The 144,179-nt window shown below is 40.7% G+C and overlaps 1 protein-coding gene and 1 long non-coding RNA gene across 2 annotated transcripts; one reads left to right on the top strand and one right to left on the bottom strand.

The window, feature by feature from the left end:
* Positions 1 to 33,674: 33,674 nt before the first annotated feature.
* Positions 33,675 to 138,432, bottom strand: PRDM6 (PR/SET domain 6). The gene is made up of 8 exons (XM_025386834.1): positions 138,032 to 138,432; positions 136,941 to 137,553; positions 127,480 to 127,787; positions 71,179 to 71,306; positions 67,544 to 67,668; positions 56,098 to 56,440; positions 47,640 to 47,816; positions 33,675 to 40,825 (listed from the first exon to the last, which is right to left on the bottom strand). The coding sequence occupies exons 2-8, from the start codon at positions 137,536 to 137,538 to the stop codon at positions 40,711 to 40,713; spliced, it is 1,794 nt and encodes a 597-aa protein (XP_025242619.1). The 5' UTR covers positions 137,539 to 137,553; positions 138,032 to 138,432; the 3' UTR covers positions 33,675 to 40,710.
* On the top strand, positions 137,234 to 141,264 carry LOC112625691. Its single transcript, XR_003119749.1, has 2 exons — positions 137,234 to 137,481; positions 139,563 to 141,264. It is a non-coding gene; the product is annotated as an uncharacterized LOC112625691 (long non-coding RNA).
* The last annotated feature ends 2,915 nt before the right edge of the window (positions 141,265 to 144,179 follow it).

The following is a 144,179-nucleotide window of genomic DNA, read 5'->3' as shown; positions in this document are numbered from 1 at the left end:
ACACTGAGAAGCCCACACCCTCATGCTGGGAGAGCAATCATCATTAAACAATATTTATTAAATAGCCCCATGCATGTGGCACTGGGCTATTTAAGTAAGGAGAGCAGTGCAGTCCACACCCTTTGGGAGCTTACAATATCAAACAGGACATTTTTTAGAGCCTGAAGGTGCCCTGGTGAGGTACGGCACTGAAAGAGTTCATTCACACCAGAGGGCTGGGCTTTTCTCTCAGCCTGCAGTTCACTCCGTCTGCCTTCCCAGGCTCTAGACTGTAGCTCAGTTAACTTAAAAGGTCCATTATTGGGAGAATTCACTGAAAATCTCTGTGCTAAAATAGCCCTTATACCAGAACCTCCACAAATCTAGCATTTCCTTTCCACGAGATCTATTGAGCCCCACATGCAGGTTACACAGGTGAATGTCACACTGTTTCTTCTATCCAGAAGCCGACTGGGGACCCAGGGGGAGTGGGGAGTGCTCAATTACCCTGGATTATGGGAGAGGCCAGGAGGTATAACACAGCCTCGATAACACATATCCTGCACAGTGCAGAACATGCGAGTGAACACATGAAAGAGAAAACTGCTCATTCTGACTTGTGGGGATCAGAGAAGGCTGCAAGGAGAAGACAGCACCTGAATTAGCTCTTGAAGTTAGGTGAGACTTCGATGGGCAAAGGCCATGGCCAGGCATTCCAAACTTTTGCATGGGTCCTGGAAGAGTTGGGGGAAATGATGAATTTATCTAACAGGCTTTCAAATAGTTCCTCTCACATGGGGCCTATTTCATCTATTTCCAAAATTCTTGGATCTATAGGTTGGAAGCAGAATTGGGACGTATTCCACTTGCGGCTAGGAGCCAACTCCTTTCCCTGCTGCTACTGCTCACTCCCTCTGTCTCATCAAGGAGCACAGAATGAAAGGTGAAATAATGGATGCAGCCCAGACTTCAGTCGTGCCAGATGAACAACAACTTTTGGGATCATTCAGGAATATAAAATCATCCAGCCCTCCCTCCCATTCTAGGTCACAGCCAGACTGAAAACAAGGCATTCTCATACACTGTTAAACAGATGTGATCATTTTCTCCACATCCTGGGAGTTAACAAAGAGACCTCTAGGGACGTTTTGTCTGCCAGGTGTTTGGCAGTGGCATTGACAGGAAAAGAAGCCTTGTAACGTTTAGAGGTCAAGCGGACCTCAGCGAACCCTTTAGTCCAGCCCTTGCCTTTAGTCTGGAGAACACACAAGCCATGAAGCTGGGATGGTTGTGTCTTACTCAAAGAGTGTCTCAAGAAGATGCAGTTTAGAAATTGGAGTTTCTAGCCTGATACCGGATGCAACTCTCTCTTGAGCCTGCCCGTACCCCATGCAACCCCCTTTACTTTTCCTATTGATTTGAGGCCACACATTCAAGAGGCACCTGCCTATTGTTCTTCCACTCCACACTGCCATAGTTACCATGGAAAAGGGGGCCTTAACCAAGTGTCACCATCTTGGGACAAGAATCCTCTGCTTTGCCCCAATTCCCATGTAGTTTCATCCTACAACTCCCTCTGTGCATGGTGATCTCAAATGACGGCACACAATTATACATAAGTCTTTCTATCAAAAGCAAGCTATTCTTACCTCTCTTTTTTGTTTTCTAAAGCCAAAGGCAAATGATGCCTTAGTCCAAAGGATTTCACAGCTTCACATGCAAAACCAGCCAAGTTTTAACGAAAACATTTAAGCGACATAAAATGAGACCTCTAACATGTGTACAGCCAGGTTTGGAAAGGACTCCTTCTTTGTGTGGATGAGTTACTCAAAATTCTTCCTGACTTTGCTGGAAGCTTGCAGCCTTTCCATGTGTCTCTACATCTTAATCAGTCCAACTCACAACTTTTTGTTTGAATGTGGTCACTTACTAAAACCAACTATGTTCTGCTTCTATAATGTAGTAACAACACATGTTTGCATACTATTTAGAAAAAATTGGATAGTGTTATTACAAATGGAGTTCCTCTGGAAGCCTGATGACTTGTACACTATGACGCCATCTTTCCACCTACAAAATGGAAACAATCCTATAGACTTGGTGGTATTAAGGGAGCAGTTGCATAGAAATTACTTGGAAATTATCTGGCAAATAACAAGTAGAATTTGGGGTTTTGTTGATGTTATTGTTGTGACCTTTAAGTCTTTACTATAATTATTCTGGCTGAACTTGTTTCTTTTATCTATAAGACAGATAAAGTAAAACAGATAGAAAGTTCTCCATCAGTAAATGTGCAATTCAGGTCCAGCACCCCAGATTTAAGCTACCATTAAGATTTCTTTTCTTTTGAAAAATAAATGGTTATTATTTAACCAGAGTAGCATGAATAAAAGAAATAAATGTTTTATTATTTTTATATTATTAATTTTTTGCTCTTTAATTTTTTTAAATAACAATTTTTGGCAGATGAGTAGTCAAAATCATTAATCTAACAGTCAAGTATCTCTAATAGATGAGTGTAGAAAAGATTAGGCTAAGGATCATTCTCTGTTAAAAAATAAAGATTTCCCCCTTCACTGTAAACATTAAAAAGTTATACATTTGTAATATTTACTATACATTATAATGTATAGGAAAGTAGAGGCAAAAAATATGCATAATTCAAACATCCCCAAAGCAACACAGTTCCAATGTTGGCCAATTTGTCTCTGCTCTTTTCTGTATTCATGGTTATTGGTTTATGAATGTTTCTGATCACACTGTATTTAAAACTTTACATTTTAATTTAACATTACAACATGACAACTCTCCAAGCCTTTATTAATTCTTCATAAAACTTATTTTAAATGGCTGCATAATATTCATAATATTGCATTAAGCAAACGATTTACTTAAAGGCATCAGAATGTTTGGTCTTTTAAATATAATTATATTGGACTTTTTGTATATAAAGCTATTTCCTTCTTTTTAAATTTTTTCTGAGACTGAGTCTCACTCTTTTGCCCAAACTGAAGTACAGTGGCACCATCTTGGTTCACTGCAACCTCCGCCTCCGAGGTTCAAGGCATTCTCCTGCCTCACCCTCCCGAGTAGCTGGAATTGCAGGGGTGCACCACCATGCCTGGCTAATTTTTGTATTTTTAGTAGAGATGGGGATTCACCATGTTGGCCAGGCTGGTCTCAAACTCTCGACCTCAAGTGACCCACTTGCCTAGGCCTCCAAAAGTTCTGGGATTATAGGGAGCTTTTTCCCTCTTTGGGATTAACTTTTATTATATAAATTCTCAGAAGTGAGAGTAAAATGCTGGTGCATTTTTCATATTTATTTACAAGACTAAAGTCCGTAATTATTTTATTTAAGTAGAATTTTTGTCCCTACCATAGTGAGCACTCATGAATCTGCCATTTGAGAAGAAATGATCTCAAGGCTGCAATGTATAATGTTATGATTTTCAGATGATTCCCTCTTTCAGTGTCCCTGTTTTTAGGGAAATAAAATCTTAATATGACTGCACTGTTATTTTTCAAATTCAGCATTTCCATGTTCAGTTTTGAAAACATCTAGGGCTTGACCCAGTATTTAGTGTAGAAAAGGAACTCATTAAAGATCTGAAGGGATTAAAAAAGAGAGAGAGACAACTTCTCTTGGCAGTACTAAAGCATTATTTATGCGGTGGGACCAGAGTAATTTTATTTTGTTTTTGCACCATTATATTATACAGTTCCCGGGAAGAGTGTGACACCAGGGTATGGGAATGTCCTTGTGCACACATTTCACATCTGCTTGTCCATGTGAACGTAACTGTGCCAGGAGCCCTGGATGTTAGTTTTTAGCATAGAGATCATGACGATCAGCTTTAGTTCCTGAGCAACTGTAAGGGAGATTCCAGAGGGACAAGTTCAAGAATGACTTAGAAATTATAGACCAGATCATACAACTGTCATAAAGCTATCATCAGTTAATAAAACAGGGTTTTCTTTTCATTTAAAAAAAAAAGTTGGCTTTTTTTCCTCCTTTAAAAAAATATTGATGTTGGACTCTTTGAAACTTTGACCTTCTTTCTGCTGACTTTTTCATTTCCTGTTTCTTTTCTTTCATTTCTTTTCTTTTTTTCATATGTTGGGGAGACGGGGTTCTAAAGCTATCATCCAATGTGCTAAAAACAAATATACATCCCCTAAAAGTAGTATAGCTGTGATGTCCTTGCTCTCAGAGCCCTGCACTGCCAGGGCCCATTGCTGCTGTGAATCAGGTTTCTCAGAAATGCAGTTTCTCACCCCTGTCCCTCTTCCCTTTGGCTCCCACAGAAACTGGGATGTGCAGACATTTGCAGGAAGAAGTCCAAGAATAAATATGAGAATATTCTGGATGAAAAGCAAATCTGTAGTAAGGATGACGATAATGATGTCTATAGAATGTTTCATAAATGAGCTTGGTTTAAATGCAAATTCCTATCATAGCTCCGTAGGAGGAAAATAAGGGCACAGATAAGCTAGAATAGAAACACACACACACACACATGCACACACGTGCCCACTCCAGCCCTTCTGTGCACCAAATTGCCCAGTAGTAAGATGCACTGAGACAGTGCTCCTGGAGCAGCCTAGACCCCACACTAATGGCTGGAATAGAGCAGTAATAAGACAGACGCCATCACCACTCTACAGAACCTGCGACATTGAACAGCTCACAACAAGTAGTTTGGAGCATGAAGTCCAGGGAAGGAGAAGTACAGGTGCTGTGTGAGGCCACAGAACAGGACATCAGACCTTGTTGGGGTCATATTGAAATCATTCCTGGAACTTGGATAGCAGTCAGGCAAGGAGTGGGTGAGGGAAGAGCAATCAGGCCCAGAAACAAGGTATTTGAAGAACCCATTGTGGTCCAGTGTGCAGGGAGCAGAGGGGGTTGGGCAGAGGAGCTGCAGAGGTGGGCAGGGATAACATCACGAGGTGGCCCAAAGACCATGAGAGATGCCAAGGGCAATAGGAAGCAAGGAAGAGGGGAGTGACAGCAGATTTACACCTGGGGCCTGAGAGGCTTTTGGAACAGTTTAAGTGGTTTTTTTTTTTTTCTTTCTTGCATTTTATTTATCTTTTTCCCTTCCAAATAGATATTTGACTGCACTTTCCATTACTTTAGGGCAGGTATGTGGGACAGCAGCAAGATATACCATGTAAGAGTTTTTGGCTTTTATTTTCAAAAGCCTAAGCACTTAGAGTGAACTTGGAGATTTGCAAAGGAATTAGAAAGAATTGTGGGGAGAAGGGCAGAGACAGGGGCTCCCCTCCAGGTTAGAAAAATAAGTTCCTCTGGAGTGACAGAAGATGGGGGAGTTGTCTGTGGGTCCTAGAATGGGGGTCTACGGGACTACCTCTCAGCAGCAGCCTGAGAAGGGAGCATCCCGAGACCCTGCATCACTCCTAAAATAGGAATGCACATAGGGCAATGGATGCCCAGAGGCCTCCCCAGCCTACCCCCAAGCCTGACCACATGAGACCTTGGAAGCCACAATTCCAGGGAGCCAGGAAAACCCTAAGAATATCTGACTATCACGTTTCCATCAGCCTGGAGAAATGGGGCTTCGAAATCAAGAGAAAAGTGATACATGAAAAATAAAGAGTTGGGATATTTCCTGCACTGCAGATGTTGTGGACTATAATTCATATCATGTATGCAGATTGAAAGGCTTATTCTGGCTCCCATGTGAAAAATGGATGGGAGAGAGGCATGAGATGATGCCAGTGAAAAATCACAGTGGCCTCTACCAGGGTGATAGAAGTGAGAATGAAAAGAAGTGGATGAATTTGGAGAATATTTAGAAAATAGAAGAGCAAGTACTTCGTGATTAGTCAGCTGTCACAGTGGGTAAGTCCGAGGATTCAAGGATACCTTCCAGGTTTCAAGACTGAACAATTGGGTGGGCAGTAGTGTAATAGATGAGTCCATTTCCTGCAGTAACTAACTTCACGGTGGGGTTTGAGGAAGCTCACTTGGAGATTTTACTGGGGTAGCATATGAACATAGAATTAGTAAATACTCCCAAAGGCAAAAACTATAGTTATTAACTGAGGGGAGATAATCTCAGAGGTCAACACATTGCTGGAGATATCACCAGTCAAAGGGTCCTTTCTCTCCACCATCTCATACAGAAAATGAAATATTAATATTCAAAGAGACCTAAGGAATCCTGTGGCCAGAAGTGTTCTCTCAGGCAGGAATCTTCCTTCTAAGATATGTGATGGCAGCCTCTGCCTTTGTGCTCCCAGTAACCCAGCACTCGCTATCTTTAAAGCAACACTGTATATGGGATTCATTCATAATTGTAAAAATGTTCTCACCTTCAATGGAAAACTGCCTCATTCACTGGCTGCTCCCAGTCTTGTCCTCTGGAGCTACACAGAATAAGTCCAGTTCCTCTTTTACATTACATTTAGAAGTTTCCGTCACGTTTTTGCTAAGTCCTCTTTATTGCAGCCTAAAACTATACATCACTTCCTTCATCTATTATTTTTCGGTGGGACATACAGTAACAAGAACACCAAGTAGTATTTATTGAGTGTTGTGAGCCAAGTGTGTTACACATGTAGCTGGGGCTGCTATGAGTTCATCAAAGCCCATTTCCTTTCCTTCCTGGGCACACAGTTAGACTATACCTCATGACTGAGTTCTGGCCAATAGAAAGCAAGTGGAAGCAGTTAGGAAGTAGGATGGCTTTGCTACCTGCCGGCTACATGGAGAGGACTCTGAGGATCAAGAGGTGGGTGGACACAAAAAAGATAGGGGGAGCCTGGGCCCCTTTACATAGAAGGCCACCCCACTTAGACATCTGCATTAGACTCTCAAGTGAGTAAGAAATAAAATTTTCATGTTAAACCACTGAGAATTTAAAGTTTCTGTTATACCAACCGGTGTTGCCTTAACTAATACAGAAATTGGTAGTGGAAGTCAGATGCTGCCATTACAAAAACCTGAAATGTGTGGCAATGGCTTAGCAGCTAGTCCCAGAAGCTTTGGAATTGGTAGAAAAAGTCAGAGTGATGTTGTATATTAGCTACTAGCTGGCTTTAGCACGGTATTACAAGAAAGAGATGAGCTCAGAAAAGAATTGGCCAATTTTCAAGCAAAGTTGGGCAGGAACAAAGAAAGAATCTTACAAACTTGAAAGGGTCAATTGTTTCTGGGCTTCCAAAGAATAAGAGATGCTCTGTAATCCAAGAGTGCAAAGAATGTCTTGGTGATAATGGCCCAGTAAGACTTGTTAGTTAAACAAAGTGATGCTGCTCTAGAGTAAAAACCAGATTAAAGGTATACCTCCCCACATTGTGTGACCTCAACAAAGCTGCTGTTTAATTAAGAGGGAGGTATGGAGACAACAAGGCAAAGGAATATGAAGGCTTGAGAATAATATCTAAGAAAAGCCTTGTGTGTGGTTGTGAGCACAAGGAACTGACTGAAGCAAACAAATCAGAAGCCTCCTAAGTTTTTGAGAACATTCTATTGTCAAAGAAACTCTGAACCTGGACCAAAAAACAAAACCCAAAACCCCTTTGACCATTTAACCTTAAAACAACTTTCAGGCCTCAGACTTACACCATTAAGAAACTGAGCAGCCTTTAAAGAGGCATACTCAACTCCCAATTCAGGTGTATTCGTGGAGGCTAAGGAATAGACCAGGACAGTTCCCCAGAGGGTGGTGCCAGTGGCCAGGAGAACCATAGGCAGAGTTTCTCATCAAAAGCAAGGCCATTGTTTCCATCTTCTATACCTGATGGAAAGAATTTGGGTTTACCTAGAGATCCTGGATTTCAAGCCAGATGCAGTTACTGGATGAAACTTGGGATTGTCTCCCTTGGGAAAGAGGTGAGTGTGGAGGAAGAAGGAAATGGATAGCTGGTAACCAGAACGCTGGATTGTGGCAGAGATTGCTATGTGCTCACTAAAACTCATTTTCTTTCCTCCTAGGCACACAGAGTATAGTTCTCACAATCCCTGCATTTCAGTGTTCCCATAGGGCTGAATTCTTCCCAGTAGAATGTAAGTGGAAATAGGCTATGTCACTTTCCTACTGAAGAGGTTAAGAAGAAGGTGAACACTCCTCATCTGCAGGTCATAAGAGAGAAGGAACCTGGGTCCCTGAATGGCCTCACGGAAGGCCATCTAACAGGAACACTCACATTGGACTGTGATAAGGGCAAGAAATAAACTTTAATTGCATTGAGTCAGTGAGAAGTTAGAGTTTTATCTGTTACAGCAGTTATTTCTACTTTAATAAATACAACGCATTGTCTCATTTAATGTCCATTTAGTAGACGAAAGACTTAGAAAAGTTAGATGATTTGTTCAGGATGACTTATTTAGTTAGAGGGGCATCTGATGCTACAACCCAAGTCTATCTGACACTGAAGTCATGCTTTTAATCAATGTGAGATACTGTTTCGCAGAAGAGCAGGCGTCCAGATGTTGTATCCCTTGGGTCTCCCTCTTCTGGATGTTCTTAGTCTGTCCACATTTATTTTTCAGAACTGAACACAATAATTTATGTTGTAATTTAGGGAATGTGTGACCTAAATTATTTCTCTTTTCTGGAATCATCATCTGTGAATGCAGTCCAGGAGATCTCACTATATTAGAGGCCAAGTCTCTAATCAATCAACTACTGACTTTAATCACTCAACACTCCTAGACTTTCTCACCACTTCCAAGCCCCCACTCCCCATTAGAACGAGTAATTATTTTAAATCTGAGGGTAGATTTTTACAAGCAATCCTGTTTAAATTCTTGTTAATAATTTCAGTGTAACATTCTAGCCTGTCAATATCTTTGCTTAGATCATCCAGATGATGATCCAAGTCTGGGACTATCCCACACTGGGATTGAATTATCCCTGTATGAAGAGCAGTATCTGAATTCTTGCTACCACCTGTGACTGTGGTAAGAACTTTACATGCTTACCTCATTCCAGCTTTACAGATGAGGAAACTACAAAGGTTAAGATCACACTACTTGTAAGTGGAGCCCATCCTCAGCCCTCACTGCTAGAGGACCAGGATTTTTGTCCTAACACAATAGTACCATATTTTCCCTCTTAAAATGGAAGAGAGCTAGCATTTGCTGAGCACACATGGTATGTAAGGTGCTTTACTCACTCTACCACACTTAATTCTCATGATCATCCATCCTCACAAGGACACTGAGAGAGATAATTTTTAAAGATTTTAAACATGGAAATAGAATTATTTTGAGAGTGTCTCTATATAGTAAATGAGTCTATATAAATAAATAATGAGAGCAGAGAGAAGCAACCAATGAGATACCTTGAGCCTGAGCCCAAACTTACTAGACTGTGAGTCTGTGAAGACAGATCTTTTCCACCCTCTATGAACACTGTCTGGCACAAAGAAAGTGCTCTATACTGTTTGTTAAAATGAATAAATAAATGAATGTAGACCTCGGTGGGTAGATACAAAACTCTACATGAGATAAAATTTCATTCATATAACAAGGATTTATCAGGCAGCTACTACATAGGACACATGTTTTAGGGATTGTGGCTTCTTGAAAAAGGAGGAACACAAAGGGAAAGGAGATATAATACAAATAAAACACATGCGCGTGTACACACACACACACACACACACAAACAAGACATAGATATTGACTTTCCCTAACGAAGTTTCTTAAGTGTTGTGGAGCTGAACTATATCCAGGCCAGCAGAATCGTGGAGTAGTTGTGCAGATTACAGTTCTAGAATCTCTGCATTTAAGCCCAATACAAACACCCAGACTTTAGCACAGTGTCAGGTGTTGACCCTCTTAAATCAACATTAGCAGATAGTCCACAGGATTGGAATGATTTAAGCATAATCACACTAGGTGATAGGTAGGCAGACAATCCACCCAGCCTTTCTCAATGCCACAGAAAATGTGGGCTCCCCAAAGTTTCCTCTGAAACAGACATTAGATAATGGATGCCATGTAAACCAGATGGTGAGCTTCATTTGACTTTCTTGAGTGGTGGTCCTTATCCTTAGGAGATTTCCCCATTGTTGCTCCCACCTAAGTCCCTTCCTGTTCACCTTCCAGTCTCTTCCTCCTGCTTCTTTCTACCATTCTATTTCCTTCTGAGTCTCTATCTCCCGTTAACTGTTTCCATCCTTCCATCCCTCCATTCTTTCCTTCCTGCCTTCCTTCTTTCCACCCCTCCCTCCCTCCTCCCTACCTTCCTCCCTCCTCCCTCCCTCCCTCCCTCCCTCCCTCCCTCCCTCCCTTCCTTCCTTCCTTCCTTCCTTCCTTCCTTCCTTCCTTCCTTCCTTCCTTCCTTCCTTCCTTCCACTTCTTTAGTCTCTATTCTCTTTTGTATCTCATCATTCTTTACAGGTCTCTCTCTAGGAGACAGTGGAACTTAGAAGCGCCAAAGAAGAGTTAAGCACCTCTTTGTCCTTGCTTTAGAGGCCGGGATTAGAGCTGGCAGGAAACAATTAGACTGTGATTTTAGGAGCAGCCATTCATGCTACATCATATTTCCCGCTCACAAATCTACCAGCTGAGCTATTCACATGCTGTCATTTTAGGCAAAATTGTTTATACATCACATAATGCTAGTCTATGTTGTGTCTGTTAGAGCCCTGGCGAGGAGTCTGCCCTGGATTGGACAGTTGGACTCAGGCACATGGTCAACACAAAACATGAGCAATCCATATTTGGGCATGAGTATGCCTTAAACACTAATGGGATTTGGCACAACTGTGACTCTGGAAATCTAGCGCACAGATCAGCTCATACATCAGGGAAAATCAAAACAGAATTAAGTTGGCCACTTTTTCTCTGCAGGGACATGAGAAGCATTTTGAGTAAAGTCTGTGAAACCTTGTTTTTCATATTTAAGTCAGTATTTGGGAATGGCCAAATGTTATCAGTGTCCTATTTTTTACAACTTTTTCTCACAAATGAAGAAGGCCCAGATACAGACCCAAAGCATGGACTCACAGGCAACACGTGATCAGATGGTACTTTCTTCCCTAAGGAGCTTTGAGATCACTGAGTAAACACCCATCTGCCTGTGACAGTTTGCATATGTGCCTGCTCAGTGGATGCAGAAGGAATAGGATTGGGCCCATGAGCCTCAGAAGTAGAAGAACAAAGCAAAATGTTTCAGAATCAATAGAACTTAGATCGCTGGCTCCATCATGCCTGGCCTGGCCCTTCATGGACGCTGAAATTTAGAACCTTTCCTACTATATCCCCCATGATTTCTCCTTATGAGCTCAAATCTCAGTCACATTGGTCAGCTCTTTGTTTGCCTGATTCTCTTTCCTTCCAGGTCTTAGCTAGTGTGTTTGTTTCTCTATTTTACCATTTCCAGGCTACAGTCATCTTCCAAGTCTTAGGTCATCTGCTACTTCCAAATGGAACCAACCCCTCCTCTCTCTAACCACGCAGCGCCTTCAACTTCTTTAAAGATGCTTATCATGTTCTACTTTGTGTTCCAATTGTAACCTGAGATAATTCTGGTGTCACTAGAGGGAGTGCTAAACAAACAAACAAACAAACAGAAAGTCTGACTCAAGAGATAGATGTTTCTATTTCTTGGTGCTCCCAATGCTTCCACTCCCCACCCCTCCATGACCCATTCTGCACCACTTTCCTGAAAACATACACTTTTTCCCTCTTAGTATTTTGGAAGGAGGAGAGATACTCAGCTGAACTAGAGTAAGAAAAATATCAGCTGTTCACGAACAAAGCTAAGGGAATTTTCTCCCCACTGTATGTGCAGACTAAGGGTTTTTGCCTAGTGGTCAATTTAGGAAATTAAATGATCAGGGTCATCAGTGAGGGACAGAAAACTACAGATCTTAGATGAGATAAACACCAAAGCTTTAGACATTACAGGCAATCTTGGGAATTGGGAGCTTGGTTATCCAAACACTAGCCATGTGGACAATGACTCAAGCAATCATGCCTACGCAACGAAACTAACAAACGAACAAAACTCTGGACATTAAAGCTTGGGCATGCTTCCCTGATGGCATTATCCTGCCTATTGTCACACATTGATGTGCTGGGAGAATGACATATCCTTGAGGACACAAAAGCTTTGCATTTGGGACCCTCTCAGATCTCTCCTTGTTCAGGTCTTCTTTTGGCTTTTGGCTGGTTCTGACTCGTATCCTTTGATAATTAAAACTGTAATCCTAAGTATAGCACTTTGCTGAGTTCTTCGAGTCATTCTAGCAAATTCTCTAATCTGAGAAGGTAATGGGAAGCCTCAGATTTGTAGCCAGCTGGTCATAAGTGCAGGTGGTCTGGTGACCCCGAACTTGCAGCTTGTGTCTAAAGTGAGGGCAGTCTTGTGGAGGACTGTGCTCTCAACCTGTGAAGCCTAATTCTAGATTGTTGGTGTTAGAAGTCATTGCAGCAGGATAGTAGACATCTACAGGACAAAATTTGTGTCAGAAAGGTATCATTCCTAAATCCAGAGACCTGGGCTTCCCATAAACAAATTAGAATCCAAATAAGAGCTCTATGTTTACATATATCAGAGAAAGGCTATGTCTTAAACAGCTCTGCAGTTCCCTATAACCAGTACAACATTTTAGTCTGTTGTAGGATGAAGTAAAAAAGCCTTACAACTAATTCTACTCTTGCTGATTTTAATGCAATCAGAGTTTTGTAAAATGTCATATGCTTGTCGTGTGCAGTGGCTCATGGTATAATCCTTGCACTTTGGGAGGCTGAGGTGGGCAGATTGCTTAGGCCCAGGAGTTTGAGACCAGCCTGGACAATAACACAAAACTCTGCCTCTACAAAAAAATATGAAAACTAGCCAGGCGTGGTGGCACATGCCTATAGTCCCAGCTACTTAGAAGGCCGAGGTGGGAGGACCATCTGAGCCTAGGCAGGTCGAGCCTACAGCCACTGTACTCTAGCCTGGGCAACAGAATGAGAGTCTGTCAAAACAACAACAACAACAACAACAACAAAAACCAGAAATCATATGCCCTTTATGCCTAAGTTAAAAAAAGTGAAAGTATATGCATTAAAAATTAACAGCAGTTGCTTATGAGTAGAATAGTTGCGAGCTTCCAAAATATATATTGCTTTTGCCTGCTGATGTGCTTGTTTACATTATGTTTTGCTTTTATAACCTATTAAATAAGGTGAGTTAGAAGGGGAAACATGGCAAGCTTCTAGTAATGAGGAATGTTTTCCAATGACTGAATAAGCCAGTGGGCTCTTTCCAGACCAACTTATGCATAACTTATATGATAACAATTTTCTCTTGTTGTCATCATTTTGGCTCTGTGATCTTGGACAAGTCATTTCATCTCACTTTTGCCTTATGTTAAATCAGGGCTTATACAAGATGACTGCTAATATCTCTTCCTGCTCTAAAATTCTAAATGCACATCTAAAGACTTAAGTTTATGTGCCTATAGCTCAAAGACATCCACAGCTGTGGGAGGTGAAGGAGAGGGGTTCTTGAGTAGGTGAGCCCCTCTAGGGGAAGATTTGCATAAAGCTGATTTAGCAAGTGAAAAATGGACTGTGACAGATTAATGCTGGGAGGCTTGATCTGCTCAGTATCTGGCCCACACAGCCTGGTCTGATCAGATCTTCAAAGTCATATGGTCCTTATTTGGTTTTACAATAAATAACTCAGACTTATGAGTTAGACAATTAATGAAATCATCTAGCCCAGAGGAGAGCAATCCTCCTGGGCAGTCACTTTGGAAGCATAGGCTGTCCATTAGGTTTGCCAAGCCTGGGGTTTTTATCCCTGCTAGTGATAGAAATTAGAGGATTCCTCCCAATTCCAGATGACCTTTGCTCTGAAATACAACAATTGTTGCTGTGGATGTCAGAGAGGTATTGGCTCCCACAGACTTCGCTAATTCTAATTCTACTTATAGGTTGGGCTCAATACTGAGAAGTAGTTGAGGACCACTGGGAAAGAACAAGAAACTTCTCATCAAACCACATTTACTTTTTGTTTGTTTGTTTGTTTATAATTACTGAAAGGATATAGGACTGACTCCAGGTAGAACTGTTTTGGAAAGTACTTAAGGCAGCATCTTGAGGCATCGTATCTCTGGTTGGGAAAGAAAACTATTGATGTGTTTGTATATATTGAGAACCAAATCCACCATGGGTGCTCAATAAATATCAAGCAATCAATCAATTCTCCAGTCACAGAGAAGCTTCCTGTGCCAAACATGTAGTCATGGAAGAGAGCTTGGCCCAAGACCCATCTCCCTCTTCCAAATGATGTGACTCCAAACTCCAAGAAAAGTTCTAGGTGATTTTTTTTCCCTTCATCCCACAGCAACTGATGGCACAATGCTTGGCAGCACTGGAAACCGTGATTTCCAGGTCAAGACACAAAAGCAATGAGATCTTGCCATACGCTGGTCAAGTTTCTACAACATAATGGAAACTTAATGGAAAGAGAATCTTAAATTTTAGCCAGGCAACTGATTGGAAGTGGCGGTACCTGTTTTCAGAAACGCTCTAAGTAAAAATTGATGTGATTTTGAAAATGGAAATCTATTGTATGGAACTCTTTAGCAACGAAAGCACTTGCTGGAAGATAGCCACAAACTGCATTTATTTGAGTCAATTTTGCATCAATCAGTATGCTTCAAAGATGACATTCTGCATTTTTATTTAGTGATATATACATTATAAATTTCACCTCTAAGTGTTGGGAAAAAGAACATTAAAAGTCCACTGTAATGGTTAACAAGACACTAACAATTTCTAAACCAGGCTATTGCAAAAATGATTATCCCTGAAGTTTAAACATATGCAGTTACCCACTTTTCAGCTTATAACACTAAGGTTCACCAAATGTGAATTTCACTTTGGAGGGTTCCAGTTCTACTTCTCTTTAAAATGATGCATGTTTTAATGGTTCCTTGGGCACATATGATTTGCAAGACTGTTTCAGCTGTAACTTCAGAGACTTTTTGATGGACCATTTGTCTTTGGCTTTTAGAGAAGGGAGCTACAGTTATATTATCGTGTATGTTTTTTATTTAATAGTCATGTATCAAATCTCTACATACTTCTTAGTGTGGTGGGATAATAATTTGATATATTAGTTATGTGGGGTTTTTTCTTTTGCAGTTTTTTAAGCCTTGTGACTCTGTGAGCATCTCCCATTAGTACTGTTAGACATATGGCCTCCACTGAAGGCCAATTTCTGAGGGGATGGGTGAACAAAGGGACACATCATGCGTTTTTAAATCCAAAAGCCCCTTATCCTAGAGTATGACAGAAGAAGTGGTGAGAATCAAACTGAATAAGTCTCCCTGGAGTTCCATTTCTCACCTCCACCCACAATAGTGATCCTTAGATCTGGCAAGGGGAAGAGATTGCTGAGACAGCCATGGGTGGCCCTGAGATGGGGGTAGATGCCTTACCCAGTAAGGGGGCTAGGTAATCAGATGTAGAGAAATGGGCCTGTTTTCCATCATGGGTTCTGAGAGATGACCAACCCCCACAGAATTCCTTTTGTCACCACACCCCTGGAAAACAATTAAAAACTTATGAATTGTTTATTTATGGAATATTTCATTTATTTTTTTTAGACTGGTTGACCAGAGGTAACTGAGGCCTTGGAAAGCAAAACCTCAGATAAAGGAGTCCTATTGTAATTCTTCTTAACTGAAATATTAGTGTAACAGTTGCCAGTCTGACTATCTTTTAGCACTATGATTTTAATCACATCTAAATCCAGTAAGTGTGGAAGGCAAGACACACCTCATCCCATCTTCAACCAAAATGTTGGGAAGGAAACAATTAGAAATTGGTATTAGCCTATTTGCATTTGGTCCAGTGTGTTCACCTTTATTTACAAGGCTGATTTCTGACTCATTATAAAACTAGTTCTTCATACCAGAAGAGTGTATTAAATAGATGACAACTCATCTACATTTTAAAATGTCAATCCTCTTATGTATTATCTCAAGGGAAGTAAATCAGAGGCCAAGAAACTAAAAGACACTGCAAAGAAATGGGACCATAAAAACAGAACTGGATGACAGATAAACAAACTCCGGGAGTGAAGGCCTGTGAATACAGAGGAATTATTCAGCCTTGGCCCCGGTGCCTGTGTGGCCCACACAGACACGTCTGCGAGAAGAGGCCGTACATGCATACATTTAACTTAAAACAGCTCAGCTACGTAAAATCAGACAAAGTCTACCTGGCTTTTGTGCATTTACAAATATTATAAATTATTAATTGCATATGTAATCTTTATTAAACTTTTACACATACATATGACTATACTTTATGTACATTATAAGGGTTTGTCAAGGATGCTTGGACTACGTACATTTTTTTTGCCTTGAATACTGACATTGGAATCAAATCTCCATACAAAATAGGACTTCATTACATATCTTAATAATCACTTCTCACTAAGTTGAACAGAGTTTTAAATATGGAGGAATCATTCAACTCTCTAAGGTAGAGCCATTTCATCCATATTTACCTGCCTTTGGGAATTGACACCAAAAATCAATTTGATTCTGAATTGATTTAGAAGTGAATATCCATACTTGATGTACAGACATTTAGATAAGATTTCTACCTTTTTTGCTAACCTGTTTATTTCATTTGCAGTTAACCCAATACCAAGAGTAACACTGTATTTTCAAAAGCTACAGAAATTTGGCTTCAAGAGGTGCTGGCTTCACATGTGGAACAGAAGGTAAGGTGAGTCACCTATTACTTGCACAACCAAAGCCTGACATGGGGCAGAGGTATCTGATTTGACTATCAATTCATTTATAAGCACGTCCCAAATTATGAAGATAGATATTCAATCCTCAGAAAGGGGTATGAAGGAAGTCAGAAAATAAATGCCCTCTTTAGCTTTTGCTAACAGTTTCTGGAGACCCAAATGAATTTTTTGTGAGATATTCTACAGGTGCAGTGATTAAAAAATACATTATTGACATTTTCAATAGCCAAAAATTGTGATAAAATCTGTTTTTCTGATACCTTTCAGATTTCTAAACACCAGCAAATCTAGGAATTAGAGGGTGGTTATAACAGGCATCCCAGCACCAGAGAGATCTTGTGTGAATTGATAATCCACATTCAATCACACCTTTGGGATGCTGGTACATAAAGTAACTGCCATGTTACAAGGCAATTGGAAAGTGATAGGAGTCAGTAGCATGATGTTTCTCACACCATTGTTCATGGCAAAAACTAGCCTAGAAACTTCATCTCTAGAAATGCTGAGGCTATAACGTTCATCAGCTATGGTTCATTGGGAAAAGGATTATTGAAAATACCTGGTCTAATGCTTCCACAGTGACCAGTTTTTAAAATAATTACCTATAACACACATTTCATCACTGTTTTATGAAGCTAAAAGTGCTTCAAGTGGCAAAGAGGAGGTTCGTAGTTCCCCCCAAATACGACATTTCCACTTTTATCTGTTTCACATACCATGATTTTGTTTTTCATTTTTTAAAAGTTCCACTTATTTTAAAAAGTTGAAAAATCGCTGACCTAACCTGTACTTCCAATCATTAATGTTTTTCTTCTTGTCTTGGACCTAAATACTACTCCCAGGCAATGAGTATCATAGGTTAATGATTCATAGACTTAAAGAGTATATCCTTGAATCGATTTTCAGTGGAAGCCTTTGAATTTCATTGAATACTGTCTGGGCCTTGAATTATAAGAGAACAAATCAGAAACACCTGTGTGACTGTGCATTACTTAAATGTCTGTTATTTCTCCCTGACACGTCTTATTGGCTAAATACTATAAACTGGTATCTTCTAATTGGTCTTCTTTATTATTTTCATATCTTTATACTTCAGTTTCCTTCTAATAATAAGAAAAGCCTTGGTAAAATGAAAACTTGATCTCTTTGTTCCCATCTACCCAGGAACCTTGTAGACTTCTCTCCTTTTCTTGCTGATCAGTCTTGATGGTTGGAAAATTCATTTTCAGCCCATCCTGGAAGACGAATTAGAGCTATGAGAACAATCTTCACAATTTGTCTTGCAGAGAGTAAAACTCAAATGTCTCTCCAAAGTCAGAGCAAAGCCCCATAGTTGTGTGCTTTTCCTGGCAGCAGGGAAAGATAGGTCTGTGCATGCATCTCTCTGATTCTTGGATATTGGAGCCAACCAATGGCTGGCCAGTTTTCACACCACTTTCAGCCTTTAGTTCCTAACACATAGCTCTCTGCACATAATGAGTCATGTTCAATGTTAAGCCTCCTTGTTCTACTGAGTCATCCCATAAGAGACAGAAAGCTTGACACTTGTTTTGAGGGGAGAGCTTCATAAAAGGGACACCAGCTCTCATTAAAGAAATATTCTTTGTCTTTAGTGAGGGACGTTTGGAATCCCCTTGAAACCAAGTCACTTAAAAGATCTACCTACTAGTCCTGTGCAAGTATCCATACCAACTACCATGCACCTGGGAAAAAAAGGCATAGGTAGTAACTTCAGCAGCAGGTCATCCTGACGAGGAAAATGTGCAGGCAGGAAAGGAGGGGTATCTTCTTATCACAAAGGCTGCTTTGATGGAATCAAGCATGCTTGCCTGGCTGATGAACCCCAGGCCTCCCAGGGCCAAACTCAGCACAAACCAGTGCTGATTCCCATTCTCTGAGCTTTCCTGCACTCTGAGGAGTGGCTGTCTGAGACAGCCTCATGAAACTGAAGCTAGTAATGTCCCAACAGAGATTCCATGAAGGCGCTGCCAGCTATGACATTGCTTAAGGCCCTTGGCTCTGCAAGGGCCACAAAAGACTGGACTCTAATATAGCAAAGCCCCAAAGGAAAAATTTTTAAAAGCCCATAACACTCCCCAGGACCCAGGCTTCTGACCTTGTCAGAGATGGAGCTGATCAAGCTGTTTCCACCCAACAGGCCAAATCCAGAAAAAGTCGTTGGCTGGACGTGGTGTTGAGTTTTTCTGTTGGCTTCTCAGGTTGACCCACTGACCAAATATGATACCCACCACTGCTTAGGATTTTGCAAGTTTATAATCCATATAGAAGAAACATTGTTATATAAACCTTGCCAAGACTATAGGCCTTTTAAATTCCCAACTAAGAAGCCGAAGAAATTTATGGCAGTGTTGCTAGACGGGGAGGCCAAGTCAACTCACAATGTTGATCTTAGGTCTGTTTACATTTCTCTTGCCTTCTGGCACTTTAAGCAATAGTGGAAAGAAATCATTTACTCATAGGAGCATTAAGCATTTAGAAACACAGGGGTAACAGGGAAGAGCATTAGGGACATAATGGATGTGACACATGTGGTTCGGGCCTGTGGTGGGCAGGATTTCACTCTAAAACTAGACATTTGCATCACGGTGGCACAAAAACCTAAAAGTACCTTCATGCAATAAATAGAGGGAATTATATGGCGGCTCAGTTTTCCTCCCAGTGAAGTCTTGGTCATTACCCAGCACTTGGTCATAGCCCCACTCCCCCATGAAAGGACACACTGCTTAGAAACGGAACTAGTCATCATAAAGGAGGATCCAGCTGGCCTCAAAGTCTACAAACGTAGCTTCTTCATGCAGGTTTCCTCTGCTCCTTTGTAATTAGTTCTGGGTCTCTCTTCTGCTTTTTCTGCCTGTAATGATTGTAGGATTAGCAACAGGGATCACACAGTCTTGGGTCCTCTTAGGACTGTTGTCGGAGGAGAAGGAGTTGAACCCTAAAGAGAAAAATAAGCATTTAGCACATGATTAGGCCTTCATCTGCCAATTGCATGTTTTTGTGGGAGAATCTGAGATTCAATCAATGATGAATACTTTCGGTAAAAGGTCGTGATTCTGCAGACCTTGTGGAGGAGTGTGAGGCAAAATGCTGCGGGAATCTCCAGTCTTGCTGAGAGCTGGAAGTGAATTGAGGGAGCTATTTTTACATGCCAGATTACCTTGATTTAATACAAGATGAAATGCAATCTGATATGTGAACTGGTAATGGACTAACAAATGACTCAAGTAAAAAGTCATTTTAATGTAAAGTCCTGGACATGATGTATAACCTTCCTGAGAGGCCTGCTAATTGTGCACCCCTAGGTTTGTGGCTACAGGAATTTTCTGGATGTGACGCCTAATGCTTATCTATCCTCCTCCCACCGTCTCCACTTTAGTGCTCACTTGTGTGTAATCTGAGTATTTTATACAAGGAAAACTTGCTGGAGTTGAAACTGGAGAAAAATATGCCTTAATAGAATTTATAATTTAACAACCCAATAGGTCAGCGTAGAATTTATTGGAATAACATCTCCTAAGAACCTTCGATATCCCAATAATCTGTGACTTGGATCTTTAAAAGAAAAAGGAAAAAGTGCCTTACTATTTTTTCAAGCTGAAAAAAGTTGAATTTATTTAAAGTCTATAGAGTTATTCATAGACATAGGGAATGATGAAATGAAAGAAAGAGAAAGAAAGAAAGAAAGAAAGAAAGAAAGAAAGAAAGAAAGAAAGAAAGAAAGAAAGAAAGAAAGAAAGAGAAAGAAAGAAAAGAAAGAAAGAGAGAGAGAGAGAAAGTGAAGGCAAACGAGTGAGGGTGTTGGTTTTTAATATCCCTGTAGCAGGAATTACTTTCTTCTGTTTTCATTCCTTCTAGTCTCCACTCTACTCCCATTAAATTCTGGGATTTGTGTATCTTTAGATGCAGACACTCGAATGCTTTCTCTACTCAGGAAGTTATTCTCCTCACGCCTTGTGAGGTCTTGGAATAAAAATTAGTTGAGAAAAAAAAAATTGCTGCTCCTCTGTGCAGAAAAAAAAAATCATATTGCATCATGTAGCTCAAAAAATGTTTGGGTGTTTTGAGGGGGTAGGGATGGGCGGGGGTGGGGAGGAAGGAGGAAGGGGAGGAGAATCTCATTTCCCACATGTGTAATTTTTTCTCCTTGGGGGAATACATGAGCCAACAGTCACCGTCTGCAAATGCAGTTTGTAGGGGAACAAAACAGACATGAATAGATAGCATTTGACTGTGTACAACCTTCTAAATCAGAAGGTTTTAGGTGTTGTGCCCTTAAGTATTTTAAGTCTCCCTTTGTTGTTTAATTTCTGCATGTTATTCCTGCCTGTCACTCTCACTATCCTCGCCCCCATCCCCAATGCTGAGGCCTTCCTCAATAACAAACAAAAATATTTTATGAAAAGTAGGTTTTACACTCAGAAAGTTGATTGCCCACTCCCTAGCAAGGAGGGGAAAAGTGGTTTGGAAAGGGTCTGTTTATTGATCTATAAATCATGATCACCATGTCTGACCCAGCCGCTGGGGTGCCCGGGGTCAAGGAACCCTTTCAGGGCTCAGAAGCTCTAAAGCTTCTCTCTTTGTAGGGCTCTTAATCAACCCTCCCAAGGCAGAAAGAACATCAAATAGTCAAAACCTCAGAGAAGGAATGGGGATTTAAATGCCTCAACTTCTGCTTGGGAGAAAGAAGGTCTCAGATTCTGCCCCGCTGTAAGTGATTTTTCTGATTATGTGGAGGCAGTTGAGGGCCTGACAGAAGAAAGACGAGGTCTTTCCAAATAATACAAAGGATTTAAAACTGAGAGCAAAGACAGTAAATATCACTCCTCTGACCCAGTTCCCTCCTCTTTAAGATAGAAGTAATACTAATTGCCTTCCAGAGGCTCCGAGGGACTCAGGAAAGCAGCCCGGCGTGCTGTGATGCCGTCTCACTAGTCTGTCTGCCTCTATCAGAAACTGGCTCTTTGTGCCTTAGTTTTTCTCATCTGTAAAGCAGAAATAATTATAGTCCCCACCTTATAGGGCGGTTACGAGAATTCAATGGGAAAAAACATGCAAGGTGCTTGAAACAAGCTGGTAAGTGCTCAAAGTAAGCTATTGTAACATAAGCCCCTGGGACAATATGTAGGCCCTCAATGAAAGCTAATTTCCCCACTCCTGATTATGAGTTATCTGTGAATATGCAAAATTAAGCAGCATAAAATAATGACAAGATCATAACTTTTTATGTCAATTAGACCTGGGTTCAGTCCTGACTTCTCCACTTACAAGCTGTGTAACCTTGGACTATAAGCCTTGGCTTTTAAAAAAAACCTCTAAACTAGATCACAACGCCTATCTCACAGGGTAGCTAGGAAGAGAAATCAGAGACTCTACATAAAAAAAAAAAAATGTTTCATGCGATGGTGATGACTGACTTAGAAGCTGTCAGAAACCAAAGATGCATGCTCAGTGTTTGTTGGTCTGATAAAATAAGCATTTTCCAAATTCTCACTCTGGGCAGGCACTTCAGTGCTAGGCACTGAAGATACAAAGATGAATAGCACACAATCCTGTCCTCAAGAAACTTAAAATCTAAGGAGGGAGACATATAAGGAAACATATGATTTTAATTCTATGTGGCTCTTAATATTGTCAAAGCATCTTCAGAGAACCAGAGAAGACTCAATACACACTTTTCCCTTGCCTGAAACTCCTTCCTTCAACTCCTCACCAAACTAACTCCTGTTGATCCTTGAGCTTTCCGAATGGACTTCATTTGGCCAAGAAAGTTTCCTTAAACCCCAAGCTGTTATATACCTCAAAGACACCCGTGTTTCCCACTTTCTCACACTCATCACATACATAATAGCTTGTTCATTACGCTCCCTCCTACATCAGCCCACTAGCATTTTCAGAGCTGTGTTACTCATTTGCTCAGACAACACAGTATAATTCTTTTATACAGAAAGAACTGGGTTGGGCGCAGTGGCTCACACCTGTAATCCCAGCACTTTGGGGGGCCAAGGTGGGCAGATCACCTGAAGTCAGGAGTTCGAGACCAGCCTGGCCAACATGACAAGACTGCATCTCTACTAAAAATACAAAAATTAACCAGGTGTGGTGGTGGGCACCTGTAATCCCAGCTACTTGGGAGGCTGAGGCAGGAGAATCACTTGAACCTGGGAGGTGGACACACATTTGCACTGATGGATGAATGGAGAAACAAAATATAGTACATACATAGAGTGGAATATTATAAGCCAAAGAGAAAGGAAATTCTCACACATGCTACAACATGGATGAAATCTGAAGACTGAAGACATTACATTAAGTGAAATAAGCCAGTCACAAATGGAAAAATATTGGATGATTGCATTTAATGAGGCACTGAAAACAGTAAAATCATAGAGACAGAAAGTAGGATGGTGGCTGCCAAGGGTTAGCAGGAGGGGGAATGGTGAATTACTGTTTAATGGGTACATTAGCTCTAAAGATGAATGGTGGTGATGGTTGAACAACAATGTGAATGTATTTAATACCACTGAACTGTGCACTTAAAAATGGTTAAAGTGGTAAGTTTTATGTTATGCATATTTTCTGCAATTAAAAAAAAAACAAAGTTAAATAAGAGATTACTTTGAACTGAAAGTATTTTGGTAACCAAAGGAGTCTAAGAATCCCAGCCCAGGTTTGAAGTCTGAGGTTATTTTCCATATGGGCTAAGTCCGGTTTCTTTGAAAAGCTGAAGGGCAATGGCAGTTCAAGCAGACAGAAGAGAGAAGGCAGGATGCAGCCTGGTGGTGTTTGGAGTGAGGCTGGAGTTCAGAAAACCAAAAGACAGTGGTCTGCATGAGCTTTACTTCCTGCTTCTTTAGACACTCAGCTTTTTCATGGAAATAGACTCCATCTGGTCTGAGTCATTAGCACTTTTTGAAATGTTGCTTTGAAGAGCTTGTTGATGTCAAGAAAACCTTAGCCTCTTATTGACTCCTTTGTTTTTAATCAAAGGGGCTTTGTGATTGGCCAGAAGACCACAAAGCAGTAAGACTCAAATTCACATCCAAAGCACAGGCCTGTGGAGTTTGAGTACTTTCAAAACTTGACCCAGAGGAAAAGGGCTGCAAGGAAATGCTGCAGAATGACAGTTACAGAACTCTGGGTACCTGAACAGTGAGCTTGGGTGAATTCTAACTCCTTAAGGCTTCTCCCATCAAAAGCAGGAGAGCAGGCTGGGATCCAGGTCTTGCCTTGTGGCTGGCATGTTCATGAAGATGCAGCCTGCCAAAGAGCAGCGTTGCCTTAGCAGGCTGGTGCTCAGGGCACACACGAAAACAAGGCATTCCAGGAAAGCCATCTTACATGGAAAAGGAAGCTGGAAAGTAGGAAGAAGACCAGAATGCAGAAGGATGCTCTTAACTGTATATGTTGTTTCAAAAGATGAGCCAAATCTATTCATGGTTCTTCTAACTCGACTTTGTGAGACTCAAAGAATTTCCACAATGAATCCAGCTATTTGCTTCATCTGGGGGTACTAGTGGTCCTCTTTTATTATTTGGTCCAACACATGTTCATCAAAGTTGCCCCCAGTCAGTGGCAATGGGAGACATCAAATATATTTGTCCCATGGACAATGTCAACTTTTAGAAAGCAAACTATTTCCAAACCTGAAAACAGATCTCATCCAGCTGTGGATTTTGGCCTATTTTCACATGGATTCATCGAAGAATAATTTATATTAGAGCACTTGCTTTGGCCTGTTCTATGTAGGCGGTGCCCTTATATTTGGGACTCAATGGATCAGATCTGTTACTCCTTCTAAAAAAGGGGCGCCCAGTCAAGAGGTACTTGAAGACTCAGAGCCAGGGAAACTGAAGAATGGGCAGTGCGTGCAGGAGAACTAAAACAGAATATGGTATGAAGTGGTATTTTTTTTCCCAGAGTCATATACAAGATTTACTTGGAGAAGTAACAGGCCCAAGAAATAGCGATTCATTTCCCAAGTCTAAGGAAAGGCTGAGTTGATCTGAGGCAGTCCCTAAGGGGAGCTATTTAAATGCCTTGTGGTTGCAGGACTAGTGAGACCTCCAAGCATCAAGGAGATGAACTTTTTACTACCAATGGCTTTCAATAAATTTCACTGGATTCTCCTCACTCTTTCGAAGTTTTAGCTGATTTCTGAGTTTTCCTTCTCCTGGCCCTGGGATATTTCTATTATAAAAGACTCAGAATAAACCTCCGTGAATGGCTCACATGGTAAAACATTAGACCTTTAAGACAAAGTTAAAGAAACTAGAATTGAATGGCCTAGATATACATATCCCAGAGGAATGTTTCTACAGATCTGTAGTAGTTAGTGGAATTCTATTAAGTGTTCTGTGGCAATTTCAAAACATGGCCCCAGAATTCTTTGACATTTCTCCCACTGAGAAGTGGGGTCAATGGTCCCTCCCTTGAATCTGGGCAGGCTTCAACCAATAGCATACGGCAGAAGTAATGTTTTGTGACTTCCAAGGCTGGTTTTCCTGGGATCCTCACCCTGGGGAAGCCAGCCACTATGTGACATGTCGAACTCCCCTAAGACTGCCATGCTAACAAGGCCATGTCTAGGCACTTTGGTCAGTAGTCCCAGCTAATCTCCCAGCTGATATCCAGCACCAACTACAAGCCACACTAGAATATCTTGGACATCCAGCCCAGTCAAAGTTTCAGATGATCCAGCACCATTCAAATGCTGGTTGCCACTGCTTGAAAATTCCAAACAAGAACTGCCCAGCAGAGCCCTTCTCAAATTCCTTATCCACAAGATTGCAAGCAAAATATAAAGATTGTTTTAAGCTGCTAAAATTTAGGGTAATTGGTTATGCAGCAATAGTAACCTGAATGTGGTCTGCTAGTAGTAGAGGAAAAGATAAGAGGACTTTGTTTATATATATGTCACAAATTTGCAATGTGAGGTTAGTTATAGGTTTTTTAAAAATCTCACTCTGTCCAGGTGTAGTGGCTCAGGCCTATGATCCCAGCACTCTGGGAGGCCAAGGTGGGCAGATCACCTGAGGTCAGGAGTTCGAGACCAGACTGGCCAACATGGCGAAATCATTTCTCTACCAAAAATACAAAAAGTAGTCAGAAGTGGTGGCGGGGGCCCGTAATTCCAGCTACTAGGGAAGCTGGAGCAGCAAAATCACTTGAACTTGGGAGGCAGAGGTTGCAGTGAGCTGAGATTACACCACTGCACTATAGCCTGGGCAACAGACCGAGACTCCATCTCAAAAAAAAAAAAAAAATTCATTTTGTCCTCAATAACCATTATGTTCCTAAAAGTTATACAAACACTATTAGGATTCCATGTTGTCATTTTGTCACAGCTAACTTTCAGTCAACAGGGTATAGCTCTTCATTATATTTACATATTATTTACAATTGTGACATTTTCATTTTTGTTATCCATACATGTTTCATTTGTTAAATGGCAAGTATTTACAAAGCACTTATTATATGCCACATACATATACGCCAGATATACTTGTTTCAAGTGAACACGTTTAATTTTCAAAATGATCTCATAAGGTAGGCATTATTATTATCTCCATTTTATAGATGAGAAAACTGTGTCAGGGAGGGATCAACTGCTGAATTTGGAATTTGACCCCAGGCAATCTGGCTTAAATCTATAAACTTTAACTCTCTGCTGCCTCTCAATTTTTTGTTATTTTATTCCCAATTCAAACACACACACACACGCGCACACACACACACCAAGGTAGTATACTGAAATGCAAAAAAAGTAATAAAATAGTAGTAAAAACATACGACTTAGGGTAATGTAAATGCAAATGGTCACCAAAACTCAAGTATAAATATTTTACCTCTCTCTCTGTATATGTAGATAGATAGATAGATAGATAGATAGATAGATAGATAGATAGATAGATAGATAGATAGATAGATAGATAGACTGGGACAAGTAAATCCAATAGATTTTATAAGATTATCCATGCATTCATCCCTTGTCTCTAGTGCAGTTTCTGTTATGAAATTTTGTCATATAGAGTCATGAAGTAACTCAAGCTTTCCCCTTATTTTTAAACACAGCATAACAACCTTCCTGATAAACCAACAGAGTTTTTCTGAAACAAGTGCAAAATAACACTTTCCAGTAAAAAATTAAAGTGTCCCTCTCTACAGCAAAACAAGTCACACCATTGCCAATAAGCCTGTACAGCCAGCTATATACTTACTGATGGATATTGTGTTTGGCAAGAAGGCAGAACAAGCTATTGGAGAAGCTCCCTTTTCAAATGGTATCATGGGTTTCACATAATAACAATGACATGAAGTGTAGAGGAGCAATTACTATCACGTGTAGTGATGGAAAACACAGACTCCGGAGTGGACTCCAGCAAATCCACATCCCAACTCTACCACTTGCTAGCAAGATGAACTTGGGAAAGATACTTAACATCTCTGTGCCTCAGTTTCCCCATGTGTAAAATAGGAATAATAATAGTACCTACCTAGAGCTGCTAAGAGGACTAAGTAAATCAATACTGTAAAGCACTTAGGACAGTGCCTGGCACAAGGTACCGGCTTTATAAATGTTTTTCAAGTAAGTAAACAAAACATGTGCAAAGATATTTCACCTTGCAGCTGGACAAAACCACTGCCATACAGTGTACAAATTCAACATATGTGTAATACATATCGGGGAGAAATGTGATGATCTTTTGTTCTAATCAATAGTGACAGCAGGCCAGGTGCAATGGCTCATGCCTGTAATCCCAGCACTTTGGGAGGTCAAGGCAGGTGGATCACTGGAGGTCAAGGAGTTTGAGATCAGCCTGGCCAAAGTGGTGAAACCTGGTCTCCACTAAAATGCAAAAATTAGCCAGGCGTGATGGCACGCACCTGTAATCCCAGCTACTTGGAGGCTGAAGCAGAAGAATTGCTTGAGCCTGGGAGGCAGAGGTTGCAGTGAGCCAAGATTGCTCCACTGCACTCCAGCCTGGATGAGAGTGAGATTCCATCTCGAAAACAAACAAACAGACAAACAAAAACAGTGAGAGAAAATACTACAGAAGAGATTTTGTTAATAATTATTTTATGAGCTGTGATATAAATGGAAAGATGAGTTAGAGTATTGAAGGGGCGCTAGCTATGCGTGCGGCAAGAATAAGGGTAAGATAATTGTCCTTAAGTGTCAATCCATATCTAGCTTCATTCGCAAAGAACAATAGGTGGCCAAAAATATGCCTCCAAAACTTAATTAAATGTTGAAGAAAATAATGAAAACTGTAAACATAATCAACTCACAGCCACTGACTGTCTTTTGCATGAGCCATATAAAAAGGCAATGGCGAATACAAGCATGCTGGTTCTCCATGCCAAGCTCTGTTGGGTATATGGTATTGATGATCTATTGCCATAGTTATTCCAGGCAACAAAGGATCACAAAAACTTGGTGGCAAGCACAATTTACATACCACTTATGCAGCCGGAATCATTTGGGGATTAGTTTGGTGGCACTGTTGAATTTGGCTGGGCTCATATAGATTTAGGGGTTGGCTGGCAATCAGCTGGGGCTACTGGGGCAATTTGGTTCAGTTCCAAGTGTCTCTGCTCCTCCAGCTGACCACCCTAGGCATGTTCTCATGGCAATAAAAGGGGTGCAAGAGAGCAAGCAGAAACATGCCAAACCTCAAGGTCTAGGCTCAAAACCAGCACATTGTCACTGCCACCACATTCTATTGGCCAAACAAGTCAAAAGTGGCCCATATTTGAGGTGTGGGAAAATAGACTCCACCTCTTTAGTGGCCCAAACAACAAGCTCACATGACAAAGAGAATGACTACAAAGAGGGACAAAATAGAAGGCCATGTCCATGATTCAAAAAGTTGCACCCTCATCCCAAGATTTAATATCCTAGTGATGCTTTTTTTTAAGTGTACCTAATATTAGTGGGCTGTATTTATACGGACTGCTCAAATGAGCTCTGTGGTTGTCAAACAGTTGAGAACACTCTGATTCTACAATCAATGCTAAGATATTATAATTTTTAATTTGAAACCGTAATTCCTTAATAAGACGAAACTGGAACGCAAATGTCTAACTGCCAAGTTTTTCTGGCATTTGATCATTTTTATCATTTGTTGGAGGGAAAAAGACGCAATGCTGTATTACTGGACATATGTTAAAACCATAAACAAATGCTACAACAAAACAGGAAGGAGTACCTTCTGTAGCCATATACAACTAGAGTAGATTAGGAAATCATTTGCTTTTAACTCTCAAATTGAAATGAGAGTTCTTCAGGTTAGAGTCCAACAGAGTGCTGACAGTAATTTTCAGCGCAAAATTTCTCCTTAATTCTTGGGTTCGTGTTTAACCTGAATGTCAACAACTCTCACAGAGCGATTAATAGCTGCTGCCATTGCCAATAACTTACAATTGGGGATTAAGGGTTTTGAATTAAAGGAAATAAAGAAAAAGAAAAGAAACTGACAAGATGAAGAAACAGACCTACAGCTCAAGCTATCTATCATTAAGCCAGATGACCACATGCATTTTCAGGAAGATAATTTGGGGAAAGTTTACAGACACTATCATTCCTATAGTTTATATGAAAAAAATTATGACTAATTTTTAAATGTTTTATTTTTTTATTTTAAAATGTATAACTCTTTTAAATATATGTCTAAAATCGGTGTGCTACATATATGCTGTCTGCCATTATATGCTCTGCAAACAATAAAATTTAAAAAATCAAGTAACTGTCAGTGTTATGGACTGAATGTTCTGTGCCCCCAAAATTTGTATGTTGAAGCCCCAGTTTACAGGTGCGGTGAGAAAGCGGTCATCTGCAACTTAGAAAGCATGCTTTCACCAGGAACCAACTCTGACAGCACCTTGATCTTGGACTTCCCAGCCTCCAGAACTGTAAGACATAAATGTCCACTGTGTAAGCCACACAGTCTAGTACATTTTGTTATAGCAGCCTGAACTGATTAAAAAAGTAATCAATGGCCAGCTACCATGGCTCACGCCTGTAATCCCAGCACTTTGAGAGGCTGAGGTAGGCAGATCACTTGAAGTCAGGAGTTTGAGACAAGCCTGGCCAACATGGTGAAACTCCATCTCTACTAAAAATACAAAACTTAGCCAGACATTGTGCACCGTGCCTGTAATCCCAAGTACTTCGGAGGCTGAGGCAGGAAAATCACTTGAGCCTGGGAGATGGAGGTTACAGTGAGCCAAGATCTGCCACTGCACTCCTGCCTGCGCAACAGAGCGAGACTCTATTGAAAAAAAAAAATTATCGAGTGAATGAAAATGAGCTTGCAAAAAGAGCTTTGCCCTGAGGTCAGTGGTACACAGATTCTATAAAATCCAAGTACTTGCAGTCATATTTAAGAACAGTTGTCATTAGAGAATGTCATCATTCTGTGTTGCAAAAGCAACATGGCAAGTCTTATTGACCAATGAGAGTAGGAGGAAATGAAATTATCTTGATGAAGAGAATTTCCTAAAAGTAAATTTGATCAAAATTTAACTATTACCCATTTCTTGTTTGCAAGATGTTGGGTTATGAACTATAATGGTGTATTAGTTTTCTAGGGCTGTCATAACAAATAACTGAAACAGAAATTTATTATCTCACAGTTCTGGAGGCTTCAGGGATCTGAAATCAAGGTGTCAGCAAGGCAATCCTCCCTCCAAAGGCTCTAGGGAATAATCTTTTCTTCCCTTTCCCTTTCTGGTGGTTCCAGACATTCCTTGGCTTGTGGATGAATAACTCCAATCTCTGCCTCCAACTGTGGACTTCCCCTCAGTATACCTTCTTTTCTTCTGTGTCTTCTAAAGACCCATTGTCATCGGATTTAGGACCCACTTGGATAATCCAAGATGAGTTCAAAATCCTTAACTTAATTACATCTGCAAAAACCCTTTTTCAAAATAAGGTCAAATTCACAGTTCTGAGTGGACATAGCTTATCTTGTGGACATAGAGCACCATTCAACCCACTGCAAATGGCAAAGAAGATGGTAAAAACTCAGAAGAGAATATAAATAATGGAAGCTTGAAATTCTCTTATTATGGATGTTAAAAATAAAATAGATTATTAATATTTCTTGTGTGTGTGTGTGTGTGTGCGCGCGCGTGCATGCTACGTGAGAGTAGGGGAAACTGAAAGAAAAAAGAAAGACCCTATAAGATTACTCCTTATTATATGAGAAGTTTGGAATTAAATGTTCTGTTTTACCTGATATTTGTCAAATAACTAATTTTGGTTATGACTGGGATTCCAAATAATTAGTATCTCCTTACAATTGGGTACATGTCATGCATAATTTCTATATATGCAGGTTTGTTTTTAACTTGAGGATAGGAAAAGGGAATAATCTCGGATGATAACAAGTGGGGAAAATCTCTGCCTGACCATGAGCTACCCTTGTAAATGATAACAAAGCGATCTCGCTAATAGGTTGATTAGGCTGGTTTTCTTTCTGGGTGTCTATGGGCCTCACACTAAATCATAAACAGGGAGAGAAGCTTCTGCTTCCTAGTCCCTTGCCTCCCTAGCTTTGAGAGTGAGCCAATCAACAATCTGTTCTTCCTTGTTATTTAGAGTCATCAAGAAATACATCTGTTTTTACTATCTACTAGGGGTTTTTTATTTTCATCTCTGCTCAGTCTTTTGAAGCTATAATTGACTATTGAAAAGCACCATTCCAAATGCAAGATCATATATTTAGGGGTCTTGGAGTGCAGCCTCCCCTCCTTGAAATTCAATATAAAGTTTGGCATGTTTCTGAAACTTTTCTGTGGAGCAGTTTATTTTAAAATCACATTGCTGAAGAAGTCCATTACCTCAAAAAGGTAAGAATATCCACAGGTTGGGTCAATGCCATGAACCATGTTTGCTGTTGACCTTTGGAAAATTATTTAGTTTCCATGTGCAATAGTATTATTCACACAGGAATAACAACAACTCTCTATATAAAATAACAGAAAAACCTTTGATTCACATGTGAGACAAATGTCCCACAGAAGGGCATACTGGATAGCTATCAACATAGTTGGCAGATCTTCCAAATGAGCCCATGTGAACAGTACCTTATGGTCGCTGTTTAGTAGGGGATTCAAACACTCGTCTCTGTTCATTTCAGCTCACATCTCAGAAAGCAACTCCTTGGATTTACCAGACCTCCTCCCTCCAGGAAGAACTGACTACTTGCTCAATTCTGTCCCCAGTGGTTCCTGTATAGCTACCTACAACCTCTATATTTTACTTGATTACATGTCTTTCTCTCTCATCCAGATTTTTAACCCACCAAGTCCTATTCATTTTTGTATATAAGCACCTTAGCAAAAAAAAAAAAAAAAAAAAAAAAGCACCTTAGCACATAGATTTTTAAAACTCTTTGTCAAGAGGATGTATGAATGGATGAATGAATGGCAAACATTAGTTGTCTATAGACAAAATGTCTCATTAAAGGTACTCAGAATCGTCCAACCCATGAGGCTGAAAACCACCAACCACCCCTGTGGTTGGCACTACCTTCCACACTGAGCCTACAGCCTAAGCAAAGAAATAAGCTAGACAGAGAAAAGAGTCCATGTATATTCCCAGAGTACCCTTTCCTTAAAAAATATCCAGAATGAGGCTCCGGTGCCCCGTGGATGGAGAGTGCTACTATTTCAAAAGTATACCTTCACTCCTGATGCAGTGCTGTTTCTCAAGAAACATAGGCATGTCATTCTTGGGCAATGGAATAACCTTGTGCTACAGCAGAAGCAAGATGAAATTCAACTTTTTGTTCCAGGTGGGGCTGGGTGCTAAGCTACTCTGGGACAGTCAACAGTTTTGTAAGATAGCTGCCTGGTATGCACTATCATTTGCACGTTTATTATACTGGAATAGTCTTGGTACTTATGGAAACGGACAAGTAACCCAAAATGGAGTGTAAACCCCCGAATCTAAAAACTCCACGTTTTCAGTTGCTTAGACCAAAAGTCTTAGAGTGATCCTTGATTTCTCTCTTTATCTAATATCCAACATCCCACCCATCAGCAAATACTGTTCAATCTTCAAATTATGTCCAGAATTTAACTACTTCCTGCCACCTTCACCATTACCACCCTAGAGTAAGGTACCACCATCTCTCAGCTGCGTTGAAATCTCCTCTTAACCATCTCCTGTCTTCAGTCTGTGTTCTCCCACAATCTATTTTCAACAGAGCAGCAAAAATTATCACTTTAGGTCAGATAACATCCTGCCTCTGCTCAAAATGAGATTTTCCCACCTCACTCGGAGGAAATGCCAAGTTCTCACAATGGTCTTCAAGGCTGTATATGGTCCAGCGCACTTTGTCTCTTTGACCTTACCTCCTGCAATCTCCACCTCTTTCAATCCACTCCAGCATCAGTGTCCTTCTTGCTATTCCTAGAAGCTCACATATTTTTTCTAAGTGGAATTTTATTTTCCAACAGAACAAGAGACAAACAGCTGACGTTGGCTTTCTTTCTGAGAGCCCCCTAATCATATACATTCAGAAGAGTCGCAGCCCCAGGCCACTCTCAGGGCAAGTGCTTTCTGCTCTGCTCCAAAGTTTATGGGGTTAGAGGTCAAATATCAAGTCCAGCCTGCCATAGATTTGTGGCTGGGTCTCTGTGCATAGTTTCCTTGAGAAGCTGTGCACCCATCTTCGTTGGGCGAATGAGCATGTGAGCACATGAATGAGGAAAAGAGTAATCTCAAATGCATCAGAATAAACCTCAGGGCTGAATTTTAACAATCTTCCTGCTTGCTAGGTGTATTTTCTAGCTTATACTTCCCCATCAGGAGTTTGTTGACTGCCTACTACCTAAGCTGCACACTAGAATCAAACAGATGGCGCCTGAAAAATGACTGTGGGACTGGAAAAGACAGAACCCAAGGGAAGATCGTGTCATCATAAAAATGTTTTATTAATCAAATATATTTACATTTCTTGGTCAATGATCTCTAAATGTGTGCCTGTTTTTTTCATTTATACAACTTAATCCTGGCAGATTTATCACAAGAATACAGCAGCATGCATGATCTCATTGGTCCTTTGCAGTTTTTTTTTTTTCATTAAATAATGTGAGTTTAATAAAGTTAGAAAACTTTATTAAGTTTTACCCATTCTTACTGCAGGATAATCATTCTTGTCATATCAGTGGCCCTTACAGCGAACTACACCCTCCTCATCACCCACAGTGAGCTTCTTCTCATTCTCTTAACTGATTTGTTTAAACTTTCCAAACTCTAAAAGGCAGATGTGAAATTGGGCATTCACTCTAACCATTTTATTTGGTGGAAAGTTGGAGACAGACATATTTCTATTCCAGCAGGGAACATTTACAGTCCTAAACTTAAAACAACTACATTAAAGAAATTTATACAATGTCCTAAAAGCATCTAAATATCACACTTCTATTAGCATCCTACAGAACTGGATGCCTTTCCCTTGATATATAAAAATAATTAACTTGGGACATTAAGTTGACAAAATAATTTTGCTGATCTAAGCCAAAGTTTTCCTTAATACATTAGTCATCACCTTGGCCTCTGCATTTGAACTGGGGGAAGGCTTTTTCATGAAATACTTAGAACTGCTAAGGAGAATAATTGTGCCTCTGGCTTTTGGTATGACATTTTCTCCAGGTTGGGAGAAACTAGAGAAGTGTACTAGGTTATTCAGAGAAAGTGAGTCTACAAGGGTTGATTCTGTTAGCATTAGACAATGCCCACATGTGGATCAGCAGGGACTGTGGGCTGGCAGACTTTTGCTCTAAGATGGCTGCTTTCCCCAACATGTGGCAATCACCTGATACAGCACAATTGTTCTTAAACACGAAAGAGTTGTGCTGTAGAAACAGATCTCCAACTTGTCAAAGTTTATATCCAGACTGTTTTCAGTTGGGATTGATGTGCCAAAGTGGGAGAAAGGCACCAAGAAGGATGTTTTTCAAGGCAGGAAACAGGAAATATCAACCAGGAGCCCACCATGTTTGACGAGGGAAATATATTTATCATTTCAACAAACAAATGTGCCCATTAGAATCAGAATCTGCAGGAAAGTAGTATACATTGTGGTTTCAATATATCATAGTAAACAGTTGCCTTGTAGTAAAGCCAGTTCATGATGAGATTTTGTTCACTTACTTTTTGAACAAACCTCACAGTTTCATCTAGATTGTGCCCCAGAACTTGAACTGGTTCCTTGAGTACCGCATGCATGTAACTACATTATTTGTGCCTTTGACAAACCAAACCTATAATGACGCCAGTCTTTCTTCTTCACTGCTTTAAACCAACAGGCTAACCACATAAGCCCATATTCTTAATGCACACAACTGCATAACGACTCCATTGATGCCTGAAAAGTAACTCACTTAGCATTCAGTCAGAACAAAGAAAGAAAACCAGATTTCACTTAGCCCCGTTGAGGATGTGTTTTTACCTGTTGATAGTGTTCAAGCCTTATTCTCTTCTGGCCACTCTCCAACACAACCTGCCCTTCCTGCCTGTCGCCATTTGTCCTAATGTATATCACACTTGAGAGGGTTATTTTTTTTTTTATTTCAATGTGGAATTTTAGTTTCCTGCTTAGAAAAACAAAAACAATGTCTGCCAGCAATAGAATATTTGAAATTCTGTCCAGCAATGAGATTTGGGCATGACAAAATCAGCAACTATAATGATGCATGTTTTAACAGCATTTTAGCATTGTTTCCACATACATATTTTATAAATAAATTATACTTGTGTTTCTTAACTTTTGAAAGCTCTTGTTCTCAAAAAAAAGCTTTACATAGAGAAGTATTTTCCTCTTTTAACAATTGCCTGTTTATGGCTTTGAAGGAGAAAAAAACTAAAGAAGCTACAAAGCTAAAACTGTTAAGCATATATGAGAAGGGGATAATGATAGTATCTTTGTTATAGAGTTACTAAGGATTAAAAGAGATAATCCACATTAAGCATTAGAACAAGGCATGACAGTAATTGCACAATATGGGTTATAATCATTATCATCACTCCCATCAACATCTGTGGGAACAAGCTCAGAATGTCCTTATTTTTCCATTAAAATTTCCTCCATAGACTCTTTCTAAGTGCAGTGGTAGCATATTCAGTCTATAGGAAAGACAACTCAAATGTTTCATGATTATGCCCTGTTTTCTGACATATTTTTTGTTATTGTTTTACATATTGATCGGATGAAACATCTGGCATTTATTATTTAAAGGAAGAAACTAAATAAATACTTTAAATGTCAAACACAGCCAGGGACTACAGGTTAAACATCTGTGGCAAGGCTTCCACAGATAAAGCAATATTCTTTTCAGTTTGGCTCCGTCCGGCCAGTTGTACCTGACAGCTGATCTTTGGGTTTACAGAATGTAATCTAGGAGAGGGCTGAAATAGGTGCCTTCCTAGGACCCTGCGTTGTTGTTTTGTGGTAGTTCAGATAAATGCTAGTGAGGGGAGAACCTTCAACTTTAGGTTGATAATCACCCAGGTATCTAGTCACCACATAAAATTTTCCAAAGCTCTTTACCTTAAAAGGATCGTGACAAGCAAATGACATTTCTGTAACTTACAGTTATCATTTAAAGAAGCATATATCTCCGTATCTTTTAAAATCTGATGTCAGGATCTGGTAAAGGCTCTGGGAAATAAAAATTAAATTCATGTCAAGGAAGAAAAAGATAAACAGTTCAGGAAATGTGATTATTTACTTTATTTCTTATTCCTGGCCTGGTTTCTGTATGCATGCATAGTCTTAATATGAGAACAATGAATTTGCTCCTAAACACAGGCTGCTGGGTACACTCAGAGTGGCCCATTAACCCTGCTGTTCTGGAAATGCCCTCTTTGTGAGATGTGTCATGTTTCCCATTTTAAACAACTCAATAGATACTTGCATTTTATATTTTAAATTAGTGCAAAACAAATAATGTTACTTCTGCACACTGGGGAAAGGGATTACACTGCCAACGCTTATCACTAATGAGGCACCTCCGACCCATTCAGGGTCGCAGATCTCCTTCCCTGAGCAACTCCAGTCCTGTACCCCACTTGTTGCCTTATCATTGAAAGGGGTTCATAAAAACCCAAGACCCAGGCCCTAATCCTGGTCTCTTGATACTTCTGCTAACAACCAATAGCCCAGTGAGTTACAGAAAGACAACCAAGTTGTGCATCTTAACTTGTTTTGCAATGTGCTATTTTCTTGTCCCCAGATGAATTTACCTCTCTCAGATTTTCCCAGTTGGAACAAAATCTTTAACCTCACTGAGACAGTGGTCTAAAGGACTAAAATACCCATGTTACCAGCAGCCACTTAGAAGGAGAATATTATTTTATCATGAATAGTCACTTAAATAATGCTGCTTATGAACACATAAAATGGGGTGTTTATATAAAATGAGTTCAATAAATACTTGTTGAATAAATGAATGAAACAATGAACATTTGATTTAAAAACTGATGAACTGCTAAATGTTTGTATAAATCTTTGAATACCTGGACCAGAATGAAGTTTTTACAAGGTACAATTCAATTATGAGCCCTATGAGGACACAATGATATCATGATCTTTTTCTGTTATACACAGTTTCCCAAGAAGGCTACATTTAAATGAACACAATAAAAAAGTGTACCAACTGAATCAAATTATATAAATTATACAAGATTAAGTTTTACAGCTTTAATTAGACACACAGTAACTTTTTAGAAGTATATCTCCTCCAAAAAAGTCATTTCTAAAGATAAAAACAAAACAAAAATGAAAAGCTTATTTATGAAAAATTTATGCACATACGCTGGGGAAAATACAACTTTGCCTTGGGATATTGAGATTTTTCTAGAAATGCAAAGATCTGCAGCTCCACCTCTCATCCTATTTACCTGGCATTACCTTTTGTCTTAGACTCTTCGCTAAATAAATGAGCATACGCTAGGATGAAAAGTCTTATTCTGAAAAAATTATTATTATTCGGTCCGCATTGACAGAAAAGAGTGAAGAAGGATTGCTTCAAGAGCCAAACCCTGATTTGGCTCTGAGAGACTACCTTTCTCATCTTAAATATCCTTTCCCCAGTGATTCAGAGTGTTTACTCTCTTTAGAGCACTACTAATTAGGAAGTTACTAATAAGAAAAAGTGGCAAATCTTTATGACTGCAATTTCTACCACCCATTTGCTGAATCCCAGGGGATTGTGTGTCCACTTTAAATAGAAATGCTAAAGCAATTGTTAGGAAGTTTCAGAGAGAAACCTCCTCCCCAGCATACACTTTGACTAAAATCATCTTGGACCCAAATGATCTCAGTACCTGCTTCAGGGTTCCAAGTCAATGTCCAGGTGTAAGCCTGTCTTTGCGGACAGACAGCTTAGGCTGGTCTGCTAGAAGCTGGCAATGGGACAGCAATGTAAAAATTGTGAATGTGCCCACATGCCTGGAAAATTAGAGTATCCAATTTTCTATTTGTTAAGCAGAAAATATTTCTGACCAAATTTGGTGGAATATGTATGCCAACAATTTCTCTTAATAATAGAGGATAAAAATAGATTTAAATGGAGCAGAACACTAGAAGAGTGTTTTGGAATAGAGGTAACTGCCACATTCAGTGGAAGTTTGGGATCAGCCAGCAAAGCCATCAGGGTGGCAGAGAGATCATTGTTATGGAAAACCTTCCCATGCCAGATACCAAGGGAAGAGGGAAGCCTTTTCATTCTCCCACGTTCTGAAGCTCCTGAGAACTGAGTGGATACATGGTGTTCCACTGTGAAATGTGGCAAATGGCTGAGCTGATTTTTCACACGGAAAAAAAAAAATATTAGAAACATACAGGTGATTTCCTACTGTTTTTAAAGAGTTTGAGTAAATCTTTCAACTTTAACAAATGAAACAGCTTACACATCTGTGAAGCTCATCTGTCCTTTTCTTGCAGGTTTCAGGTTAATACGGCTACATTTCATTCACCCTTCCCAATGACACACATTGTCTGCAAACGTCTCCATCACTTAGGGTAGGGAATTGTAAAATCAGAACACATTCCTAACTACCAGAGAGAATAGTTTCAATCAGCTACTGTTATACAGCAGTATAGATTCCTTACTACTTTCACGACCAGAAGACAATAAGAACTGGAGGAAAATTATCGGTGAACGGCTTGAGAATGGGCGACAGAGGTCAGAATTAGCCATATTTCTCTTTGCGACCCAGGGCTCTAGAGATTATTATTATGTGTCTATATGTATATATACAAACATAAATAATAAATACAAACACTTACTAACTAGACCCTGTTGAATTCCATTTAAAATGTGGTAGCTGGAGTACTAAGGAATAGAGAAGCAAAATTAAAAGGGAAGGGAGATTTTCTGAGAGCCAGATACATAATAATAGATTAAACTAAACCATGCAGTATCCTTGCCTTTTAGTAGTGAGTTCAGTTATGTGTCTCATTTTTATTGAGGGAAGACAATGGGAAAGCTCAAAGACAAGGAGTTCTTTAAAAGACTATGTCCTGATATCAGGTAATGATGAAATTTACAAACAGAAATTGTTATTAAACACGCTAGATAAAATTGAACAATTTTTATCTAAACTGGCCATCGAGGTAGACAGTCTCTGAGATGCTGCTGGGAGCTATCAGTTCTTCCCAACACTAGATCATTTCAATAAATGTGACCCAATTTCATTGAACACCACTGTTGAACCACCAATAGGTTAGCTGAAATTCACTCAAAGAATAGTGAAGTGTAGAGAATTCCTTCTCTTTCAATTAATCAATCTTGAGAAAAGAAAAAGTAATTCTATTGATAAAATTAGCTGCTCCTGGGCTATCTGTTCTAACCACAACCTTCTCCATGTTTCCTCCTCTCAAAGTCTCCTTGTCTGGGCTATTTTCACTTGCATTTGCAGACATGCTCCTCCTACACTCAGGAGAGAGGAAAGGGGGCTCCTGGGGTTCATCTGTATGTGGAAGAAGGATAAAACTGCTAAAAGGGCCTTGATGATGGAGTTTGGCACTATTTTTTTTTACATGTTCAACATTCTCAAGAAACAACTAAAAAAAATTACATGAAGCCTAACACCTTGTCTCCAGCCTTAGCCCAAAGAACTTTATTTTCATTTTCTTTTTTTTAAGCTAAAATGTTATTGAAAACAAATGTTTCTCAACGAGCTGCTTCAGAACAATATAACGTATTATGAAGCTCCGTACACTTTACACGTTCTTGCAATCTTGACAGGACAAAATAAGTCCTCAACTTTTTCCTTTGAATTTTGAAACTGAAACCATTTTCTTCCTTTTCGAGACTCCTGCATCAAGACCAGGCGGTTTGGAAGAAACTGTGTAAAAAGTGCATGAGAAGTGAGCATGGAAGACATGGAAATAGGATGCGTCTGGGGCTGAAGGTAGCATTGACTCAGCGAAGGCTCTCGCTTTGCTTCCGTGGTCCCTGCTGGGGCAGCCAGCGTCAGGCCAGGCCAACCGACACAGCAGAATGAAGGGCTGTACAGTGGGTCCTCATGAAACATGCTACTAAGAAAAGGTGCAACGAGAACCAAGTCCCTGTGCATTCTTAGTCACAATGGTGGGCAGAAGAACCCATACAATTCCTCCCTTTGGTATTAAATAACAGTTTTTAAAAAGCTTTTTAGAAACAAAGCAAAATACATGGTGGGACTGGAAATGTTAACCATCCCAGGTTAGTTGTCCACTGAAATAAGTCTCATCCCTAGTCATAAATAAATAATCTCTTTCCTGGTCTGACTTCCATGCCAGGATCAATATCTCTTAACATCTTACTTATTTTATTACTGCTTTTGGTTTTCTGGGACTGATTGAAAGTTGCTCAGAGGAAATCTTTGGTTTTGCTTAAGTGTCCGTGACATTTAATCATGACTTTCCTTGCAGTTTAATTCCAACCAGTCAATCAGTTAATCCACTTCGATTGATTCTGGGCTCTCGGTTATTGGCTTGCACTCATTGGGCATCCGTTGGTGTCGGCTCAGCTGGGTGGCCTGCGTGAAGCTCCTCTCACACCTCTCGCACCTGGTGGAGGCAAGAGAGAAAATTGAGACCAGGGAGCGGGGCCTGCAGGGTGATGGGCTTCCTCTCATCCTGCCTAATCAGAACAGACACTCCAAAGTGGCTTCAGATTTTACCGGCTCAAGAGGTTTAATTGGTGGCTCCTTCCAAGGCCTGGATGCCTGGGATGGGACAAAGCCCGTCTGATGCAGAACAGAGGGATCTGTCAATAGGCAGGGGGAAGGTGATTTCTCCAGAGAGCCCTGTCCTGCTGCAGCTCTGATCACTGTCAGTTCAAATAGATAAAGAACAAAAAGAGATTTTTAGGAGTGAGCCATCAAAGAAGCAGCTTGTCTGCAGTTTTCTGCTCTGTAACCCCAAAGAGAAATTGATGACAAATAGAATTTCACCTACTGCTAATTTACAATAGGGAATTCTACTTGCTTCAGAACAGCAGCCAAAGAGTGCACATCTTGGAATTTGGAAACTAGAGGAAGCAATGCATTAGACTGCAGTGACTATGAGGGGCAGTAGGCATGGTCACTGCTTTTTTGCAAGAGCTGGTTACAGTGTCATGGCCCAACCAAACTTACGGTTAAAATAATTTATAAAACTAGAATTTGCAGTGGCCCAGTGGAAAGGATGTACATATGGGCTAGAATTAAGGGCAGTGTGTCTGATGAGGAGAAAACATCACACTTCAAGATTTATCTCTTCTTTTTAACTTAAAGGAGAAACAAACAAACAAAAAAGACTGTAATCTAGAGACCTTGAGTTCTTCCCTATCTCCCATGTCCATATCTTCCAAACAACCTTCACTTATTAGCTTGGTGGCTACTCAATCTACAAAAAGCAGAACACACACTCAAAATTTAGTGGGAGCCTGTTGTTTTTCTGTGTGTGTTGTCCCTGGCTGATTGTGATTGTGTGTGTAAATACACACACCCACAGATGAACTGTGGCAGCTGGCTGGGCACCGATAGTGACTTCTCCATCACCACCTTACTTACCTGGGCTGCCTAGAGCACTGGCCCAGCATCTAATACAGCTCAGAGGCCACCTTAGCCACCCCAATGCCCTTTCCTGAAACCTCTGAAGAAAAAGATATTCAAGAAGAGCTACAGACAATTGTCCAACTTTTAAATAAGGCAACCCCCAGTTTGTGAGCCCCTGCACTATGTAAGCTGCAGCGAAAGCCACCATGACATAGTCTCCATGCCTTATCACAGACAAGAAAGCCACAAGCCCTGTTATCTGCTAGGCATTCCTCTCTTTCTCCTCTTTAGTAAATTATATTAAGAGCCCTGTCATGGAAATAAGTACCTATAAAATAGGACACATCCATCCACTCTGGGAATTCTTGCATGTTTTTGAACATGGGGAGGCAGGAGCTTGACTTCGCAATTGGATTTTCCGGGGCTCCTGCACCAGCGGAGTGTGTCAGGGGGAAGAGGTTGTGTTTCTTTGATTGTCTTTCGGGGAATATTTTTAGCAGCCTTTTCCACTGTTAAAAACTGCACTGTGATCTTGACAAATGTATAATGTCAGCTTTAATGTATCAGACCTATCAGCTCAATGAAAATAACTCAGAAGTATTGATCACCTAATGATTTTTGGTGTATTCATTAACGTCCGTGGGCAGCTCATCCCCTCTCCAGAGCTCCTGGAGCGCTGATGACACGTTAGCGAACTGCTGATTGTTTATTAGAAAACTGATTAGTTACTGGATTAGTGTGTCAAAATATACTACCTTTCACTGCTTGACAAACTTTCAAATTATTATATTCCTTTTTTTTTATCTTGAAGCTCTAGAATCAATTTCAAAGAGAGTAGAATAGCTTGAACAATTATGAGGAATGAAAATGTACCTGGGTCATGGTTTTGCATTTCTAATCCTGTGTATTAGAATATGAGGAACACATGAGTTGGCAGTTTAGTGCTTCATATAAAGCAGAAGTGTATGTCTATATTTTATTTTAGACATACTATATGTCTATATATGATGTAATATTTTAACATCCAGATTGGATGGAGACATTGAGAGAAAAACACATTTTTCTCAAGTGTTTGCCTAAATGCACTGTAGATATTTACACATGGAACAATTAGTTGTAATAGTCAGAAACTTTGCCCAATATATAGGGTACATTAAAAAAGTATTCCAGAAAAGTCATTTCTAGAGCCATCTGCACACCAAGTGTGAGTAAAAATACAAGCAGATGTGTAGAAATTACCTTAATTTAGATCCTTTTCTCGGGGATTTCTCCTTCTTGAGGAAAGAAGGCTACTAGAAATAATATCTATGTTGTTTGGGAATGACAAGAATACAATTTATATATTTGAGGAAGTCAGAGCTAGCTATAAAAATACTTTTTTAAAATAAGAGAAGAACTTCAGTTTTATGTTCATTATCTTACATTTTAGAGAAATCTCTTCCACAAAATATTTTCATAGTTTAATGAAACTCATCTCAACAGAACTGACTCAACAGAAGTCAGAGCTAGACTTCACCCGGTTGGCATCTAAACTAACCCTGAATTACAATCCCTGATGACTGACTGGCAGGGGCATCTCTAAGCCTGGACTTTGTGCAGTGTAACAGAATGAGAAGGAAGAAAAGATGCAGGTAATGCGTCAGGAGGGAGAAGCGCCCTTGCACTCAGGGCCTTCGTTGTGCCTTGCCTTAGCATAGGTGCTGATGCCACAGCCTTGATGGAAGTAACTCAGGAACAATGAAGTGGAAAGTCTACCAAGTACTTCAGCAAAAAGAAATTCCTCATTGTGAGGAGTTTCTTTCTATTATAACATTGTGAGCATCTTAATTAGACTTAATTACCTTTAAAGTTTGAAATCATTCTTTACTTGCTATGATGGTTGACTGGATTACATGTACAAGGAGCTTAACAAAGCGATGTAAAGTTCTGTTACCACAGAAAATCTGCAACAAGCTTTCTGTGCCTCTATGATATGCCACAAAATACTTTTTGAATTGAACCAAATTGCGCAGGGCTTTGCATGTATGGCATGTTCAATGCATATTTACTGATTTGCTTCTTGGATTTGCTTTAATTTTGCCTAGATCTTGTTCAAATATTAGATGTCCTTTGGAATTTCCTTTGATTTTTTTCATACTGAGCCAAACTCCATTTTCTTGACGCAAGAACATAGCGATGAATGATTCTCCCTGCTTCTAACAATAATGAAGAACCCCTCCTAAGGAAAATTCTGGCCTGTTCTCAGTTTCTCAGGTTCAGAAAGCCAAGCTTCAGGCAGCTCACACAGCTCCTCTCAGGCAGAGCAGAGCAGCCCACTGAAATATCAAGACACTCTGTTGAGTAAGAAGGAGGACGGAGTCCTTGCTGCAAAGAATAATTTTTAGACTACCAACTAACTTCCTTATTTCCTTCCTTCCTGCCTACCTGCAGTAAAATGCTTGGCCATTGCTGTTAAATGATATCTTGGTTTTGCTCCTTGTTTTCCACGACTTCCAGTATCACAGAGCAGATTGAAAGCCAAGACCTTCAATGTGATCTTCTGATTTTTATTTTTCGTACATGCTCCTTTATCTTAGAAATCCTAAGTCTACAGCCTGGGGTAGCTGCTGGCAGGCCCATCACCTACCTAGAACCTGGGAGATGGAATCTTTCAGTGGAATTTCAGTCAATCAGATATGAGGCAAAGCCTGGAATGAAACTCTGACATCTTCATGCCAAATCTTCTGCAGCCTTTTTTGGATGGCAGTAATCTTGATATGCCTTCAAAAACCACTTCTCAGCAGAAGATTTTAGAAGTTGGAAAGGGCTTTCTCTGACATGGCAGGCTCAATCTCAGCTCAACCCTGAGAATTCTGTAAAGGCCTCCTGAGCCCTGGGTGGGTGGGACAATTTGGGGACTGAGCCGTCTGGGGCATCTATTTGGAAGCTCCCCAAGACATACAATTGAGGGCTGTGTGCCTTTACAAGATTCTTCTCCTTCTTCGTAACATTGTTTAAGCCAATACCCATTAGTTGAAGTAGTAAAATTAACTGTTGTAGAGAAACCCATTTTATTGACTAATTTGCAAAAAAAAAGATTTTTTAAAATGTTTGTTTTATAAGCTTGTAAAAGGATATCTTCATAATATTTACAAATGTCCATGGGATGAATATCCATGAGCTATGGTTGGAAGATTCCCAAAATTCCCTTGGGATAGATCAATTCTGAAAGACCTGGTTGTATACACTAAAGGATTTAACTTTCCATTTCCTAGAAGATGTTTAAATCTTGCACTTTCAAAATAAGCATACACTCAGCTCTCCCCTGGGAATATCTATTTGATAAATTAAAAAAAAAAAAACTACAGCATGTGGCTGTCTAGATAAGAGTAGGAACAGAAAGAACTAAAACATATACACAGAATTTAAGCCAACAGCCTTGGTTGTTTCCTTTTTTTTCCAGATGAAAGTAGGTATGATTACAAAAAATACTTTTGGAAAAGGAAAATTACAATCATCAAAACCCTTCAAATATTAATCTGATGAATTAAAATTAAGTTAAAAGAGTAATTCTATTGGAAACATGACAAAAACAGATGTTAAGGGAAAAAAACTGAGTGGAGTCAACAAGGTTACACATAAGTAACACCTTAACATTAATAGAAATCTATTTCCCATTTTGACCCTGAAACCTCTTCAATTAATTACTAAAATCTATTTACACAGCAACAAGATAAGAATCAATCTGATTCCTGGCACTGTATTTGTCTGGCTGCCCTTTCTAATATAAGGGGCCAGAAGGATCCTGAACCCTCCTGTATCTCTGCTTTCGAAAAGCTCTCTTGCTCAAAGGCATAGGCAACATGCCACTCATTGTCAGCACCCTCCTCCAGGGCAGTGGTGAAGCCACAATCTAGGAACCCTATGGGGCTCAGGCCTGAGAGCAATGACAAAGTGCACTAGGTAGTATACAAGCACTGGTGAGAGGGAACTCCTAGGACTGTGGTAGCCCATGCAGCTCCTTAGGGTAAATTAGAAAAAGATGCCCTCTTTGGGCTACTGCAGCCTCAGGGGGCAGAGCATGGTTGGCATAGTGCAGACTGGATTTTAGGCCCCATCCTGCCCCCTTAGCCAGATGCTCTTATGCAGTGAACAAGCTGCACCTATGTACTGCAACAAAAATGATCACTATTTTGATTATTAATACCATAAATTAAACTATGTTGGAGAATAGTTAAGAATGCTGAATAAAGTAACTAATTATTGAGGAGAAGAGGGACAATCACCATCTTTTATGAGCTTCTCCCTTCACTGGCAGACAGAGAGGAAGGCAGGACCCAGACCACAGGACTCTGTTTCCCGAGAAGAGCCTGGCCTCAGGCTGAGCACAAAGTGTGCCACGACAGCAGGTCTGGATGGAAAATCCTGGGTAATGAGGCTCCGCGAAGACTTCTTGGCTGAGACTGGGCAAGGGGATTAGTCTCCTACTGCCTGAATCATTTCTTTTCTTGTTTGATCTTGTCCCACAGAAGGTACATAAGGGGGTAACTCTATGCTCTTTTAATTCTCCTTCTCAAACAGAAAAAGCCAGTATAGCAAATGAGTGAAGAGAGCTGTAAGAGGGTTGAACTGAAAAGAGTTCATTACAGAGACCATTAAAATCTGCTCTGAGAACACCAATCAACCACGCATGCTGGATCACACTCTCAGGCCTTTCCACCTGCTGTTTGGATTGCCAGAAATACCTTCCCCCATGCCCCGTATGTCTAGAAAGCTCCTACTCATCCTTCAAAACATATCTGAAACATCATCTCCACCAGATAGCATTGATGACTCCATTTCTGTGCTACTGTGAAACATCATACATACATGTCTTACTTTTGTACTGTTGTACTTTTCACCCTATAATACATTTACTAATTGGGCTGCCCCTTAGACTATGAAGTTTTCAAAGATGGAGAAAAGGAGGAACAGCTAAATCTCATTCATCTTTGTATCTCCTGTACCTAGCAGGGTGCCTAGCACGAAAGTACATACTTGGTAAATACTTGCTGAATGAATGAACACATATATAACTGAACGAGTAAACGAATGAATGAGTGAACAAGTGAATGAACAGACCATCTTGCATGATTCAGATGTCCACCATTTGGATGGGTGTGCCATGTGTAGAAACACACTCTCTTGCTCAGATGCCATTACCTTGCCAAAGCCCTTAGAATTCAACTCCATCTCTTTCCACATTCCCTGAATCCTCAAAAAGTCAATGTACTCTGGGTTTGGTTTTGTTTTTCTTTTTTCACCAACATGGTAATTCTAAAGTCCAAAGTATTCACTGAAAAGTCACAAGTTGGCTGCTATAATAGGTTCAAACTCTTTAACACATAGGGAAGAGGAGGATATATTTCATCAGAATCCTGAAGGGTTCAAGTTCTCCAAGAGGGGATTATTCTGATGTTCTAAATTTGTGGTAACCTTTCTGATGATCATAAGGCTTGGTGATGGTCACAGGAGCTCTGTGCAGCTCCTACATAAAATTCCAGAAGCACAGATCATCAGGGACTGAAAAAAAATATATTAAAATTATTTACTCCTACCTCCTTATTTTAATGAGGAAAAAACAGACCCAGAAGATTCGTCTCATGACCAAGGTTGGAAACTTGAGCCAGGACCAGTGCGTAGGTTTCCTGACTTCATTTTTCAAATGTCAGCCACTAAACAAGCAGATTCGTTTGCAGCCTGGACACTGGCCTTCCAAGTAGCCTTTGCCAGCTGGCTAAGCTGGGCAGCACTGTGCTGATGCATCTGCTGGCTCTTGGGAAAGGCTAAGAGAAAGAGAGGGTGGAGGGTTAGCCACTACTTACTTGAAGGGCTTTTCTCCAGTGTGGGTTCGGATGTGGTTGTTGAGGGTGGTGGCCCCGGCAAAGGCACGACCACAGTAGCCGCACTTGAAAGGCCGGTCACTAGAGTGAGTGACCACGTGGTTCCTCAGTTCTGAAGGTTGGGAAAAGGACTGGGAGCAGTGGCCGCATTGGTAGGGTCTGAAACAAATAAACAGACTGCCTGGTCATTATTTTCTGCATTGGTCAGTGGAAGTCAGAATCATATGACAAGGGACCAAAACTTTTTGGTGACATCTTCTGTTTCTAAGACAGGGCATAGAGTTTTGGCCACTGGATTCCCACTACTTTACTTGTTGCCACAGGAACAAAATTCACAGAGCTGCTGAGACACATCAATTCCCAAATGAATATCCCTTTCCAGTACTAATTATACCACTTTGGAAACCCGTAAGTTCTTATTTTTATCTTCCTCCAGGCAAATGTTAGGGTACTTTTGTAAGCAGTGAAAGTACAGACTTCATTAAGCAGACTGTTACAAGAGAATATATAATTGCCTCTTATGCTTCCATGGCACTTTTATCTTTTCAAAGTGCTTTAAAATCAGTTATCCAATTTAATCTTCACAATAATCCCCTGGGACAGAGAAAGCAGTTGCTATTATCTCTGTCAGTTCAGAAAACTGAGGATAAACTGTCCTCCCTGGACACAAGCTCTTGATACTAAGGCCATTTGCTAGGATGTTTGGACCTTATCCTAAGTACCAGGTAAACACACAGGCAAGTCAGCAAGTTACATGCATGTTTTAATAGATATTAAACTATGGTGGACTTATAGCATAATCACTGGTATTGCACAGATGAACACAGATGTACACCCAGATGTGTCTCTTTGTCAAAGATATCCTGACTTCTACCTACTATTCCCTCCTCCAAATACTTATCCACCAGATCTTTCTCTTGAACATCACCTCCCCATTTGAATCTGGCAGCAAGGCATGATTTATAGCAGCACAGAAATGATGGGATGTCACTATGCTTGCAGAAGGATGACTCTGATGCAAAAGCAAATGGAAGGAAGTGGTGACAAATACCTGATAATTAGCAAGATTATCAGAGCATATTCTTCCCAGTTCATGAGAAGTAAATCAATTTTTGGTTTTCATAAAATAGATTAAAATTCTGTCTTCTCTACAGAAGTTCTTCTGCTTACTTAAGCAGAATCTGGTGAGTGATATAAAACCCGGGGAGTTTTCCCTATTTGAAGCCATTTCATATCATTCCTTGACAGGGTTCTAATTTGTTTATCAAAATTTTTGTTCAGATAATTAATAATCTGTCGTGAGGGATATTAACAGCATTCACTAAGCCCTGGCTTGTGAGCCAGACATTTCTGGCTGCATTTAGAAACCAATGGTGAAAGCAGACTTAATTGCTCAACCTTTAACAAATGCATAAGCTCCAATGACCAGAAACCAAAATGAAGGGCTAGGAGACAATGGTGACCGAGCATGTACAACAATTCAATTAAGTGCAAAATAAAGTGTACCCTCTCATTTGTCAAGTGAACTGCTTAATTGTGGCTACTTGCCTCACTGAACACAAATACTATTATTTTACCAGGCTTCAGCACACTGAGCCCTGATTGTAGAATTTTTTAGCTTGATTAATAGCCCAGGATTGGTCAATAACTCAATACTATACAATTTTAATTACTTACATTTAGAAATCTATCTAACTGCTCTCAAATAAGTTTCAAAGAAATATATAAAAAGTCTTTGTTAAGGAGTTTATCAATCTTGCCAAATTACACATGCATTTTATTATAATTATAAAATAATCCTTTGAAAGCCATTAAAATTATACATAGATGAAAATGTCCTCCTGCCAAATCTGTTCTTTGTGGTAAATATTAACCTTAAAGGGTTCCTGAAAAAACAGTTGTCTCAGGGTTGAATTTTCTTAAGTGTTATTGAAGATGATAAACAAAGTAATATATTAATATATGCTATATCCACTGACAATTGATTTTTCTAATAGTGAAGGGACTATTAACATTTATTAGCCTCTGGTTATCTATTTTTAATAGCTACTGCAATAAACAATGAGCCACTAAATAAAACCAATTAATCTTTTCTTTTTTTTCTAACTCTGCTGTCAAAAGTTGGGGTGATTTATTTCTCACAGTCAGAAGTCAATCCATCCTTTTTATGTTAATAGTTCATGGTGGTAAAGATTTACACACAGGAGAGCAGAAACGACCACAGAGAGGCTTATGTTGAATTCTTATATCAAAATAACACCAATGGAAGGCAAATCGGATTCTAAAACATCACCTTTGCCTGGCACCGGCTTGAGAGGCATATGCTAGGGATGCAGTGACCTATGGCAGTTTTTAAAACTTTGCAGAACTCAGTTTGACTGAATGGAAGGGGCTAGAATGGGAAAGATAGGGCCCCTGACTCTGATCAGCTGTGGCATTTGGACAAGCCACTCAACTTCCCTGACTTGTTTTCTCATCTACTTGGTAAGGGGAATGGACTGAAGATGATGATCTCTTGCATCTCACCATGCTTCTTCTCGCTTTCAGGTAATTGACAAATGTGCATCACCCAGGAAATCTGTATAATACACTGCCTCCCACGATACAGCATCACCAATATGATCTCTATTCTCCATCACGTCTACAAGCCAGCTCCCTATACATGGAGCTTTCTATGGTTGTGTGTGTGTGTACATGCTCACTGGAATATGGAAAATCTAAATGCATTGGTAATTTTTTGAGACAGGGTCTCACTCTGTTGCCCGGGCTGGAGTACAATGGCATGATCTAGGCTCACTGCAGCCTCAAACTGCCGTGCTCAAGTGATCCTTCCACCTCTCAGCCTCCTGAGTAGCTGAGACTACAGGCATGTGCCACCATGCCCAGCTAATTTTTATATTTTTTGTAGAGACAGGGTTTCACCAGGTTGCCCAGGCTGGTCTCAAACCCCTGGGCTCAAGTGATCTTCCTGACTTGGCCTCCCAAAGTGCTGGGATTATAGGTGCGAACCACTGCGCCCAGCCCCAAAATCTCCTTTTTAAAGCACTTTATTCTCTCCAAATTATCACAGACATACAGCACTTCATTCTTCTCAAAGCAAAGGCAATGAGCATGCCTCACAAAGGGATAGTATCTCACAATCACAAGTAATTTATGGCTTTTTTTTTTTTTACAATTTGAGATCTTTAGTAGTGTTATCTAATGATGGAGCGGTTCTGTAGCTGAGCTACCCAATACTGGAGCCACGAGCCACATGCAACTGCTGCACACTTCATGTGTGGCTAGTGTGCCTGAGAAACTGAAGTACTATTTTACTTAATTTGGATTAATTTAAATGTAAATAGCTGTGTGTGGCTAGTTCTGACACAGAAATATCCAGCTTGATGAAAAAACAGAAAAGTGCTCCTTATTTAAGAAAGAAATAATTGAAGAACAGAAAACACCTGGGTAGATTTAGTTGGTATATATCAATGCTGGTAAATGTTTAAGCAGAAAGAAGGAAGAGAGACAATCTTGTACATCCCCTGGCACTCCTGGTCACTGGCAGCTCCTTTGCCAAAGATAACTCCGGTAAAATGTGCAATTAATTTGCTTTTAATCTGTAATTGGTTTGGTGTATACATGGGAAAAGGATGAAACATTTAACAAAATTAAGTATGGTTTGGCTTAAAAATATTAATCCTGCTTTGATTTTTCTTTCATGGCCTCCAGGACAAAACTTGTTCAGTTGGGGCCACATTCTCTCCTTGCTCAACATCAGCCAGCCCAAGTGCAAATCTCCCAAGACTTCAAAGGGAGATTACTTAGGTCACTGCTGGCTGTGTGGAGTGAGAAAAGAAGTTAGTTCTACGTAAGGAGAAAAATATTTCAGGACAGTGACAGAAGGGCAAGACCAAAGAGCCTGAAGAACATCAAAGCTAGGAAGAAGATAACCTTCACACTTGGTGGATAGGGAAGAAGTGGGACACAAGAACACTGATACATTCTAAGAAACTATGATGATGAATTTTCTCCAGGCCCCTCCTATCAGAGAGCCCCTTCTAATGTCATTTTAGCCTCTGGTCCCACCATATCTCTTACAAACAATGATACTTAAAACACAAATGTGAATAGGTGACGGTGTGCCCAGGAGGCTGAAGGCAGTCTTGCCCCATGTGGCACAAACAGTCAAAAAGGAGAAAGGAAAAGAAAAGGGATGCAAAATAAAAATAAGCATTATAAAGACACTTTGTGCAGAAAATAAAAGACAACATACTTGTCAGAAAACAATCCACTGTGATTGAAGGCTTTGCTTACCCCTTTCTGGAGCATACCCCCCACCAACATACCACCCCAATAGAAGTGTTGAGAGTTTCTGCGGCAGAAAAACAGAAGAGAAAAGGGATTTCTAACTCCTGGTACAAGCAAAAGCAAGAAAAGCTACTTTGGCCTAGGCAATAAGCTTATGCAAAACCCCAAATGTTTATAAAGTCCCTGAACAAAATTTTGGTTGATTTAGATTCCAACAGCTTCTTCTCTTAGAATTTATTCAGGAAAAGAAAAAGTCAGTAGCCTGGGAAAAAGGAGGAAGATTTTCGGTTTTGCTTGTTTAACAGAACAAAATCAAGAAATAATAATTCCGTGGCTCCTGTACCCTCATGGGTGTATTTTTTGTCTTTAGTGCTGATTTCTACTTTGCCAGGTCAGACAGACTTTTTTTTTTTCTGTGTTAAATGTGAATAATGCAGCGGTTAAAAAAAAAAAAAAAAAAAAAAAAAAAGTGAGGCTGGGATCCCTGAGCATCTACGGATTTCTTTCCTTTTTATCAAGGCATAGACTGTTGATGGTACCTCACATGAAAAAGCTCATGAATATAGACACAAAGTCTGTTTGGATGGAGGTTCAAATATCTGGGGTTTCATGGCCAAATATTCAGTCCATTGAATATAAAATCATTTGGACCTCAGATTCAAGGGCCTGTTTCAAATTTGGACTTGTTTGAAACTCTAACTTGTTTTACCTTCTGATTTTGTCTCCTCTGTCCCCCTTTCTTGCCTTTCTTGTACCTGGTTCTAGCAAGATTTTCCTATCAAAATAAAAGCTTTTGAGTTTTTTGAACAAGGGAAATGCTTTCTAACTATTCAGCCTTTTCACTGTAAATGGCTGAATGGGCATATATGGCTAAAGACTAAAGGCCAGCTGATCTATGGAATCAATCACTAAAGAATATATGCATGGGGTTGAGCATCCCAAATCTGAAAATCCAAAATGCTCCAAAATCCAAAATTTTATGAACAGCAACATGATGCTCAAAGGAAATGCTCATTGGTGCATTTCAGATTTCATATTTTCAGATTTGACATGCTAACCCAGTGAATATAATGCAAACATCCCAAATCTAAAACAACCCAAAATCAAAAAACTCTTCTGGCCCCAAGAATTTTGGACAAGGGATACTCAACCTGTATTCAGCAGTTGTAATCCACATGGATAATAACCATAAACAGGTTCCAAACATAGCTACTGTCAGAAACAAATTTGATGTTCCATTATAGTTCTGTATATTTTTCCATTTAGCAATTCACCCATGTGGTTAAGAAATTATGGAGAGTATCTCTTACCTCCAAACTTTCTAGTACAAACAGAGAGCATCCTGGGTTCCGGAATAGAAATGAGCCATTCCAGCCCTTTATAATAAAAGCAAATTATGTATCTAGAATGAAACTAGGGGGTCCAAGTGACTGGGTATCTCCCTCTATTTCCCCTTATCTTCAACAATCAACACAGATGTGATGATGTAATTCAAGCATCTCCTCATCATTACTAAGAAATATTGTACTTTATTATTTTGCTTATAAAGGAACTGCTCTTTTGAAGTAATTTTTTATTTTAACTTACTGAAGAATGATGGTGAACACCTCTCAAGTCTTTACCAACAAAGTGCAGGGAAGGAACCCACTGCTTCAGTAATTTAATCCTGCTCTGGCACCTTCCCAGATAACAAGCCCATTACTTCACCTCATCTGGAGAGGCTGGCAATTCCACACTTGGACATCTGAATCAAATAGGCCCATCAGGGTCCATGATAAGACAGGAGTCTCATGCCGCCTAGATTTTTGCCAACAACTCTAAATTAGCTTGGAATCAGTACAGACCTAACAATCTCCCACTGAAATGTATTTTGAATATGTAAGCATTCTAGTTTTTCAGGTATTTTTTCTGATAATATACATAAGTATATTACGAATTATGACTATTATTTTACAGGACAGACATCAAAACACATACATACATATATATACACATATATATACACACACACACACACACACATATATATATATATATATATATATTTTTTTTTTTTTTTTGAGATGGAGTCTCGCTCTGTTGCCCAGGCTGGCATGCAGTGGCACGATCTCGGCTCACCGCAAGCTCCGTCTCATGGATTCATGCCATTCTCCTGCCTCAGCGTCTCGAGTAGCTGGGACTACAGGTGCCCACCACCACACTTGGCTAATTTTTTGTGTTTTTAATAGAGACGGGGTTTCACCATGTTAGCCAGGATGGTCTGGATCTCCTGACCTCATGATCTGCCTGCCTCAGCCTACCAAAGTGCTGGGATTCCAGGCCATGAGCCACCGCACCTGGCCCCACACATATGATTTTCTAAGTGTAACTGAGGTCAGACAAAACAGTCTGTTTCAGTATCTACTTACCATGAAATGGTTTCACTGCTTTATGTGGCATTCAGCATAAACTCATCTCATCTCATCCTCAAAGCTAAACTTTGAAAGTTCTACTATCCAGAAATTTTCTACTATTATTTCATTTTACCTGGCATAATTAGTTATTATGACTATAATGAAACTTTGCAAATAATAGAGCCAACCATCTGAATTCACTCTATTTAAAAAGCAAGCTTATAATCAGATTTTAATGCATCTTCTGTATTTTAAAGACTACTAAAATGCTTTGCAAACTTAGAAGAGACATATCTTGAGGTTCTACGTATACTTGCAAGGAAGGCAAATTTTAAAAAAAGAAATCCTTTCTAAATGAGGAAAACAGTTTCAAACTTTTGTATCACCTCTACACCAATAGTACTAAGACGTGCAGAAGTCTGTTGATATTCTCACCAGGGGGCTCGCCTATTGAAAATAAAGATTGTGAAGACATAGCTGCCTTAACAACCCTAATTAGTGTTTCAACATTAATTAGCTACAGCAATGTTGATGCTAAGCAAGTGGTTTTTCCAACAGCACAAATACAAATCTATGCATGTGTAATGTGCATATGTATCCTGTAACTGATTAGTATTATTTTATAAAATATCCACTCCCTCTCCCCAAACCTCCATCCTCCCTGACTCTGCTTGGGTTTTCTAGGCACACTGTGTATCCTACAGAGCCGGGAGGGAAGAGCTGGGTGTACATTATTAGGCGAGGAGAGCCAAGTGGCTTGCTTAAATTAGTGGGAAAATTAAGAAAATAACCCAAGAGCCCTGCTTCCAAGTCTCCTACCCCAGCTTCAAAAATTATCTTCTGCTTTTATATTCAAAGTGCATTTTGAATGCTATTCTTAGATACCTGGGTTTTAATCAAGTTTTCATAGAACATGAAGGAGAGATAAAAACACAAGCAATCCTTTCTTATTGAATTAATTTGATTTTTGTCTTTGGCGCTCCCAGCTATCAAAACTGTCAAATAAACCGGTTTTGATTCATAAATAATAGTTCCATTATATCTACTGTGCCACTCGTCAGAGTACCTGAAATTTTAATTCACTTGTTCAGCTAAATTTCATCCTCAGTTCATGGCCATAAAATTCTTTATTGACAAACTTTCAAACCAACTTTGACTCTGAGGTATCTAGTCAACATTTTTCTTCTGTGTGGATATTAGTTTATTGAATAAGTGGCATCTGTTTTCCTCCACATCACTAGCAGAGTAGGTATTTCCTTTTGACAGCTTTGCAGGATTTATGGGTTTGCATGCTCTGAAGAAAAATAGTACTAAGCAAAAAATTCCAATTCATTACCTCTTAGTACTTAATTAAGTTCATACCCACGGCACACTGGAGGTGAACCCTGAAATGACTATGACAGCAGCACAGCAGCCAACTATATTATCTTTGGAAGACAGAGAAGATTCTAATTATCCTGACCTCATTTTTCCATCTATGATATTCATAAACATTCCTTCTATTTCTCTCCCTTTTAGGCTTGGGCAGAACTGTTTGGAAAGCAAGTGCAGATTCCTCTCTGCAGCCACCAACCTGTCTGTGCAGCCCTTATATGCAAGAAAGTCAAGCAGTGGTCTCACATTTCTCTCTGACCTTCCAGAATGCAGACACCACTTATCACAAGGCTTCCCCTGTGGAGGTGCTCAGAAGTTGGCGGGCAGGCAAGCAGTGGGTCTCACTAAGCAAACACACTGTCAGCAGTGAGAGTCAGGGTTACCTGTCGGGGTTCTGTGTGCACACGTGCATCTGTAAGAGGATCCGCTGGGTGAAAGTCTTAAAGCACTGCCCACATTTCCAAAGATGCCAGTCACTGAACTCCGAGTGGAGCTGGCTTGTGGAAGTTGGGCTTGCAAGGACTCGCTGGTTTTTCACGTTGATTTGATTAAATCCTGATTCAATGGGCCCAGACTTATCCAGAAGAGAGAAGTTCCTGCTGCACGGAGTCTGGGGGAAAACAACGGAGCGCTGCTGGGTGGTAGGGGCGAGTTTGCTGCTTTTGTTGAAGGGCTGCAGGGCGTCTTGTCTGCACATGGCTTCCATTACCGTTGAAGGGACATTTACTAGGAGAATAGCAATAGTTTAGAAGATCAGTTTTACTAGGCTTTAAAATAACCACAATAACACATACTTTAAAAAAATCAAATAAATCAACATTTTAAGAATTTGTGTTTCTGGACTCAGAATTAACATAACCATCTGATTTGAGGAGAAAAAAACTATTATCACAAATTAATAACTCGTCTGATGCCTATTTATTAAGCAACTACTATATGCTCAGGATTGTTTTACATGGTCTTTGCCCTCATGGAGTTCACTTACGACTTGAGACATACAGGAGTCCATAGTGAGCACCACACTGCACCTATGCCTGGAGGGAGTTTAGATGGGAGGCACAGCAAGGGAGAGGGAGAGAGCAGGGGATGTTGCCCAGAGAGGGTAGCCCTGAGAAGTGCAGAGAAAATAGATTCAGCTTGACTGGTGGAGAATTTCAGGCTTTCCTCCAGACCTTGGCAGCACAGGATAGGTATCCAGGAAAAGCTATTTGAAGAGATGAACAAGATGAAAGACACCTGGAGGCAGGAGAAGTCTACCACGCAGGTGGGATAGGAAGGGAGACGGGCTGACTGAGTAAGGCACGGGATCTGGTCACTCTAGGAATAATGATTGGGGGTCAGAAGGAGACCTCAGAGGGCCTTAAAAGTCCAAATAAATAAATAAGAGACTTCAGACCTAGGAAATAGATACAGACCATTTCTGAGCAGAGGGATAGCAAGAAATATAGAACCAGTGTTCAGGAAGGGCTTGAGAGAGACCTGATTTACAGATGGGATGCAAGTGGATAAGGAAAGAGTAGGAGGCAACCAAGTGTGGTGCTTGTGACTCAGGCTTTGGAATCTGTAAGACCTAGGTGAATTCAAATCCTGCCTCTGCCTCTTATTAGCTTAGTGGTCTTAGGCAAACTATTCAATAGCTCTGGGCCGCAGTTATTCCATCTGCAAAATGAGGACAGTGGTACTAACGCTTCTAAAAAAATAATAGGAGCATGACGTGGTGGCTGAGATGGCTGAGGTTTTAACTCCACTATTGACCCTTGGGCAAGTATGGAACATCTAAATCCATGACTTGGTCCCTGGTATAATGTAAAATAGTCACTCTCAGGACTGAATGGCATAAAGCAGAGGTAGCATTTAGTAAAGAGCTTGACCTATGGTTGACACTCAACAGATGTTCGGCCCTATGAGTCTTAGCATCCTGGTCTTTAAAGTCCCCTTTTACGAGGTTTAAATACATCAATGAAAGTACTTATTACAGGGCCTACCATGAACGGCAACTACCATTTTTATTATAGAAGAAGAAGTGATGGATGTGAGGGAGATGGCCCTAAACTGGGGTGGTGGCAGTGGAAGTGGGTAGAGAACTAGAAGAAATACTTCTGAGGAGATAAATCTAATAATATATCTAGAATTTGTTGTTCTTTTTATTAAGACGTTAGTGAGTTAATAATATTTATAAACTATTTGCTGGTCATTCCATAGGTCCAGAAGTGATTAGAACCTAATAGGCTTAAAAAATTCTTCTTGTTTTAAGTAACTACTACATCTATGGGTCATTTCAAGTCTCAGAGAGATTAAAGTTACCAGGTGGTCAAGAGAATGAAATTAGAGACCAAAAATTTTGAAAAGGATGATCAACAAAAAGATTGTGATAGCAAGTAACAAAATAATGCAGACTATGGCCATTGGCCACCGGTTCAAGGCTGCGTGGCAGGAAACACATGACCTGGGAGCACTCATGCCCTGCCACAGACCATCGCTGAGAATGCTACCTGGCACGAAGATGCCGGCATCCTCAAGGGTAGGGGACTGTGACTGCCATGAAGCTCTGTGCTCAAGTGGACAGGGAGATGCCACGTGTGAGCACAGAAAGGGGTAGGTGTGCTGCCTAAGCATTCTTCAACTCAGAACATTCTGTAGAATCACATGTGTCAAGCAAATCCAACCAGAGGACTAGCTCTGTCTGCAGGGTTCTGTCGGCATAGCCCATACTGTCTTAGGAAAGAAAAGTAAAGCAAGAGACTCGCAGACCTGGAAAGAGTCTAGAGTTTGTCTAGTTGGCAGTTCTTAACCTTGGCTACTGCACATTAGACTCACACAGGAGAATCTTTAAAAACTACATTATAATCTCTCCATAGGGCCTGGGCATCTACATTTTTTAAAGTTCCCCAACTGCTTCTAAAGCGAAATCAGGGCTGAGAATCACTGATCTAATCCTACCTTTTCCTGTTACAAATGACAAAAGCCAAGTCCCAAGAAGGTCCAGTAACTTGCCCTGGGTCACACATTCACTTAAGGACACATCTAGGTGGCAAGTTTTAGCTTTCAGACTTATAAGTCAGAATTTTTTTTTCTGACCATACACTCATAGCATCTCTGCTCAACAGCTGTGTTTCAAAATTTAAAGGATGTTTTTACAGCTAGTACATTGTTTTGTGTGTATTATATATAAATACACGTTATATATACTTATGTTATACATATATATACATGTTACAGATACTTATGTTATACATATACACACCTACCTATGTATGTTTGTATGTATGTCTTTATTCTATATACAAATATTTATGTATATTTGAATTCTGGGGCAAAAGCATATAATCAATATAGAATTTGTGGACCGTTTTTACACTTAAAAAATATTTTATGGCACACAGATTGTTACTTTTTAAGTAGGCACTGAAAGACAAGAAGGAATGTTTTGCCATGTTCTGGCATTTTAAAAAATAAAATATAAAAACAGCAGCATTGTCACAGATTGGGGTAGAACCATCTTGTTTGGGCTTTTCATTACTAATCCAGAAGAGGCAAAGCACAGGGAAGCCCACAAGGTTTTAGGCAACACTAAGCTTTTACAAGCCAGGCAATTTCAGACTAACAGGAAGTAATGCATGGTGAGAAAACCATAGAATGAAGATGTCATCAACATGCAAGAGAGCGGGAAACACTGGCCAGCCACTTCACTGTAGGAAAAGGAATAAAATGCCTTTGGGGGAAATAATACAAATAATACTCTAAGTGTAGATGATAGATTCTGAGCTCTGACTTACACTCCTAGAAAGTAACCTAATTGAGCCGGGTGTGGTGGCTCACGCCTGTAATCCCAGCACTTTGGGAGGCCGAGGTGGGCGGATCACCTGAGGTCGGGAGTTCAAGACCAGCCTGACCAACATGGAGAAACCTTGTCTCTACTAAATACAAAATTAGTCAGGTATGGTGGCGCGTGCCTGTAACCCCAGCTACTTGGGAGGCTGAGGTGGGAGAATCACTTGAACCTGGGAGGCAGAGGTTGCAGTGAGCCAAGACCACGCCATTGCAATCCAGCCTGGGCAACAAGAGTGAAACTCAATCTCAAAAAAAAAAAGTAACCTAATTGATTAATTCTAAAAAATTGTTAAGGTCACATAACCTTTATATTAAAACAAAAGAATGTGTGGGTGACAGGGGAGTAGGGATGAAGAGAGATTGATTAATGGGTAGAAATGTATAGTTTGGTAGAAGAAATAAGATATAGTGTTTGATAGATCAGTAGGGTGACGATAGTTTACAATGCTCTATTATATATGATCATGCCACTGCACTCCAGCCTGGGTGACAGAGCAAGATCCTGTCTCCTAAAAAAAATTTAAAGCAGCACTTTTTAGAAGACAAGATTATTCTTCTTAAATATCAGCCTCACTGACTATGGCCATTAAAGGTATAAACTAAACACAGGAAATTTTCAGAAAAAGGACAGGAAATTTCATCCCAACATAAGAAAGAAAACATAGACAACTGCAAAAGGTGCAGAGATGGCTTATTAAAATGACCAAAAAGATGAAGTGGTTTCTGCATGAAGCAATATTGAGCTAGTCAATCTCTTCAGTCTGGAAACGCAAAGATTAAGAGGAAGAGGGCAAACTCCCACAGCCTTAAAGGATACCGTCAAGGAAGAACATGAACTCATGAAATCTGGACAGTTAAAATATTGAGAGAGGCAAATTCAGGATCTATAAAACAAAGTTCAGTTTACCCCTTCCTCGTTCATTCATTCAGTCCACAAATAGTTGCTGAGCATCTATTACATGCCTGACCCTGTGCTAGGCACCATGGATATAGGGGGATCAGGAAAGCCATAGTCACTGCCCTCTGGCACATAAACTCTAGTGGGAAAGACAGATATTAAGCTGATGTCTTTACAGATAAATATTGACTCAGTTTCACCAAATGTAACATTCCATTAATTTCACCATTATAATTGTAAGTCACCATTAATTGCAAAACACCTGCCAGTTTCAGAAAGATTAAAATGTTAAGAAAAAAAATACATAAATTTTGGAATTGTCAAAGTACAGTTACGACAAGTGTGGTAAGTGCTGTTAGAGAAAAGAAAGGATGTCAGGAAATGATAAATCAGGGATGGCTAAACGTGGAGTATGAGAGAATCTGAGTCCTGAGGGGGTATACGGGCATCATACAAGTGCAAAGGGAGGAAAAGGCAATGCAAAAAGATGGAATATCAGCAGCTTTGCCATAGAGTCTTGTACCATGCTGAGGTAGGAAGGAGCTCAGGGCACTAAAGGAATGGAAAAAAAGGCAATGTGGACAGAGAGAGAAGAGGAGATGGGCTGCAGCCGAGGCTGGAGAGGAAGGCAGCACAATTGTCAATGCCTGTGGGAGCTGGACAGGCCACAGAAATATCTGACGGGGTGATGGTAGACAGGTTAACACAACAGAGGATGGTGGGGGCGGTAACATTCTGAACAGGGTATGGCCAGTCTAGAGATGTTTGGAATCTAATATTGTAAAATACTATATGGGCCATAGAAAATGTTTCTGGAGACTCTCTGTGACCCATAGGCTATCATATTAAGGAACTGGGGATTTAGCAAAGAGTAATGGCAAGCCAAAAAATGATTTTAAGTTCAGGTGTGAGATGATCAGATTTATGCTTTAAAGGCATCATCGCTCTGTATCGGTAAATAAACAAAGTACAGAACAATGTATACAGTGTGCTACATATACATGTGGGAGAATGACAGCCAGAGAATAAAAGGGGGAATATTAGATGCTTGAATGGGCAAAAATTATCTCTGAAAGAATACCTGAGAACCTGCCAACATTACTGATGGCATCTTGGAAGGAGACTTACATGTCCACAGTACTTTCTGCATTTTGCTCTATGGGACAGAGCTACCTATTAACAAAACAAGTGAATAAACTGAAACAATAAAATAAGCAAATGGTTGAAACTTCACTCTGGCCACCATGAACTAAAGAAAGAAAGTGTGAAGTCGTGCAGAAGGCTACTGCAGGGGTCCAAGCCAGAGTGGATGGTGACACTAGTCAGGTGGCAGCAGAAATGAAGTGAAGAAATGCATTAAGAATATGCAATCAACAGGACTTGGTGGTTGATTGGATAGAAGGGTGAGCAAGGGTGAGGTGTCAAGGTTTCTCGATAAAGCAATTGGATGATTGGGAGTGAGAGCTACTGAAAGATGGGAGAGGCAGTTAGTGGGAGTGAATAGAGTAGTTTTAGTTTTACGCAGGTGTAGTTGGAGATGCATGAGAAACATGGAAGTGAAGATGTTGCCAAGACAGCTGGAGAGGAGCCTGGGGCTCAGTAAAGAGGTCTGGATTGAAAATGGAAATCTGGGAGTACCTGTCTTAAATTAGGTCACCCAGGAAACAGACTCTGAAATGGGGATTTGGGGTTTGGGGATTGCTCTCAGGATCAACACCTGTTGGGAAGTGAGGCAAGCAGCACTGGGCTGAGGGAGTTTAACAGCTCTGGAGCTGGAAGGAATGAATGTCCTTTAGGGTTGTCCTGGTTTGAGGTAAGGGAACCAGTCCTTTATACATCCCACATTGACCAGTCACTGGATATGGGCTACTGTGGGAGGAAGTATGACCAAGGGTGAGGTGGTTCAAGTGGACTAAAGGTAATTCCTGGAAACAACTCATCCAAGATGTCAGCCCGCTACACTCCCACATACAGTGGGAATGAGCGCCTCCATCCAGTAGCAAAGCTGGGCTTGAGGCAGCACACCACAATATCCTACAGCATGCAAAAAGCCAAATCTCTCATAACAGTGACTTTCCCTGAGACCTTTGCCATTCGTCTCTGTCAACACCTTTTTTAGTGGGTGCTGCCTTCTTGCTGGAATCTTGTAGAAGAGTCAGAAGCATCCCTGGTGAGTGACTTCTTTGTTCTTCTAGGAACCTACAGGTTTCAACAGCTCTAGACCAATTTTTATATTAGTCTGTTGGCTCAGGGTTTCCATAGCTGGCAAGTAGTGCAAAATCAAGCCTCATAACATCCTACGGCTAGGGCTAGTTTTTAGAGTATGACTGTTTTTACCAATGCCCCAAGATGGACAGTCCCTTAGATTACTGGCTTGAGGGCAGCATTTTTCTATTCCCCATTCAGGGACAGGATAGTATTTTTTGGCTCCTGATTCTAAGCCAACCCCAGCTTTGCACTGTACACAAGAGGCCTGGAACCTGGACTCCTCCCAGCTGAATGACATAGACAGCCTGACAGCCACAAGCTCACGCTCTCTGTTGTGGCCACCTCATGCAGCATCTGCACGGTGTTTGATATCGCGGTTATGTGCTTATGTGTTCTCTTCTAGACTGAGCTCCTTTAGGACAGGGCCTGGGTTTTTGCACCTATCACAATGCTTCCCCTGGGGCCCTGCACAGATGGTCTTGTGGACTGAACTATACATAATCTTCTAAAGGTCACCGCTAAGGGCTTGAGTAGGGCCTTCCTGACTCTGACCTAGTTTCTCACTGTTGGTGGAACAGTGGGGGTAAGGGGCACCGTGCAGAGGTCCCCCTTTTTATTTTCTGCTCTTTAAAATCAAAAGAAAAAGGCAGGGGTCCTCGAGGAGGCAGGGTTTACTCTGGTGCAGCAACTCCCCTGTTGCCATCAAGGTTCACATTCTGCCACCTCAGCTTCATATGCCGAGACAGAAAAAGCAGCAGGAAGACTTGTTTAACATTTATTCCCAGGATTTTTTTTAATTTCCTCTGAAATGAATATGAATACACTAAGGTCTTTACACTCTGCAGGAGCTAATCCCCCACTGGAAGCTTTGGGGAACCTCATTCCTTCTTGCGGATGCGATCTGTCGACACAGGCGTTCCTTCAGGCTCTTTTGAAAGGCCCACAGTGGATGGAAAGGCGCTCTCTTTGGAGCTGTATTACATTTATAATACGACTTTTTTAAAAAGAAAATAACATAGGAATTGCTTCCAGAACCCAAATGCCTGTTGAACTGCTGTCTTCTCTGAGTCAAGGCGGCTTTCAATGAGCTGTCCGGGCAGTGAGTGTACCCACAGCCACCCTGCTTTGGGGCCGCCAGTGGAGGGGGCACGTCCTGAACCCAAACCCACCGCACACGCTCGATAGGAAATGTGTACTTTCAATGTTGAAAGAACCATGGGAAGAAAGTTATATTTTTATAACTGAAGGTGCTTAATATTACTCAGTAAGTAAAATCATATTTTCCTTGAATGCCTTGGTCCAGGTATCAATTTCATTAACAACAACAAAAAATCTGCCTGAAATAATTAATCCCTTCTAATAATGGTAATAGAAATTCTCAGTATTTATTCAGTGCACATTCTTCATTGTTCACTGTGTGCATAGCACTATAAAGAGACTCTGTGGAGGTATTTTATCGAAAAAGTATTTGATCTCAAGAAGCTTCTTTTTAGGTACCTGATTTATTTCGTGGCTAGCTCAGTGGGATAAAAATTGTCTTAGAATTGCTAATCCAGTAGAGATGATTTAAATTACTCAGGGCTGTGGAAGGCTATCTGTTAAATGATCTGTCCATGCCCTTTCACACATTTGTGCTTTTAAATCGCAGAGTATTTTCTTAGCACAGAAGAAAGAATCCTCATTTAGGTGTTCCCAGGTCTCCCAGTGAATCACATGGAATGAGAATCCATCTTAGAGGCAGTCAAAGTCATATATCTCCCCCACACTATCTGATGAAGCCTTCTGCTGGTTTCTTGGGTGGCCAATCACATGACAGATATATGACTCTGAGACAGGAACTGAAATAAAATTCCTATAATACCCTTGGGGGAAAGGGGATTGTCACTGTTGAGCACTTTAGTCAATGGCTTAATTCCTTTTAAACTTCGCTCAACCGTTACTTAGAGCTCTGAACAGAACCCAAAAGAACTACTTAGTTTTCCTACTGAGTCTACAATACTTCAAGCTGTTGTAGCTTTGCAAATTTTCTTTCAAGGACTTCAGGTGCTAAATGATATATCATATATCCTGGTAGAGTTTATTCAATACTCTAATCATCAATCTCAAGAATGCTTCACTCAGGTTAGACACTAGTAGAAAGAAGAATTGAAAAGCAACTGGTATGTTTTTTCCAGAAAGTACATTTTTGGCATGGTGGCACCAAATCTGAAGGCCTGGTATGCTCTTAGACACCCATTGTCAGGTGGCTGTGAATGGCACACAGACCCAAAAATGCTCTACTCCAACCCCACAATCCCTCCCGTCCATGTGACAGCATTGTCAGGTGGAAGCACCATGCAGATATGAGTCTTGCACTCCAGAGATCCAGGTCAAGGGTAAGAAATGCATTTCCTAAGTGGTCACTCCACAGTTTCCATTTCTGGCTCAGAGCTCAGTAAGTGGTCATGCCATCCTTCCAGCTCCTCAGGCCAAAAGCCTCAAAGTCATCCCTGACTCCTCTTTCTCACTCAGCATCTAATGTGTAAGAAAATGCTGTTGAATTTACTTTTAAAACATATCCAGAATCCAACTACTTCTCACCACCTCCACCACTCCCATGCTAGTCCAAACCACCATCATCTCTCCCCCTGGATTCCTGCAAGAGCCTCTAGCTAGATTCCCTGCTCTTCCCCCTGTCCAGTCTCCACTCAGGGAGTATTCCTGAAAAAAATTCAGTCAAATCGTTCTTTTCCTCAAAACCCTACAACAGCCCCCTTTGCCCAGCTCACACAGAGCCTCCAGGGCCCTAGAAGGTCTTCCCTGCCGTAGCACCCACCCACATCTAAGTTAACCCCTCTTCACCTCACTCACTCTGCCTCACCCATGCTGACCTCTGTGATGCTCTTCCAACATGCCAGGAACATTCCCATCTTGGGACCTGTAATTGTCTGGCTGCCAGGAATGCTCTACCTACTAACACATGGCTTGTTCCTTCACCATCTTAAGTCTTTGCCCAAAGTCCACCTCCCCAGTGGAGCTTACCCCGTTCACTCTCTGAAACTATAACTCCTAACTCCTGGCACCTCTTTATCTCTTTTCTGCTTTATTAGCCCACAACACTTATCACTATCTGGCCAACTATTTATTTACTTATATATCTGTTGATAATCTGTCTCCCCTCATTAGAATGTAAGCTCCATGAGGGCAGGGATTCTTGTCCATTTTGTTCACTGCTATATTTACATCACCCAGCAAAGACACTGGCTCATGGTAGGTGTTCCTTATACATCTGAACAATGAACGAATAAATATTTGGCCTCGATATGTTTACTCTAGACATTCCTCAACACTCACACCACAACAACAGCTTCAGTCTGTAGCAGGTTGTATTAAAAGAAGAAACAGAGGATCTCGTGAGATTTCTAGAATCCTCTTGGATCAAACACTCTAGATGGTTACATCAAGGTTCCAACATACAGACAAGTCCATGTTAGCAGATGGGGAGGCTGGCTGACACTGATGCCTTTCTGTGCATAGATAAAGATCTAGTTTTGGGGGCATGGGGCATGGAGCCATTCTGTTTGAGGCAGAGTACAGTGGCTTCTACATCTACATTTGCCTCTCACTGCATACTCATGGCCAACACTGAGATTTTCTCCTATGAAAACAGGAACCCCCTCAAACAGGAATATAGCAGCAGAAAATAAACTTTCCAGTGGAAGCTGGAAATGTCAGAGGAATGTACTATATGTCCAAAGATTCATTTTTTGATTTGATGTTGGTTTTGGGGTTAGGGTAAAATAGAAAAGGAAAGTTGATAGTAATAGGCTTTTTGATGATTTTTCTTTTTACAAAGAAATTAAAGACAAAATGGGAAAGAAATATCTGACCATCAGCATTTTGATGAGTCATAATATGAGCATTTTTAAATTGTAGTTTTTGGTGTGTGAGTGCATGTGTGAGAAAGAGGAGAAGAAAATGATAAAAAAAAAAAAACACTTTTTTCAAAATGAAGTTTCTTATCCATTATCAAAAGACATCTGTTATCTTTGTTTCTTTTTGTAGCATAACATCAAATTATCAGTTCACAAATTAGTCAATTTGGTGACAAGAAAACACAATATCACTGAAATCAGTGTTTCTCACTGAAGCACATCAGTGCTAATTCTGTTCCAAATACTGGAAATCACTTTAAAATACTTTTCAGATAACTGATAGAGCAGAAATATAAAGTTTACATGAAAGTTGCTGCAAATTTACATTTGCCTAGGTGTTAATTATTTTAAAGATAATGGTTGGTACGGTAATAAAGATAGGAGAAAATTACATGTTTCCAGACATGGTTTTAGACAAAAAATTTAGAAAGACACAAAAATTCTTTAGTCACATATCTACCATTTTAAATATTATTTGTCATGCAAATGACTATGTAGGAGGAAGCAGGAGGAAGCACACCCAATCAACTAAAGGGGTGCTACCCCTGATTAAATGTCATTGCTTTCTTATTATTTCATTTTTGCATACAGTGTGGCTCCCACAAGACTATACATCCCTTCAGAGCAGAAGGTGAACCTTACACTGCTCTTGTAATCCCTAAGGTGGCAAGCATAGAACCAGACACGTAGTTGGTACTCAGTGAATACCAGCTGACTTAACTTGCTTCAACTATTATTTAAAATCTGGCAAAGGCTTTGAAGTTGTTAATAGGTGAAGGACTGGCCCATACAGGTTAAGATGCCCTACGATAAAGCAGATGACATGCAGGGAAAAGAAAACAATGGAACAGACTTGTATATGTTTGTGTTACTTATTTTAGTGAACCATGTTCCATGAGTTTCAAAAAAACCTCTTAAAAAGTTAGCTTTGAAATAGGTAAATTGAAATGTGAATTCAGAGCTAAAATAAATTCTTACAGTTTTCATCCTGGGCAATGCATTGTAAGGGGATCCCAAAGAAAGACGTATAGCTGTCATTGTACCACACCAGAAGTTCGGTGCCCCTAGGGATATCTATACAGGCTCGGTAGAATATATTCGACCTATTCAAAACAAAAGAAAACCCAGCTTAGTAATACATAGGACTCATGTGCCCCCATCCATATTTTTATTGCCCCGAAAAAGTTCTGCTCAGCTCCATCTAAACAGTTTCTGTTTGTAATAAATATACACCCAACTGATTGTCCCCAGCAACCAATTAGAGTCTGTAACTCAGTATGATAAACAGCATTCAGTTTATTTCCACAATGACCCTCCCTAGAATGAATTGGCTGAAGAGACAGATATTTAGCCCAGGAGACATCAGGAAGGAAGAGTTCATTAAAAAAAATTTCATCTCACACTAATGAGAAAATTCCTCTCAGGAAAATTGCAAAGACACTGGTGTCCCAACCTCATATATAAAAACTATTGACCTCTTATTTGAAGGAAAAGCATTAAATGTATTATTGCAACTTGGCGTTGGGAGTTCCCAAATTTGTAATAAAATTAAGCAGCTTTGTGATATAAGGACTCAGGGAAATAAAAATTCTCTCCATTGCTCTTTTTCTAAAGTTTGATACAGGAGAAGAGAAAAATGTTCCTATGTGAAATGGATGGAAATTCAATAAATACAAGAGGAGCACTTTACTCTGGCTGAAAGATTACACTCTGAAATGATACAGTGAAGGTATGAGAAATAAACATTTTTTATAATAGCTTTGGTACTTTAAAAAAATCTACAGATTAAAAAAATGAGGAGACTGAGACTGGTTTTCTCAATGAAGAATTGCTACAAATATGAACCTCAAGTTCAAGATAAAAGTGTGTAGGGTTGGTGGGCCTTAAATTTCTTCTTTCTGTAAGGAATTGGCTGTAGCAGGGCAATTTGTTCCTTGTATAACACTGCAGACATAAGGCGAATGCTTCTCCACATTTTTCATGGCAGTGAGATATGCACTTGTCAACATATTTTGTCACCACAAAGTGGCTCTTGGCAATAGGATCATAAAGATCAATAAAAAAGTGCAGATTCTCAATATTTTACTTGCAGCTGCAAAAATTTCATTTATCTTGTTATTTTCCTTACTTGCTGCCATTCTGTCTCACGAGGGCACTGCTAGCTAAGCAGAATGTTTTTCCCAACATTCTATGAATATCTGACAAAAACTCCAGCCAGTTGCCTAGCTCTTGCTACCCTTCCTCCCTCTGCATCTCCAAGAGCTGTGCATTTTATTAATTCTTTCCACTGCTACATAAAAAAATCAAAATTGGAGCTGAGCTATAAATCACTGGCATCTCCTAACTTGAGAAAAATTGAGTCTACTTTGTACTTCACCCTTGCAACATTTCATCTCTCGGTTTGGCTTCCCTTAATATAAACACTGCGCCCGGCAAATGAATGTGCTAAAACCAAATGACACACTTTGCTGCTGAAAGAGCAGAACTGTTTTCAAGCAATGGGTGGTCTTCTGAGGCACCGAATAGGCCGAAAGGGGGAAAAAAATGTGTAAGCGTACACCATTCCTTACAAGCGGGCAGAGCTTCCAAAACTCGCAGAAATCTCTGCATGTTGAAGCACATCAAAGGGATTTTTCCCTTTTCAGATAATATTTCCTTTGCTGACATGTATTTAGTATTGTGGTTGGATGACTCATAAAGATAGCTTCATGGCGTCCCAACGCAGTTGAAGTGGAACACATGCCAACAAACATTATTGTCAGCCTCAAAATAAAAACAAAACGTTCAGCTAAGGGTCAATCAATCAAGGGCGCTTTGAAGAAAATTCCATTTAGATATTACAAATCATAACAGAATGAATTTAAACCAGCTGACTTTTTGTGAAGCGGACATTCATGTACAATAAAAATTAGACTGGCTCTTCAGGGTCCAACTTTTCTATTTTCTTACTCTTGGACGTGGTCACCAGTGATGAATGCCAGTTTTTAAAATTGTGTTTTTGTAGTTCATTTTGTAAAGATCTGAAGTAATCGAAAACAGATCAGTAGAGAGAGCTCATAGTGTAAGCACCATCATGAAAGGGGGAGTTGTAAAAAACCCACTTAATACTGACAGATAGGCAATGACTTACCCATGCCCACCTTCCTCTTAGGGGGCTCTTGTTTCCCAAATTCAGAATTTGCCTCAATAGCTCCTTGGGTACCCATTACAGAACCAGACTATCTTACTAAATGGACAAGCACAATCTTCACTAATTTTCTAGCTCAGAGTTTTATATAAAACCTCACAACAGAAATGCAGCTGTAATAAAAGTGAACAAAGTCCATATACAGCAGTGTAATGAAATACTGTCTTGTGCTACTTCATTTAAACCGTTATTTAATGAAATAAAACTGCACTGAAAACCAAGGCGGTGAGTCACACACTGCCCAAATTTTTTTTAATTGAAGACCTCAGAGAGCAAGCCAAATTTGTGCAGCCTTTAACCAACAAGGGGAAGAAAGTTAAAAAGAAAAACTTAAGCTTCATTTAAAAAAAAAAAAAAAAGGGAAAGGAAAATAAATAGCCATAGGCAGGACTCCAAGTTGCTGAGCACAGAGCCCTCTGCTTTGATGTGTCTGTGGTGCCTAATAAAGCTAAACAGTTGCTTCTGATTCTAAAGGGAACACGGCTGTTTATAACTGAGGTCATATATTTATATGGCACACGTTTTCGAGGGATTTTGAGAAAAGAAGGCTTAGTGGTGGGGCTTTTGTCCTATTTGATTCGTTTTTGCCCTCTCGTCTCCACTCCAGCCTTCCCTAGCACTAAATGGAAATGCTTCACCAGCAGGTGCACTGGGAAGAACTGACTGAGCGTCCGGAGAATCCACCCTGCTTCTCAGCTCCCCAGAGGCCTCCCTGTGTGGATCCCCTACGGGAAATGGGGATGGCTCCACCCTGCCTTTGTTATCCTCTGAGTTTTGCCCATACCTTTCAGGAAACCAGGGGCTTCTCTATGCCTGGGAACTGCCTCATGAACTGAAAGGAATCCTGAATCATCAAAGGGCCAAACCCACTGCCACCTTTAGAGGGAGCAGGAGAGTTACCCTGGCTCTGTCACTGCCACTAAGTCTAACGGTTTTGGAAAGGTATGGGTGGGAAGGTAGAGTTCTTGGTTTCCCATGCTGTTGTGCAAACAAAGCTATTCCTCAAAGGAGACAGCATGAAGGAGACTGAAAGCAAGAGACCTGAGGCTGAATCTCTGACCATCTACTTATCTGTGTGAATACATCTGCTTGGGAAAAGCACCCCAAGTCAGTGCGTTTGCTGGGCTAATTCAGACCATTCTGGAAGTTCTAACGATGTGGGAGTAACTTCACCATGTGCACGGAGTGAAGGAGGCCATCTACTAGCACTTTTAATCCTAAGTGTTCATGAATGCTCTTACTGTCATAGGAACTAAGGAGGTTTCAGAAATCAAGCAAAAAAAAAAAAAAAATGTCTGCCAGTCCTTCCAGAGTTCTGCAGGATTTTTTTTTTTTTTTTTTTTTCCCCACCAGTGGCAAGCCTGAATTTGTATATGCAAGCCAAACGGCTTCAGCTCTGTAGGTGGTAAATCAAGATATACTTTACCTGTACTGAACTACTGTTAGATTCTGTTCTCCGCAGTGCCTTGCACATCGGATATACCTCATCCAGCTCGACTTACTAGGTTCCCCACCATCAATAAAGTGCTGTAGTGTCCCATCCTGGTCATATATCTGGAGAAGAGGTCAGAAGGTCAAGTAGTTAGAACGAATCATCAGCAATCATTTTCCCTGCTTCCCTTGGTGTCTTTATGTGTCAGCTGCAGAAATTTATTGCCCTTAGGTTTGCTAGTGCTTATTGATGCTTGTGGACACTCAACCGGAATAACAGGAAAATATGGTTTGGTGATGCAAGTCGATCATGTTTTTCTTATCAAGCCAATCTTCTCTGTATTAAACATATTTGTGGTATCTCACGGATGTGACCATATTTCCCAAAGAATATTTGACTGATTTTGACAGGCTAGTCTTAAGTAATGAGCTGCTGGATAAACAAAGCAAGCTGAAAGGAGAGGCCACATTGACATTGTCGGAACATCCACATTTGAGCCCCCCAGGCTCAAACACACAACTGCCCAGAGGCATTCGGGAGGCAGTAACTGTCCGATCAACAGGCTGGGTGACACCTAGCAGAAGACAGTTGGAGAGTTATGGAGCCGGAAAGAACTGGCAAAACAGACTCTGATGTGGATGAAACAAATGAACTCTCACCTGAAAGAAGATGTTTTTCAGGACAAAGTTTTCAGGATCTGAAACTATTAGGAGAGGAGTCATTTAAAAAATAGAGAGAGATCCTCAAAAAGGGAAAGAAAAAAATAGCTGTTTCCTATGGATCCTACATTTCTTAACTGAGTTGTCTAATTGTTACTGCCTCACATCAATTCAAACAGATTTCCTTTCAAGAGAGCATGTGAGAAAATGAAATCTGCTTCGAACCACTCAATAAGCATGGGACAAAAAGTCTCGTGAAAGCAACTAGGGAGCCAAGCAAACACAGAGTCAGTGCTGACAGCAGAGGCAACAGCTTGCCTTTTCAGAAACGACTTCAGATCCAGGGCACTTAGGGGGACGCGGTATCTAGAGGAGTGGGAGATGAGGAGGTCATGTATCCACAGCAATTCTAGAAAGTCACTGCCAGTCCTGGGGCCATCCAGGAAGCAGGGACAGTTAAAAGAGTTTCCTAAGGGTATGGTTCTCAGAAGGACCATCATACACTGCACCATTTCAGATAAAATCAGCAGTGGGATCCTTCTTCTGGTAGCTACTTCCCCAGAGCATCCTGACAAATCGTATCTCTCACTCTTGCTAGTCAGCCCTTCCATTTTTCCTTTTCAAATAAGCATGGCGAATAAGCGTTAGAGAGAGTCTCACTGGTTATATTTAGGCTCCAAAATTAGTATGGTCATTCATAGTTTAGCTCAGCATTTCTATTCTGGGGGAGGGGGGTGCAAACGGGCTTAGTGATGACAGTTTCTTTTTACTATCACCAGTCATTTAAAAACAGCTAAGTTTTTTTATTTTATTTTATTTTATTTTATTTCATTTTATTTTATTTTAATTTATTTTTGCCTTTCTCAAACTCATTCCTCTCCAACTCCAACCTTTCCACTAAGCCCACAATGAAAGACAAACATTAATCTGTTAAAAACAATTGAGAAGTTATGACTGGGTAAATGCATCAGAGTGATCACAGCTGATAATCAATTTAGCTTGAGAAGAGTGAAGAGATTCTTGGATATTTATTTAAGACTAATGACTTCTTTAAATTTCTAGGTTTTGGATAATGGCAAAGAATGGAAACATTTCATGGGGTGGCTACATCTGCTACATGAGCAATCAAATGATAGACAACATATTTAGAATTGATTATACTGTAGTTGTTTCTGTTTTTGTTGTTGTGCGGTTTTTTGTTTGTTTTGTTTTAAGAAACTGATTAAGATTCAAAATTGCAACTCTGAAACTTGTTGACAGCCTCAGAGTTGAAATTTTGAATCTTAACCAGTTTCTTCAAAATTGCAACATTGACCAAAGCCATTTGGTTCCCTTAATGCCACTGTTAATCTTTAATGGAGTAAGAAATGTTGATGACCCAGTCCCCTGCCTTCCCTTCCCCCAAAAATAAACCTTCCATAGGGACTGCTGGTAAAAATTATTATGAAGCATTTTGAGAACTGCACACAACAATCCTCCTTTGTGCATCAAGCCACTATCTTCAACAGCAAGTAAAATCCCCTAACATTTCTAACTAGTGGGGACTGTCTTAACTGTTGGCTCATTTGATCACTAGCTACTAACCAGTCCACCCTTAAAATTGGTATGAAAAGTGTTTCCCCCTACACTCTTGTTTCAGCAATAATCTTAACTAAGTATATTGTAACTACAATAAAACCTACAATTTTTGCCTGCCTGATATAAACTGCTACTTGCCTTGAGGAAAAGTAAAAGGCTATTTGTCAGGCTTTTCCTGAGTATCACACAATGTAGCACACGGCATGAGGTTTGGCTTTCCTGGCTTTAGCTAATACTAATATTATAATATTTCACATGAAACTGTGATGCAAATCCCATGCACCTACTTAACTCCCATAACTACATACCCAGAGTTGAACAAACTCATTCAACCTTGATACTGCTTTCTTTCTCAGCCCCCAGAGCCTAGCCATCATCAAATTCAGTTGAATTTGCCTTCTATATACTTTTCGAGTGCATTTATGTCATTCTCTCCACTGTTAACCATTTTAGTCCAAATGAGATTTTTTTCCTCACCTCAAGTATAGCAAGAGCCTCTTAACTGATTTCAAAAAACACCAGAGAGAAAAATAAATGAAAAGAAAACCTAGCCCCCTTTTTTTTGTAGTTCAGTTTTTGCATGCATTATTAAAACAGAGAAGCTATGTTACCTAATGTTAAAAACTATCTGTTATTCTCTTGGGAAAATATTTGTAATACATATCACCGTATTATCAGCCTCTGATTTCTTCTCTGATTATTGTTGCTGCTATTTTCAAACCATTGCTTTTGGTCTGTTCTTTCTCTTTTATCAATAGGAGTGGAAATATAAGAAAAAGGGAGACCTCTTTCTTACCTTTTTAAGGGGATTTTAATAGTATTGAATCTAATTCTATTTATTGGGACATCACACATATGGTTGAGATAATGATCACACAATTTCTTACTCATGACAAATCATGCATAGCATTAACTGAAAGCTACCACAAGAAAGGAGTTGTATCGTGATCCTGGATATTAGGAAGTGCCACTCTCTCCCATGCTTTTATTTTCCTTGCACAAAATCTAGCTTTAAATGAGAGTAACAGGAGTAAAATATGCACCAGGGTTGCGCGTTACAACAACTGGCTGTGAGTGGCTTGTCCACTGCTTTGTCATTTACCAAGGCTGCCAGCCTATGACAACAACAATAATCATAGAAATGGTGGAAGCCAGTGACTGATCTAAGCTCGTTTTAACATAAGCATAATACCATCTTCCAAATGATAGGAATTGTGTGTATTGGTGACTCTGAGCAAAGTGTTTCTCCAAAGCAGAATTTGCAAACTAGTGGCTCTCAGGCTAAATTCAAACAACAGACCAACCATGTTTTTCCTGCACAATGTTTAAAAATTTTTTTAATTTTATCTAATTGAGATTTCTAACTTCTGAAAAATCAAAAGATGGGTCCTCAATTTCTGGCAAATGATCACTGGTGGCAGTGATCCACTTAAGATAAGAAAAGGTGGCTCCCTTTAGACTGGGCTTGAGCTTTTCCAGTTCTGCAGTCCCTACCACTCCTTACTGTCTTACATGCTACTTACTTCACTAATGCACTTACCTGCTTGGCCTCATTAGACATTTCCATTTGTAAGCCCAGCAGTAAGGGAATTCCTGGCACCACTGAAAATCAGTCCATTACAGCTGGGAGCACTTTCAAAGAAAACTGTCTGAAGTGACAGCCTAGAGACACTGCAAACGTTCATCACTCCTGTGCTTCCCAGATGCCATCATCTGACCCAAGATCCAAGCTTTCTGTCCCGCAGTTTTCCAGTGAAGGGGAGTGCAGAGTTTTGTTTTGTTTTGTTTTTGTTTTTAATTTCCCTTCATTTTTACCAGGACAGGATTTCAAAGATCGTTTCAAGTGAAGGATCCCCTTTAATTCAAGGAAGTCTTAAATGTAATTCCAGTATAAAAACAGATGAAAGTTGCCCTGGTTAAAAAATGAGGAGTTGATGGGAGCACCTCACCAACACAACTAACCCCACCATGACTCTCTGAGACAGTTCCCAGGACACCTCTAAGGGCCCAAGGTAAGCTGGGGGACCCTGTGTGAAAAAGTACAGGCAGCACATTTCCTCCAGTAGATAAGGCCTCCATGAAGCTCAGTCACCAACTCTTCTGCTAGAATGTCGAGCACTGTGGCTAAATTTAGAGCCCAGGAAAATCAGATTTGGAAGGGACCTCAGAGACCATCTGCTCCAACCCCATCCATTTATACAGAAGGAAATGGTGTCTGCAAAAGTTAGTAGTCTAAGCAAAGTGAGGCGACTAGTCCACGACAGAACCAGACCTCATCTCTAGGCCTTCTCACCTGCTCTCCACTTCTCTGCCTCCCCATCTGGGAGTGTGCTGAGGCCTTCCTCACCTCATTCAGTCCTGTAAATATCTTGAAGAGAGCCAATGACCTCAGACAAAAGGAACTTGAATTACAACTTAATCATGAATCTGTTCCTCCCCAAACCCAGGTCCCTGAATTTCAGCATGGGGAGGGGGAAGGGGGATCTGAAGGTTTCATATAAATGGGATTAGTCAGTTTTCAGGGAGTGAGGAGACATTTCAGATGCCCTCTCCCATGTTCCCAACCCTGGCATATCCCTGTGCCAAGGCTCCAGACATCAGCATTTGGTTGTGTGTTGAAGTGCCAGCCTCCTTCAATTTTCGCCAAGCAGCCGAGGTGAGGAAGCATATTTTATGCCCACACATCTAACACAGGGCCCAGCACATAAGAGGAACCCAATGCATGCCGAAGTGAACTGAATTCTCACAATAATTCTATATCTTCTTCAGGATCTTGGATTTTACTCAAAGCTTAAGAAGAAATTACCACTAAATGCAATTAAACCTTGATTCTAAGTACTAACAACTAGGATTAAAAAATACTACATTCTTTTTTAAGCCAATCTCTTTCAACTCTATGAAATACAAAGGTGAATTTCATATGATGATTTAAAATGGAATAAACGATTACCACAGAAAGGGCCCAGAAGAGGTCGTTGGAGATTTCCAGTTTAGATCTGTGAGCCCAGCGCTGTTTAAAATCCTTTCTCAGCTCATGGAGGATCCAGGGAAGAGCAGATAAAAAGACACAGTTTCTCAGATCTCCTCTACCTATTTACACAGTGCCTTTACACAGCCCCATCTTTCTGTAAAATTCAGAAAATTGGGGTTCCAATTGTCAAGTGTATTAGAAATTTAAGAAAGCATGCTGTTTGCCAACAAAGATAAATATGTTTTACTACACAATTCCTCTGTGTGTCAGGAGGTAGAGGCCCAATATTTTGTATTCCATAAGTTAACTCTACAACCATTTACTCAAAAGAATGATTCTTGGCTGTTTTGACTATAAAAAATTAGTAACCAGAACACTTTTATTGCTAAATAAAAGATTTTTAAAAGGTGAACAGTGGTTGTTAAAGGAGACCTTCTGAAGTATTCTCAGTGAAAACACACAATATAAACCACTATGGTTATGGGTGACTGTAGGGTGCAGAGTACAGAGGTTAAGAGCATGCATGTGGGTGTCAGTTTCAATGCATGTGAGTTAAAATTGTGGTGATGTGATTTTGGTCAGTTATTTAACCTCTTAAGGAAGCTGAGACTTTCTTTTTCTGAGAAAAAAAAATGGTCCTAATAATAATCCCTATCTCGAAGAGCTGATATAAAAACCAAATGAATGAGTATATGTAAAGGACTTAAAACAATGCTGGACATCTAGTAAGAGCTCAAAGAACATAGCCAGCCTTAGACCAACACTATTATTAGATGAGAAAAGTCAGCCTAGACATAATCTACTAACTTGCTCACGGACACTGGTCACAATATATTATGTGCAGCATATGCAAGTAAACTATTTCTAAGGTTATCAGAGCATAAACTCATTGAGGGCAGGAATATATTTTAATCATTTTTTAATTTACTGACAGGTACCTTACACAGGGTTTTGTACACACCAGGAAATCAACTTTTGTTGAAAAAGAAAGGAGAAAGAAGAAAAAGATTTGGAATGACGTCAAGGGAATATAGGAGTAAAACAGCTGATGTGTTAACAGTTTATATTTTATCCCCCAGATAATCTATTTTTAAAATAAAGCAAACTATGTCAAAATAAGAAATGGTATATGAATGTAATACTGTCCAGAAAACGGGAAGGAAGCATTTCTTCAACTCTACACTTTCCTAAAGTTAATCAGTTTTTAGTTTATTGCAGTGTCCCTTGTCATGTAAAAGACACAGGCACCCACTATACCTTTGAAAACATTTCTGGAACATGCTTGAAATTAACAAGTATTTATTACAAATGTTTTAATTAGCTGTGGCTTCAGAACCCCAATATCCCAATATCTCTCACTGAATATCACATACTACGTAAGATTGCTTGACCTCTGAAGTCACTGACATTTTTGACCAGAGGGAGCCCCAACTTACAATGCCATATTTCTGCATGAACACTCAATTTGTTCAAGGTAGGTGAGCTGTCTGTGCAGTCACACGTACCTGGATGCAGAGCAGGGGACATTTGTGGATTTTAGCCTGGAGCCTCAGATCCACAGAGATCCAGCACTGCTCCCCAGTCTAGAGAGGAAAACAGCAAATACCATAACAGTGTGGCCTGCTAACCTTTCTGGTTTTAAACTTTCAAATCAAGCTAAATCAAGGCTTGAGAAGAAAGATCAGAAAATAAAACTTTCAAAACAAGTGAAAGCATCTGCCTCCACCTTCACACAAGGAAAGAACATCAGTTAATGACCAAGTCATGCATATTCATGTGGCATTTGAGTTTATAAAATACTTTTACAGGTTTATTTATCTGTATAACTGACCTACAAGGGAAGCTGAGAATATTATTCTGCTTCACAGGGAATAAGCCTTGGGCTGAGAAAGATGAAATTATTTGCTCACAGTTATATAGTTGGGAAATGTGAATCATAGGCCACCATGTTATTGCTTTTTTCATCACATCCTATTTGCCCTATCAGAGAGAAATGTAGAGCTCTTCCTTTAAAACTAACTGAAATTCTCCAAATGAGGGTCATAAAAACATTCATAATGATTAATAATGTTCTTTATCAAACAAATTTCTATTTTTAGAACAAATGTCAATTTAGTGAGAATTACTTAATCTGTTATTAAAATGTAAACAACCAGCAACCATGCAATGGATAAAGACGCAAATCCCCAATTCTGCTTATCGCAATGTGTCATAATGACTAGGAACATTAAAAAAAAAAAAAAGACAATGCATAAGACTGTGAATATGCATATTTTACAATAAAGTTTCCTCATTAAAGTAAACACCGACTAGCGTGCCCATATTATGTGTGTTCAGCTTTTCAATTTTTTTCTCAAATATATAATATTATACATTTTTTCATTTTAATAGTTTCTCCCTCCTCCGCCCATTATAATTAACTTATTTTGTTGTTGTTTCTAATAAGGAAATCCTTTCCTCTCACTTTGGTTTGGAATATTTTGGAACGTCTCAAATGCCAAGATTCTAAAATGTGGCTTCAAAGGTCAAGTAATAAATGCCCCATAAAATAAGTGAGTAATGGTTATATACACCGTTGCTGTATTTTCAGTAATGCTGATTTAAAGCTATATACTGTACTTTGTCAATTCACATTCATCAAGTTCCAGAAATATTAGAAAATCATTAGAGGTTTATGTTGAGTTTGCACATAATACTAACATATAAGTCAAGACTGAAATATGGTAATCAGAAAAACAGTTGAAAAGTGTCAATAAACTGTAAAACACCCGTGGTGGTGTTTGCAAAGCCTTCATCAGAGAGCCGACCATGTGAAGAAATGGAAATGGGTATTTTGGTCACACTGTGGGTCAGCTGCTGCTAAGTGTCAAGTTAGCAGAGGAGAGTCGGTGACTCTGAGGATTATGACACGGAGACTCAGGCACTCCTGAGAACTGTTGAGCATTTGGTGAATTCCACTTATCTCTGAAGACGGCGGCAGCCGTCGATATGAAGCCTGCCATCCATCAATCTGGAGTCTTCTTCAGGCATCCTCTGTCTGTTGATCAGAGGAAGACTTTAGGGAATCAGGCTTCCATTATCAGGATTTTGTCTGTGATCTGAACAAGCCACTGAACCTTTAACTTTTCACTTGGCAAAAGCATATATGCTGGAAAAGTCCTGACAGTTCATTCATTTTGCTCCATCCTGGAGCCAGCTGATGTCTGACTGGTGAGACCCGCCCTCTTTGATGTTGTACTCTTTTGAGAGTGCCCTGCTGTGAAAAAAAATTTTATCCATCCAAATTAAAGAGAAATATTTCTGCATCCAGCTGTTAGCTGTGACATGTTTGCCATTTTTCAGGGCACTGGCTTGGTGCCATCCACAGGCTCTGCTGCAAACCTATCTTTTTCCCTTTTCTCTGTTGCAGCAATAATATCCACACTGCACAACTGTCTCCAGTGTCCACATAACATTAACACCAAAAAGGAAAAAAATAGTAACCCTACATTGCTAAGAACAACCTTGGAAATATTTGCATGGAGCAGTTTCTTTTTCGTTTGTTTTTTTCTCTCTCTTTTTAGTATCAGTGTTAATGTATTTCACAGACTGCAAAATTCTTTGACACAATCTACCCATTTAAAAATTGCTTAAATCCAGTCTTTAAAAATCTATCTTTAATTAAAGCAGTCAAGAATAATTCTTGACATCTATTAAATATATTTACAAATGAAATGAATTTGGATCCTGCGAAAACTTATTTTGTATATACTGAGTCCACATTAAAAATAGACATTCATTCATGCGTTCATTTGAGCAGAGAGAGCTCTGTGAAAATAAAGAAAACTCTCATGAAAGCTTGAGTAAACATTTATATCTAACTAATCAAGAAAACCTGTATCTTCTTTTATTTATTAAGTGCCATTTGGGGGCTTATAAAGATTGCTGCCACAAACTCTGTGTATTGTAAACAAAGGGCAGCTTTCATTATTACCACGTTTGTCTCCATATCCTGAGATAAATGAGTAAAGCACCACAGTTTCCAGCTTCCCTCCTATTCTGGCTTTTCTCTCTCTTCTCTCTCATATACACTTTTGCTGAGATGGAAGGGGATCACTAAACTAGACCTCAGTCCTTGGCATCAGAGAATCCTGCCTTGCAAATAATCTTAGACCGTGGCTAGCAAATGTGAACAGCTACTCAGCATCCTTTCTCGTGTCAGTGAAAGATGGATTTTGGAAACAACAATAACAACAACAACATGCTGTATGTTAGAAAGTATCAATTTTGGAAAATAAACCACAGAGAAATTTGTATTAACATCTTCCTCCACTTTTAAAAATAAAGCCTTAGTTTTATATCAAACAGGAAATGGAACTGTTATTTTGTTAAAATAATCCTACAAATAATAGTAGTGTGAACTGATGGGATTTGCGCATTACATACAGTAGTATACCAAATAGTTCTGCACTAGAGAAGTATAAAATGACACATTCAAGTTAATGCTCACACTGCGATGCACACCTGAAATCTCCATATAGCTCGTGCAACATATCCTATGGAGTACTATTTAACTCTTTATTGTAGTGGAAATTTTGGTTTATGTGGTCTAGTGGGTACAATACCAAATAGATCTTGCTGAAACCTGACTATACCTCAGTTACTGACTACACCTCAGCCTAGTAGCTATTGAAAAATATGATTTCCAAGAAGCAGCTTGAACGAAAGCCTAGGTGCAAACTGCTATGTTAGACAGCAATTGTATTAAATACTTACAAAATACTAAGTGGGAAATGTTTGTAAAGCGAACGTCTCTAAAAAGTCAGAGAGACTACTTCTATATATGCGTAGACACACACACACACTCTGCCCTAGAGCTCACCCGCTTTTTTTCAGTGAGAACTTTCTAAAGACACAGAAAGTTTGTCCCAATGAAGTAATGGTTTCCTACAGTTTTACTTCTTTTCAGAGCACGCAACAGCTTTATTTCTTTGCTGAAATGTGTCACTCTTTAAATTATTATGTTTTTCTAAGTCTACGACATTCTTTTCCTAACCACACCAATAAAGTGTGATTGTCAGACATGCTTTATTAAGGGAAAAGTGGCCGTCTGTCAAGGATAGAAAACATATTTTCAGATCTTAAATAATTGAGAAGACATTCCTTATGTCAAGTTGGGACAGTGCTGAGCATGCACTCAGTTCCCAGTTTACACTGTCCTGCCCTGGATCAGACAACAATGGAAGAGAGGAAGGTACCCCTCAGACTCAGGGGGGCTCAAGAAAGGCAGCGTGTAAGAGCCACTACTGGCCTAGATCAAACACATTTACTTGCCATAGATTTCCTCCCCATCAAGATCCAAGAGATGAGGCACCAAGGATAGAGGGTGATGACAGTAATGGTGAGTCTCAAATTTAGACCTCTGACTTCCCAGACAGCATTCTTTCAACAAAAATTTAGTAAGCAACTACTATGTGCCAGCCACTGTGCTTGGTGCAGAGCATTAAAAACCTAAGACCCACTCCCTGCCCTCAAGTAATTTACAGTGCCATAGGTGAGAGACATGTAAAACAAATCATAAGACATCTAATCTGGCACCAAATCTGTAGTTTTTCCCATCCAATCTTTGGATATTTGTTGTCTAGAATGTGATTCCTAAATGTGGAAAAAGTAATCCATTACAATTTTGCAAAAAGGACATCAGGATTTAAAGAGAGGCAATGCTAATCATTTAAGCCAATGCTGGATTTAAAAGGCAGCATTAAACAAGCAAGGATATAACCTCAATGAGGGCAAGGATAAAATCTGTCTTGCTTGCCATGGTATCCATAGGCATTAGCATGGTGCTTGGCATATAGTGCCTTGTGTTGGGAATATGTCTGTCAGTTGGCTGGTTGTTTGGATGGATGGCTGTTTGGATGGGTAGCTGGATGAAGAGATGGACAGTCAGGTGGATATAGATAAAAGGATACGACACCTGCCAGGTACCTAAGCATTAAGGGCCAGACCGTGTCTCTCTGCTCTGTGAGTGAGCCAAAACCGCTAAGGCAGAGTTGAGTATGCACTGGGAGAATTTTATGGGATACAATGTTGCTTTCAAAAGTATGCCTTGCCTCAATGGCTAAAATGAACATTTCCTTTAAAAATGTCCAAAAGTGTCTGCAGAGTTGAGGCTGCTACAAAGCAGCAGGATAAAGACTTCACCCAATGGAGAGGCCTAGCATGTACCTCTCTCTCTCCAAGTGTTGGTCCTCCTCCCATTCCAATCCCCACAACTGTCACACGCTGAGGACTACTGTTACCATCCCTAGTCTTCCCTTTCACTGACTCCTTCTCAAATCACCCCACCCCTCATTCATGCCTCAGTGCTTCTCTTCAGGCCCCAGTTCTCCTCTCGTAAGGATCCTGGTAGCTGTAATTTATACCTAGTTGTGAAGGTGGGTCAAGGAGCTACTCTTGAAAAGAATATTTGCATTTTGAGCTTTATCCCTAAGTGAAGTTTGAAAGGGGGCAATGACCTTTTAAAGGAATTCGCAAATGCGTAGTAAGGGCTGAAGTCATCCATCATGGGGGAGAGCAGATGGCCATTCCCAGGATCCTTCCCATTGCATAGATGGCTGTGTTAGTCCTCATAGAGCTCTAGGGGAAGCTACCCATCATGCTGCTGCAGTCCTAATACAGGAGCACAGGCTCCATGAGGAGGGCAGGGCTCAAAGGAGAAGGCAAGGGATTCTGATGACAAGAGCAACCCCAGCTCCTCCTCAGAAGAGCTTTCTGCAAATCCTCTCCAGGGGATGCTAGCAGGGCCACTCAGCCCACTTTCATAAAGAGCCTCAAATTTAGACCTTTGAAGCCATTTCCAGATGAGGTTATGCATACAATCACAGAGATAGACTGACAGATTGAAAGAAGGAGGCCTTCTTTGCACAACTCTAAATTGAGTCCCATGACTGGACCACACTGCCTGTAGCAAACCATAAATTAACATTTTTATAAATCCTGTAATTAACTTATGAATAGCACAATTCTATGTTTCTGGTATTAAAAGCATTAAGTTGTTAAAGGTAAACATCTAAAGTATACCACTGTTTTTGTAACCCTATTTTGGCATTTTTTTCATTTTTCAATATACCAAGAGCCTCAGAAAATGGAAGTGGCCCAGGCCTCCAAACAGGCCTGGTTTGGGCTGGCTAATAAAGCTCCTTTCACACAGCTAGGCGGGAGGCTGGCAAGTGTGCAGCCAGCACTGGGACACCACGCTGTCTCCCAGAGAGACGCCCTGTGTTTCTGGATGGGCATTTGCGTCGTAAGGTTTGGTTCCCAGGAAATCTAACCAAGAGATCCCGTCAACCTGAACGTCTGGGACACAAGGTTTGCCAATCCTTTGGTTTGTAGAGGTTATGGCTCACATCAGCCCCCAAAGAAAAGAAGGCACCTAGTTACACATTGTTATAACCTGTAGGCTTCCTAAATTCTAGACAGGACGTAGGATTCCCTTCTTTCCACAGGAAGCATCTGTGGGCTGAAAGGAAATAATGGATGGAATCTCTTACACTGGGGTCCACAGGGCTAAGTTTTAGGCAGGGCTACAAACACCTTGAAACCACAAGAAAATGGTGTGTGTGCATATGAGTAACCTTCTGGGAAGAAGGTTCATAGTTTGTATTAGATTCTCAAAGGAGGTGTGTACATACACCCAGACACACACAAACACACACACTTTAAAAACTACTGCCAAATCCCATACTTTCAGATAAAAGGATAGTACTGACTGGAGAAATGGAAATGAGAACATCTGTGAAGGAGTTAGAGTTCTTGGGGTGTTTAATGTACTTTCGAGGAGGTTCTCCTCAAAGGTTGCTGGATGTCTCCAGTCTCTGAAGTGCTTGATCTCACTCTCATTTCCTCCTTTCCTGAGCTAGAAATCCTGAGGTTTTTGGTGGTGGTGGTGGTGGTGGTGGTTGTTTGCTTTTCACTGTGCTTTCATTTTGAATTCGATTGCAATTGTGTTGTGATATTCTGGTTTTACCTAAATCTCTGACCACATTTTCAGGACCGCCAGAAAAGCAAACTGAAATAGAATCCTTTGGTTGGTTTATTTCATAAGACAGATATTTTTAGGTTAGAAATCATGTGTGTGGGCCAGATTACACTGGGCTGCTCAATATTTCAGTTTTGTGAACATTTAGCACTCCCTATTGCTGGATTTAGTGAGTCAGTGGTTATTAAGACACCAAAACATTTCCTTTCAGCTTTGATCAAATCCTATGATGCCACCATTTTTCCTACTAAAAAGAAAACATATAATCACACTAAATTAGCTCATTCAATAGAATCATTTCCTTTGTGAGCTGTAAATTTTGTATAAATTAGGCATTGTTAATCTCTCTCTGACTTACCCCCTCATATTTCCTAGTTAATTAGTTGCTAGATGAGCTACAGATAAGGAATCTTGCATTCTGGTTCTTACTCTGGCAGTATCAACTGTATGACCTAGTAAGTCACCGAACTTGAATCTCCATATGCTCAAAGGCATTAAATAAGATAATCTTTGGGATTCTCCAGCCCATTTCCATGACCCCATGAATTGATGACTATGTAAATATGTCTTAATATAAGTACTTGACTGTTGGAACCCAGAAGGATGAGAGTCATAATGCAACCATTTCAAGTATATAAAAAAGTTTCAATACCCAGTAAGAGGGAGGTGGGATAACAAAAGTCACAATCTCTTATTAGACCTATGCAATTTTAATCATAATTTATGCCTTCCAAGCCGTTGAGTCAAGAATAAACTGTTAAAAAGCTGTATTTTTTAAAATTCCACACAATTAAAAGTGAATTCAGTTATACAAACTTTCAAGCTGTGTATTTAGATTTAAATGAAAAGGACGCATGGTCGTGGAGTGAATCTGACAGCCTGGTTCTGAATCTGGGATTCACCAAAACACTTAAGTCATTTGTAAGATGACGCATTACAGAGTTTCTATGAGGATAAAATGAGATTGTCCATATTAAGAGCCTGACACACAGTAAGTGCTCAAAGAGCACCATTTTCATTGTTTTCTATTGGTGTGTTTTAATTTCCCTTTCCAAAACAAATTTCCTTCTACTTCAATATTTCTGAAAAACTAAGCATAGCTAAATACAGAAGAAAAATGACAGAATTTTGGTCCCTTGGGTATTGCGTGTTAAGTGGAACTGGACAGAGCAGGAATCAAGTCTCAGCTGGGTGACTTCAGATAAGTTACTTAATTTCTCCAAGCTCATTCTTGTGCATAAGAAGAGAATAATAACTCTATAGAGTAAGCAAGGATCAAGAGAAATATGACATATCAAGGGCTGTGAATAGTGCCTGGCATACAATTACAAAAGGGAATTTCTAGAAAAATAAAAATCTTTTCTTTTCTGTAGCTCAGTGACCTCCTTTCACAAATCATAAAAATCTGAAAATTTCCTATACAATTGCTTTAATTATATAATGAATTAATTATATAAATGTCAAGATATTAAATAATGTTTAATATATTAATTCAGGCAAATTCAAACTTGAAAATTTTCTTCAAAATTTCGAAATCATTTCAGATGTATCTCATTGCATCACATCATATTTCTTTTTAAGTTAAGATAATATTTTAAAGGGAGGAAATAATATTATTCCCATATCCTCAAAGCAATCAGAATTTGATATATTTATTTTACAAAATAATGTTGAGTTGGGATATAATTTCTCAAAACTGGGTTTATAAAACCAAGGAAGTATAATCATGATAAATTGCACATGGTTTATACTTTTCTATATTTAATTTCTATAATCACCCTTGTAAAAATTACCAGAATTAACTCTAAAAAATAATTGACTGTATTAAAAAATTTTTTAACTTAGAATCTGAGGTTCAATTTAAAAGGCGGACATGCTTGATGAAAGAACAGCCTGTAAACAACTTTAGAAACAATAATTTATAATTAAAATTTAAGAATTAACAATTTGCCTTCTGTTTATTAGTAAGCCATTTACAAGCCTAAGTCTCAGCAAGAATAAACACATAAAATAATACTATGCACCAGAAGAAAGACAGAATGTAAAGATTCTGTCTTATTCATGAAAACTGTTTTTCAGACATTTACTTTGTAACAATTTCATCGGAAAGCAAAAATTCATAGCCCTATCAAGTTATGTACCATTTTTTATTAGGTAAGAATTTTTTTTTTCTGTAAGTCATCTTTGCATTTCTTTTGCAATAAATTCAATACATGTCAACATCTAAATGGTATAATTAAAATCCAACAAATATCTTTTTTTTCCCTTTAAAGTGAATAATTTTGTCCTGCTGAGAAGCTGCATAAATCTTGGCTAGTTTATACATTTTTGCTTTCAAAGATGTAATGTAACCATCAGAGCTGTTACATCATGTAAATAAATTTCAAAGATGGTATTAATATAAAAACTATATCACATAACCCTAAAAATTTAATATAGCTGCCATGGCAATAACCAGATCATTTTTCCAAACAAATATATATTCCATCATGTCATTTTGAACTTTTTCTGACCTTTTTTTTTTTGAAAGAAAGAAAACTACAATTGGGACCAAATGTTTTGTGAAAGAAAATACAGGCAAGCTGATTTGGCCAAGCGCAGATAATTTCAGATTAAAGATGTTACTACGTCTTAGAACTTAACCCATTTTTTTCATAAGCCTCAGTAATTATGATATTATTATGATATCATTTGGGAAGTCTACGAGCTTGCAACAGTGCTTAGAAAACTTTTTAATGGTTTGATATAAACTATTACCAATTACACAGTTTATTTACACAGAAAAATCAAGTGCAGGATTTGCTGCCCTTTGAAATAGGGGTTACAAATGTGTCAGCATCTTTTCCACAAACAAATCATAAAAACAATTATATCAAACAGAAGCCCTTCCTGCACCATCCTTTTTGCCACCCATCCTTCCTCCTTCCAGGTCCTGCTCCCACATGACCCACCCCATTCCTCATGCTCCTCTCCAACCACATCTTGGTTCCAGAATCTCTGATATCTTTTAATGCAATTCTGTACCCGTAATAAACCCAAGGTCCCCAAATCTTCACATTTTAAAAATTGGTTGGATCAGTCAAAGGAATCAAAACAGTAGATGCAGTGATCCTATAGAAATAAAGTCACCAGGGTCCAACACAGACCACACACAGTGAGTGACACCTGCATCCCTGACGGCTGGTTCAACATATACCAGCAATGATTCTCTAAAGACCCTTTCAAGAATGGCAAAGAACCTATGGACCACACCATCCACATGCCAAAATACACACACACACACACACATACACACACACACACACACACCCCTCCCCAAAAAATAGATGCAAAATCTAATTTTCACTGAATATCATCCATAAACTATTAGCTGCATCTCTTCTGAATGTTTCCATGAGGAGATCATTTCACAGACTACCTAAAAAAGAACATATCCCTAATACGGAATCCACCAAGAGATTCTGTAGTATACTTTAAAGCTCACTTCAGCCAGTTTAGACCTCTACTTTGAGAAATAATAAATTATTTTTCTTGTTTGTCAAAGAAGTGCTAATTTAATATCAGAATTTTCATTCATTTAAACACTGAACAGTGTACTGTATTAGTCTGTTCTCACACTGCTGTAAAGAAATACGAAAGACTGGGTAATTTATAAAGGAAAGAGGTTTGATTGACTCACAGTTCCGCATGGCAGGAGAAGCCTCAGGAAACTTACAATCATGGCAGAAGGCAAAGGGGAAGCAAGTACTTTTTTCATAAGGAGGCAGGAAAGCAAAGTGCCAGCAGGGGAAATGCCAGACTCTTATAAAACCATTAGATCTCATGAGAACTCACTATCAGGAGAACAGCATGGGGGAAACCACCCCCATGATTCAATCAACTCACTCCCTCGACACGTGAGGATTACAATTCAAGATGAGATTTGGGCGAGGACGCAGAGCCAAACCATTATCATCTACTTTAAAGGGAGGGCGCAGGAAGCTCGTGCTTAACAAGGCTTAGGAATGGCCCTGCTGCTTCTCTCCTCTAGACCAGCTGACATTTCCAATAGCTTCTTTCCATGCCTTCAAAAAGAAACAGCAAACAACTGAAACAAAACCAAACACTTGTCATCTAATGTGTCCAAATATTGAAAATTCTATGATTATGTTTGCTTTGCTTTTTACAGATGTGATATATAAAAATCCAAATTTACCAAAGAGATAAAGGAATAATTTTGTTTGACAAAAAAACTTTACTAGTTTTCCTGAAAACATTCAACTTTCCCAAATCCCTGAAGTATGACTTGAATAAAGCAAATTCAAATTACAACGTTTCAAAAATATAGTTGCTGTGTAAAATAGGTTTTACCTTTGTGTACACACTGATAAAGAGCAGAGATTATATAGGCGCTTAATAATCTCTGCTGAAAGCAAATGAGTAAATGCTCATATGCATGTGATAAGATAACCTGCTATCAGAACCATTCCTGACATTTTGGTTTTCATATCTGCCTTTTCCCTCTAAAGTACGTTTCACACTTCTCTTAGCTTGGTACAATTGCCAACAACTACTGCTTCCTTTTGCATTTGGGATTCCAGAACAGTATGTCATATGATTTACCAATATTCACTCATGTGCTTATTTTTTAAAGTCATTAGAACAGGAAAAACTCCCCAGGTCTAAGTATCTTTTCTTTGAGCAAGAAATCATGAATGAAAAAGAAAAATTCTTACATCATAGAAAACTATGTGGGCTGTCATATAATTCTGGCCTCTATCAGTATTTGAAAGGTGGTGGGGTGAACCTAGAGTAGGCAGGATTTCCCATACTTCAGCATCAGCATTCGTGGTTTTTGCTGTATCTTTATACCACCCGTACCATTACGTACTTAATATTCTTAAAATGACTTGAAATCAGTTTGTTCCTGGTACTTAACCTCATCATAAGCAATATTATTTGTAAAACTGTGGGTTTGATGTGCCAGGTATATTAAGAACACTTTTCTGTACATCACCTAAAATTATTTTTTTCTATTTTTTATTGTATACATGTGCCATGGGGATTTGCTGCACCCATCAACCCATCATCTACATTAGGTATTTCTCCTAATGCTATCCCTCCTCTAGCCCCTCACCCCCCGACAGACCCTGGTGTGTGATGTTCCCCTCCCTGTGTCCATGTGTTCTCATTGTTCACCTCCCACTTATGAGTGAGAACATGCGGTGTTTGGTTTTCTATTCTTGTGTTAGTTTGCTGAGAAGGATGGTTTTAAATACAACAACGTACCACACTTTAGGAAACACTGGCTTAAGAAGCAAGACACTGCACTGGCTTCGAAGGCCAGCTCTGCCCTAGCAATGTGTGCCATGGGGTGAGTAATTTTAAGCTCTAAGGATTTCCTGGCTTGCTCATCCATAAGTAAAATGCCAGGGTAATCTCGAAATTTTTAAATCCTAAAATTCGATTACCCCAAGACACCAATAGTGATTTGTAGTCACCTTGTACACTGACTCACAGCAGATTCAGATTCAGGTCTTGGAATTCTTAACTCCCAATTTAATGTTCCAATCTACTCTTCCACATTCCACTGTCCACACAAATGTGCAAGTAACTTAGAAATGCGTATATTGTGAAATGACAGCAAACACATATCTGATGCTTACCTCATGTCAGGGACAGTTCCAAAGATGTACCATATATTATCTCACTTCATCCTCACAACCATCCATTAACCTATTTCACATATTGGAAACTGAGGCATGAAGAGAAGAAGTGTCTTGCACAAGATTATACAGTTAGAAAGAGATGGAGCTGGGAATTAAAGCCCCAAGAGCTTGGTTGCAGAGTGTCGGTTGTTGCCACCAAACCACAATGCAAACTTGGGATGCCCCTCAGCTGCTAAGGTTCCCATGCACACATTGCCAGTCAGACTCTGGGAAGTGAGGAGAGCAATGGGTGAGACAGAGAGAGAACACTGAAAATAATATGGAAAGTAAATGACCGAAAATGAGAAAGAAATGGAGAAGAAATACACTGAAACATGTACTCTTTTGCCTAAATTCAGCACACATAAAATCACCTCTATTAAACCTTTTTCTACCACCATCGGCAAATTAAAAAAGCAATCCAAATAACATCTCCAGCCCCTTATTCCCAAATAAGAGAATTAAAATTAAGAAGAAAAATTTGGTCAAAAGGCTCCAAAATAGAGTCAAATGTGCTAAAATATATGTGTAATCTCTTAGATGTACTGGCTACTTAGTTTCTAATTAAGTTTTTTTTTTTTTCTTTTTATATTTTCATTCTTTCTACAAAATAAAAGAAAATAACAATGAAAATCACTTTAGCCTCTCGGGTGTCTACTCTGTAAAAGAGTCTACTCTGTTCGGTGAATAACGTCTCCTATCTCACAGCAGTTCTCGGTCAACAAGAACTCTACAAATACATTAAAACGGCCAGGACAGAAATAAAATAGAAGTGGTGGGTCACCATGTAACATGCCAAAGAATACATTCAAATTGTAGTCATATGATCATAGTCTTAAAACTCATAAATGGAATGATTTCCAAAAGGAGATAAAGGTCTGACTTTAGAGAGGGATGGGGTTGAAAATAAAACCTTGTAATTGAAATCTTCCCTGAAACTCACAAGAAATCTGGTCACTCTCACTTCAAAGAGGCCTCTGCAAAACCCATGCACGTCTAGCAGTACAGTGAGAGTTGGCCCAACGAGAAAGTTTCATTTCTACCGTAAGATCTTAGACCGTCTGCAAATAAAATTTTAATACTTTAATTTCCTTTACTTTAGTGAGAGTGAAAAAGTAATAAAAAATTATTTTAAAATATCCCAAGGCAGTATGACAGTTAACAAAACAATCTAACAAAACTTTAAAGTAATTATGTTGATCTCCACTGTCCAAGTGGATTGGTCTGATTATTTTAACATTTGTTTATCATGGATAAATATGGGGAGGGGAGAATAAATGTGTATGAATAGATTCTTAGGAATTTAGAAATTCATCCAAAATTCAGCAGTTTGAGATGACTTAATGAGTTTGATAATAGGATACAGAAACTTTAATTCTTAAATCATTTGTTTTATTTCAAAGCAGTCAGGGTTGATTAATCAGCTTTAGTAATAGTTTAATGGCTTAGATACAGTTCCTGGGGCTCTAGGCAAGTGAGTTGTGGGGGGTGGGGGGAGGAGGGTGGTTGTTGTAATGTTGTGTTACTAACTTCCCATCTATAGCAACCATTAATTGGTTCACCCTAAAGCTTTATTAAATCCACGGGTCTTTAATACAAAGCTGAGCTCAGCCCTTGGACATGTACAAGCCACCCGAGTGGAGAGATTTCTGCATTCACTCTTACAGTTAATGATGTCTTTCTGTTCTGTTTTATTTTTGTTTTGGGCAACAACCTTAGCTTTTCAGCATGGTGAATTTCAGAAGTCTGAATGTTGCCTTAAAGATTTTCCACTACTTGTGTCTGAGTTGCTGATTTCTAAAATTTCATCTGACAGAATAAATAAAATATTTTAGATGCTCACAGGCAAAGGTAGCTTCATTCATGTTAATATGATAACACTTTGCACTTGTGTAGCACTTAATTGTTTTCATAATACTTTGATATATGTTTACCTCACTACAGTTTCCGGCCTGTATAAACCATCTAATAATTGCTAATTCTGAGGTGATCATGAACCTTTAAGTCAAGAAAACCACAGAGATCATTTGCTTTCAGCAAAAGTTTTTAATTATTTAAGGAGTACAGGGATCAGTAAGTTGGGTTGTTTTTTTTTTTTTTTAAAGAATACTTTTGCTCTTTTTAATGCATTATTTTGATAAGATCTGGTTGTCCTTGTTGCCTGCGGAAGCTGAATGTGTCAACCACTGTAGGTTAAATGTCCCTGCATTGCGATGTGATTAGCCTCTTAAAACACTGATTTCTTAGGTAACATGCTATTGCAAATCTCTGCCTTCAGAGCGGTAACTTGAGATAATCCAATTAATTTAAATGTACTCAAAGAGTTAATTCCTGGGAGCTAAACCACATACTGTTTAGCAGAAATCCTATACTGAAAATGATTGGTAGAGATATGAGGTTAATAATTTTTATGTCTGTTTACAGTTATTCTGGCTTAATTTCCTTTAATTAAACCATTTTATGACAAACACATGAAAAAGCTCAATTCCTTTTCACATTAAATTCAAAAATGCCCATAAAATTAGCTTTCTGTTGTGCTACTATAATTTAAAATACATAAAAATTTAAATGCTTTCTAAATAGATAGAGGGATCTAACATCCAAATCTATCTTCTTATATCAATTCATATTTGGTTAACATACTGTACCAATTCCCTTCACTTATTACTTTGAAATTAACATATACAGTTTTTACTCAGTTTTTTTCTAGATGCTAGTTTGAAACACTAAAATAAAGATCTAAACTGAAAAACTTAACCGACTTTTAATGCATTCACATTCTTTTCAGTGTCACATTTTTGAGCTAACGTCTCTAATAACTAAGGCCATTACCATCGTTAAGAAAAAGAGAACAAGGAACTCAAATGTAGTAATAAAATCATGCTGGGAAAAGCATTATTTAAATCCCACATTTATTTTTCAGAAAAATTTTGAGTTTTTATGAGAAAAAAAGAAGTACAACTTGGCTAACAATTAGAGATTATTTAGTCTTTTACTAAATTATTATTTAGTCCTTTTGACAAAGTGACTTCGAGTTGTTGGAACTATTTACACAGAAGTAACCCGAAGTTTGTAAACTGATCTTTAACTGGTTTGATTAAAAGAGGGTAATTAATAAATGACAAGACAGAATGAAAAGTTTGTGTGGCATTTGATAAACCACCCAAGAAGTTAAATCAATGCTTTTCTTTCTGTTTAACTTCACTATTTGTTTTTCCATTTGAGCTGCCAACTTTCTAACATGCTACAGAAGGAAGAAGAGACTTTCCTTTTTTTTTTTTTTTTGATTGATAAACATCACAGATTTTTGTTTCAAATCAACTGAACTTTTTCAAGATGATCCTTGCATTTGCTGTCACACTTGTGGTAAAGCCATTATTCCATCAAAACTCTTTAAATAGCCGCCCCCATCCCACTTTTTTTAGCTACTTTGACAAGAACACCATAACAGTTCACATCACCCTTGACCTTCAGGGTGTATATCATCTTGTCAACATATAAACAAACACACTATTGGTTGTATTTTAATAGATTTTGTAAATATCAGGATCCAATTTATCAAAAGGTTCACGCTAAATGACAGCTCTGAAGTTCTGGATTGTATTTGCAATGCTAATTCTGACTTTTAATAAAAAAGGATATTTAGGTTGTATTTTGCTCTTTTGTCTTTTTTTTCAGGAATGTGTAATAAGCTACTAGAACTTTTCTTCCTTCCTATGATGGAAGCTTTGACTAACTCAGTTTCAAAAGGAAAAGATTACTAGTACTATCAAAGGTAGGTATTTCTTTCAGTTGTAGCAGAAACACACATGTTTGCACAGGAAGGATTTATATAAGATTCCTGCTACTGTCCCCTTTGTTTGGCAAAATGCATCACCTATAATAGTAAGAATACTTTCTTTTAAATGGAAAAGGAAATTGTGACAGAGATGACTAACACTATTTCTGCAATCAAGTAACCATTTCCTTTTTACTTTCATATTCACAGGCCTCTCACACTGTATGTCACTGACTTTATATCTTCTTTCCAAAACAAAATGCGTTATCAATATTGAAGTGCCCTCTCTCCTTACATAGCCTTTACTAGAGAGATAACTATCGGAATACTGTACATTTTGCAAGCTAGGAGAATTGAATGTACAAAATGTACTTTTTTCAGAGAATAGTCTTCAGGATAATATTTGTTAAAGATAACATGTAAGAGTTAATCCGATTTCAACAACTGTAAACATATAATATCTACCTCCTGGCAAAACAGGAAAAAATATCAAAAAGCTAATATATCTGGGACATAATTTTTTAAATAATTAAAACAATAATTTTTAATCTAAAGTAATTAAAAACTTTTAAAACAAGTTGTTAATAAAAAAGGCAGGGGTCTCTAAGTGATATTGACCTGCATATACACATATGTGTGTACAGCTACAATCCTATCACGTTAGAAATCATACTTGGAAATGCTCTTGTGTAGGCACACTTTTTTGAGTCCAGGCCAACCACTCAGCAGAAAATACAGATGCATTTAGCAAATTCAAAGCTTCCTGAAATGTCAACACACTTTGAGAGTGCTTCACCAGAGATATGGGGATGATATACCTGCTCTTGTGAAAAACTAAACAAGGAAACCCATTAGAAAGTACTTATAGAAAATCCAAGATTTGAAAACTCTTCTTTTTGATAAGTTAGAAAGAGGAAACAAATACACACACACACACACAACAACCACCACCACCACCCACATAACTTGTTGTTACTTCAACAGAGGAATTTGTTTATCCTACTTACATGAAAATTGATAACTTTAATTTAATTAGAACTAGCAATAATTCTAACTTTGAAAGGCCTACGATGTTTCTCTACATTTATACTTATACACCCCATGTGGTAATGAATGGGATTCTTAGCACTGAAAATACTACAATACAGAAGTTTGGCTCAAATAATAGACAAAGGAAGTTTGGAACTCTCTACGTAAAAATTTTTAAGTATGACATAAAGTAGGATAGGTGTTATGAAAAGGGCACATACTTCAGAATGGAATATGTCTAAGTTGGAAATAATAATGATAGTTAATATGCACAAGCTGCCCGCTCTGTGCCAGGCACTGTTCTAAGTGCTTTATATGTTAACTCATGTCATTCTCAAACTGCTTTATGGGACAGATAGTACTGCTATTTCTATTTTGCCTTTGGGGCACCCAGGGTACAGAAAGGCTAAACAACCAATGCAACAACTCACTTCTAGTAAGGAACAGAGCTGAGATGCAACCCTAGGTTGTCCTAGACACAAAACATCTGGCACTGTACCAGACATATAATCAGCATTCAGTATCAATAAATAACTCTTATCATCATTGATCATTCAAAAATATTTATCAAAACTTGAGAATATACATTTGAGTCAGACATGATCTTTGGCCTCAAGTTACTTTTATCCAATCTGCTGAGAGAGATAGATATTAAAATTTATGACTCCGATGCATAGTGGTGTTATGATAGGCACAGCCACTCGAGGCTTTGGTTTCTGACATAGTAAATGGGAATTATTAAACCACCCTCAAAAGGATGATTCAAGGATTAAGGTGGATGATATGTGCAAAGTGCACAGAACAATGCCAGGCACATGGTAAATGCTATATGTTTGAGGTAAATCACCTCAAACATTTATTGTTTCTTTGTGTTGGAAACATTCCAAACCTACTCTTCTAGCTATTTTGAAATATACAATAAATTCTTGTTAACTATGGTTGCCCTATTGTGCTAGTGAACACTAGATCTTATTCCTCCTAACTATATTTTTGTGCCCATTTACCAAAACCCTCCTTATCTCCCCTCCCTACTAGCCTTCCCAGCTTCTAGTAACTACCATCCTATTTACTGCCTCCATTAGATCAATTTTTTAGCTCCCACATGAGTGAGAACACCATGTGTCATCATCATAATTTTTAATATAATGAAAAGACTAGCAGAGAATACTGTGTGCTACTAAGAATAAAGAAATATAAGCAGGAATGCAGTTGTACTGAATTCCCAGACCATCTCTTGAGAGAACTAGTAATTGTTTACTGGCTATCATCAGGCTCAAAAGCAATTTTTAATCACTTAATGCCATAAACACTTTAATGGAACACATGGACTTTATCATTTTAAAAATATTCCTGGGCTGGACGTGGTGGCTCAGGCCTGTAATCCCAGCACTTTGGGAGGCCAAGGTGGGTGGATCACCTGAGGTCGGGACCAACATGGAAAAACCTCGTCTCTACTAAAAATACAAAAAAGTTAGCTGGGTGTGGTGATGCATGCCTATAATCCCAGATACTTAGGAGGCTGATGCAGGAGAATCGCTTGAACCCAGGAGGTGGAGGTTACAGTGAGCCAAGATCGTACCATTGCACTCCAGCCTGAGAAACAAGAGAGAAACTCTGTCTCAAAAAAAAAAAAAAAAAAAAAAATCCTAAATAAATGACAGAATTTAAATAAAGTCACTACAAAAAGATTCTCTGTGCCTGATTCTAACCAAAAAACATATGTGTACTGCTAAATATATTAAGAAAATAGTTATTCTTCATGCTTGAAAATTTCCTGATTCTTTATGATAAAGTTTTGTTTCAGGGCTAACTGCTGTTAAGAAAGAGATAAAGAGAGAAAAAAGGTGGAGGAAAGAAAAAAAGGAGGGAGAGAAAAAGGGAAGGAGGGACGGAGGGAGAGAAGGAAGAGAAGGAAGGCAAGGGAAGGGGAGGGAAGGGAAAGGAAGGGGAGGGGAAGGGAAGGGGAAGGGGAGAGGAAGGGGAGGTGAAGGAAGGGGAGAGGAAGGGGAGGTGAAGGAAGGGGAGGGAAGGGGAAGCTGAGAGGAAGGGGAGGGAAGGGGAGGGAAGGGAAGGGAAGAGGAAGGGGAGAGGAAGGGAAGGGGAGAGGAAGGGAAGGAAAGAGGAAGGGGAGAGGAAGGGAAGGGAAGAGGAAGGGGAGAGGAAAGGAAAGGAAGGGGAGAGGAAGGGGAGAGGAAGGGAAGGGTAGAGGAAGGGGAGACGAAGGGAAAGGAAGGGGAAGGGGAGAGGAAGGTGAGAAGGGAAGGGAAGGGGAGGGAAGGGAAGGAGAAGGAGAGAGGAAGGGAAGGGGAGAGGAAGGGAAGGGGAGAGGAAGGGAAGGGGAGAGGAAGGGGAAACAAAGGGGAGGGAGACAGAGGGAAAGGAAGGGGAGGGAAGGGAAGACAAGGGAAGGAAATGGAAGGGAAGGGGAGAGGAAGGGAAGGGAAGGGGTGAGTAAGGGAAGGGAAGAGGAAAGGAAGGGAAGGGGAGAGGAAGAGGAGAGGAAGGGGAGAGGAAGGGAAGGGAAAGAGAAAGGGAAAGGGGAAGGGAAAGGGGAAGGGGAAGCAAGGGAAGGAGGAAGGAAGGTGGGCAGGCAGGTAGGCAAGCTGCCAATCAGGGCAGATGCTATTTTTATAAACAGGAATTGCTTAGGTTTGAAATATTAAATTTTCTGATTCTCCCTGTCTTAGACCCTAAGTGGAACAGATCTTAATACTCCAGATATTTTTTAATGAAATAAAGGAAACAAAACATTTACAGACATGTGATGATATGATAAGCAGTATACCTTTATTTAACATCCTCAAATTTTGTGCTTGTTTACAATGCAAGGTGTTTCTCACACACCTAAATTCAGTGGATTTAGGATAGACCTACAAGTTTAATAAATACCCCAGGAGATTTTTACCATATTTAGAATTTGAAGATGTTATTTGTTAATAATAATTATAGTTGAAGATAATGATATACCAAGTCCTGAATTTGGTATGATTTTATGTGGTTTCATGGTAATATATCACTCCTTCCCTTTCCTCTTACCCTTCTCTATAAGAAATCCCTTAGAGGATGTGAAGGAGAACTACAAACCACTGCTCAACGAAATAAAAAAGGACACAAACAAATGGAAGAACATTCCATGCTCACGAATAGGAAGAATCAATATCGTGAAAATGGCCATACTGCCCAAGGTAATTTATAGATTCAATGCCATCCCCATCAAGCTACCAATGACTTTCTTCACAGAATTGGAAAAACTACTTCAAAGTTCATATGGAACCAAAAAAGAGCCCACATTGCCAAGACCATCTTAAGCAAAAAGAACAAAGCTGGAGGCATCATGTTACCTGACTTCAAACTATACTACAAGGCTACAGTAACCAAATCAGGATGGCACTGGTACCAAAACAAATATATAGACCAATGGAACATAACAGAGGCCTCAGAAATAATACCACACATCTACAACCATCTGATCTTTGACAAACCTGACAAAAACAAGAAATGGGGAAAGAATTCCTTATTTAATAAATGGTGCTGGGAGAACTGGCTAGCCATATGTAGAAAGCTGAAACTGGATCCCTTCCTTACACCTTATAAAAAATTAATTCAAGATGGATTAAAGACTTAAATGTTAGACCTAAAACCACAAAAACCCTAGAAGAAAACCTAGGCAATACCATTCAGGACATAGGCATGAGCGAGGACTTCATGACTGAAATACCGAAAGCAATGGCAACGAAAGCCAAAATTGACAAATGGGATCTAATTAAACTGAAGAGCTTCTGCACAGCAAAAGAAACTACCATCAAAGTGAACAGGCAACCTACAGAATGGAAGAAAATTTTTACAATCTACCCATTGCAAAGGGCTAATACCCAGAATCTACAAAGAACTTAAACAAATTTACAAGAAAAGTAATTTACAAGAAAAGAACAAACAATCCCATCAAAGAGTGGGCAAATGGTATGAACAGACACTTCTCAAAACAAGACATTTATGTAGCCAACAGACACATGAAAAAATGCTCATCATCACTGGTCATCAGAGAAATGCAAATCAAAACCACAATGAGATACCATCTCCACACCAGTTAGAATGGTGATCATTAAAAAGTTAGGAAACAACAGATGCTGGAGACGATGTGGAGAAATAGGAACGCTTTTACACTGTTGGTGGGAGTGTAAATTAGGTCAACCATTGTGGAAGACAGTGTGGCAATTCCTCAAGGATCTAGAACTAGAAATACCATTTGACCCAGCGATCCCATTACTGGGTATATACCCAATTACAAATCATGCTACTATAAAGACACATGCACACGTATGTTTATTGCAGCATTGTTCACATTAGCGAAGACTTGGAACCAACCCAAATGTTCATCAATGATAGATTGGATGAAGCAAATGTGGCCCATATACACCATGGAATACTATGCAGCCATAAAAAAGGATGAGTTCATGTCCTTTGCAGGGACATGGATGAAGCTGGGAACCATCATTCTCAGCAAACTATCACAAGGACAGAAAACCAAACACCGCATGTTCTCACTCATAGGTGGGAATTGAACAATGAGAACACTTGGACACAGGGTGGGGAACACCACACACTGGCGTCTGTCAGGGGGTGGCGGGTTGGGGGAGGGATAGCATTAGGAGAAATACTGAATGTAAATGACGAGTTGATGGGTGCAGCATACCAACATGGCACATGTATACCTATGTACCAAACCTGCACGTTGTGCACATGTACCCTAGAACTTAAAGTACAAGAAAGGGAAGGGAAGGGGAAGGGGAAGGGAAGAGGAAGGGGAAGGGAAGGAAAGGAAAGAGAGAGAAGAAAGAAAGAAAGAGAGAAAAGAAAAGAAGAAATCCCTTAGAATAGCCTTTCTCTAAAAGCATTGTTTTCGGATCAAAAGCGTTTGCTTTATTTTCATCCATAGATCTTTCCAGGCATAGATTTAAAAGCTAATAAAACTTGAATGGGATTAAGTCTCACAACTAACAATGCTTAAATTTTTCCAACTCCAAGTAAGTAGTCAATTCTCCATTTACTTCTCTCAATGGTGCTACACACAGAGACTGAATTTACGGTTCCGGAGATTAGAAATGAGAACTTCCCAACCTCTTGATGTGTTTTCCTTCCTCCCCAACTATTATATTTTCCCAACACTTCCAGTAAATACGAGTAAAAGGAAGTGTTGGGGCCAGGCACAGTGGCTCATGCCTGTAAACCCAGCACCTTGGGACGCCATAGTGTGTGGATCACCTGAAGTGAAGAGTTCGAGACCAGCCTGGCCAATATGTTAAAACCCTGTCTCTACTAAACATACAAAAATTAGCCAGGCATGGTGGTGTGTGCCTGTAATCCCAGCTACTCAGGAGGCTGAGGCAGGAGAATCACTTGAACCTAGGAGGTGGAGGTTTCAGTGAGCTGAGATGACACCACTGCACTCCAGCCTGGGCAACAGAGGAAGACTCCATCTAAAAAATTAAAAAAAATTAAGTGTTGGGAGTGGGGTAGGGTCTAAGATCTGGGAGCCAGGGTTTTCCCGTAAACTTACTGGTAGGTCATTTTCACCAGGGCAACAATGATCAACATTCATTGAACAGTCCTTAATCCAAAAGAAGACTACTTTGTGTCACATTATAAAACACAAAAGGTTTATTAATAACTATATGGACAGAGATTATGATAGTAACTCCTGAGGGGCTAGGATTAGGTCCATAGCTAGAAGGTTTTTCTTGGAAGCAAAGGTAGAAACAGGTGTAAAACTTCTGAAAATTCTTGTTATTGACAAGGAATAGCCTCCCTAAAATTAAATCCTATTTCCTATATTCTAAGAAAATGTAGAAATATGTGTCATCTCTTGTCCAGAAGATATATCTTGCTTAAACAGACAAAATTTGGTCAACATGGAATCCAAGAATCTATTGGCATCTTAAAAAGCACCAGGCTGGTTCTGAGAGCATGTCAGAATCCAGGTATGTATGGTGGTGGCTGGCATGAGGCCAGTTCCATAACTAATTAGCTGAGCCCAGAGGAAAGGCTCATCCCAAATAGTACGGATCCACTGCTCACTGTTGGAATCCTGGCCCTCTGTTACTAAGGAGATGCTACATTAATTTCAACAGAAAAAAAAAAAAAAAACACTTGGTCCATCAAAGCCCAGACTTGCAAGCTGTCACTCACCTCCTTTGACATTTCATGTTAAGCAAAAGAGATATAGTGATTGCCATAGGTGTGGCATAACTTATGAACCCTGGAGGCAGCCCCCGTCCCGTCTTTCTGCCTTCATTGATACTACCCCTCAGATTAATGAGGAAGATTGGGCCTAGTTATGCATATACAAGAGTAGGAAGCTGAAATGAATTTGTGAAGGATGACTCATCATTCCCAGAACTTGTCTGTTATGTCAACGTGGTCCCTACTCGCTAGCTATTAAAATGTAAGTAATTGAGATCTTAAAGCAGTAACTGTGCATCCAAGAATGAACTACTACATCTTCTATTCCTGCTCCCCTCCCCCACCACCCGCCCACACACTCACATAAACACAACAGAGTAAACACATACAGGGAAAAAGACCCTATAAAGTTTTGATAAGATCCTGAAAATTAGCATACATATGTTGTTCTCCAAGATCTCTGAGAAAGAATATTCTAGTTTCTCCCCGGAACCTGCATGCTAGAGCCCAGTGTCTTCCAGTGCGTGAAACTCCCTATCTTCAATGAGACTCTTTCGGGAAACTACCCTTCTTCAGATATTTAGAACCAAAAATAATTTCTTTTCCATCTTTTCAAGTCTCTCCTATTGGAAGTCCCCCAAAGGCCAAAAAAATGGAGAAGAAAGTGTTCCATTCTGAATACAAGGTAACTTCTTCCCTAATCCTAATTCCAATTTCCCCCAGCCAAGAGTATCCTTGCTTACATTCTGCCTTGAACCTATCAAGCACATAGGAGGAGTAAGATTGGAGGATGGGCCATGTCAAGTAGACTTTGAATTTCTGGCAAATGGCTCACTGTATATTTCATTTCAAAGGGCTAATTATGTCTGCATAAATAAACTGTGCTACGCAGCTTGATGCATGGCCATTTGTCATATTAAAACAATGGGATCCAAAGTAAACCTCCATTAACATTGTTTAACTTTAATGCTTTGGGGTGTTTGCTACTCAAATGATTAAAAAAATGAAATGATTTATGATGCCACAATTTAAATGAGGCAACACAACAAACAGACTACGAGTCACCAAGACTTAAAACGTACTATAAGTCCAGCTGAGTTAGCAACGCAAAGGGAATCCACAGCTGAAGTCCCTGGGCTCTATGCACTGTGGCTTTTTTGCCACGTGTGTGTGTGTGTGTGTGTGTGTGTGTGTGTGTGTATAATTATACAAATTGAGCAAGGTACTAGGAAGGTTTTCAGAAAAATGCAACACAAGATTAAAAAAATAAAAATGTTGCAAGTTGCCTGCAGTCAGTCTCCAGGGTAATGAGGAAATTCTGGCATCAAACCTTCGGAATACACAAAACGTGAATAGAGAAAAAGGAAAAGTTTTTCACAGATCTGGATGCAATATCATGGACCTTCTTTCCTGCTTTGTTTTGCTTTTCTTTTTTCTTTTAGAAAATTGTATGTAGAATGTCTTTATTTTACATGTAGAAAAAAATACAGAGTTTGAAGACATATCCTTTCAGAAGTCGTAGATTAGTCTTCTAAAGTAAAAACATCTTACATAGGCCAATAAATTAATAAATGACAGAGCTGCCCAACTTTCCAGACTTCTCCAGTCTTAACCATAAATTTTCCGGATGCAGCAATGTCTTGGTTTTCACTGCCGTCAAACTTGTCTACTTTCCTCCTGGCTAGAGCCATTTTAATCCCTGATCCCTGTCCCACCTAAATCAAGGCAGTGTGATTGCCAAAAACAGCAAAGTTTCTAAATTAGACACTGTATCAGTAAAAGAAGAGAATTATTCCATTTAATACCAGCGCTAAGTTGGGCTATTGTCTGAAAGAGCAGATTTGGGTAAATACATTTACCAATGGAGTAATAATATTTTTGTCTTAACCCTTTAGAACCAAACTTCCCGTGTCTGTCTGTTCCATAAAAATACTTCAAGGTCTTTTAAAACAAAGCACTACATGAAGTGTGTCTAAACAGCACAAAAGTCAACTGAAATTTGGCAACATTCATTCTACCAATGTGAGTGGCTAAAGTGGACAATTTAAGATAATATAATTTCTATTGGCATCTGAATTATCCTGCTGGACATCTACAATGAAATAATTATTTAGAATACCACCAGATTGGCTCTTCCTGGTGTGCTGCATAAACAGTCATACATGCAGAGAATTATGGTATGGGTGCTCTGCTGCAGGACAATGGCAGCACAAAATAAGGATGCCCAACCCAACTTGCCTTCAACACAGAAGGAGCAGCCATTCAACCTGGCAAGTCAGTCTCCAAGGTTGGCCTGCCCTGGACCAGGTCAAAGTTTGTCAGGAACCCTGTCTTCCCTGCTCTTGCTCATGTCACTCTAATGAGTATCGTTTAAGGAATGTCACCTACTCTAAACCATGGATTCTCCAGTTTTTCAGAATTTCAAATACCCCAGCTCTCCCTTTCTCCACCCATACATCAGCTCTCTCCTTTTCTTCTCCATGTTATTTCTCTTTCAGTTGCCCTCTAACGAAAGCCCGTAGAACTCTCGTCTGATATAAGAGACAGGACTGACGCAGCCAGAAAAGCCAGATAAGAAATCAGAGGTACATCTAAGGGTTTGTATCAAATGGGCCTAAAGTTTCCAATGTTATCAGAGTGGTGTTGAGAGTGTGCATGGGAGGAAGGAAAAAACAGGTCCATTTAAAGCATCAGTATAAATGTGGAAGGAGAACAAAACACAATAGCAGTGAAAATAAAACAACCAATTGTAAAATATTTTTTCTGCAAACATGGATTCCAAGGATCCCAAAGACAATTGAGAAAGTTTGTTTGTTTTGGATTTATTTTAAAGCCTACCAATGAAACGCAGCCACCTCCAGAACCAGGGCATTTCATGATCTCTGTGGCAATGCAGTATGTAAAAGTAACCGACTAAATGAAAAATCTCAATAGCCAGCCACATGGGTCTACGCATCCTTAATCTCTGGAATGAGAGCCAAAGGCTTTGAACTGATGACAGGTGGCTTCCTAGACCTCCAAAAGGTGTTTTCCTAACACTCAAGAGTCAAAAGGGCCAAACACTGGATCCTTTAAGTGTGATGTACCTGGAAAGCACATAATCAGGTCATCTGTTAAAAGCCACTAACATGAAAGAGGGAAAGATACATAAATGGTTTATAATAGAAAAAGTCTCCAATATAGACAAAGAATCAGGGAAACAAATACTCCCCCCATCAGGGAAGTGTAAACTGATAACCACCTTTCTGAAGATAAATTAGGCAAAATTAAAAGCTTTTAAAATACATAAGTATTTTAACTCAGAAATATAAAAAATTTATACCAATAAAATAGTCATAGATATGCCAAAAGAATCTATAAGGATTCAGATAAGGATTTCCACTCCAGGGGAAAAATTTAAGCAAGTCAAATATCCAAAATTAGGCCACATCCATACGCTGGGATACTAGGCAATCATTGAACTCATAATAAAGAATGTTTCATAATTTAAAACATTTTACAATATATTATGTTTTAAACATTACCAAAATTATTGTAGTAGGATTTTAAACTTTTTTTTAAAGGTTTATTGACACAGGAAAAAAAAAAACTAGAATTAAATACAGTGAATATACCTCCAACTAGAGACATTATAGGTAATTTTTATTTTCTTCTTACCTCTTAACTTATTCCCAGTTTTCTATAGTAATTATCCTATGTAATAAAAAAAAATGCAATGAAAAGATCGATAACTACAAATATGATGCAAACACATTGAGGGATTTAAGTAGAGAGTACTCAAGAGAAAGTAGAAAAACACCTACAACAAGAAATGATCACCAGGAAAAAAAGAAGCAGTCGGAGAAAGAAGCCATAAATCATCTCAGTCATCATCCATAGAAGAAGTTAGTCCCGCTTCAGGGAAATCCAATAAATAAAATGTTTACATTCACAAGATAAATAAACTAGGGAACTAGATGGTAATTATATTTCAAAAGGTTTACTCCTTTACTAAAAAATTCATTTTAAAAGTGTCTTAAATTTACTCCTTTGTACTGAGGTTCTCAAGGCTGTTTGTCTATCAGAATCCCCACTAGAACATTTATAAAACGTGTGCCATCAGACTATACCCCTGATGATTCTGATTCAGTAGGTTACAGGTAAGACTCAGGAATTCTTTTTTTTTTTTTTTTTTTTTTTTTTTGGTGAGATGGAGTCTCGCACTGTTGCCCGGGCTGGAGTGCAGTGGCATGAACTCGGCTCACTGCAAACTCCGCCTCCCAGGTTCACGCGATTCTTCTGCCTCTTCTGCCTTGGCCTCCAGAGTAGCTGGGATTACAGGCACTCGCCACCATGCCCAGCTAATTTTTTCTATTTTCTATTTTAGTTTCACTGTGTTGGCCAGGCTGGTCTCGAACTCCTGACCTCGTGATCTGCCCCCCCCCCCTTAACCTCCCAAAGTGCTGGGATTATAGGCGTGAGCCACCGTGCCCAGCCTCAGGAATTCTTAAAAAAAAGAAAAGAAAAAAAAAAACTACCCAACTAAACTGTTACAGATTAAAAGAGATGAAAGCAGTTTTTCAATATGTGAAGACTTTGTTTTGATTGTTATTGAAACAAACTAACTATAAGAAATATTACCAGGTATGAGGATGGGATTGTGGTTATGTGGTGGTTTTTAATCTGTGTCTTTTAAAGACAGAGATTAAAATATTTATAGGTGAAATGTTAAGGTAACCAGGATTTACATTAACATAGTCCAACAAGAAAAAAGGCTTGGCATGTGGCTCACACCTGTAATCCCAACATTTTGGGAGGCCGAGGTGGGAGGATCACTTGAGCCCAGGAGTCTGAGGCTGCAGTGAGCTATGACTGCACCACTGCACTCCAGTCTGGGTGACAGAGTTAGACCCTCTCAAAACAGCAAAACAAAACAAAAAGAAAAAACAATACAAAACAAAATAAAAATTAAGTAAAAAAAGAAAAGCTGGAACAAACAGAGAAAACAAGAATAGAAAGAAAAAAATATTCAAAATAAGTTCTTGGTGCAAGAGGACTTATTCACTATTTATTTCTCTTTACTTTGGGGCACGTTTGAAATTTCTATAAAAACACAGGGAAAAAAAGCTTCTCGGTGGCTTGGGAACCAAGTGGTTTAAAGATACTCAGTTTTCAGTCTGCAAAACTGTACCTAAAACAACTTTTCAGGACCCTTCTCTTTTGGACAAAGTAAGAAATTTTACATATTTGTAATTACCATTTTAAAAACATCAGTGAGTTAACGTTTATAAACATCAACTCACAGATCTTTAAAACAACAGTATCAAGCCCAAACATAAGGAAAACAGGTCCCACATTTAATAAGTACCCACTATTTGTCATTTATTACCTTATTCATTTCTGCCAAAAACCCTGTAAGAGATAATTCCCAATATATAGAAGCCAAATCTATGGCTCCAAAAGATTAACTAACATGACCAAATATGCTCACTAAAATAATGAAAATCTATTAACCTAGATGCTAAGGGTTTAACAGTAAGGAGACAGTTAAGCAAATTCTGACTCATCCATTTAATGGACAATATTTTAAATACAATGATCACAAAGAATACTAATTACACTAGGGCATGTTTAGATAAGAATTTAAAGTTAAAAGTCTATTCAGCATAATACATGCCCACATGCGTATGTAAAAATTTCTAGGAAAAAACACATTTAAAATTTTAGAGTTTGCCTCCAGATGGTGGGCTCTGAGAATTTACATTTTTTTCCTGTAATTTTTGCATTTTTGGTAATGAACATCATTTACTTGTTTAATAAAAGAAAAGCCCTTAATTTTATACATATAAAAAAATAAATCCCAGCTACCCCCACCACCGCACTGTGCTGCCCAACTCCACATCTCTCGCCCTGTCCACTGTGTGACGCTGCCTCCAGAGGATGGGACAAACATCACATCATGGTCACACCATTTCCACTCAACAAACAAACAGCAGAATTCCTAGAGGAGAACGACACCAGGTAATTGCATCAAAACAACACTATTTGGACATAACACAGGATGGCTTCAAAACAGCATCTAGAATATTTTTTAATTATGCACTTCTGTTTCTTTTAAAAATTTTCCGTTTTCATCTTCTCAAAACATTTATCCATCTCTAAACTTCAGCTTTCTAAGACCCAGTTTAAATCTTTTTGGAAAGAAGTGAACTGAGGATACATAAACACCCTTAATAGAATTTAAAATATTCAAAATCAACCAACAACTCTTTGTAAGATACCTAATGTATATTAAGCATTCTAGGAGAGAGGATGAGGGAAACACCTTAAAATTTTTTAATGGAATGTAAAAATTTTAAGTTAAAAAATGCAATATGAATTAAAATATAATTTTTAACCTTGTTTAAAGCTCTGGAATAAAACTGGCTTGACTTAACTTGGTAGTGAAACCATGGGTGTATTTTCATTTAAAAAATGTCTATACTTAGCTTGACTGTTTGAATTCCTTTCTGTTGCTTAATTTCCAAACAAAAGATATTACTGCTGGTTTTAAATGGCTGAATCATCTGAGAAGGGTCTCTCTGACACCGCTGACAATGTAGTTCTAAAAACAGAAAATTATAGATTATCAGAGAAGGAAGTTTAGATGTATCAGCTTAGGGTCTGAAGCATGTCTTGTGAGGCCACCCAAAAAGGCAGCTTTCCTCCTCATAGTCCCCGACCCTGGGCTCTAATCTCCAGCCCACAAACAGATGCATTCCTCTAATTCCAAGAGGGGGCAGGGCCAGGCATCACCGGCAGAAGTTTCTGGTCACTGTAGCAGGAGTATAGATGTTGCTGCTGAGGAAGCTGCAGAGCGGCCCTGAAGGTGGCAGGACCGTAAGCCCTTCCTGCAATGGGCGCCTGAGCACCAGCGGCTTTCAGGACCTCTCTCTCCCTTCACTTCTTTCCTCACCTTCTCAGAAACTGTCATCCTTTTGCCCATGTCCTCTTCTCAAGTCCTAACCCTTATCACTCATTTTGTTCTTGTTCCCTCATTTTTTAAAAATCTCTCATCTCGTTTTTTCCCTACTCTAATCTCTACTCATTTAAACATTTGCATTCCTTAGTTTTCTTGTTAGTTTGGATGTCCGTTTAGGCTAGTTTTTCTCTTGTTTGTTTACTTGTGGGTAGGAGATAGTAACAGTTAATGCTATCTACTACACATCAGTCACTCCAGTGCATTATCCAACTTTTTCTGCTACTATCACATGAACACCATCACCCCCATCTTTCAGCTCCAAGCTCCTACATAGGTGCAGTCTTCTTTGTTTTCTGTTTGTTTCCTCCAATTTTGAGCACAACTTCAGTGCCATTTGTGGAAGGATGCATGAGAGCCAAGATACTTAGCTCCCGGATCTAGCAAGGTGCATTCACTTGTCTCAAAACCTAAGACACTCCTCTTTGTTCCAACAGAAGGTCACATACCTGTGCCTGTGCGTGATGTTACAGCAATCACCATCAGAAAAGGAAAGAAAAGAAAAAAATTCTAGGGCAGAAAATTGCTGCCTTAGATTCCTCTTCCTGCCCCAGCACCATTCTGCTCATACTTGTTTCCTCTCTACTTCTTGTCCATCTACTTAGAATGCTACCAAATGTAAGACATTACAACACTAAAGTGCCCTAAAAGTGCTGTGCACCCTGACTGACAGCTCATGTGTAAGACAGTCTGTGCTTTGGTCGTTGAAATTCACAGGGGTTCAGGGATGTCCTTCAGGGGTTCAGGGATGTCCCTAGATGTGTCATAATCTTTATCAGTTCAAATGAAGGGGACAGCGTGGATGGTGGTGAAACTCGCAAAACCTAGTTTTACTTTACTTGTTGAGTCAAACCCATGTTCTCTTCATCTGCAACCTACCCTTCTTAAGTTTTCCTCCTAAAGATTATGTTGTAGTTTCCTATTTGCATCTCAAATCTCAACTCTCTATCTAGTTTTCAAGAAGTTCACTGATGCTACTCCAATTTATCAGACTTATTTCTTAATATCAGCCTATTGAGAGACAGCCACACTCCAAGTCAACCTTCTGAACAAAATGACTTGCTTATTCCTCCTCTGGGCTTTTGCATTTGCCATTGGTCCCATCTTGAATTCCATCTCTCTTCATTATTACTATTCTACATACACTAATCCTGAAAAACCTGACCGCAAACTAACATCCAGAGGAGGCCTGAGTTAACTCACCTCCCCAACTGGCTCTTCATTCACCTCCTCAGTTATCCCTCTGGATTTTCACAATCAGGTGCCCAGGTTCACTTAAATATGTTCCTCAGGTACCCCCCTTAGGCTGTAAGCTCCATCTAGTCATGGACTGTGTGTTTCTAAGACAACACTATCCCCAGACAACCCCGTAAAGTTCCTGGCACATAGAGAAGCTTATCAAATATATGTTGAATAACTGAATGAATGGTTCACCCCTATCATATTGTAAGCTCCTCCAAAATCGGAACTGCGCCCATTAGCACTTTACATAATCCACAATTTCTGGTCCAGCTCTTGGTATGATAGTCACTGCACATGCAAAGCAAATGAGCAAATGCTGTTTAGGACTTCACATTCATCCCAGTGTGACACGATCCATGGTTGCTCCTTGCTCTGGCAACTTCAGCAAGATTAAATAGAACTTTTATCTTTAGAGTTCTTATACCAGCAGGACGAATCTGAGGAAAATCCATTAGTGACTCTAACCAAACAGGAAAGGTGATTGGGACACCAAAAAGAAACCCACCTTCCTTCCTGCTGGTTATCTAGGCCTTTCTCATGTGTCCCCATTTTTAAACTTTTCAGACACAAACCTGCTGTGATCCAGTCAAGATTATGAAAATTTCCATCATGCCAGGCCACTGAAGAATTTTCAGAAGTAGAAGCCACTGCCTTGGCCAGAGGACAAAAATGCCAAAAACCAAAGGTACCTCAAATGACTGACTGCCTTCCAGGGCAGGCCAACCCAAGTTGTGACTACTTTAGCCATAAGCTCCCTAGCAGAGATAACCGGGGTATGGGTATGTTTACTGCCTTTCCCCCAGGCCCCACCCCTCCTTACTAGGAACTCTAAAACTTTAAAATCACATAACCCTAGAGTTACTCTGGACTTGGGTCCAAATTTAAATGAACTGTTGGATTGCCGGGCAGCCCTGGAGGACCCCTGGGAAAAGTCATCAGAAAGCTTAAAGCTCTTTGGGGGCTCCAGAGCTCCCTGGCAGGGACCAGTTATGTGCATAAAAGCAGGAGGCAAGACAAAATCTCACAATAGAACTTAGTGGCTGGAGAGCCAGCTTATTAGGGTACAAAATACAGGAATTTTCCAGCTACAGAGAAGTGAAGTAAATTAGGGAGAACAAGGAAATTACTGGCTGGGAGACAGAGTTATTATGGAAAGCTGATTTCACTGTCCAAAAATTTAGCCTGCACTTTTTCTTGAAATTATCCAAATATTTCAGCAATTATCTATTTATATGGTTGTTTTCTGGGCATTTCCATACTATTTCTTCCCAGTCTATTATGTAGTGTCAAAATTATTTGCTTTTGAAGTCATTTTTTCACTTCCATCACCACTTACAAAGCCTAGCCTGACCGTCCCTCTAGGTCCCAACAGGTCTGGACTTGGAAAAGGTTTTCAACTGGCTTAAAGCAAAATGCCCTGTAACAGAAAAAAAAATTTTTTTCACTTGTGCTACATAATTGAGTTTGATTTCCATACATATCCCCTCCAATAACCACTCTATACAGTTATCCAAATGTCTTCTTAAAAGATATGACAGTTTTCTTTGATAACTCTGAATCTGGAATACAAAATCGGCAATGAAAGGAAACCACTTTCTTAGTTTGAAACTAGTTTAATATTACCTTGGTGATGCCCATTTTGCAAACCAGCTCCTCTCTGTTTTGTACATTTTAGAATGCAAAGCTCCTAATAATGAGTGCATGAGTCATTCACATGGAGGTGACTTATAATTCAAATTGAATTAACTGTAAATGCAAGCAATTTGAAAAAAATTAAGGCCTTATGTTCAGTGTTGTCACTACATTTGTTAGGGATTTCATCACTGTGTGGAGGCGTTTAGTTCCAGGCTAACATTTGGACAGATGGAAAGCTCCCCTGGAGCATGTGGGTCAAAAGAGCCAGCTCCACCCGACCTTCAGAGGAACTGAGCAAGCAGCCTCCGGGATCCACAGCTTCCCTATGTCACTCACACCAGGCAGCACGGAGCACTCCCTGCATTTGAGAGGGCACAGCTACAAAACAGCCGGCCAGTTGTGATGAAATCTCTTGTAAATTAAAAAGTGATCAACAAAAATGATCACTGTTATTCCCAGTATTATTGTCGTTAGTATAGAGGGATTTCCTCTGTGTCTTTTCCTGCAGGTATTTTGGCAAGCATGATACAATATGCTCAGGATAACAAATGATTAGTAATATTTTCAAAATGAGGAGAGAGGGATCAGGGAAAGGAGGAGAGAAGAAAGAAAGGGAGAAAGGGAAGAGAAGAGGGAGGAGGGAAGAACCAACACAAATGTTGAGCAATTGGATTCAGTCATATTAAGAGTATGGAGTCAATAGAAATTATGTTCACAAAGATTTTCAATATGGGGAAATCTTATCATGATTTTATGATGAGGACAAGCAGCATGCTTTCATATATGAATTTAAAGAAAATACTAACTGCAATAAGAATTACACCAAATTTGTTTTTCTCATTTTTCTTTTCTTTTTAAAATATTTTTCTGCACTTTCAAAATGCATTTTATAAATATTTTCAGCCCTTGTAATGATAAACCATAATTAAAGTGACGAAAAATACTGCAAAAATTTTGGGAACAGTATGTGTGTGTGAACGTGTGCCCATGTGTATCCGCACCCATGTGTGGCTAGCATGGCTCACTATGAGCAGAGGAGGTAAGAGATTTTCAGTACAACATTTAGGTGTATCAGATTAGGCATCCTTTTCCTTGGAGAAGGATTCTGGTATAGGCCTCAGTTGGGACATACAAAGGCCCCATGGTTCACAGATCCAACACATTTAGGAGTGGCAGCATCACTCCAACGTCACTACACTACTGAGTCACAGCAACCATGAAGGCAAAAGTAAGGCTCTTCCCTTTATTGTCAGGGGAGAGGAATGAGATGAGGCATCCACAACTACACCTACTACATGGTAATTAGCCCACATTTGACTGCAGATCTGATTCACACAGGTTTATAGAACTACAGATGTCTTAGACCTCCTCTAGTCAAAGCTCTGCATACCGTTACTCAAGCAGACGTCAAGCAGTCTTGTGGATGTAAACAACAGCTATGCACTTGCAACTCCTAATTTATTTCTCCAGCCGCGTCCTATCCTCTGAGTGCCTCCTAACAACATCCACCCATGTTCCACTACAGACTGTTTTCCATCAAGCACCCAGAGTGGTCCTTTGAAAACATAAGGCAGCTCATGCTACTACTGCCCCTCAAAATCTATTTCACTTGAAATAAAATGAAGTCTTTCCCACAGTCTAATTTATCTGACCCCAACTACCATGACCTTATTTCCCACCATGCTCCTCTGAAAACACTGGGCTTTCAGCACCCTGGCCTCCCCAGTCACAAGAGTCATTCATTTTTCTATCAGGTGTCTGTCCTCAACTGTCATTTTAATCTTAAACCTGAATGATGAAATTTAGCATACAAAAAATGCAGAACACCCAGTCAATGTTGAATTCTATATTTAAAAAAATAAATGTTTTAGCATAACTATTTCCCAAATAAGCTTACCAAACTGACTGAGGCTACAAGTAATATCGGGAGAGAAAGCAAAAGCTCAACAAGTCTCAAAGGGATGCTGGAAGGAAAGTGAATGTGGAAAGGGCGATGAAGACCTGGGATTGGCCTGAAAGGAATTCTTGGCAGATGTGACTCTAAAATAGTAAAAGAGATGGGTTGACCAGAATAAGAAGAGAGTCTTCTGGGTAAATAAATAGCACAGGCAAAATCACAGCAGTGAGAATTAGTGAGACATTGGTAAACAAACAGAAGTGCTTCCATTAGTTGGCATGAAGGAGCTGACAGAGGAAGCAGACCTGGGCTTGGAAAGACAGTGGAGTCCCACCAACGAGCAGCTGACCCTCTCCCACGGGCATCTTTCCTTCAGACCCTTGACTTCGTGAATTAGCCATCTATGTTCTCCAGGTCAAACTCTCCCTCCTTCCCTAATCTTTCTAGTGGGAAGTCACCTCTGCCTCCTCTGTGCACCCCAAAAGCACTTTTTGCACACTGCTTCTAACTGGAGTTACTCATGATCCTCTACTATTTTACCATCTTTGAAGGCCAGAGTTGGTCTTTTCCATTCTTGTGACCTGTACAATGCCTCATGCATGGTAGGTTCTCCATAAATGTGTTTCTCTGAATGCTGAGCTTAAACGTTCTAGGATAATAAATATGAAGCCCATGGCCCTGGAACACAAGGTAGGCTAACCATGTCAACTGCCTGAGCTATGGGGTCTCTGTGAAGCTGTAACTGCTCTGTGTTTGAAAAACCAGTGCAGTGTCCACCTAGAAGAGAAAGGTCACCTCCAGGTCCAGAGGCCAGGGTCAGTTGAATAAAGAAACGTGTGGCAGAGGCTGAGGCCCCATAATTTAATGGGAGTACAGGCCAGATAGTGAGAAGGGGCAGAAAGCAAAGAGCAGACTGGTGAAGAGCAAGAACTCTGCAGTCCACAACACCTACCTTTACTGCACACAGCCTTGGGCAAGTTACTTACTTGCCTTCATCTAAAAAGGCTCTCTGTGCCTTCATCTAAAAAGGTTCTTCATCTGAAAAATGAGTATAGCAGTCTTTACCTTATTGTTTCATTGTGTGAATAAATTAAAATAACCCCTGTAAAGCTCTTAGCAGAGTGCCTGGCAGATAGTCTCAGCTTAAGTATGTTAGCTCTCATTATTGCAATCAGATAAAAAGTATTTATTAAATGCTCTATGTATGCTAGGCATTCTTAACTGCTGGGAATACAAACCTTTAAAAAAAGTTTTTACTGGCCGGGCGCGGTGGCTCAAGCCTGTAATCCCAGCACTTTGGGAGGCCAAGACGGGCGGATCACGAGGTCAGGAGATCAAGACCATCCTGGCTAACACAGTGAAACCCCGTCTCTACTAAAAAAAATACAAAAAACTAGCTGGGCGTGGTGGCGGGCGCCTGTAGTCCCAGCTACTCGGGAGGCTGAGGTAGGAGAATGGTGTAAACCCGAGAGGCGGAGCTTGCAGTGAGCCGAGATCGCTCCAGCACTCCAGCCTGGGCGACAGAGCGAGACGCCGTCTCAAAAAAAAAAAAAAAAAAAAAAAAGCTTTTACTTCGTGATAAATGACATTATAAGTTTGTCAAAATCCATAGACTGTACAACACAGAGTGAACCATAATGTAAACGCTGGAATTTACTTCATAGTCATGCATCAGTATTGGTTCAGTCATTGTAACGACTAACCACACTAATGGAACATGTGATTAAAAGAAAAACAACTAGTGAAGATGGGATGTGAGAACTTTCTGCACTAACGTCTTCAATTTTTATGTTAATCCAGAAGTGTACAACATAATGTCTGTTAATATTTTAAAACCTGGCAACACTGTTTCAGGAAAAGATCCATTTTAGCTAATGTTTAACAATCAGCTAAATGTCTAAACATTAGGTTAAGATGTTGTTTACTATAAAAGTGAACCAAATTTTAAATTGTCAGGCTATAGTTGTGGCACTAATGATTGACTTCATAAATATAAATTTGCACACATGAAATAAAAGAAGAATGCACATAGCAAAAAAAAAAAAAAAGCCATTAGAGTAACTCTAAAATGTTGGGCTCATAGGTTAAAAAGGACTAAGAGAGCATCATAAGTTAAGGATAAAGATTAGGAGAGATGTGGGTGCCAGCAGTTAGTGAACACAATTTGAAACAATGTCAGGATTTTCAAATGGAGATGTTCACAGAAAACTAAGGATATAAGATTTGAGAGAGATTAGTGCAGGATACTGAATCTGAGAGCATCGCTTTTGGGGAGCAACTGAAACAAGAAGAACAGGTGAGCTCTCTGGGTGTGAGAAAGTAAGAAGAGAAAACAGGCTGCATGCGCGGATGACTTCCATCAACGGCAGCAATGGGAAGCCGAGCAGGGAAAAAGATCAGCAAATTAGCAGATAAAGTTGGCATATGGAAAATTTACAGACTGCAAATTACAAATGTCATGCAATGAACATATGGGTTCTCCATATGATATAGGACTGCACCGAAGGGGCTGGCAGGAGAAGTGGAAAGGACAGTGTTGCTGGATGCAGCACTGCTAAGAGCTTAGGGACTTAAGGTGTGCTGCAGGTGGTCACACAGCTCAGACCCAGTGAGAACTGGAACCCAGGCCCTTTGCACACTGCCAAACACCTTCCGGTGGGCCACCTCCTCCGGAAGCACACCTTGATTACTTAGGAGCTAATTACACACAGCAGTTTACACACAGTGTTTTCTGCCGTTTTGGCTGCCTCCTTATGCTTAGCCAGGCGGAGTTCTGAAATACAGAAAGATGGAAGTCATGGAAGTTCATTTTGCTGTCTGTTAGTAGTTCTTTAATATGTGTATCTATTATCTACCTATATCTGGGGAGGGGGGAGAGGTGATAAGGGAAGAGATTGGAAATGTCCACAGGAGATTAGCCAAGATGTAGCAGGGAAGAAGGCAAGGTAGAGACTGGAATTAACACAGGATTATTAATAGAACTAGACCAACTGTGGACCTGAAGCAGAAGAGAGGCCAGGTGAGCTCAAGAGTAACAAAGACAAGGGAAGAAGCGGGAAGGGAGGCAAACAACCGCAAGGGGCAAGGAAGACAAAGGAGGAAACTGGCATTTTGTTTCTTAACGATAGTTTCAGGATTGCCTGGGACATTTGTTAACAAAGTAGATTCCTGACCCCCAATCCAGGACCCCTGAGTCCGAATCATTTAGGGCAGGTCCCCAGATTGCACTATGCTTGACTCCCTGCTAGAGAGGCTGAGACTACTGAGCTATAGGAAAGTCATTGAAAACGTAGATTTTTTTTAAATTATGGCAAAACAAATATACCTAACACAAAACTTACCATTGTAACCATTTTTAAATGTACAGTTTAGTACTGTTAAGTCTATTCACATTGTTATGCAACCAATCTCCAGAACTTTTTATCTTGCAAATCTGACACCCCACCCATAATATATATTATTATTATTACTGTTAATCTGATGAATAGCTTTGCTGAAGTTCAGCCAGCTATCCTAGTTTCACAGCTGATATGTAGATCATGGGGCACAGATATTACTGTGGGAATCTAGGATTATGGATCAGGGACTAAGCTGGATTGGTTGTGACATATTTTGAATATCACCCCTGCTTAGGTTGCCATAAAAGTAAAAGCCGCCAGACATGGTGGCTCATGCCTGTAATCCCAACACTTTGTGAGGCCAAGGCCGGCAAATCACTGAGGTCAGGAGTTCAAGACCAGCCTGACCAACACGGAGAAACCCCGTCTCTACTAAAAATACAAAATAAGCTGGACCCAGTGGCGCATGCCTGTAATCCCAGCTACTTAGAAGGCTGAGGCAGGAGAATTGCTTGAACCCGGGAGGCGGAGGTTGCGGTGAGCCAAGACTGTGCCATTGCACTCCAACCTGGGCAATAAGAGCGAAACTCTGTCTCAAAAAAAAAAAAAAAAAAAAAGTAGGCCGGGCACAGTGGCTCACGCCTGTAATCCCACACTTTGAGAGGTTGAGGTGGGTGGATCACTAGAGGTCAGGAGTTCGAAACCACCCTGGCCCACATGGTGAAACCCCATCTCTGCTAAATATACAAAAATTAACCAGATGTGGTAGCAGACACCTGTAATCCCAGCTACTCGGGAGGTTGAGGAAGGAGAATCACTTGAACCCGGGAGGCAGAGGTTGCAGTGAGCCAGGATTGTGCCACTGCACTCCAGCCTGGGTGAAACAGCGAGACTCCATCTCAAAAAAAAGAAAAAGAAAGTGAAAACTCCAGGGACTACGATAGAAATAATCAGTATGAAATAAATATATATTAGGGAAAATATTAATTTTAGTCAAAATTTTTGTTCTTTATGACATGTTTTGGCATTTATGTTTATTTTTTTCATCTAAAATTTCTAACTGCAGAGTGTCACTTGGAATTCTTGCTTTTCACAGGGTCAACAGTGACACATATTCAGAATTTGCATGATATACTATTATGTCTGTATTCACAGGTACATATATGGCTGCACACACATTTTTACAGACCGTGCCAAATATGCCACTATGTTGATTTGTTGTCATTTAATATTTATGGACAGGTCACAATACGCTGGACACTGAGATGATCTTCTATTCAGAATTCAATATCCAGTGTCAAACCTACCTAATGAATTGCTCCTGATTTGAGGTTCGTGGTCAAAAAGCATTCACATGTTAGGGCTTCCTTATTATTTTTCCGGATGTTACTAAGTAATTCTCACATTTTCATCTTGCAAGTCGGTTCTTTGTTGTGAGGATTTTCGATTAGCATTTTGCTTACTGAAATCATGTACATTTAGGAAATATAAATGTGCCAACATTTGTAGTCATCCTTGTTGCCCTCCATTAAAAATACAGTTTTAAAAATGAGAGCCATCCAGTGGTGTTTTTTAACATCCATGTTGCATGGTATCCCTTTAGTACATAATTGTTTTTTATTTGTAAGCATTGCTAAGTAAATTTACATTGAAATATTACTTAAACTTGATTTTTTAGCAATTAAATCCTTATGATGTATCATGGTCTACCATTAATACATACAATCTTTTGTTTTATCAAATAAATAATGATACTCTTTATATCTATGTGCAGAGTCCACAAGAGACAAAAATTACCATTAAAATCGAACTGAAAAATGGGGGAAAATCTCAATTGTTACACAAAAGTCATCAATATTTTCTCTGTAATTTACATAGCCATCAATGTTACTCTCCTTCACATATGGGGAAAAAAGAGGTATAAAGAAATTAAGTTGTTTCACTAATGTCTCACCACAACTAGATAAATCAATGTCTCCCTACTTTAAAAAGCATTTCAAAGAGACTTGATCCTTTCTTTGTAAACACCTTCATGTATAAAAAGGAAACAGAAATTTTCTCCTTCCTTTCCTGAGGAACATTATAATCTCCTCGTAGACCCCAGAAAGGCTTTGTTTTTATTAAAGACATGTGCTATAAAATACATGAAAATATTGGCAAGAGTGTTTTTATAATATCAGAAGGGTCTGCAGGCTGTTAATAAAATTTCCCACCAGGAGAATACACAGTGGAGAAGATAAGACCAGACAAAATGAAAATCTATTCATGGGTGAGCCAAATTTAAACATTTGCTGGAACCCTGTGAAAACAGTGCCATTGGTGCAATTTCCAAGATGTTTGGCAGTATCAAAGAGATAGTGCAAATACCTTTTACCAAAACTGTGACTCAACGAAATAAAGCTATATTATAGTATATAATCATGTCTCAAAAGCCCACTATGAAAACCATCAACAATGGTTACCACTGCTTTATACCCTTATATAGTTCGAATGTCTAATGAGCACATTAATTATTTGTAATATAAAATGACATTTTATATTGTAATATAAAAATTAATTTCTACTATTTTTAAGCTTAATTTTGAGATCCACTTTCTGGATTATCTGGGTCAAATTTTATACTGTAATTAATTGCAATAAATTGAAATTAAGTGCTTTCCTTAGTAGCCCAATATTTTTCAGGACTCTCACCCCCAGAAACTATTTGTGTATTTTTATATCATAAATAAATTTTAATATTAGTTTGGGACAAACACAACAGGTTCCAAAAGCATTGTATTCTAACCTTGAATTTGTTAAGGAGCTATCTACTATTTTGAAGTTTACATGGATATCTCATAATTTAATTTAAGTACACATGGATAGCTCATAATTTAATGCTGGTCTTTTGTGATAAACATTAATATTCCCAGGTGTGCTAACAATATTTAGCTCTTGGTGCTTTACAAGACACTGAAAACATGACTTGATTACATTTAATTTGATTTCAATTAAAAAGCACTTAAGAAGTTTCTACTGAATTAGATTACACTGGATGTTTCTATAGAAGACACTTCATTATCTGAGGCAGCTTTAATTTAAAATGACCACAGAGAGTGAAAAATACTGTTCATTTTAATAAAATGGGCCAAATACCATATCATTATTTCACAATTGCACGCTGTAGATTTTGGTTTATTAAATAAATGTACAGAGGCACTGGGAAAAGCATGTTATACTGAGTGCCTCATCACAGTTCACCCAAGTCAGAGCTAACCACGCAGCTTTTAAGTCTTAACAGAAACCAGAAATGCTGTGAAAAAAAATAATTAAAAATGAGGAGATGATATCAAGACACTGAGTGAAAATATTACGTTTTTACTAAATTTCTAAGTAGTCAGTTTTACAACTAACTAAAAATGAAAATGAACTTCTGACTTAGGCAACATTAGCAAATAAAGACAAGGTGCCACCAAACCACTGAACTTCCTGAAATACAACATTTCCCCTTTTAACAAAGAACTACCTTAAGATCAAATTACTATGTATTCACAAACAGGACAAAAATCAGAACAAAAATTGTTTGTATTCCCAACACCGTGTTAAACAATTTTCTAAAGAGTTATTATTTTACAAGTCCCAGTTTGTGTTAAAGTTTTAAAGGGAGAAAAGGATGATTGAAAACAAAAGGATGATTAAAAACAAATGTTTCAAAGTCAGTTATTTTATACTAAGCATAAACCACATGGCTAGCTTTCATTGGAAAGAACCCTGCAGATACATGTGGCATGCCCATTTCTGATATTTCAGGAATAAAAGCAACTCTGTGGATTTGTGGTTAGTGATTAAGCACCAAGTGAACTTGATGTGTGTATGTTCTTGTATAGGAAAACCTGCAGCATTTTGAGCATTTCACACTTGTAACAATGTATTAGGCCTCTAGAATTAATTGACCTAAAATCCAGTGATTCCACAATATATCTGTTGGATAATTAGAACTCTAAGGACCAACAAATAAAACACATTATTGAACTTTAGATCTTCAATCAAACAAATACTTACAGCGGCAATTTGCAAAAATTATTTCCTTTAAATTGGCATCATATCAAACTCTGTGCTACTGATTTGAAGCACATAAGTATGATCAAAACCCTCCCCTAAAATTACCATTCAAGTCCAAAAACAATGATGTAACCTTTAAAACAATCTGCACCTGCTGTCACAGCCTAGGTGGGTCTCCTCTGAAGACAAATGAAATTTCATAATTCTAAGATTCCTTGAAAAGTCCATCTGACCTTGAGACCAAGAACAGCAGGGTGGGGGGAATAGTAACCTGGTTTAGTAACCAGCAGCTATAGATATCAGAGAATGTGCTTGTCGTCAATGATCATTGCTGAAATCTGTCTATACCACACTGGAACAATCAATTTTGTAAATGATTGCAATAATCAAGGAAATTGCCTAATTTATAAATCCTTGCATACAGCATTTTAATGGATTCCTCTATTTTAATGCTGATGCCTTCAAAGCTAAATGAATTGTTGTCCAGGCTGTCATTACACAAAATGATAAAAACATTCCGTCTGGTGGGGAAACCACATCTCATGGATATTCAGACCCTCAACCCATAATCACTCATTAGTGACTTCCATGAAAGTTTTGCACCGCTGAGCTTTTGGAAGAGCAAAAGAGCAAGCTTATTTGTTTCTGCATCTTTGTGGAAATCCCTGTTATAGTTTTGGAATTTGAACAAATTACCTGTCATTGAATTGTAATGCACTGGATGTGTCCCCCAGTTCTGACAGCCTCATACTGTAATAGTTTTCCTCTCTCTCTCCTTTTTATCTAATGCTGTGCCATTTTTTACCACCAAGCCTCAGAGTCAGCAGGCCCAGAAACACTGAACTCCCAGATCGTGCATCACATCAGCATGGATGATGTTGGATGCGCTGAAGCAAATGTGTGATGTCCCAACCCTTATGCTCCCACTAACCGGTAAATCTATGCAGTCTACCTGGAAATCCAGGCTGCACACTTAGCTCTATCCCTAAGCCTGCCACACATAGATTGCTCTTCTCAGTTAAACCTTGGTGAATTGATTCCAGCCAATAGTGTGCTGTCAGTACTTTACTTACTGCTCAATCTCACTAACCTGACATTTATGGTGCACTGATTGGCCTCTGTCAGTGGTGCTGGTTGTAAATTCACTTTGAAAAGCTTTGTGTTAACAGCCTTCAACCAGGCTCCAAGAAGAGTACGAACAGGCAGCCTGACAATTGCTCGACCTCCTGCCCTTATTACAGTGAGTAAATCAGGGTTTGAGCCATTAGGCTGGAGCCTGGGGCCTACACAAAAAGGATTGACATGACGAAAGGTCAACCTCTGTCACACATGTGTAACAATTTGGATAATGGAATTCTGTAACTTATCTGAGTGAGGTGGCAAATGCTTACAAGGAAAAGTATATATTCTGCTCTGGCTTCTCTGGCTTTTATGCTAAGTACTTATACTGAAGTCTGTATTTCTTGTGTAAATATACAAGGAATGTCTGAACTAATGAAATCTTGGGGTATATACGATACTAAAAAGGAATGAAAGAAAAAGAACGAAGCAGGCAGGCTCATAGTTGTTCTACACATAGAGTTCTTTAGCCTAGCAAATGGTTTTTCCCATACTACCAGTGTATTAAATCCACCTTCTGAGACAAGAGGACTTTGATATTGTAGGCATAATCCCCAGGTGAGTAATATGTAGTTTTTCATATTCAATCACAACAATTTTTAATCCATATTATACTACAACTGTAAGTGATTTCTGGGTAACACAATAAATATTCTCAAATTAAAACTGCTTTAATTTACACAGTGAAATAAGAAGGTTCCCCTGCAGGCTTCTTGAGACCAGTGTTATCGTATGACATTTCCATCAGATCACTTGCTGCCAGGCAGTTACTGGGGAGGGCAGGTTTCATTTACCCACTAACCTCTGAGATTCTTTCTCTTTTTATACCTTCCTTTTAAGTCAGTGTGGGAAAAAAAAAAAATTACATGGTGTAAGAAAATATGCAGTTATGGACCAGTAAATATTTGTGAATTATTTTCTTCATATTGACAAAATGCTATCGATAAAAGATGCAATTTGTAAAAAATAGATAAACTGAACTAATGAGAAAAATAGTCCTGTGGATACAGAACTCATCAGTCTTTATAAACTATTTGTAGCTAAAGCACTGTAGTGTCACATGCATGTTGGGATTAAACCTCACTGATGTGAGAATGTCCAAATGGCTGTTATAATATTTTTTAAAGCAGAATTATTTTTGGACTTAGAAAACCAAGGGTGGCACTGTGCAGCATGATACATAAACCAAAAGGGCCAGAACTTTAAATGGACATTTTCAAAGCAACTTAAAGTACTAAGTTTTGACTTTTAACACAATGCTGGAAACCATTCCAAGAGGCGGCAGATGGTTTTACAGTTTATGTAAAACTACAAAATGCTCACACTCTATCAAATGGGCACCACTATAAAAGACATCTTCAAATCAAATGAGGCAAAGCCAGAGAGATACACCAGCTGTTACTCTGCATAATTTAAAACATAATAGTAGCATTGCTATGGTTTATTTTTAAGGAGAAATTATTTGAATTTCACAAATTTGACATATTCAAAACCAAACTGACAGGCAGACTACTCTATTAAATGATAAATTGCTGAAAAACATGATTTTTACTTCAATATAATTGCGACAACTACATAATTCTATCCCCTAGTGTTTTGGTGAATCACGCCAAAATGAGCCAAAGTCTATAAAACAGAATATGGAATATATAATTACAATACTATCACTGGGACAACTTTTAAATGATTCTAATTGAAAATGATTAATTTAGAATAATTTTTTCAACATCTAAATACATATAAGTGGGTACAGTACTGTAAATATGAAATTGAGTCATTTATAGAAACATACATATATTTAAAATATGAAATCAATTTATTTTCTTCTAGAACCAACTACCTATGATAGTTTTGAAAAATAAACATTTAGCAATATGTAATATATTTTTAATATTGGTTTTCATTAATATATCTTGACTTAAGCTAAACAGTAATGATGAAAAATAGACCATTTGCTTAACAGCAAAACTCTTATTAAATCTAAAATATTATGGCACAAAACAAATCACAGAAAGGCTCACATTATGTTATCCCCCTTGATTTTCTAAAGAAAAATAATGAAGGTTTCCACATAGTGCAAATGAAAACGAGACACTCAAATTTACTCAGGCAAAGAGAAGACAGGTTCTGTAAAATTAAAGCCCTTTCTAGTATCTTAACTGTAACACTAACAAGTCTCTACATTATTTCAATTAGCAGGATAATTTTTCTAGGGTGAAAATAAGTGCAATTTATTTTGTCATTCTTGCTAAAATTTCTTGTCAAGTCAGACACTGAGTTGAAAGGCCTGAGTAATTCTAGCCTATCTTAAACTGTAACCTTATTTTAAACTTCCGTATTTTATTCCAGTAGAATTTTAAGTATACACTGGGTACATTCCTCAGGTCCAGTCATATTAAATTCTGATGTTAAGCAGATAGAGGAAACCATGTGCAACTAGATTAATTTATCTCAAGGGAAAGGGGGCACATTAATAATTGAGATAATGTTTTCATAAATGTTGGAATCAAATGTGCCTTTTCACTTCTTTATTGGAAAACACATTAGGATAAAATTATCTCATTCTCATCAATAAGACATAATTGCTGAGAAAGATTGTTTTCTTTGGAAAATATTGAGAAAGATTTTATTTCATATTAAGTCCAAATAGCTAGAAATGTATCATGCATCCAAGTCTTGGAATAAATATATATAACCAAGGCAAGTCATTGTCTGATGCATCCTGCAATGTTTTGTTTTAAAGTATCTGAATTTATTATTGCTTAAAAAACACATTAAAATTCTTATTCTAGAAGACACTGGCAAAAATAAATGACTAATGATTTGGCTTTTAGCTTGTAATCTTCTTAAACTATAAAAACTAAAAAATTACCTTGGCTTATTGCAAAAAAAAAAAAAAAAAAAAACTCTCTTGGAATTTCCCATAAACACCCTGAAGAGTCAAAACATATTGAATGTAATGAAATGATATTTAACTTTCTTTAAATTGCTGTATTTTGAAGAACTATGATTATACACAAAGAAAATATTAACTGAAAAAAATGATTACATGCTTACAAACCAAACAAGCTCTCCATGGCTGATATATATTAACTAACAAAAAGTCATTTTTCTACAAAGAAAATAGAGCTTTTAATGATTAAATAAAAGGAGTAACTAAGGTGAATCTGATTGTTTCTGCAATAAGCCTTCATGTGTATAATAAAGTACAACCTTACTAAAAACAATGAACTGTAAACTGAAACAAAAATCCATCATCTACTTGGAAACAGTGACGGGAAAAGATTAGCAATCCATTTATTGTACTGAAATAAAGATAAGTAACCCTGGTAAGATCCATCAGGACCTGAGTATTGAACTTGAAATAAAAAGACATTTCTTCATTAGCAAATGACTTGAAAAAATGTGCGGAAGACAAATGATTACAGTTGCCTTTTAAATAAAATAATCATGATTCAACTGTTTTTAATTTTTTAATACACTTTGTTGACTTGCTATTCTGGAAGACATCTAAAAGAAAAAGTTTTTGAAATGGATAATTATTACATGAGTCATTAAACAATTATTGCCAAACATCTCCTATATACCTACAATGTATTCCACTTACTGATTCTAATATGAATAATATGATGATTTTTAAAATTTCAGAATAAAATTTAGAAAGAACTAAAGAAAAGAACTAAAATTTAAGGAACAATCTAACATTTGGAATACTGTATTACAGAAAAAACTAAAAGTTAAGGAACAATCTAACATTTGGAATATTGTATTATAAATGTAAAAATTCAAACAGTCATGTTTCATAAAAATAAATTATAATGCTTAAAAATTTTAAACCCATACTTTATATCTTAAAAATCATTATGCTAATAAAAATCTGAAACCTATTTTATAAAGTAAGTATTTTATTTTACAAATGGACATTGGCACTAAGTTACCTGGCCCCAGTTAGTCGCATTTCACGTGATCTCCCAGGAAACTGACACATTTTGTATGGCTGAAGTTTTAATATCCCTTCAATTCCCAAATGTATCTTATTCTAACTGTTGCTACAGATAATTAAAAAATAGATTATGTCCTGAATTTAGGAGTTGGATCCTGTAGATCTTCCAAGCATACACCCAGCAAGTCTTTTTTCTAACAGAGAACCAACTCTAAGAACCACCCCAGCGCATTCAACTCACATGCCCTGAACAATAGATAAAATTCACTTTATATCTACTGAAGTACCAAGAAAAAGAAAAACACTGGCTAAATTCCCCACTCTCTTCACTACAACAAAATTTTAACTTCATCAAGTACAAGTAAAGGTAGAAAAGAAAGGTTCCATAGTTTTCAGTGTTAATATACATTATTACAGTCTATATGTTTAGTTGCCTCCTGCCAACGTCCCAATCATTCAAAGCCTTCTGGGGGGGAAAAACCCACAATGAACTGTGAGATTTTTTTTCATGTTTATGTCTTTGTCCCCTGGCACTCTAAAAATAGATAGGCATCAAAGTGCAATAGTGTTCAGTTTTAACATATTCAGGTGGAGTAAATTTGTACTATTGAACAATTGCTGTACGATTTTCTTAAAAAAATATTGGCAGACCTTTAACTATACGATATTAGAGTTCCTAATAACACCACTGGAACATAAGAAGTACCTGAAAGTGTTTTATAAACTTTAAACCACATTGGAGGTTACAACTAATTAGTCAGAAACAAAACCAAAATGTTTCCAAGACCAGATGCTTTAAGCCGGGGCACTCCAGGAGATAACTATAGGGTAGGTAGCTCACTGGCTTCCATGTTCTTATTTTGGGCTGCCGGGCTGTTGACTCATACACTCAGCTTCTCCTCCATCAAAACAGGCTTTGCAGACACAGGCCTCAGGACCCCATCCCCAATAGTCACGGGAGGGTTCTGGACACCAGGTCTGTTTTTCACACTGTATCTCCACGGCCTAATACAGTGCTGGTCAGAGTGGACACTCATCAAAACTTTGAGTGGATTAATGAGTCCCATGAGTTTTATTTAGTGAATATAAGGCAGCTCACAGTGAAAAAGATCATCTTGACAGGCCAGCAAGCCAAGTATGAGAGGCAATCTCTTGCAGAAATGACCCATTAATGGAGCCCAGGGGTTCATGTCAACTTGGCCCCTGGCATTTAAGAAACTTGATTTTCTAGCTATTCCCACTTTATTCTACCACTTGCCCAGTTAGTCAGATTTACATATTGCTTGAGGGTATGACTTCTGGCATCTTGTATTACATAAGCAACTTTCCTTGGATGGAGGTGTCTAAGATTGGTAGGAGGATTACTAATGATAAGCATCTATCTCTTCAGAAGTGAACCTCAATAATCCACCATGACGTTTTGGGAGAAACCTCAGGCTGACATTTTTCAAATAGGTTATTTTAAAATAATTGCTTCAGGTAAGATTGTGCCATTAAAGTATTATCCTCAACTGGGTTACACCAAAGTGTTCAGTGTTTCCACGTTCTGATTTTCCATCTTGATGAAGACTACATAATTTCCGTTCATCAGAGAAGCAGCAGAATTTGTGATTTCTGATTCCCAATGTAATTTGCCTACTTTGGGTCCTTTGAAAGTTGTGAAACATGTGGTCTCTCACGTTCAACACTGACAAAATTGTTTTTATCTGAGAAAAGGGGCCAGTCTCTCCTTCCTCCTCTCTGTGCTTCTGTTCCTTTCTGCTCACTACACAGAAACACACTGGAAGCGCTTGGAATGGGACATAAAGGTCACCCAGCTCAAACATTCTAATGCCCACCCTCCTCTGTTCCATCTCCTCAGCTGTTTTCTCTTTTTCTCAAAGTTCAGAGAGACCAACAGTCAAATCCATTCTAGCTGGAATGGAGGTAGGTTAAGGTGACTCTGTCTTCAGACATCTGTAGGCTCTGTTTCCCTGGCTATTGTGTCAGCCCCAGTTCTGTCAGCCTCCTTACTGCAGGTGTCTCAGACACCAGGCATCTACAAGACCAGAGAAATCTATTCTCTGCTACCCTCCGGGAGCCAAGGGAGGCTCTCTTCGCAGTTGCCATCGCCAAAGGCCAGGCTCCCTGCCGGCCAAGGCTCCTGCTGGGTGGCGAGGCACTGTGCAGCCGGCCACTTACCTCCCAAAGATGCTGCGTGTTCCTCACGGCGCCTGCCTGCACCTTCTCTGGGGGCAGAAGCACGCCTTGGAAAGGTCCAATCCAGGTGCCTTGCTGGATCCTCTGCGCCGCGCAGATGCCGTAGGCCAGGCCGGGCACTGTACTGGTGCAGAGGCACACCTCACGAGGCAGGTCCCGCAGCCACTCCGGCAGCTCCGGCGGGGGTGCTGCGGCCGCAGCGCTGCTGGTGCCCACGAGCCGGCGCAGCGAGTGCAGTGGCCCGTGCATAGGGCACTCGCCGTTGCGGTTGTCCGCGCACATATCGCAACCTGCGGGAGACAAGGAGGAGGAAGGGAAGGGAGCGGGTTAATCCGGCCGCTCCGAGGGGACCATCTTTGAGTAAACTCCCGAGACAACAGCATCATCGCCCGCCTGGGTAAGCCACCTTCGAGGAAGGTGATGCCTTGGGGGCACCAAAGCAACTCAGAGGAGGAGGAAAAGAGAACCCTCGCCGCTCCCTTGGAATTCGCCGAGCCCAGATCTGCCTGGTACCGGGCCAGGACTCTAGGCTCCCCAAAAAGCCTTCGGATCTGGGAGCAGATAGCATGTCCGCTCTCCACGGAGCCGATAGTTCCAGACTTCTCCTTCCCGTTTCAGTCTCTCTGCATCTCTCCCTCTGTCTCTGTCTCTCTTTGTCTCTCTCTTCCCCACTGTATCTCGTTGCTTCTGACCCTTTCGCCCATTCCTAAGGTTTCTATCCGGAGTTTCAGGATGTGTTTATCCTTGTATTGCGGGAAAAAAAGCCCGTCTCTTGCCCAATCTGCTAACTCGAAGAGATTATATACTATTCGTCTGCATATTTAGCTTTCCTCTTTTTACAATTACACAGGAGACGATTTAAATTCACCGGACGGGGGCGGGGGGGAGTCTATCGCGGGTGCCATTCACACTTCCTTCGACCCAGAGACTCGGAGTCTTCCTCGACTGCCTCCCAAACGCCCACGGGACAGGGCAGAGCAGGCCCGCAGCCCAGTAGAGCAGGAGCTGCAGCCCCAGGACTCCAAAGGCGCGCCCGCACTGGGGTCCCTCAAGCGACCAGTCAGTTCTCCCCCAGGCACTGAAGCAGGGCGGGGACAGGTGGGGCAGGGTGGGAGACGGGGGTGCTGTTCTGGAGGGTTTGGTGTATACGCTCTTCCTAGACACCGGAAAGAAACAAATAGCAAATTTAAGGATCAGCGTAATTGTTAGAGAAGGCACCAACTCCTGCCCCGACGGCTGTTCTCCAGGCTAAACGCGATTCTGTCTTGCTATGCAATGGGTGAAGCTGTTGATGAAGCTCTCTCTCTCTCTCAAACTCCCTAGAGCAGCCTGCGCAAGAGGGACCCCCACCCTCCGGGTCGGGCGGTAGTGGGCGCCCAGTATCCCTCCACTCGAACTGGGCGGGAAGGGGGCAGGCGGCCACGGGAAACAGAGCCTGTGGCGACTGCGCTGTCGGATCGCAGCGCCCTCCGGGTTATTAATGGGCCTGGAGGAGCCGCCGTGTCTGCGCCTCAGCGCTGAGGGCCTGCCCGGAGAAGGTGGCCTCGGCGCCCGCCGGCGCGACCCAGCCTCGTTGGCCCAGCTTCCCTGAGGAGCCACGGCGACCCCGCGCAAGTGTCAGGCCTATGGCACTGGGCCTGACACCTGGCGAGTCCCGCCTGGCGGACACGGTGAAAGCTGGCCACCGGTGGACGTGCCAGCGCGGGGCGGCGGGTGGCCCTCGTGGCATCCAGGCACCTGCCGTAGGCCTTGGCCGCAGCCAGGCCTGGTGGATCACCCTGGATGTGCCTTATCTGCGCTGAAATGGCCGAAACGCCCGAGAAACTTGTGAGTCCGTATGGAACTTTTGTGTAAGGAACACCTAATCGCAACCCAGCCTGGTAAGGGAACCCTCGATTTGCCATTTGCTTCGCAGCAAAGGAGGGCTGACTATGTAAGCATCCTGTCTCACTGGAGAGGGCTCTAGCCAGCCAAGCCTTCCCTTCAGTCAGCAGCTACTACTCCACTCCTCCCAAGAGAGCTGAAGAATTAGGGTCGCAAGCTTCTCAGAAATGTCCCCAGACCTCTGAGGTGAAAAGCAACAACTTGTTTCCCAAAGTAGAGAAGTGTCCATGCCGCTGGGTCTCCCTCACACAAATGCCCTTTTCTGTCCCTCCTCTACCAGCAACACGAACTGTTGTTAAAATTCTTCCAGACTCTGCTTTTGACCCCAGGGCCTGGATGGAGTATTCTCACACTTATCCATATGTCAGCCCCTCTGAAACACACACACTTCACACACCCTCTCAAGCTTATTGATTGTGAAAATAAAAACTTCAAGACATTTTGGGAATTACATGAAAGACAATAAACACAATTACAGTGCATACTATGTGTGAGACACCTGTCTGGAACCAACAACCAGCATATTATCTAAGTATCACGATTCCCATTCTGCAGATAAAGCAATTTCCAAGCCCTGTTACTCCACCAAGAACCAGAAGCTAGAAAGTGGCAGAGAAAGGATTCACAGCCAAAGCTGCCTGACTGCAAGGCCTCTAAACCCAGGGATTTTTAAAAGACTAATGAAAGCTGGGAGAATTTAACATTCAAACTCATGACTCAATTGAATTGAAATATTTCACTGAAGTAACTATTTGGGGGCCATGAAAATTGCTGTAGCATGATTGAGTTATAGAGGTTTCCCTCTTTCCCACACTCTTGTGTTTTCAGACATTAAAGTAAGAGAATGGATAGGAAAATACATAGATAATGTCTATAATTTTGAATGTTATTGTCTGACCTCAGAGACAGCCTTTCAGCACCTTTGCAAAAATAGGTAAAAGCAAATGACAATAAGCAAAGGCAATATGCCCATGGAAATAGAAATAAGTTACTCCAGGGAGTTGCTTAACTTATTTTATTTTATTTTTTTTTTCTGCTCAACTCAGTGATGCAAATGGTGAGAAGCAAGAGTGTTTAGTGTTCATTCCCTAGCAGCTTGTACCAGAGATTGTCAACTTCCAACATGGTTCTCCACACGTCATCCCATCAACTACATCAGCATAGGTACCACTACCCTCATAGACAAAAGCATACTTCTAATATTTGTAATGCATGATAATAAAACTGTGGCTAAGGCCTTTTTCCAAGAAGTCCTCTAAAGCCGTCTTCAACTTATTGTTTCATTTGTCTCCATAAAGAGTTGAAAAACTTAATAGTAGCATTATGCTACTATTAAGAGTGAATAACTGAGGCTCTACCAATATCTAGAAGACTACCTGTGTGTTAGGTCCACAGCAGGCTAGACAAAGTCAATCAACTTTAATTAGTGCACCCAACAAAGGTCTTCTTAATTTGTGAACCACTTCATGCTATATCAAAATATTCTGCCAGAAAAGTTGACCAACTGCCATCAAGATACATGTTATATTCCAATGTTATTTTTTAATACACAAAATTCCCCCACCTGAAACATTTGGGTTCTAACTTATGTCTGAGTCTCAGGGTAGCTTGAGGATATTCAAAACAAGTAACATTTCTTGGGGTTGACAAATATGCTCAAGACAAACATTCTAGCAGAGTATAAACACCTACATGAAAAGGTTTGAAAGAGAAGTAGGCTATATGCCCAAACTATGTATAAATGTATATATGTCATTATATTATATATACACACACAGAGCATTCCAGGGCAAGCAATACATAACACAACTACTTAAGTTCCTAACAAGGAAGCAAGTAAATGTTCATACTTTCTCTTAAAATCAGGGGAAGAGTTTTTGTACAAGTTCATAATTGTTATTCATAAATTTTTTTTTACATTTGTGAGAGATACTTTCATATGCTCTAAGCAACACACTTTGAAATGCCATTTTAGCATTAGGTAATATAAGAGACCATGGTTCCTTTTCTATCTTGAATAAATCTGTCAATGCTCCTGTTTAAGGGTAGGGAAGGTGCTGTCATTAGGTTACAGACTTGTTCACCTACTGGCATCAGAAGGCCAGGCCAAGTGCAGCTAAGAGCAGACTTTCACTCTTAATTTCCTATCCTTCTGTATTGTTTCAATGTCTTTAAAGTGCAATAGATCTTTACAATATATCTATTTTAAGGTAAAGGCAGCAAAGCAGACCATGGTTTTCTCTTCTGGAATTTCATTTCTCGTTCTAGGAAAGGTGAAATATAAAACGCTTCTGGGCTTTTGGCTTGTGGAGAGGCCAACAGTCACGTGTAGGCGCGCGGGGAGTGCGCGCTACACCACATCTTCACTCCCCAGTACCTGCCCGACGCCTTCGCTGGCTCTCACCCACCCTGTACGTAGGAAATCAAGGAGTAGGTGAAAAGCTTGCTTCCCCGCCTGGGCGGCACTACCCACCCGGGCTGTAAATCCTCCACTACCGCCGCCAAGGTCGCGGCCCTCAGTCCCACAGGCCGAGACCTGAGGGGCCGGCGTCCATCGATCCCAGCCTGGCGACGAGGACCCGGGAGTGCAGCCTGCTGGCAGTGCCGCGTGCGCCCTGGGCGGGGAGGGGCGTGGGGGCTGGGCAGCCGGGCAGAGGGTAGGCAGGCAGAGTGCCCGGACCCGAACCTCCCGCGTGGGGTTCACGCCCCCGGGGCTCCAGCCTGCGCTCCCCCCACTGCCTTCTCGAGCTATAGGCTAGATGGGATGGCTGAGAGGGAGCGATGGGCGGGGTGGGGCGCCCAGGCCTCAGGGCCGAAGGCTGAGTTTTGCAGGTCCCACCCCGCTCCTGCCCACGAAAAGCTCTCTTCTAACATGAGGCGTGGCCGCCGACATCACCCACGATCCGACGTCCCCACTGCACCCCGCCACCCACCCGGCCCTCCTCCTCCACCCGGCAGGGGTCTTCCAAGCCCCGGGAGAGGGTCTAGAAGTAGATCCAGAGGCGAGGCGGGTTTGCCTGGCCGCTGGAAAGGGAGTCAATTGATTGCAGTCTCGACCCTGCGGGGCGGCCCAGCTCGTGGGAATCCTCTCAGGAACTCTCCGTCTAGGCGAGTTTAAAGCTCCCGGCGAATCGCAAAAGCTCTAGGCGTTCTTTGCCCTGCCTGGCTGCCGGCTTGGCCCTGGGACCAAGAGGGAGAGACAAAAGGAGGAGGGCAAGAAGGTGGGAGGGAGAAAATGTGGGTCTTATTTGTCTTCCGATGACTGTATTAATAAATTAAATGGGAGCACCAGTTTGTGAGGGTGAGAGAATATTGCGCGGAGATAAACCTAGCCGGCCCCTGCCCCTGCGAGGCTGCCATATACAATGCAGAGATGATGAATAGGAGCCGCGAGAGGAGATCGAAGCGGGTCTGGGCTGGCTCCACTCTCTCCTACAAAACTATAGGGCAATTAATTGTGGCTTGTCCCCTCATCCTTCATCTCCTGGTGGCACATATCGATGGAGATTACTGCTGATGGACCATTTTATCACCTTAAATAAACAGTCGCCACCTCTTCTAACCTCAATCTAATATATGGCTCTGTGTTCGGTTTCAGGGCGCTAGATAACGAAAGATGTAAAATAGCTAAATCATGTGTGTTACGGGATGAGGCTGGGCTTACACACACACACACATACAGAGAGAGAGAGAGAGAAAGAGAGAGAGAGAGAGAAACACAAAAGCCCACGCACTGAAGCCAAAGCTTTCTCCCACCCGGACCACTTCTGAAATCTAAGGTGCTCGCTGGTCTTTGATAGAGGAGGTAGAAGGGGCGCAGCGGATGTTCCCCGGTAGCACGAAAAGCCTGCTGGTGTGCCACAGGGCTGGAAGCTGCCCAAACAGGACCTGGGTTTTCCACCTGGGTGGGGAGGGACTAGGGAAGGTCAGAAAACACTCGCCCTCCTTTATCTCTTTCCTTGACCCCTTAGCAAGCAACCCGACAAACCAGTGTTAGGCTCAGACTTCCTTTTCTCTCCCCAGCCCCTCTCCCTAAACCCTTGGAAAGCGTGGCATTCCCAGTAAGGGAGCCTCAAGCCCTGCTCCCACACCCATGCACACAACGGCGCTGTTTCCAGCACTGTTCCCTGCGCAGGAGGGTTCCAGTAAATCGGGAGGGGACAGAGACCCCTCCCACAACTGGGAAAGTTGCAAGGTGGTCCAACTCTCCCCGCAGACACCCAAAGTGGCTCAGTTCCCGCCTCCCTCCCAGGTCCTAGGGAAGCACATCTTCACAAAAAAGGCATGAAAAACTAATGGGCTCTGCTGAGAGAACAACTGAGATGCTCCTCAGACATGCCAGGCACACCCATGACTGTCTCTCTGTACTTTTCAAGAGTAAGTGACAATGTTTCAGGCAACACACCAGCTCCCAGAACCCGGGAAGAGGCCACTCCGATGAAGCCTGACTAAATCAATGACTTCAGGCAGCCCAGCAGCAAATGAGGGCAGAAATATTAGAGGGGGAAGGAAGGGCCCCATCCCCCATTTATATGGCAGGAGGCACCACTTGATTTTTAAGAGAAAGCAGCAGCAGCAGCAGCAGCAGCAGCAGCAGCAGCAAAGCATTCAGAGCTCTGGTGGAAAGCGTACTTCAGTCCCAGGGTAAACTGATACGGAGTTAGTAATATATTGGAGAAGCTCACCCGGGCTAGCTTGCAGTTTCTGCTGTTTTAAAATCTTTTAGAACGAAAGAGAGCCACAAGCCCTGTCACTGTAACATTTGTCATAGATGCCAATAAAGTTTCAAGGTGAAACTAGTGTTCCTAAGTTCTTTTCTTACAGAGCAATGATATGTATTGCTGATCCTAGGCAAAAAGTTACTTCGCTATAAGGGAAGGGAGAAGTAAGGAGGCACCCCCTGCCCTACCCTGCCCTTTTTATTTCACCTTGTGAGAAAACGAGAAAACAACTCAATACCTACCCTTTTAAGCATGAAGTGAGAAAACGAAGCAATGCTAAGTGGTCACTTCACAGAATTCTTTTAGAGGGATATGACAAAAAAAAAAAAAACTAAAAGAAAAACTAGGGAAATCTATACATGATAAATTAATAGGAGCTTCTCTCTGCCTCCACCCCCACTCACATACAACTCAAGAATGAGGAGAAGCTTCTCTTTTTCACAGCCTTTCAATAACCATTATGCCAACTTCCCCTGCCAAAGGAAATGACTTTCCCAGTATTTGTATTTCTGACTTGTTTAAAGCCCCTATGTAGATTAAACTCAATCACGTTTCATCTTTGTAAAAGTATATCCCATGGCTTCAAATGAGTGCCTAAGCTTACTTGTCCAGAGAAGTTCCTGGAAGAATGGGAGATCTGGTCTCCCAGCATTACACAGCGGTATCTCAGCTTTGTATTTTCTTTCTCAATTGCCCTTTAATTAGGGAGCAACGTGGGGTGTAACTCTAACAGGACAATCTAATTTTCTTTTTCTTCTGTCTTTTCCCCTGCACTTCACACACTGAAACAATCTAGTTGGCTCAACAGGAGATACGAGAAGATTAACACAATATAAGTCATTTAAATAAAATTGTAATTTATTCTCTCCAACCTGAGAAAAAGTTACCCAGGCAATAAACTGGTTCAATACTCATATATTAATTAGGAATCTATCCTAATTCTTTCTCGGATTAGTCTAAGTTTTCTCTGGTGAAAATGTATTAAATCTTCAGACTGCATTGTGAACAGTACAGGAGCTCAGCACACAGTCAGGGATTTGGGGTGTACTGCTGGTGACTTCTCTAACATATATTTAATTCAGAAGTGAAATTGCAAGATTGATGAAGCAGTCTCAGCCTGCAATGGCTATATTTCACTTAGCAGTAAGACATGCCTTTTTCAAGGCACTTTAAAAGTCTCTATTTCACAATTTAAAATAATTGCTTCAAAAACACACATTCAAGAAATTCAGTAGGAGATAAGTATTTTTTGAAATCTGTTGGGAGAGTATAATTTTGTAAAACTTTCTGAAACTGTGAAATACAAGTCTTCTCAACTGCACAGCAAAATTAGAGTTGAAACCACTATTTTAAGCCAGTGCTTTACCCTCAAACTTTATAAAGAAAAAGTAAATACGATTACTCTTTTTGTTGGTAATTATTATCTCCGTCACAACTATGTCCAACATAATGAAAATATTCATAGGCCTCAATCACGAGGCAGTTGCCCAGTGGTTTTTTCCTCAAATCAACGACTTACGGAATCCTTTAAAAAGCTATAACTGAACTTATTTTGCTTTAAAACGAATTAAGAAGTTCACAGAGCAGTAGACATTTTGCAAGAAGCAACTTATTCAAAATTGAATAAAAATAAATGTTTTTAATTAACTTTACTGATACAGAAGCCAGACGAAGGAATGAGATGAAGAAAATAGCTGAATGAATGCTGATCATTCAAATCCTGTATTGCTTTCAATCTGACGCTCTTAACATACTTTAAATGGTATCTCCAGAAGTCTCTGAAAGTAAGTTTAACAATCCCAACACAGTATAGGTGTAAACACAGTATAACTTCTGAAATTATCAAAAAGAAGCAGGTATAAAGCAGTACATATTGTTTGATCTTCATTTAGAGTTTTGCTTCCAAATCGCCAAATGGAACTGTACTTGTGATAAGCGTTTCAAATTGTGGATACAGGAACCGAAGCTACAGGAATCCTGATGTTTAGTTAGGCATTTGCTATTAACTTGGAGGAAGAGGGGAGTAAGCGTCTTTTACTAAATTATAGTCACCGTAATTTCTAAAAACAAATAAATAAACCAACATGGGTTATGAATGTTTGCGGGGTCAAAGGTGCGCGGATAAAGCGGGATCAGCTGAATCAGCGGAGAACAGAAATTTTCTTCTCAGTAAGTAGCAGTCTTTTTTTTTTTTTTCTTTTCCTTCTTTTTAAATGAACAGTAGATCTAAGAATACTGCCTGCCTTCAAGGAGAAACGGACTCAATATCAACCAAAATTCCTACTCTGGTGAGGCCTCGCCAGCGAACAGCTTCCGGCCGGTTCCCCCACAACCCCGCGGCCCAAAAATGACTTGCAGTCACCACCAGAGGTGGGGTGGCGAGTAGCAAAAACAAGCCCTGGTCTGCGTACTCCCCAGAAACGCTGAGGGTCCCTCCCTCGTCCCGGCTAAGGTCAGGCAGGGCCGGTCCCAGACACCCCCTGTCACACACTGCCACTACCCGTCTGGCCCCGGGCACTGTCCAGCGGGAGGGCAGAGGTTTGTTAAGCCGGGTCCACAGGAGACTCCAGCCCCAAACACTTGGGACTGTGAAGCAGGTGAGGAGAAGGAGGGAGGGAGAGGGAACCCCAAAGTGCCACCGGCCGTCCCATCCGTTCTCTTTCCTTCTCCAAAGCCAGAAAACTTTTGTCAGAGATCCGGGAGGCGCCGGCCAGCGGCCAGGACCAGCTGCTCCCCCCCGCCCCCGTGTCACTCCTATCTGACCCGCCTCCCTGACAGGCGCCCGCGCCCGCGCCCGCCGGCGCCCCGGGAAAGAGCGCGCGGGCTGCGGCTACGTACGGTTGTTGGGGTCGCTGGTGTGCTGGTTGAGCGGGATGATCTCCATGCGCTGCTGGCCGTACAGGTAATAGTCCAGCTCCTCTGCGCTGCAGCGGAAGCGCAGGGCGCCCCGGCCATCCCCGCCGCCGCCGCCGCCGCCGCCGCCGCACTTGGTGGGCCCGGGGCCGGAGGCGGCGCCGAGGCACAGTTCCTTGGGGGGCAGCGGCTCGGCGGCGACGGCAGCGGCCGCTAGAGGAGCGAACACCGGCAGCTGCGACACCGGCAGGGCGGAGAGACCAGCCAGCGCGGCGGCAGCGGCTGCAGCAGCGCAGGAGGAGGCGGAGGATGCGGAGGTGGAGGAGGAAGCCGGGGTGGACGAGGCGGAGGAGAGAGAGGCGGGCCGCGGGCGCAGGCTGTCGGGCGGAGGCTCGGCGCGCTCCGGGGGCGGCGGCGGCGGCGGCGGCGGCTGAAGAGGCTGCGGCGCGCTCAGGGGACCAGTGGCGCCGCTGCCCTTGAGCGGGCCGACGCCGCCGTGAGGGAAGAGTTGCTGCCAGTGCTGCAGGTAGGCTGGGTCCACCTTGAGGAAGGCCGAACCGCCGGGGTCTCCGGGCTTCAGCATGTCCGACGCCTCGAACTGGGGGCAGAGGGCAGGGAAGAGGGGGCGCGTGAGTTGGGCGAATGGAGCCGGGAAGAGGGCCGCTGGGACCCTGGAGAAAGCGCCCGACCCGGTGGTTCAGCCGGCGGCCGCCGGGTTTCGCGGCTCCCTTTCCCAACTCCGCTGGGGCTCAAAGTTTACTCCGAAGCTGCGGCGCCGCACAGAGGAAGCTGTGTGCACCCCGCTCTGCCTCCCCGATCGCAGCGTGCAGCTCCAATCCAGCAATGCTGGGGCCCGACAGGAGGGCGCTGCCCGGTAGAACTCGGCTGCAGGACGCAACCCCCGCCCTCAGCCAGCGCCCGGAGCCGACCTGAGCCGGGGTGGCGCAGCGCCCGAGCCGCGCTGGCCTCAGATGCCAGAAGGCGGAACAGTCTCGCCCCCCGCCCCCAACCTAGGACCACCAACCTTCCTATCTACCAAGCCTTAGACTCTAAGTCCCAGACGAGCCTCACCTTACCTGAAAATTCGGCGCTGCCGGTGGGTGCGTGAGTGTGTCTCGGTGAGCGTGCGGGTGTGCGGAGTGTGCGCCTTGGCTGCGCTACATGCCCCTGGGCAGCGCGGGAGGAGAGTCCTAGAGATTGTGCCGCCCGGAGCCCTCCCGACGTGCGAGCGAGAAAATTGGAGACCCGCGGAGGGCGCGAGAGCGCGGGCGGACCTGGGCGCCGGACTGAACCGCCGTGGGCTGCTGCGCTGGGCCGCTGCCGCGTCCTGGCTCCTTGGCTCCACGCTCTGGCAGCCTCCCGGCTGGACACGTGGGTTTTACGACAGCACAAAATACAAGAGAGTGTGTGTGTGTGTGTGTGTGTGTGTGTGTGTGTGTGTGTGTGTGAGAGAGAGAGAGAGAGAACGGACGGAGAGGGGAGGGGAGGCAGTCCAGAAGAAGAGGAGGGGAGAGGGAAGAAGGAAGTTCTAACTGGGCCCGACCCACACCGCCAGTGCGCCTTTCCCGCACAAACTCCTCCGCCCTTCCATCCCCAGTTTTTTTGGCGTGACGTCTCCCGCTAGCCTGTTGTCTCTTTCTGCCCATGATATGTCTTTTCTGGGTCCCAGCTCAGTGCCCTGATCTTAAAAGCAGTGGAAACGCGGCAACCGGAATGCATCTCCGCACACGCTGTAGTGTCGGCGCTGGAGCAAGCCCGCGCTGCCGAGACCGGGTTTGCGCTTTTGCCCGGCTCAGTTTTTCCTGGAGTGCTTCTGGGTGCCAGAGTCCACTCGCCCGCCACTCAACCTCTAACATAAATCCTCCGGGGAGAAAAGTTGGGGTCGGAGCGGGACGGGTTGCGCGCTGCAGTGAAACCCTCTGTCTGCAGCCCAGGAGGCAGGCTTGTAGGTGCAGGGAGGCGTGGGACCGAGGGTCCTGGGACCGAGAGCAGCTGGTCCTGGAGGGACTCAAGCCTGGTCGTGGGGCTGGGAGGTGGCTGCGATAGAGTCTGGACACCACCCAGCGTTCTGCCGACCCCCTCTCGGGTTGTCTTCTGGAGGGCTCTTTCCCTCTCCTTGTTGGGGCCCGGAAGCAAGTATCCAGTGTTACATCTGGTGGCACAACTGCTATGGGACACGGGCGAGGCTGTTTGCAGTCAGCTGCCTGCGGCTGCCCCCGGAGGTCATGCATAGGTTTCTCTACCCAAAACCTGACGTTAGAGGGACAGGGTGGGAGTGCAGCCCCACCTCCACCATGCCCTCTCCCCAGACTTTGTGCCAGGGCAGCCCTTCGATGCAGTCTGGCGCCCACGAATTAGGCACTTGCCCCCCAGCTCTTCCTGGCATTTTCGGTAGTAGATGGTAGAGGGCACAGGCAGGATGTGTGAAATTGACCAATTCAGGAGGTACTTTCCCATCGCCGGGGTTCTGGCCATACCTCAAAGAGAAGAAACGGCATTTATCTTTCTTCAAACAACCTAACTTATTTAGCACTTGCCAGTCTGAACAATTAATAGCTATTCTTTCCTGATTTCTGCTTGTTTCTTTTTCTTTTCCTACCACTCAAGTTGTCTGAGCCTGAGAAACGTGCTGTTTAGACTTCATCCGGGTCTCATGCAGGATGCTTCGATGTTGGTTGGAACAGAGTTGAACCGAAAATGTTTTGACTGGCGTCGTTATGACAAGGTCATCCATCATTGTTGGATAGATTGATAGCACCCAAGTTTAAGGCAGACGCCACGAGGGAAAACCCACGGCGCTGTGGTCCCGGAGGCTAACCAGGCAGTCTCCGCAGACTTCCAGCAACTCCATCGGGAGGAGAGGATGAAGTTCCAGGCCCGCTTCAATTAATCTGCTCGCAGAACTGCCGAAGAGTGGTCTGTCGGGCCACGGGAGAAGAAACAAATGCTGTTTCTCACACTCTCCTGGTTCATTGCTGAGAAACCGGGACACTCCTCTGTTCTCTGGGAGAGACAGTGAGCTCCAGGGATGGAAGTCCGGACTCCGGCGGCGGTCCCGTCATCTGCCTTCTTGTTTCTGCCCAAACCCAGCTACTTCCAAGTGCATGGTCCCCAGAACTGGAAGTCTCAAAGAACCTCTACCAGTCCCAACCCCGCCTCCCCCCTACCCCTACCCCCTGCCACCATTAGAAAGGATTTTGAAATGCTAGTTGGAGCAGCTGCTTCGGTGGCCTCATGCCGCCCACACTCTGGGAAGCAGAGGGGGCAGGGTTCCTCTCGTAATAAGATTAGCTGACCTGTTAATGAGAGCTTTGGACGTGCCGAGCGCGGGTAGGCGCTTTACGTCCATTTAATCCACCTAGCAACCATGCGGGGAAGGCATTATCATTAACCCCCATATTGTAGATGGGGACCGCTGAGGTTCGGAAAGTTTAGATGGGTTGCCTAAGGTCACGCCATTAATGAGTAATGGAGGCGGATTCAAACACCGTTCGGTGAGGTGCCAAGTGCATCTACTGCCCACCCTAGTCAAACCTGTAGCCACTCGGTCCAGACTGACGCCAGAGGGGGTACCATGGGAGAGATTTGGCTGCGGGGGCCAGGGAAGAAGCTGAGAAGGTAGCGAAGTCCCCCTCGCCCACTACGTCTACACGTGGCGTACCTGCGTTATCCGATTCAAGCTTCCGCCCCACCCACCCTGGGCACAAGTCGATCCCGAGGACCCTAAGGCCCAGAGGGTACAGGGGCCTCCCGTGAAGGGGGCAGGAGAAAGTTTGAGGGAGAGCCCCGAGGGCCCGGGAGCGAACGAAGAAGTCTGGAAGGGAATAGACCGGGAGTCTGGACCTCCCGCGCTTCTCCCCAGCAGGCCCACGGCGCCGGGCTGGGCACCTGCCTCCACAGCGGCTTCCCGGATGCCCGCGGAGTTCGGCTGAGGCTGGGTCGGCGTGGTCCCCTCCCGGTGCGCAAAAGGGCGCGCAGCGGCGTAGGCGGGACCCCCGACGCTACGCGCGCTCTGAGGGGCGCTCCCCCCTCACACAGTTGACCCTGGGCCCGCTTGGTCACGGACACCCTGGCGCGTATCAGTAGTTTTTAGAAAGTGAGCCCACCGACGGCAAGGACATGCACCCCCTCAAATCCGCTCCCCCCACCCCCTTCAATACTGAGAAGACCGCGGAAACAAATCACTTCGACCACTTAGAAAGCGATCAAACCTTTATAAAAATCCATGGCTCCCAAATCGATGGGTGAATATTTGCTGGGAATTTGTTCCAGAGGAATAAATAAGGAGCCTGAGTGTATTAAATGCAAACGGGGGGACACGGTGGTGTTTTTCTTCATTGATTAATGACCTCTAAAATAAAACAAGTGGGAAGAGGAGCCAGGATCGATAAATTACCCAAATTCATTATTTTCTCGAGCATTTTCGCCCCGAAAATTATCCTTGGGAAGCCCATTGTACCCTGAGCTGGGAGGGGAAGGATGGAGCTGGAGGCCAGGATAGGGAGGGAGCAGCAGAAGGGGTAGGAGGAGAGAAGGGGGTTCTGTCCAGGAGACCCTCTTATCTGATTTCATTTGACATACAATTCAAAAGTTTGCCTTTCATATTAATTATGTTTTCTTGATGGGGGAGTGGAACAAATGGTCGGTTGCCTTTGACAGGACTCCAATAAAGGATTCAGCAGCTCTCCGCTCTGCCCTGGGTGCTCCTGCTTCTAGGTTTAAGGTCACGGGTGGCTGAGTTAATAATTCATTAATATAGACATTTATTCAGAAGGGTTCGCTGAGATCCACTCTTCCTGCCTCCTCCTAGAGATTTATTTTCCTAGGAAATGGATGGGGGTGGGGGGTGGGCTGCAGGTGAAAGGAGAGGGGCGGGAAGAGAAAAAGAAAAATGGAGAGAGAACGGCTGGATAGAGCTAGGAGGAATCTTTGCTAAGCCATATTAGCAGACAGGTCCCTTGAGCCTGCCAGCAAAAACTTGGTTGAAAATGTGGTATCCAAACAGCACAGAGACTCTGGCCTGCGGTGGCCCTTTCTCCTTCCATACCGGTTCATTCGCTTGTTCAGAAAGCTCCTTTCCTCCATGGTTTGGGACCAGGGAAGAGCCTTCTCACTGAGGATCTTGGATTGCAGGCAAAAGGGGAAAGCGCTGAGAAAAAAAAAAACCAGGACCCCACCCCCATCCCTATGAGATTCCCAAGGGAGGAGCTTTGAAACTTGCCCAGACTTGGAGTCTAAGGGAACCTCCTCTCCTAAGGGTACAGGCAACTTCCGGAGGACACTCTACCCCTCAGAAATGGGATCATGGAGAAGGGGGTTGGAGGCAGAGACTGAAAGTAAATAGTAAGTAATAAATGAGTAATGGTCAGATGGGAATAAGTGCCATGAAAAGCAATAAAGAATAGAGGGAAAGGGAGTGCATGTAGGTGGAAGGGGTTACATATAGTGGAAGGGGTTACATACTGTTTTACATATAATGGCCAGGGAAAGCTTCTCTTAGAAAGTGAAATTTAGATAGAGACTTGAAGCAAGAAGATGCCAGTTTTCTCTCCAGAGCAGGATATTCCCTGCCCTAACCTATAGCCAGTGGCTAAAGCAGTAAAAGGGACCTCTCCTGAAGAACTGTCAAAGATTTGCCTCCTCGCTACTGGCCACACTTGCTTCCCTTAAGCTGCTGTGTACTACTTGATATCCTTTCAATACCTCCATTGACTATTCTCATCAGTGGGAGTCACCTAACTTGCTGGTAACTTAGACCCTGACACAGTGACCCACCTCCAACTATCTGGACCTCAATTTCTTCAACAGTCCAAAGAAGGGGTAGGACAAATGCAGTGTTCTATCCTAAGCTTTTATGAAGCAGCTACCGAATTCTGACCCCCCCCACTCTATTACATATTTTATACCCCACTCCTGCATCCTGTGAGTCTAAGATGTGCAGGGTGTAAAATGTATTGCACAACTGAAAACTGGAAAACCCTCACCATTTCTTTTAATCACTGCAGTCTGCCCATTGATCCCTTTGCATCTTCACTTGTTCGTCCTTACTTAGTGACAGAAGACAGTGCCAGCCACCATTGGAAAGAAAGTGAGCAAGGAGTAAGGCAGAGAAGGTAGAAGGCAGTGAAATGCTTAGCTCGCAGAAGCCAGCTCTGGCCTCAGGTGATGCAGCAGGTGCCTCGCCATTCATCTGACACACCCTCCTCTTCTGAGGCCTTGGCAGTTTAGACATGTCCTTCCCTCAGCTTTCCTCCTCTCATAAAAGTACTTGGAAGTTCAGCTCCTCACTTTGCCAGGTCAAAAATGGCCTCTGAGTCTGGGAGACCAACCCCAGGTGATTTGTGACCACTCTCTTTCATCCTCCGCCAGGACCCTGGCAGACAGCACCTGTTCACATCACTTGAAATGCAGCCGAAGCCTCCAGCTCCTTTCACCCTGGTCACCCGACAGCTGCCACTCAAACAATGCCTCTCAGCCACCTCAGGCCTGATTTGGATTTGACCTACTGACCTTGAGGTGAAAGGCTCTACAGTCCATTATGAATCCCTGGGGCCAGTTCATTCTTCCAGGAAAGCCTCTAAATATATCATTTCCGTTTGCAGGGAAATCAGCTATTATCATTTGCAAAGGTCTCGTGAGTTTAAAACATATTGGTGGCAGTTCAGTCCCATAAAGATTTAATGAATAGCCACTGGGTGAAAAACAACTTTTTTTTTTTTCTTGTCTTGACAAGTCAAGGAAAAGAGAAATAATTAGACAAGAATAGCTATCCCTTCAGAAACTCACACATTCCCTTCACTATCTCCTTCCCATCCCACTCTTTCTCCAGCAATTTAATCTTATATTTTTCCAAGCATCTGTAAAAATAGACAAGCCCAATTATCGTTACCTACAATTTAACAGCTATACAGAACATCTAATGAACACCTACTGTGTGCACGAGACTATTGGTAAAGATCTCTGGGACAATCTCCTTTGAAGCTCTTCTAGCAAATGCTACCTGGTTCAAACACAGTCTTCTGTTGGTCACCAGATTGTTGCTTAAATTAGTTGAAGCCTATAGGACTTCAGTCATAACCAGGATGAGGTAAGCATGTTACAGTGCATCTGTTAGAAATTAGAAACATATGCTATGGTTGATTCACATTCTGAGGGTTGGCAGTTCCTAGGCATGGTAGGTTCCCCTGAGTGCCCAGCAACAGTCTCTAGGAGTGGCTTCCAGCT

Source organism: Theropithecus gelada, chromosome 6 (genome assembly GCF_003255815.1).
Source record: "Theropithecus gelada isolate Dixy chromosome 6, Tgel_1.0, whole genome shotgun sequence".
Lineage (NCBI taxonomy): Eukaryota > Metazoa > Chordata > Mammalia > Primates > Cercopithecidae > Theropithecus > Theropithecus gelada.
The sequence above is the reverse complement of the archived record's forward strand: the minus strand, read 5'-3'. Positions and strand labels throughout refer to the sequence as shown.

Bases quoted from the DNA above. Each gene is read 5' to 3' on its own strand.
- PRDM6 (XM_025386834.1), bottom strand. From the start codon at position 137,538: ATGCTGAAGCCCGGAGACCCCGGCGGTTCGGCCTTCCTCAAGGTGGAC. The intron at 127,788-136,940 runs GTACGTAGCCGC...TGTCTCCCGCAG, and splicing joins CACCAGCGACCCCAACAACC to GTTGCGATATGTGCGCGGAC. The intron at 67,669-71,178 runs GTAAAGTATATC...TGTTTTGAATAG, and splicing joins CTAACAGTAGTTCAGTACAG to GTCGAATATATTCTACCGAG.